Below are 144,179 nucleotides of genomic sequence, written 5' to 3'. Positions count from 1 at the left end.
CCTCTTTGTCTAGTATCGTCAGGGGAAAGGCATTGATCGGGTATTTACCTCGGGTATGTTATATACCGCGAGGCATGGATGACACGGAAGTTCCCCGGATCTCGAGGGTCCAGCGTACTACCTCTGCAGAGTGTAAAACTATTTGAATAGCCGTGTCCACGGTCAAGGACAGTTGGGTAATCCTGCTTAGACTACATCCAGTTGTTTCCGCATAAACCAAGTGTGTGTGAGTTGTGTTGAAAAATGTGTTATCATGAAAGTAATGATATGACCAAGTTTGGTGACTTGGCATATAGAGTGAACCCGGATGGTTCAACCCTCGAGAGATATATTGATATATGTAACATGTTCTTCAAAAGTAATTATTTAACTTGATGCATATTCATGATCATTCCACCAAGATGAGTTACACCAAAGATGCATGATATGCTTATCCTTCACTTTCATTGTTCATATCATGGGTTGTTTGCGAGTACATTCAAGAGTACTCATTGGCTTGCCACTAGTTATGTTATTGACCAGACATGGAAGGACCGGAGTTTGGAGATGAGTACGTCTTCGAAGACGCCCCTGCGAACTAGGACGCTTCCGAGTCAGAATGCCTGTCGGTTTAGGCTTGATGGCATGGGCACCCGCTTAGCCCCTATGATTTCCGCTAATAGACGTATCAGTATGATTTGGCCTTAGGCCCTGTTTGTGAACTTGACCATTCGGTCATGTGTTGTAATAATCGGTATTCGTATGTAAGACTCTTTTATTCGGTATCTGTTTTCGGTGAGCATTGATCTCTGGGATCACTGAGCACGGCGATCTCGACTCGTAAGTCGGGGTCCCCACAGAGATGTTATCAGACCCATCTTGACTATAGGAAGCCTTAGGTAGCATGGACGATAGCAAAGAAGACTAGTGCACTTAGAGCTTAACCGAGATTCTGCACCCACTAAAAAATTTCTAACCCCTCTCCTCTACATCTTGTAGATGGCCGCCGTACCTGAGATGCATCTGGAGACGGGCTTTCCTCTACTTTTGAGTGATAGCATCGAGAAGTGCCAAGTACGCCGTACGCCCATCTTCCTCCACCACGAGCACTGAGTCAACGCCGACACTAAGGAATATCACGTGGACGTGATAGTGAAGGCTAATGACTCCCCGACTAGTTGGTTCTTTGAAGGGCCATAGATGGAACATCTGATGTTGGCAGTAGAAACAACAGCATGAGAAGCGCTCGTGCGACTCTGCGACATCCTTCCCGAGATTGCTGACGAGCCAGCTACTCGTCACCTACCCTTTTTTAAGGAGGGCATAGACGGGAGTTGGACACTCAACCCATCATCCGAGGACGACACGCCACTGAGGTTTCAAACCTACTTCAGTCTCTCCTCCGACACTTTGACGCACATTTTGATCAAAGAGTCAACTAAGATTTGCCAAGAGCTGCACCAAGTCAAGGATCTGCTTCGCACGGAGAAGATGAAGAACTGCAAGGTGAAGAAGGAAGGAGCACCCGAAGGACCACCTGGTTTCGCTTTTCGAGGAGGAATACCACTGCTTCAGGCCACTCCTCTTCAGAGTCGTCGCCTGAATGCAGAAGAGTACACCGAACTCTTCGCTACCTCGCCGACCAAGAGACGTCGTGATAGTCTGCTTCCTTCTCCTACCCCTTCAAGGAAGGGAAGCACTGATGAAGATGAAGATGAAGATGAAGACTAAGATCCCACAGAACCGCCTATGAGACCGCGCAGTCTGCCGCTTAGCATTAGTAGCGTAGGCAATTAGGAGTACTCCCCAACCATAGGAGTCCATGTATCGGTTCAGTGAACCACGAGTGTTGTGTAAGCATGTTGGATGCAAGTCGTATTCTTCCTTAGGAAGCTTGTGAGCGACTACATCGCCTGTTTCATTCTAATGCATTAGCTATTTAAAAACCTTTAGTTTAAAATTTTCACACTAGCACAGCACCAGACCCCCACTTTACTTGAGCACCATCCCTTATGATTCCGCCAGTGCAGAAAAATTGACATGTCTACTCCCCTAGCAGGATGGTGAATGCTACTCGCAACAGCACCTTTGGAAACCCCGGCTCTGCCTCTTCGGGTCAGTAGCAGGGAACCGGAGGGGAAGCCCAAGCTGGAGATCACCACGAGCAGCAAGACGATGTTCCACCGCCACCGCCTCCTCCCGAAAGCTTGACTATGGCTCAGTTCCTTCAAGCTCTTCGAGAGGAACGTCAAGCCAACAATGCCGCTATTCAGCAGCTGGCTCAAACCTTGGTGAACAACCCGCCGTAGAACAGGAATGGCAATGGTCGCTCTACTCTCTCTGAGTTCATGCGAACAATGCCACCCATATTCACAAAGACGACTGAACCATTTGATGCCGATGACTGGATCCGTACTATCGAAGACCTCCTCGTGTTGGTTAAATGCACTGATGATCATGAGAAGGTCATCTATGCTTCTCACTATCTCGGTGGCACAACCAGAGCTTGGCGGGATGGATTCCAGATCATGCGAGCAGGGCGAGTCATCACTTGGGATGTGTTCAAAGATGGATTCCGCACTGCTCACATTCCTCCTGGAATGATGACCATTAAGAAGCGGGAATTCCAAGCCTTAAGGCAAGGCAGTGGATCCGTTAAGGAGTATTTGCAGAAGTTCAACCTCCTATCAAGATACGCACCTGAATACGTCAACACTGAGGCCGCCAAAGTGGAACGCTTTATGGAAGGACTACAACAGTCACTCCAGTATCAGCTAGTTGTTTGTGAATGCCGGACCTTTAGCGATCTTGTTAATAAGGCCCTTATGTTGGAAGACAAGTGTCGTGCTATGGACGACACCCGTAAGCGCAAGCTAATAGGTAGTGGAGGACTGAGTAACCCGAAGCCATGCCCATGGCAGTCAGCTCCAGCAAGACCCAACTATCAGCAGCAGCAGTACAAGTATACAACATTCCACGAGAATTACCAGCGTCAGCAGCAAGTCAACACCAAGCCAGCAATCAACCCGCCAAACAACAGTGGAGTCAAGACCAATCTTCCCGTGCAAGTTATCAGTTTTGGATGTGGACACACAGGGCACTATTCTAGGCAGTGTCCCAATAAGAAGCCCGACACACCGTGCCCCAATGCACCAAATCCAGGCCAAGGAGCACCAGGCAGGAATATGGCTCCCCGCAATCAGTAGTATCACAACAAGGGGCGGATTAATCATATCTCCGCAGAACAGGCGCAGGAAGACCTGGACTGCATTCTGGGTACGTTCCTCGTCAACTCTACCCCAGCAACAGTATTGTTCGATTGTGGTGCTTCGCATTCTTTTGTTACACAAATATTTGAGGAAAAATGTGGTTTAAAACCTACCCTGCTTCGCAGGCATGTGGCAATTCAAACCCCGGGAGCAGTATTGAGGACCAACCTAGGATGTAGGAAGGGCGGGATAGTTATCAATGGGACGAGCTTCTCAGCGGATCTCATTGTGCTTAAGTCGCAAGGCCTAGAAGTAATTCTCGGCATGGATTGGTTGGCCAAGCATCAAAGCATCTTGGACTGTTCCAACAGGGCCATTACCATGACAAGCGACCAAGGGGTCAAAGTCAAGTATGTCTCTGAGCTAGTACCCGCTCGAGTGCCACGGGTTAACAGCCTGTCAGAGGTAGAACTCGATCGAGTGCCAATATTCTGTGAGTACTCGGACGTCTTTCCTGATGAGCTACGAGGGATGCCTCCTGACCGTGACATCGAGTTCATCATTGAGCTCATGCCCGGGGCCTATCTATAAGAAGCCTTACAGGATGGGATCCGAAGAGCTAGCGGAGTTGAAGAAGCAACTGGATGAGCAACTGAGGAAAGGGTTTATTCGTCTTAGTGCGTCACCTTGGGGTTCACATGTTCTCTTCGTGTCCAAGAAGGACGAAACCATCACACTCTGCGTCGATTAGCGTTCCCTCAATGAGGTCATGATCAAGAACAAGTACCCACACCCCAAGATTGAAGACTTGTTTGATCAACTAAATGGAGCTAAGGTATTCTCCAAGATTGATCTCCAATCTGGGTATTACCAATTGAAGATCCGACCCGAAGACATACCCAAGACTGCGTTCATGATCCAGTATGGTCTGTACAAATGCACTGTCATGTCTTTTGGACTGACTAATGCCCCAGCTTACTTCATGTACCTCATGAACAAGGTCTTCATGGAATACGTGGACAAGTTTGTCGCCGTATTCATCGATGACATATTAATCTTTTCCAAGTGCGAAGAAGAGCATGAGCAACACTTGAGGTTAGTGTTGGAGAAGCATCGAGAGCACCAACTTTATGCCAAGTTCAGCAAGTGCCAATTTTGGCTGAACGAAGTTGGATTCTTGGGTCATACCATGACAACAAGTGGATTGGCAGTTGATCCCTCCAAGATTACTACGGTAACCAACTCGGAATCACCAATTTATGTGAAGGAAGTTAGGAGCTTCCTCGGACTCGCGGGATATTACCGCAAGTTCGTAGAAGGATTCTCCCGCATCGCTCGACCTATGACTCGGCTCTTGAAGAAAGGCAAGAAGTTCGAATGGATGCCGGAGTGTGAAGCAAGCTTCCAAGAATTGAAGAAGAGACTAACTACTGCCGCGGTATTGGCCATGCTAGATATCAGCAAGGAGTTTGTGATATATCGTGATGCCTCGAGAACCAGGCTCGGTGGGGTTCTAATGCAGGATGGCAGATTTGTGGCGTATCGGTCACGACAATTGCGCCCGCATGAGGAGAATTATGTCACCCGTGATCTCGAGTTGGCAGCAGTAGTGCATGCCCTGAAGACATGGCGACATTATCTATTGGGGAAACGATGTGAAATATACACTGACCACAAAAGTCTGAAGTATATCTTCACCCAAAGGGAATTGAATATGAGGCAACGAAGATGGTTGGAGTTAATCAAAGACTACGACCTCAGCATTCAGTATCACCCTGGTAAGGCCAATGTAGTGGCTGATGCCTTAAGCCGGAAGACCATCACCTTGAACGTCATGCTCAAGGAAAGGCAACCTGCCTTGTACGAGGAGTTGGGAAACTTCGGTTTGGAGCTAATAGGACCCGGATTCCTAGACAACCTCGAAGTCAAACCGACGCTGGTTGATGATATCAAGGAGGCCGAGGAGGGTCATAAGAGCATTGAAGGCATCAAGAAGAAGATTCAAGAAGGCGAGGCCCCAGGATTCTCGGTGGATGAACAAGGAGTGGTGTGATTTGGGAAACATTTATGCGTACCCAACAAGGCTGAACTCAAGGAGTTGATCCTACACGAAGCACATGATACACCCTACGCTATTCACCCCGATGGTTCCAAGATGTATCAAGATCTCCGAGAAAGATTCTGGTGGCACAGTATGAAGAGGGAAATAACATCTTATGTTGCAAAGTGCGACGTATGCCAGCGAGTCAACGCTGAGCATCAGCAACTTGCTGGATTGCTACAACCTCTCCAAGTGCCAGAATGGAAGTGGGACAAGATAGGCATGGATTTTATTACCGGCCTACCGAGGTCAAGCAGAGGCCATGACCCTATATGGGTCATTGTCCACCATATGATCAAGGTGGCCAATTTCATTCCAGTCAATACCACTTATGATGGGAACAAGTTGGCTAGTATCTACACTAAGCGTATTGTAAGCCTTCACAGAGTTCCCAAGGAGATGTATCTGACCAAGGCACGCAGTTCACCTCAAGATTTCGGAAGAAGTTCCAAGAAGCCCTCGGAACCAAGCTCTCTTTCAACACCGCTTTCCACCTGCAAACGGGCGGACAAACGGAAAGAGTTAATCGAATACTCGAAGATATGATCCGCTCATGTGTCTTGGCACATGGTGCAAAATGGGAAGACTGTCTGCCATTCGATGAGTTTTCATACAACAACAACTACCAGCCTAGTCTCCAGATGGCCCCATTTGAAGTGTTGTATGAACGAAAGTGCCGCACCCCGCTCAACTGGTCCGACACCGGTGAAGGGCTGATTTTCGGGCCAAAAGTTTTGCACGAGGTAGAAGAGAAGGTGCAACTTATCTGTGAAAACCTGAAGGCAGCCAAGTCACGACAAAAGAGCTATGCGGATTCTCGCCGCAGGGATGTGGAGTTCATTCTCGAAGGCGTGGAGAAGTTGCTTATCAAGGGAACCAAGCGTTTCCATGTTAAAGGGAAACTCGCTCCAAGGTTCATTGGACCTTTTAAGATCATGGCAAGGCGTGGAGAAGTTGCTTATGAGCTAGAACTACCTCCGGAACTTTCAAGTGTGCACAACGTCTTTCACGTGTCGCAGCTCTGGAAGTGTCTTCAAGCGCCAAACCGTTCCGATCCGTACAAGGACATTGACCATCTGGCCATTGACCTTCACCCGGATCTCACCTACCGCGAGAAGCCGACCCGCATTCTGGATGAAACTGAGCGTTGCACCAGAGGCCGCACCATCAAGTATTTCAAGATTCAGTGGAGCAACCACACCGAAGCCGAAGCAACATGGGAGCGTTAAGACTATCTCCGATCTGACTTTCCGAACCTTTTTAGCACCTAGCTTAGGAATCTCGGGGACAAGATTCTTGTAAGGGGGATAGGTCTGTCACACCCTGTTTTTAGTACCACTTCTCTGTAATGCAAAAATCTGAGCTTGTTAAAACTTTCTCAAAACTAATGATGTGAGTGCCATGATTGTCATTGTATGCTTGTGTGTTTGATCATGTGATGATAAAAACCCCATTTCACAATAATGATTTATTTCCAAAAACCTTTACTTGTTTCTCATTAAGGTAAAACCCTACTTTGGGTTACACTACATGCCCTTGATGGCAAGAAGTGTTTCTACCCAAAGTTGGTGATCTGATTTTAACTTCATTTTAGTGCTTCAAAACCACAAAATAATTATTTTTAGAATTACTTTCCTAATTAATTTACATGTCCATTTCTGAGGCCAGAATTGGTATTCCTACTTGGAAAAATACTTTTCTGCCTTAGAAAAAGCTGATTAAATTTGGAGATGATCAGAAGGACATATATATTCCATACAAAAGATTTTAACCCCTATTTATATTATAATTATTTGAGTAAAACCCTAAAAATCATATTTGTCTGTTTTGACCTTTTGAAATATTTCCAAAGGAAATATTCTCAATAAAATCCTAGAAAATTCCAGTAGTATCCCTAAGCCATATTTGGTGTCCACATAAAGAATCACCTTGATCCAAGGTGATTAAGGACCCCAAATAGCCCTAAAACCCTTTGTGTCCGGATTGGAGTTAGAGCAACTCTACATAGCAAAGTTTGTCCTATGATGCTGAAACTTTGTAGTAGTGCCTAATACCTCAAATGAGGGTTCCACACCGAAAATGAGATTTGTAGGACTTAGTTTGCCCACACTCTCTTTGGAAGGGGCATATCTGGTCAATTGGTGGTGTTTTCAAGTTTACAAAGCTAAACTTGTCCAATGGAGCTCAAACTTGGTGAAACCCCATGTTTTAGCACCAAACCCAAACCTGTTAAGTTGCAGCGCCAGTGGTGGGGTTCAACCCCCTCAAGCCACTTTCGAGCACCTTCTGACAAATGGGTAAAAGCCCCTTTAACCCATAGCTAAACCCAACCCCTTTGCTCCAAACTCTCAGATTAGGTGGCCAGTATCAATGCCCAACCCCAGTCAACTGGCCCCTCACTGGTTCAATGTGGAAATGACAAAAACCCCAATCTAAGCTTTAGTTCAAAGCTGACAGCACTAGTATTCCTTGTCTCCCTTGACCAGCCAAAGCTCGCACGAGATCCAAACGGCTAGCCACACTCCCAGCCAGTGCCAGGACATGCTAGACACGTCCAAAGTGCCTCAGAGCGCACCAGCATGCCGTGGCATGCCAAAACTGCGCTCTGGGCATGCTACAGTAAGCAAACAAGGTGGGGGCGACGCTCTCAGCCAGTTCTTGCCTCCCCTGAGGTGTCCAACCTCTTCCCCGACAACCCCTGTGCATCGAGCAACCCTCAGGGCCCCTCCTCTCCCGTGCTAGAGCTCGTGCGACGCGTTCCCGCGTGTACCAGAACTGGCCACGGATGCTCGACTCCTTTGCCTCTCTCTCTCTGTTGCAGATGGTTCAGGTGGTCCGAAACCACGTCCTAAGACCGTGGTTTCGACCCCAGCTCCTCCCTGCACCCCCATGCGCACCACGGTGAGTCACCGGCGCTCCCGAATTGGCTCACCATCACGGGCCTATTTATAGCCCTCCCCCTCGCTACTGCACCCCTCAGATAGCTTCACCACGACCACTAGCACCTCCCTAGCCACCCCAGCAAGCCAACAGAGCCCCGGTGCTCGAGATCGACCGAGGCCCCTCCGCCTCGGAGCTTCGGTCGATCTCCGGCTACACGACAGCTCCTCCGTCCCCCGACCCACCAAACTGATCCCCTCAACCCCAGGAAGCTTTCCACCAACTCGCCCGAGCATTTCCGTGATCCTAGCTACTATTGGAAATATGCCCTAGAGGAAATAATAAAATGGTTATTATCATACTTCCTTGTTCATGATAATCGTCTATTGTTCATGCTATAATTGTATTAACAGGAAACAGTAATACATGTGTGAATAAATAGATCACAATGTGTCCCTAGCAAGCCTCTAGTTGGCTAGCTCGTTAGTCAATGGATGATCATGGTTTCCTGATCATGGGCATTAGATGTCATTGATAACGGGATCACATCATTGGGAGAATGATGTGATGGACAAGACCCAATCCTAAGCATAGCACTAGATCGTATTGTTCATATGCTAACGCTTTTCTAATGTCAACTGTCTTTTCCTTCGACCGTGAGATTGTGGAACTCCCGGATACCGTAGGAGTGCTTTGGGTGTATCAAACGTCACAACTTAACTCGGTGACTATAAAGGTGCACTACGGGTATCTCTGAAAGTGTCTGTTGGGTTGGTACGAATCGAGATCGGGATTTGTCACTCCATGTGACGGAGAGGTATCTCTGGGCCCACTCGGTAGAAGATCATCATGAGCTCAATGTGACAAAGGAGTTAGTCACACGATGACGTGCTACGGAATGAGTAAAGAGACTTACCGGTAACGAGATTGAACAAGGTATAGGTATACCGATGATCGAATCTCGGGCAAGTTCTATACCGACAGACAAAGGGAATTGTATACGGGATTGATTGAATCCTTGACATCGTGGTTCATCCGATGAGTTCATCGTGGAGCAAGTGGGAGCCACCATGGATATCCATACCCTGCTGATGGTTATTGGCCGGAGAGGTGTCTCTGTCATGTCTGCCTGTCTCCCGAACCCGTAGGGTCTACACACTTAAGGTTCGATGACGCTAGGGTTATAGGGAATTGTTATACGAGGTTATCGAAAGTTGTTCGGAGTCCCAGATGAGATCCCGGACGTCACGAGGAGCACCAGAATGGTCCGGAGGTAAAGATTGATATATAGGACGGATGGTTTCAGACACCGGAAGTGTTTCGGGCATCACCGGTAACGTACCGGGACCATCGGAGGTGGCCTCGGGGGTCCACCAAAGGGGGGCAACGACCCCGGGAGGCTAGATGGGCCAAGTGGGGGAGGGAACCAGCCCCTAGGTGGGCTGGTGCCCCCCCCACTCAGCCCATGGCGCGGGAAGAGGGGAGAGGGGGGGGGGGGAAACCCTAGCGCAGGTGGGCCTAAGGCCCAGCAGAGGGGTGCGCCACCCCTCCTCCCTGCCCTGGCCGCCACACCTCCCATCTGGAGGGGCTGCCGCACCACCTAGGGTGGGAACCCTAGGGGTGGCACCCCCCTCCCCTCCTCCTATATATAATGGGCACTTTTGGGCTGTTGGAGATAGACTTTTCCCTCTCCCTCGGCGCAGCTCTGCCCTTCTTTCTCCTCCTCTCTGCCGGTGCTTGGCGAAGCCCTGCCGAGAGACCTCGTCTCTCCATCGACACCACGCCATCGTGCTGCTGGAGTTCTTCCCAAACCTATCCTCCTCCTTGCTGGATCAAGGTGCGGGAGACGTCATTGGGCTGCACGTGTGTTGAACGCGGAGGTGTCGTAGTTCGGCACTAGATCGGAATCACACCACGATCTAAATCACCGCGAGTACGACTCCATCAACCGCGTTCTAGTAATGCTTCCGCTTAGCGATCATCAAAGGTATGAAGATGCACTCACCCCTGTCTCGTTGCTGGTCTCTTCGTAGGAAGATCTGAATATGCGTAGGAAATTTTTTGAATTTATGCTACGTTACCCAACAGTGGTATCACAGCCAGGTTTTCTATGCGTAGATTCTATGCACGAGTAGAACACAAAAGGTTGTGGGCGATGATTTGTCAATTGCTTGCCGCTACTAGTCTTATTCTTTTCCGGTGGTATTGTGGGATGAAGCGGTCCGGACCGACTTTACACGGACGCTTACGTGAGACTGGTTCCACCGACACACATGCACACCATGCATAAAGGTGGCTAGCGGGTGTCTGTCTGTCCTACTCTAGTCGGATTGGATTCTATGAAAAGGGTCCTTATGAAGGGTAAATAGCTTTGGCATATCATCGTTGTGTCTGTCATGTAGGTAAGAAAGCGTTCTTGCTAGAAACCCAAATCAGCCACGTAAAACTTGCAACAACAATTAGAGGACGTCTAACTTGTTTTTGCAGGGTTTGACATGTGATGTGATATGGCCAAAGTTGTGATGTTGAATGTATGATGTACGAGATAATCATGTTATTGTAATAGGTTTCACGACTTGCATGTCGATGAGTATGAAAATAGGCAGGAGCCATAGGAGTTGTCTTAATTTATTGTATGAGATCCAACGCCATGGGCTTACTACTTTTACTTCATTGCCAACGGTTAGCTATAGTAGTAGTGATAGTAGTAGTTGGCGTGACGACTTCACGGAGACACGATGATGGAGATCATGATGATGGAGATCATGGTGTCATGCCGGTGACGATGATGATCATGCGATGCCTGAAGATGGAGATCGAAAGAGCAAAGATAATAATGGCCATATCATGTCACTATATGATTGCATTGTGATGTTTATCATGTTTTTCATCTTATAGCTTAGAACGACGGTAGCATAATAAGATGATCCCTCTTAAAATTTCGAGAATGTATTCCCCTAAGTGTGCACCTTTGCGAAGGATCGTTGTCTCGAAGCACCACGTGATGATCGGGTGTGATAGATTCTAACGTTCGTATACAACGGGTGAAAGCCAGATTTACACATGCAAAACACCTAGGTTGACTCGACGAGCTTAGCATGTACAGACATGACCTCGAATACAAGAGACCAAAAGGTCGAACATGAGTCGTATGGTTGAATACGACCAGCATGAAGTTGCTCACCATGGTGACTAGTCCGTCTCACGTGATGATCGGACACGGGTTAGTCAACATGGATCATGTATCACTTAGATGACTAGAGGGATGTCGATTTAAGTGGGAGTTCATACTTAATTTGATTAAATGAACTTAATTGTCATGAACTTAGTCTAAAAGTTGTATTTATAAATATTGTAGATGGCCAACGTCAACCTCAATTTCAACGCATTCCTAGAGAAAAACAAGCTGAAAGATGATGGTAGCAACTATGCGGACTGGGTTCGCAACTTGAAGCTCATCCTTGAAGCAGCTAAAAAGGCTTATGTCCTTAATGCGCCGCTAGGTGACCCTCCCGCTCCCACAGCAGCCCAGGACATTCTGAACGTCTGGCAAACGCGGAGTGATGACTACTCTTTGGTTAGGTGTGGCATGTTATACAGTTTAGAAACGGGGCTCCAAAGGCGTTTTGAGCAACAAAGTACATATGAGATGTTCCAAGAGTTGAAGCTAGTTTTTCAAGCTCATGCCCGTGTCGAGAGATATGAAGTCTCCGACAAGTTCTTTAGCTGTAAGATGGAGGAGAACAGTTCTGTCAGCGAGCACATACTCAAAATATCTGGGTTACACGGTCGTCTGACTTCACTTGGAGTCGAACTTCCGGATGATGCTCTAATTGACAGAATCCTCCAGTCTCTCCCACCAAGCTACAAAGGCTTTGTGCTTAACTACAACATGCAAGGGATGGAGAAGACCATTCTCGAGTTGTACTCGATGCTCAAGTCTGCAGAAGTAGAAATCAAGAAAGAGCATCAAGTGTTGATGGTCAACAAGACCACTAGTTTCAAGAAGGGCAAGGGTAAGAAGAACTTCAAGAAAGACAGCAAAGTTGTTGCCGCGCCCGGTAAGCCAGATGCCAGGAAGAAGAAAAAGAATGGACCCAAGCCTAAGACTGAGTGCTTCTATTGCAAGGGAAAAGGTCACTGGAAGCGGAACTGCCCCAAATACTTAGCGGACAAGAAGGCCGGCAATGTTAAAGGTATATGTGATATACATGTTATTGATGTGTACCTTACCAGCGCTCGTAGTAGCTCCTGGGTATTTGATACTGGTGTTGTTGCTCACATTTGCAACTCAAAGCAGGAACTGCGGAATAAGCGGAGACTGGCAAAGGACGAGGTGATGATGCGCGTCGGGAATGGCTCCAAGGTCGATGTGATCGCCGTCGGCACGTTACCTCTACATCTACCATCGGGATTAGTTTTAAACCTTAATAATTGTTATTTAGTACCAGCTTTAAGCATGAACATTGTATCAGGGTCTTGCTTAATGCGAGACGGTTACTCATTTAAGTCAGAGAATAATGGTTGTTCTATTTATATGAGTGATATGTTTTATGGTCATGCTCCGCTGGTGAATGGTTTATTCTTGATGAATCTCGATCGTGATGTTACGCATATTCATAGTGTGAGTACCAAAAGATGTAAAGTTGATAATGATAGTCCCAAATACTTGTGGCACTGCTGCCTTGGTCATATCGGTGTTAAGCTCATGAAGAAGCTCCATACTGATGGACTATTAGAGTCTCTTGATTTTGAATCATTTGAAACATGTGAACCGTGCCTCATGGGCAAGATGACTAAGACTCCATTCTCAGGAATAATGGAGAGAGCAACCGACTTATTGGAAATAATACATATAGATGTGTGTGGTCCAATGAACGTTGTAGCTCACGGTGGCTATCGTTATGTTCTCACTCTCACTGATGATTTGAGTAGGTATGGGTATATCTACTTGATGAAGCACAAATCTGAGACATTTGAAAAGTTCAAGGAATTTCAGAGTGACGTCGAGAATCAACGTGACAAAAAAATTAAGTGTCTACGATCTGATCGTGGAGGAGAATATTTGAGTCACGAGTTTGGCACACACCTAAGGAAGTGTGGAATCGTTTCACAACTGACGCCGCCTGGCACACCGCAACCCAACAGAGTGTCTGAACATCGTAATCGCACTTTATTAGATATGGTACGATCTATGATGTCTCTTACCGACTTACCGCTATCATTTTGGGGATACGCATTAGAAACTGTAGCATTCACTTTAAATAGGGCACCGTCTAAATCCGTTGAGACGACACCGTATGAACTATGGTTTGGCAAGAAACCTAAGTTGTCGTTTCTTAAAGTTTGGGGTTGCGATGCTTATGTGAAGAAACTTCAACCAGAAAAGCTCGAACCCAAAGCAGAGAAATGCGTATTCATAGGATACCCTAAGGAAACTATTGGGTATACCCTCTATCTTAGATCCGAAGGTAAAACCTTTGTTGCCAAGAACGGATCCTTTCTAGAGAAAGAGTTTCTCTCGAAAGAAGTAAGTGGGAGGAAGGTAGAACTTGATGAGGTAATTACACCCCCTCTCGAATAGGATAGTAGCGCAGCGCGAGAAGTTGTTCCTGTGCCTCCTACACCAACTGAGGAGGAAGTTAATGATAATGATCATGAACCTTCGGATCAAGTTACTAGTGAACCGCGAAGGTCCACGAGGGCACGCTCCGCACCAGAGTGGTACGGCAACCCTGTGATGGAAATCATGTTGTTAGACAACGGTGAACCTTCGAACTATGAAGAAGCAATGGTGGGCCTGGATTCCAACAAATGGCTTGAAGCTATGAAATCCGAGATAGGATCCATGTATGAGAACAAAGTATGGACTTTGGTGGACTTGCCCGTTGACCGGCGAGCCATAGAAAATAAATGGGTCTTCAAGAAGACTGATGCAAACGGTAATGTAACAGTTTATAAAGCTCGACTTGTCGCAAAGGGTTTTCGACAAATTCAAGGAGTTGACTACGAAGAGACTTTCTCTCCCATAGCGAAGCTGAAATCAGTCTGAATCATGTTAGCGATTGCCGCCTTTTATGATTATGAAATTTGGCAAATGGACGTCAAAACAGCGTTCCTTAACGGGAACCTCAAGGAAGAGTTGTATATGATGCAACCAGAAGGTTTTGTCGACCCTAAGGGTGCTAACGAAGTGTGCAAGCTCCAGCGCTCCATCTATGGGCTGGTGCAAGCATCTCGGAGTTGCAACATTCGCTTTAATGAGGTGATTAAAGCGTTTGGGTTCATACAGGTTTACGGAGAAGCCTGTCTGTACAAGAAAGTGAGTGGGAGCTCTGTAGCTTTCCTCATACTATATGTGGATGACATATTACTGATGGGGAACAATACAGAAATGTTGGAGAGCATAAAGGCCTATTTGAACAAGACTTTTTCAATGAAGGACCTTCGAGAAGCTGCATACATATTAGGCATCAAGATCTATAGAGATAGATCGAGACGCCTCATAGGTCTTTCGCAAAGTACATACCTTGACAAGATATTGAAGAAGTTTAATATGGAAAACTCAAAGAAAGGGTTGTTGCCAGTTTTGCAAGGTACGAGATTGAGTAAGACTCAGTCGCCGACCATGACAGTAGATAGAGAGAAGATGAGTATTGTCCCCTACGCTTCAGCCGTAGGCTCTCTAATGTATGCCATGTTGTGTACCAGACCTGATATAAACCTTGCCATAAGCTTGGTAGGGAGGTACCAAAGTGATCCCGGTATGGAACACTGGACAGCAGTCAAGAATATCCTTAAGTACCTGAAAAGGACTAAGGAAATGTTTCTCGTTTATGGAGGTGACGAAGAGCTCGTCGTAAAGGGTTATGTCGACGCTAGCTTCAACACAGATCCGGATGACTCTAAGTCATAGACCGGATACATATATGTTTTGAATGGTGGGGCAGTGAGCCAGTGTAGCACCAAGCAAGAAGTCGTGGCAGCATCTACATGTGAAGCGGAGTACATAGCTGCTTCAGAAGCGGCTCATGAAGGAATTTGGATGAAGGAGCTCATCACCGACCTTGGAGTGGTTCCAAGCGCGTCGGGTCCAATGACACTCTTCTGTGATAACACTGGGGCCATTGCCATTGCCAAGGAGCCCAGGTTTCACCGGAAGACCAAGCACATCAAACGCCACTACAACTCCATCTAGGACCATGTCCAGAGTGGAGTAATAGATATTTGTAAAGTACACACGGATCTGAATATTGCAGACCCGTTGACTAAACCTCTTCCACGAGCAAAACATGATCAACACCATAATGCTATGGGTGTTTGATACATCACAATGTAACTAGATTATTGACTATAGTGCAATTGGGAGACTATTGGAAATATTCCCTAGAGGCAATAATAAAATGGTTATTATCATATTTCCTTGTTCATGATAATCGTCTATTGTTCATGCTATAATTGTATTAACAGGAAACAGTAATACATGTGTGAATAAATAGATCACAATGTGTCCCTAGCAAGCCTCTAGTTGGCTAGCTCGTTAGTTAGTGGATGATCATGGTTTCCTGATCATGGGCATTAGATGTCATTGATAACGGGACCACATCATTGGGAGAATGATGTGATGGACAAGACCCAATCCTAAGCATAGCACTAGATCGTATTGTTCGTATGCTAAAGCTTTTGTAATGTCAAGTGTCTTTTCCTTCGACCGTGAGATTGTGCAACTCCCGGATACCGTAGGAGTGCTTTGGGTGTATCAAACGTCACAACATAACTGGGTGACTATAAAGGTGCACTATGGGTATCTCTGAAAGTGTCTGTTGGGTTGGTATGAATCGAGATCGGGATTTGTCACTCCGTGTGACGGAGAGGTGTCTCTGGGCCCACTCGATAGAACATCATCATGAGCTCAATGTGACTAAGGAGTTAGTCACACGATGACGTGCTACGGAATGAGTAAAGAGACTTACCGGTAACGAGATTGAACAAGGTATAGGTATACCGATGATCGAATCTCGGGCAAGTTCTATACCGACAGACAAAGGGAATTGTATACGGGATTGATTGAATCCTTGACATCGTGGTTCATCCGATGAGTTCATCATGGAGCAAGTGGGAGCCACCATGGGTATCCATACCCTGCTGATGGTTATTGGCCGGAGAGGTGTCTCTGTCATGTCTGCCTGTCTCCCGAACCCGTAGGGTCTACACACTTAAGGTTCGATGACGCTAGGGTTATAGGGAATTGTTATACGAGGTTATCTAAAGTTGTTTGGAGTCCTGGATGAGATCCCGGACGTCACGAGGAGCTCCGGAATTGTTCAGAGGTAAAGATTTATATATAGGACGGATGGTTTCGGACACCAGAAGTGTTTCGGGCATCACCGGTAACGTACCGGGACCATCGGGGGTCCACCGAAGGGGGCAACGACTCCGGGAGGCTAGATGGGCCAAGTGGGGGAGGGAACCAGCCCCTAGGTGGGCTGGTGCACCCCCCACTCAGCCCATGGCGCAGGAAGAGGGGAGCGGGGGGGGGGGGGGAACCCTAGCGTAGGTGGGCCTAAGGCCCACCAGAGGGGTGCGCCACCCCTCCTCCCTGCCATGGCCGCCGCACCTCCCATCTGGGGGGGCTGCCGCACCACCTAGGGTGGGAACCCTAGGGGTGGCACCCCCCTCCCCTCCTCCTATATATAGTGGGCACTTTTGGACTTTTGGAGATAGACTTTTCCCTCTCCCTCGGCGCAGCCCTGCCCTTCTTTCTCCTCCTCTCTGCCGGTGCTTGGCGAAGCCCTGCCGAGAGACCTCGTCTCTCCATCGACACCACGCCGTCGTGCTGCTGGAGTTCTTCCCCAAACTATCCCTCCTCCTTGCTGGATCAAGGTGCGGGAGACGTCATCGGGCTGCACGTGTGTTGAACGCGGAGGTGCCGTAGTTCGGCACTAGATCGGAATCGCACCGCGATCTGAATCGCCGTGAGTACGACTCCATCAACCGCGTTCTAGTAACACTTCCGCTTAGCAATCTTCAAAGGTATGAAGATGCACTCACCCCTCTCTCGTTGCTGGTCTCTCCATTTATGCTACGTTACCCAACAGCTACCTCCTCGGCCACCTCCCGAAACTCCTCCGCCGCGGCCTTCTCGTCGCCGACGAACCCCTACCTCTTCGTCGTTGTTCCGACCACCAGCAGGTAGACAGCGACATGTTGAACCAATTCATGTCCTTGTTTGGGCTTGAGGGCGTCGGCAGCCTCGCCGGCGTGCTCCTCCTCCTCTCCGGCCGGAGGTAGGAGACGACCCCAACAGGTGTGCCGCACCTGTCGGTGGCCCAGCCTCCTCCCCTGCGCTGCCCGCAGCCGCTGACCGCAGGGCCCCGCACGTCAGGTTCAAACCTGACGGCGCGCGCGTGTGGGCAGGCTGTCGACTGACCTTGGGTCGGCCCAGTTCCAGGCCAAGCGAGGCCACGGACTTAGCCCTTTTTCTTTTATTTTTAAAATATGTTTTCTAAGATTTTTATAAAAATATTTAACCAGTGTAAAAATATAATTTTTCCACTTTATTCTTCTAAAAACGTGTAGTATTTAATGAGACCAATGGATGAATTTTTCAACAACTATTCTGTTTTACAATAATAAAAAGGACTAAATTGGAATAGTTTTGCTTCTGTTTGGTTGAGTTTAAAAATGTTCCTTCATTGGAATTAGAGGAAAATATTTATGAAAATAACAACTTAGATTTATCAGTAGTATAGAACATTTTTAAAATAACTTTGTGGTCTGTTTTTGAGTGAGCTATTTCTTATTATTTCTTTTTACGACGATAGAAAATCCGTGTGACAAGGGAATCGGAGCTTGTGGTCTGTTTTTGAGTGAGCTATTTCTTATTATTTCTTTTTACGACGATAGAAAATCCGTGTGACAAGGGAATCGGAGCGGAAGACCTCAAAGACCCCGGATACCTAGCAGACCAAGGCAAGCAGCCCTTTGACCATGACTGAGCATATGTTATATTGCATGTTAAAACAACAAGTATTTCCATTGCATATGATCATAAGTACCGGTAATTCATTTGATATGATGTTACCGATGGCTCCTCCAGAGCACATGCATTAAGCTTGATCCTACCCTTTGAGGATCATGCTAGTATCATGTTGACAAGTAATGCTAGAGTAAATAAGCATGAGCATGTTGTTGGTATAAAACAAAGATTTATGAAAACCCCGTTGGGTGCCACTAATGCCCGAGGGTGATGATGAGTCAGGTGGTCACTTTTGGTGAAGTGGTGCACCGGGTATTTTGAGTGAGTATGGTTTCGGAAATGGGATTACATTTATGATGTGTCGACCATCCCAACCTTACCAGTACGACCACGTTACCCCTTATGGGACGGGGCTATGTTAATTACTCTGGTCGGTGCTAGCAAAGAGCCACATTACTAGTGGCGGGAGTGATGTGTGGTCACTCTCGTGATGCGATCGTGCCAGGTAGGACGACTATGCCATTTTTATGAGTTCCAGGCACACCGTTGGTCCCCGCATGGTTGGTACTGTCCAGAGTCGGTGCTCATAAGACGTACAACATGTGGGCTGGGTACCAATCGAGTGGACCTCTTTGTCTAGTATCGTCAGGGGAAAGGCATTGATCGGGTACTTACCTCGGGTATGTTATATACTGCGAGTCGTGGATGACACGGAAGTTTCCCAGATCTCGTGGGTCCAGCATACTACCTCTGCAGAGTGTACAACTATTCGAATAGCCGTGTCCATGATCAAGGACAGTTGGGTAATCCTGCTTAGACTATGTGCATCGTTTCCGCATAAACCAAGTGTGTGTGAGTTGTGTTGAAAAATGTGTTATTATGAAAGTAATGATATGACCAAGTCTGGTGACTTGGCATATAGAGTGAACCCGGATGGTTCAACCCTGAATAGATATATTGATATATGTAACCTGTTCTTCAAAAGTAATTCTTTAACTTCATGCATATTCATGATCATTCCACCAAGATGAGTTACACCAAAGATGCATGATATGGTTATCCTTCACTTTCATTGTTTATATCATGGGCTGTTTGCGAGTACATTCAAAAGTACTCATTGGCTTGCCACTGGTTATGTTATTGACCAGACATGGAAGGACCGGAGTTTGGAGATGAGTACGTCTTCGGAGACGCCCATGCGAACTAGGACACTTCCGAGTGAGAATGCCTGTCGGTGTAGGCTTGATGGCATGGGCACCCGCTTAGCCCCTATGATTTCCGCTAATAGATTTATCAGTATGATTTGGCCTTAGGCCCTGTTTGTGAACTTGACCATTCGGTCATGTGTTATAATAATCAGTATTCAGATGTAAGACTCTTCTATTCGGTATCTGTGTTCGGCATTGATCTCTGGGATCACTGAGAACGGAGATCTCACCTTGTAAGTTGGGGTCCCCACACAAACGGACATCCGTTTTGCCCGGATTCTGTCCGTTTGGGTGGGAGATGGGGTCGTGTCCGGCCCTGTCCTAGGATGCGCTTGCCGCGCGGCCAGCGCGCGGCCGCATCTGTTTTCCCTATCTTGTCCGCCTCCAAAAAGAACAATGATTCAGATGCCAGCGGACAGTTCACGCTAGCGGCCCTAGTTCATGCCGGCAACACAGCCAGCGGCCTACATGTCCTCGCCGGCAACACAGCCAGCGCTCCCGTCCTCGGATCTTGGCTAATCTCCTTCCAAGAGTTGCAAATGAGCTTGTTCTCATCTTGGGTGTATGAACCCGTGCGAATGCTCTTCTTCTTCTTTTGTGCTTTCGCTCGTTGGGTGAGCTTTTCGATGAACAATGGCTCACCACTAATATCAATGTCATTGACTTCATTTTCATCGCCATCACCCATGCAATAAATGTCGTCGTCTCCATGCCACGAGTCACCATGGTCGTAGTCAGCACAGTCGTCGGCCTCTTCATCGGCAACGAACTGGGAGCGGCCGTCCTGACTTTGGGTCTTGTCGGGATCGTAGGCAGGGACATGCCCACCGTTGTAGATCACGTCCTCCATGAACTGGTCGTAGTTGTTGTCGACCGGTGCCTTTGGCATTTTGTCGAACAGGACGCGGGGGGACGGCATGGTGCTCGCAAACGGCGACCGTGCTTGCTTTATTTGCATCTCGACGGACGCCCAGCCGCCGCCGCTGGACCCAGGTGCGATGTTGAGGTCAATGCAGGCAAAGGGGCGTAGGCAAGAAGGAGCGATCATGCCCACTTCTGGCGACCCCAAGAAATGGGTGTGGGCGTCGTGCCTTGGCAGGGGGTAGTCGGGCGACACAGCCTTGGTCTGCGACGTCGGTGACTGGCAGTGCGGAGACCGGGCGACCGACGAGCCTGTGCTCGCTGGGCTGACGATCGCTGCAGAGAAACCGGCCGGACGAAAAATGCCAAGCATGAGGAGGGTGTGCGCTTTGTTGACGATGGCCTCCTTCTCCTCGACCTCGATCTTGGGGCACGGCCTCCATCGCATCGCGCTCGGCGGCTAACTTGCGCGCGGCGGCGTTGTCCTTCACGACCGCCCTCCGGTTCCTCCTCTTCGCCGATTCCGCGTCCAACTTGGCGATCTCCTCCGGCGTGCACTCGCCCGCGGCTTCCTTGGCACCTTGGTCTTCTTCTTCTTGGCCATTCCGGGCTGGTCGACGGCCAGACCGTCGGAATTCGGGTGGGCGTCGGCCATGGATGAGGGAGAGAGAGGGAGACAACGGGAAGTGGGAGGGTTTGGTGGGAAATGGTGCTAAAAGGGCCGGGGTGGGTTTTACTTTGTGGCACCGACTCGCGGGCCAAGGGCGAACGAGCACGCGCGTCCGGCGTGTCCGCGCGCTGTCCGTTTCACCCCAAAATCGGCACAAAGTTGGGCCGGGGATGGGTCAAAAATTGATACAAAACGGACGAATGTTCGTTTGCTCCCGCGTGCTAGGCCGTCCGTTTTGTCCGTTTTGCCTCAAACGGACATAGGCGGACAGGATGGGCTCGCGCGATGGAGTTGACTGCTAGCAGTCCCCGGCAACGACGCCAGAAAAATTTTGTTGACGTGCAACTATTCCTGACTTGATGCCGCCACGGCAACGGAGCCAGAAAAGAGTTGCTCCTAGCTGCACAACATTTAGCAATTGTCTTGCAATGGCCCACCAGTGCATGGGATCGCGGAAATTTTCGAGGGTAGAATATTCAACCCAAATTTGTTGGTTCGCACGACGGGAAGTGAAAGAATATTCTCAAGTATTAGCAGTTGAATGTGTCAGATTCAACCACACCTGAAAGATTAGTATCTGCAAGCAAAGTATCAGTAGAAAAGTAGTATGATAGCAACGGTGTGAGAAACGATCTGGTGACAAGGCAGACTATTCCTAACGGTTGTATCAATGGCGCCAGTAAGTTGCCCGTGGATGGGAAATAGTCTTTTCCCGGCAACGGCGCTAGAAAAAGTATTGTAGCAGGTAGCAGCAGTGTAACGAGTAACAGAAGTGGCAAGGAATAGCAGTAGTGACAGCAGTAGCAAGTAGCAGCAGTAGCGAGTAACAGCAGTAGCAAGTAGCAGTAGCAGCAAGGCAAAGCAAGTAACAGTGGCAGCAAGTAACAGTAGTAGCAACAGTAGTAACAACAGTAGTAACAACAGCAGAGCAGAACAAGTAACAGCAGTAGAGCAAAGCAAGTAACAGCAGCAGTGGGACAAACTCGTAGGCAATGGATCAGTGATTCGTTTGGATGACATTCATCATGCAACAGTTATAACACGGAAAGATATGTGGCTAGCTCCCGTTCGTCAATGTGATGTAGGCATGCATTCCGTGTGTAGTCATACATGCTTAGGGAAAAGAACTTGCATGACATCAATTGTCCATCCCTCCCGTGGCAGCGGGGTCCAAATGGATACTATGGGATATTAAGGTTCTCCTTTTAATAAAGAACCAGACCAACGCATTAGCACTTGGTGAACACATGAACTCCTCACACTATGGTCATCACCGGGAGTGGTTCCGGTTATTGTCACTCCGGGGTTGCCGGATCATAACACATAGTAGGTAACTACAACTTGCAAGATCGGATCTAAAGAACACATATATTGGTGACAACATAATAATTTCAGATCTCAAATGATGGCACTCGGGCCCCAGTGACAAGCATTAAGCATGGCAAAGTAGTAGCAACATCAATCTCAGAACATAGTGGATACTCAGGAACAATCCCCGTCAAAACTAACTCGATTACATGATATATCTCATCCTACTCATCACCGCCCAGCGAGCCTACGAATAGATTACTCACGAACGATGAAGAGCTTCATTGAATTGGAGAGGGAAGAAGGTTGATGATGACGATGGCGACGATTTCCTTGATCCGGAGCCCAAAACGAACTCCAGCTCTGCCCTCCAGATGAAGAACAGGATGTGGCGGCGCCTTCGTGTCGCAAACGCGATGAAATCTTCTCTTCTGATTTTTTCCGGGACGAAAGGGAATTTATAGAGCTGAGTTTGGAGGCGGCAGAGCCACGTGGGCCCCACAAGCTTGTTTGCCGCGGCCGGGGGGGGGGTGGGGGGGGCGCGGCAACACGGCTTGTGGCCCACTAGCACATACCCTCCGGTGGATCTTTGCGCAGGTATTTTTCATATTTTCCAGAAATATTCTCCGTAAATTTTCACGACGTTCCGAGAACTTTCATTTCTGAACAAAAACAACACCATGGCAAATGTGCTGAAAACATCTTCAGTCCGGGTTAGTTCCATTCAAATCATGCAAATTAGAGTCCAAAACAAATGCAAAAGAGTTTGGAAAAGTAGATATGATGGAGACGTATCAAACTCCCCCAAGCTTAAAACCTTGCTTGTCCTCAAGCAACTCAGTTGACAACCTGAAAGAGAAAGAAAAACTTTTACAAACTCTGTTTGATCTTGTTGTTGCAACTATGTCTAACTCATAACCAGAATTTCAGCAAGATCACAAGTTAGCCACATAAGCAAGTGACACATAGGTCTCACGGTAAACTAATATCAATGGCATAATCAGCTAGCGAGCAAATAATAACGAGTTTTAGATACCAACAATTCAATCAAAACAAGCATGAAGCAATATGAATAGGTGGTATCTCGCTAGCTCTTTCTGACACCGCAAAACAGAAATGCAGAGCACTTTCAAAGATCAAGGGCTGACTAAACATTGTAATTCGTAGCAACAAAGATCCAGTCATAGTCATACTCAATATCAATCAAAAGCAAAGCATAAAAATGACAAAGGTGCTCTCTAATTGGTGCTTATATAGGAAGAGGATGACTCAACAAGAACATAAATAGACAGGCCCTTCGTAGAGGGAAGCATTGATTTGCAGAGGTGCCATAGCTCAAGCTTTGAAAATAGAGATAACAATTTTGGGTGGCCTGCTTTCATTATCAACGCAGTGACCAAGAATTCTCAATATCTTCCTTGCTACTCATGCTATAGGCGGTTCCCAAACAGAAAAGTAAAGTTTTAACTCCCTCACCACCAATCAATCACACTCCACGGCTAGCCGAATCCTCGGGTACCGTCCATACTAACATTAATCCGGTGGGAGTCTAGTTTTACAGATATGTTTTCGATTTAAGCATGGAACTGGGCATTCCAATAACCGGCCCCTTTCTCGTGAATGACAGTGAATAAACACATGTCGAGGATAACACGCCTAACATGGAAGATACCAATAGCCCCGTGTCACCACATGAGCGGTTCGGGCATGCAAACAGATTATTTCTTGAAGGTTTAGAGAATGGCACATGCAAATTTACTTGGAACGGCAGGTAGATACCACAAATAGGTAGGTATGGTGGACTCTCATGGAAAAACTTTTGCGTTTATGGAAGTGGATGCACAAGAAGTATTCCGCTTAGTACAAGTGAAGGCTAGCAAAAGACTGGGAAGCGACCAACTAGAGAGCGACAACAGTCATCAACATGCAATGAGTTTGACTAACATGGAGTGCAAGCATGAACAGGATATAAATCACCATGAACACGAACATCATAGAGGCTATGTTGATTTTGTTTCAACTACATGCATGAACATGCGCCAAGTCAAGCCACTTGAATCATTCAAAGGAGAATACCATCCTATCATACTACATCATAGTCATCTCAAAATCTATGTTGGCATTCAAGACAAACCATTATAAGCTCCTAGCTAAATAAGCATGGCATCAGAAACTATGATCTCTAAGTTGTCATTGCAAACATGGTTCTCTCTCAACAAAGCCGAATCTGGGACGACAAGCTAGTCATATTTACAAAAACAAAATAGATAGAGTTCATACCAACTTTTCCAGTCTCAGTCACTTCATCATATATCATCATTATTGCCTTTCACTTGCACGATCGAACGATGTGAACAATAATAAGACTGCTCATGCATTGGACTAAGTTGAATCTGCAGGCAAACACAAAGGAGAAGACAAAGTAATATGGCTCTTTGAAAGCTAAACATGTATGCATACAAGAGCCACTAAACATTGTAACGAATATCTTCTACCTTGACCCAAAGAAAAAGAAAACTATTTACACGGGAAAGCTCCCAACAAGCAAAAGAAGAAAGGAAAATATTTTTGGGTTTTCTCACAAGGACACAAAACAAGAAAACAAGAAAAAGAAAATAAATTAGCATGGATAATACAGTGGCAAAGTGTAAACACCGACTAACAAAGTGAAAGCATCAGCATGAATGTAAAGTTGGTGCAAACACGTACTCCCCCAAGCTTAGGCTTTTGGCCTAGCTTGGTTTACTCCCAAGGCGGGAAATAACTAGCTCCGGGATACTCCGGAGCGGACTGTGGATGCCACTGCTGTGTGAGCTCCTCTGGCTCCCACTGATAAACTGGCGTCTGGTACTCGACTGGCGGCTCGGGCACGGGCACCTGTGGTTGGGGCCAAGCCCCAATACACGTAGATGTCCGAGGGCATAATAATGTACCTGCCTGCATGAAGATCGAACAAAGAAGGAGCAGGCAAAGTAATAGTCTCTCGAGTACCCTGACTAAATACCAGGTTATAAATCATCCGTCTACTAGCATCTCTATCCAGAAAATCATGGCGAACCATGCTGTCATAACCCAGATATTTCTCAGGAAGAAGCATCTCTTCTTCCTCCCCCAGTCTAACGGGTATCCCAAAGTGTCTAGCAAGACGAGTAGCATAGATACCTCCATAGACGACACCTTTGGAACGGTTTGTGTTCAACCGCTGAGCTACTATAGCACCTAGACTGTAAGTCTTTTTGTTGTAAAGGCCTTTGCGCAAAACCGCAAGGTCCGGATAGCTAAGTGATCCAGCCTCCCCACGGCCAATCAAACATTTTCCCACAGATAATGAAAAGTACCGAAGCACAGGAAAATGTATGCTAGCAATTCTAGGGCGAGACACTCCTCTCTCCTCTCCAACAGCAATAGTATCTATGAAAGCCCCCAAGTCCCATGGACGAGGATCATGAATATCCCCAACATAAGGTAATTTGCATACATTGCAAAAATCATGTAGTGTCATGTGCTGGGGGATAACGTATAACATGAACTCAACCATAGGAGGATTCTTCCTCGGGTAAAAGTTGAAGCTTTAAACGAAAATATTGGTGAGGAGGAGGTATTGTGGGCACTTATCTTCAACGAACGTCGTGTTGGAGAACGTCGCATGGGAAACAAAAATTTTCCTACGCGCACGAAGACCTATAATGGTGATGTCCATCTACGAGAGGGGATGAGTGATCTACGTACCCTTGTAGACCGTACAGCAGAAGCGTTAGTGAACGCGGTTGATGTAGTGGAACGTCCTCACGTCCCTGGATCCGCCCCGCGAACCGTCCCGCGATCAGTCCCACGATCTAGTGCCGAACGGACGGCACCTCCGCGTTCAGCACACGTACAGCTCGACAATGATCTCGGCCTTCTTGATCCAGCAAGAGAGACGGAGAGGTAGAAGAGTTCTCCGGCAGCGTGACGGCGCTCCGGAGGTTGGTGGTGATCTTGTCTCAGTAGGGCTTCGCCCGAGCTCCGCAGAAGCGCGATCTAGAGGAAAAACCGTGGAGGTATGTGGTCGGGCTGCCGTGGAAAAGTCGTTCTAAGCAAAATAAGGTGCATAAAAGGATTAACATCACATGCAATTCATAAGTGACATGATATGGCCATCATCACGTGCTCCTTGATCTCCATCACCAAAGCACCGACACGATCTTCTTGTCACCGGCACCACACCATGATCTCCATCAACGTGTCGCCATCGGGGTTGTCGTGCTACTCATGCTATTACTACTAAAGCTACATCCTAGCAAAATAGTAAACGCATCTGCAAGCACAAACGTTAGTATAAAGACAACCCTATGGCTCCTGCCGGTTGCCGTACCATCGACGTGCAAGTCAATATTATCTATTACAACATGATCATCTCATACATCCAATATATCACATCACTTCGTTGGCCATATCACATCACAAGCATACCCTGCAAAAACAAGTTAGACGTCCTCTAATTTTGTTGTTGCATGTTTTACGTGGTGACCATGGGTATCTAGTAGGATCGCATCTTACTTACGCAAACACCACAACGGAGATATATGAGTTGCTATTTAACCTCATCCAAGGACCTCCTCGGTCAAATCCGATTCAACTAAAGTTGGAGAAACTGACACTTGCCAGTCATCTTTGAGCAACGGGGTTACTCATAGCGATGAAACCAGTCTCTCGTAAGCGTACGAGTAATGTCGGTCCAAGCCGCTTCAATCCAACAATACCGCGGAATCAAGAAAAGACTAAGGAGGGCAGCAAAACGCACATCACCGCCCACAAAAACTTTTGTGTTCTACTCGAGAAGACATCTACGCATGAACCTAGCTCATGATGCCACTAAAACCTCTGTATATATAGGTGGGAGAGGGGGAGCCTTGCCTTGGGGCTCAAGGAACCCCAAGGGATTCGGCCGAGCCAAGGGGGGAAGGTCTCCCCCCACCCCAAACCGAGTCCTACTTGGTTTGGTGGGTGGAGTCCTTCTTTCCTTTCCCACCTCCTCCTTTTTTTTCTCTTTTCTCTTTGATTTTCTTCCTATGGCGCATAGGGCCTTCTTGGGCTGTCCCACCAGCCCACTAAGGGCTGGTGTGCCACCCTCAAGGCCTATGGGCTTCCCCGGGGTGGGTTGCCCCCCCCCGGTGAACTCCTGGAACCCATTCGTCATTCCCGGTACATTCCGGTAACTCCGAAAACCTTCCGGTAATCAAATGAGGTCATCCTATATATCAATCTTCGTTTCCGGACCATTCCGGAAACCCTCGTGACGTCCGTGATCTCATCCGGGACTCCGAACAACATTCGGTAACCAACCATATAACTCAAATACGCATAAAACAACCTCGAACCTTAAGTGTGCAGATCCTGCGGGTTCGAGAACTATGTAGACATGACCCGAGAGACTCCTCGGTCAATATCCAATAGCGGGACCTGGATGCCCATATTGGATCCTAGATATTCTACGAAGATCTTATCGTTTGAACCTCAGTGCCAAGGATTCATATAATCCCGTATGTCATTCCCTTTGTCCTTCGATATGTTACTTGCCCGAGATTCGATCGTCAGTATCCGCATACATATTTTAATCTCGTTTACCGGCAAGTCTCTTTACTCGTTCCGTAATACAAGATCCCGCAACTTACACTAAGTCACATTGCTTGCAAGGCTTGTGTGTGATGTTGTATTACCGAGTGGGCCCCGAGATACCTCTCCGTCACACGGAGTGACAAATCCCAGTCTTGATCCATACTAACTCAACGAACACCTTTGGCGATACCTGTAGAGCATCTTTATAGTCACCCAGTTACGTTGCGACGTTTGATACACACAAAGTATTCCTCCGGTGTTAGTGAGTTATATGATCTCATGGTCATAGGAACAAATACTTGACACGTAGAAAACAGTAGCAACAAAATGACACGATCAACATGCTACGTCTATTAGTTTGGGTCTAGTCCATCACGTGATTCTCCTAATGACGTGATCCAGTTATCAAGCAACAACACCTTGTTCATAATCAGAAGACACCGACTATCTTTGATCAACTGGCTAGCCAACTACAGGCTTGCTAGGGACAGTGTTTTGTCTATGTATCCACACATGTAAATGAGTCTTCATTCAATACAATTATAGCATGGATAATAAACGATTATCTTGATACAGGAATTATAATAATAACTATATTTATTATTGCCTCTAGGGCATAATTCCAACAGTCTCCCACTTGCACTAGGTTTAGTCAGCGCGTCTGCTACATTCAGATCCGTGTGCACTTTGCATATATTTACGTCCTCCCCTTCGACGTAGTTGCGGATGAGGTTGAAGCGTCGTTTGATGTGTTTGGACTTCTTGTGAAACCGTGGTTCCTTTGCTAAGGAAATGGCACCCGTGTTGTCACAGAACAAGGTTATTGGATTCAGTGCGCTTGGCACCACTCCAAGATCCGTCATGAACTGCATCATCCAGACACCCTCCTTAGCTGCCTCCAAGGCAGCCATGTACTCCGCTTCACATGTAGAATCTGCTACGATGCTTTGCTTGGAACTGCACCAGCTTACCGCACCCCCATTATGAATAAATACGTATCCGGTTTGCGACTTAGAGTCGTCCGGATCTGTGTCAAAGCTTGCATCGACGTAACCTTTTACGGCGAGCTCTTCGTCACCTCCATACACGAGAAACATCTCCTTAGTCCTTTTCAGGTACTTCAGGATATTCTTGACCGCTGTCCAGTGATCCACTCCTGGATTACTCTGGAACCTACCTGCCATACTTATGGCCAGGCTAACGTCCGGTCTAGTGCACAGCATTGCATACATGATAGAACCTATGGCTGAAGCATAGGGGACGGAGCGCATATGCTCTCTATCCTCATCAGTTGCTGGGCACTGAGTCTTACTCAATCTCGTACCTTGTAAAACTGGCAAGAACCCTTTCTTGGACTGTTCCATTTTGAACCTCTTCAAAACTTTATCAAGGTATGTGCTTTGTGAAAGTCCTATCAGGCGTTTTGATCTATCCCTATAGATCTTAATGCCTAGAATGTAAGCAGCTTCTCCTAGGTCCTTCATAGAGAAACTTTTATTCAAGTAATCCTTTATGCTCTCCAAAAACTCTACGTTGTTTCCAATCAGCAATATGTCATCCACATATAATATTAGAAACACCACAGAGCTCCCACTCACTTTCTTGTAAATACAAGATTCTCCAACCACTTGTATAAACCCAAAAGCTTTGATCACCTCATCAAAGCGTTTGTTCCAACTCCGAGATGCTTGCACGAGTCCATAAATGGATCGCTGGAGCTTGCACACCTTGTTAGCATTCTTAGGATCGACAAAACCTTCGGGTTGCACCATATACAATTCTTCCGTAAGGAAACCGTTAAGGAACGCCGTTTTGACATCCATCTGCCAGATTTCATAATCGAAAAATGCAGCTATTGCTAACATGATTCTGACGGACTTAAGCATCGCTACGGGTGAGAATGTCTCATCGTAGTCAACTCCTTGAACTTGTGAAAAACCCTTTGCCACAAGTCGAGCTTTATAAACGGTCACATTGCCGTCAGCGTCCGTCTTCCTCTTAAAGATCCATTTGTTCTGAATAGCCTTGCGGCCCTCAGGCAGTACCTCCAAAGTCCACACTTTGTTCTCATACATGGATCCTATCTCGGACTTCATGGCTTCTAGCCATTTGTTGGAATCTCGGCCCACCATTGCTTCTTCATAATTTGCATGTTCATTGTTGTCCAACAACATGATTGATAAGACGGGATTACCGTACCACTCTGGAGCAGCACGTGGTCTCGTCGACCTGCGTGGTTCGGCAGAAACTTGAACCAGAGTTTCATGATCATTATCATTAACTTCCTCCTCAACCGGCGTCGCAACGACAGAGGTTTCCCCTTGCCCTGCGCCTCCATCCAGAGGGATGAGAGGTTCGACAACCTCGTCAAGTTCTATCTTCCTCCCACTCAATTCTCTCGAGAGAAACTCCTTCTTGAGAAAAGCTCCGTTTTTAGCAACAAGCACTTTGCCCTCGGATTTGAGATAGAAGGTGTACCCAACTGTCTCTTTTGGGTAACCTATGAAGATGCACTTTTCCGCTTTGGGTTCCAGCTTTTCAGGCTGAAGCTTTTTGACATAAGCATCACATCCCCAAACTTTAAGAAACGACAACTTTGGTCTTTTGCCATACCCCAGTTCGTATGGTGTCGTCTCAACGGATTTTGATGGTGCCCTATTTAAAGTAAATGCAGCTGTTTCTAATGCATAACCCCAAAACGATAACGGTAAATCGGTAAGAGACATCATAGATCGCACCATCTCTAATAAAGTACGATTACGACGTTCGGACACACCATTACGCTGTGGTGTTCCAGGCGGTGTCAACTGTGAAACAATTCCACATTGTCTTAAGTGAGCACCAAACTCGAAACTCAGATATTCACCCCCACGATCAGACCGTAGGAACTTGATCTTCTTGTTACGATGATTTTCAACTTCACTCTTAAATTGCTTGAACTTTTCAAATGTTTCAGACTTGTGCTTCATTAAGTAGACATAACCATATCTACTGAAATCGTCAGTGAAGGTGAGAAAATAACGATATCCGCCGCGTGCCTCTACGCTCATCGGACCACACACATCGGTATGTATGATTTCCAACAAGTCACTTGCACGCTCCATTGTTCCGGAGAACGGAGTTTTAGTCATCTTGCCCATGAGGCATGGTTCGCACGTGTCAAGTGACTCCAAAAGTCCATCGGCATGGAGTTTCTTCATGTGCTTTACACCAATATGACCTAAGCGGTAGTGCCACAAAAATATGGCGCTATCATTGTTAACTCTAACTCTTTTGGTCTCAATGTTATGTACGTGTGTATCGCTATCAAGATTCAATATGAACAATCCTCTCACATTGGGTGCATGACCATAAAAGATGTTACTCATAGAAATAGAACAACCATTATTCTCTGACTTAAAAGAGTAACCGTCTCGCAATAAACAAGATCCAGATATAATGTTCATGCTCAACGCAGGCACAAAATAACAATGATTCAAGTTCATAACTAATCCTGATGGTAACTGAAGTGAAACTGTGCCGACGGCGATTGCATCAACCTTGGAACCATTTCCTACGCGCATCGTCACTTCATCTTTCGCCAGCCTTCGTCTATTCCGTAGTTCCTGTTTCGAGTTGCAAATATGAGCAACAGAACCGGTATCGAATACCTAGGCACTACTACGAGAGCCGGTTAAGTACACATCAATAACATGTATATCAAATATACCTGATTTTTCTTTGGCCACCTTCTTATCTGCCGGATACTTGGGGCAATTGCGCTTCCAGTGACCCATACCCTTGCAATAGTAACACTCTGTTTCAGGCTTAGGTCCAGCATTGGGTTTCTTCGTCGGATTGGCAACAGGCTTGCCGCTCTTCTTTGAATTACCCTTCTTGCCTTTGCCGTTTCTCTTGAAACTAGTGGACTTATTCACCATCAACACTTGATGCTCTTTACGGAGTTCAGACTCTGCGACTTTTAGCATCGCAAACAACTCGCCGGGAGACTTGTTCATCCCTTGCATGTTGTAGTTCAACACAAAGCCTTTATACTTGGCGGCAGTGATTGAAGGATTCTGTCAGTGATAGCCTCTTGCCGGAGTTCAATCCCTAGCTCAGCTAGACGGTTTGAGTACCCAGACACTTTGAGCACATGTTCACTGACAGACGAGTTCTCCTCCATCTTGCAAGCATAGAATTTATCGGAGGTCTCATACCTCTCGATCCGGGCGTTCTTCTGAAAGATAAACTTCAACTCCTGGAACATCTCAAATGCTCCATGATGCTCAAAGCGACGTTGAAGTCCCGGCTCTAAGCCATACAAGACTGCACATTGAACTACTGAGTAGTCCTCCTTACATGCTAACCAAGCATTCTTAACATCCTGATCAGCCGTAGCGGGTGGTTCATCTCCTAGCGCAGAATTAAGGACATAATACTTCTTCCCAGCTTGTAAGATTAGCTTAAGATTACGAGCCCAGTCTACAAAGTTGCTTCCATCATCTTTCAACTTAGCTTTCTCTAGGAACGTATTAAAATTCAGGGTGACTGTCGCTGAGCCATGATCTACAACACAAATATATTCAAAGTGGGCTTAGACTGTGTTCAAGATAATTAGAGTTTAACTTAATCAAAATATTCGCTAAACTCCCACTCAAAAAGTACATCTCTCTAGTCATTTGAGTGGTTCATGATCCACTTACACTAGCTCAAGTCCGATCATCACGTGAGTTGAGCATAGTTTCAGTGGTAAGCATCCCTATGCTAATCATATCATCTATATGATTCATGATCGACCTTTCGGTCTCATGTGTTCCGAGGCCATGTCTGCACATGCTAGGCTCATCAAGCTTAACCCGAGTGTTCCGCGTGCGCAACTGTTTTGCACCCGTTGTATGTGAACGTTGATTCTATCACACCCGATCATCCCGTGGTGTCTCGAAACGACGAACTGTAGCAACGGTGCACAGTCGTGGAGAACACAATTTCGTCTTGAAATTTTAGTGAGAGATCGCCTCATAATGATCGGGTGTTAATCCTTTTATGCACCTTATTTTTCTTAGAACGACTTTTCCACGGCAGCCCGACCACATACCACCACCGTTAAATCCGATTCAACTAAAGTTGGAGAAACTGACACTTGCCAGTCATCTTTGAGCAACGGGGTTACTCGTAGCGATGAAACCAGTCTCTCGTAAGCGTACGAGTAATGTCGGTCCAAGACGCTTCAATCCAACAATACCGCGGAATCAAGAAAAGACTAAGGAGGGCAGCAAAACGCACATCACCGCCCACAAAAACTTTTGTGTCCTACTCAAGAAGACATCTACGCATGAACCTAGCTCATTATGCCACTAAAACCTCCGTATATATAGGTGGGAGAGGGGGAGCCTTGCCTTGGGGCTCAAGGAGCCCCAAGGGGTTCGGCCGAGCCAAGGGGGGAAGGTCTCCCCCCCCCAAACCGAGTCCTACTTGGTTTGGTGGGTGGAGTCCTTCTTTCCTTTTCCACCTCCTCCTTTTTTTCTCTTTTCTCTTTGATTTTCTTCCTATGGCGCATGGGGCCTTCTTGGGCTGCCCCACCAGCCCACTAAGGGATGGTGTGCCACCCTCAAGGCCTATGGGCTTCCCCGGGGTGGGTTGCCCCCCCCCCCCGGTGAACTCCCGGAAACCATTCGTTATTCCCGGTAACTCCGAAAACCTTCCGGTAATCAAATGAGGTCATCCTATATATCAATCTTCATTTCCGGACCATTCCGAAAACCCTCGTGACGTCCGTGATCTCATCCGGGACTCCGAACAACATTCGGTAACCAACCATATAACTCAAATACGCATAAAACAACGTCGAACCTTAAGTGTGCAGATCCTGTGGGTTCGAGAACTATGTAGACATGACCCGAGAGACTCCTCGGTCAATATCCAATAGCGGGACCTGGATGCCCATATTGGATCCTACATATTCTACAAAGATCTTATCGTTTGAACCTCAGTGCCAATGATTCATATAATCCCGTATGTCATTCCCTTTGTCCTTCGATATGTTACTTGCCCGAGATTCGATCGTCAGTATCCGCATACCTATTTTAATCTCGTTTACCGGCAAGTCTCTTTACTCGTTCCGTAATACAAGATCCCGCAACTTACACTAAGTCACATTGCTTGCAAGGCTTGTGTGTGATGTTGTATTACCGAGTGGGCCCCGAGATACCTCTCCGTCACACGGAGTGACAAATCCCAGTCTTGATCCATACTAACTCAACGAACACCTTTGGAGATACCTGTAGAGCATCTTTATAGTCACCCAGTTACGTTGCGACGTTTGATACACACAAAGTATTCCTCCGGTGTTAGTGAGTTATATGATCTCATGGTCATAGGAACAAATACTTGACACGCAGAAAACAGTAGCAACAAAATGACACGATCAACATGCTACGTCTATTAGTTTGGGTCTAGTCCATCACGTGATTCTCCTAATGACGTGATCCAGTTATCAAGCAACAACACCTTGTTCATAATCAGAAGACACTGACTATCTTTGATCAACTGGCTAGCCAACTACAGGCTTGCTAGGGACAGTGTTTTGTCTATGTATCCACACATGTAAATGAGTCTTCATTCAATACAATTATAGCATGGATAATAAACGATTATCTTGATACAGGAATTATAATAATTACTATATTTATTATTGCCTCTAGGGCATAATTCCAACACGCGGTAAGACCTACGTTCTCCACCAGGTAATAAAAGTCTTCATAAAATACAGTGGCGCGCAAAAATTCATCACTTGGCCACTCGCACGCTCGAACTTCTGTGACTCGAGGAACCACGTACTTGGGGTGGTTCTTCTCATCCTCCTTGGGGTTACGACTTGAAGAGCCTCTCAAGAACCTCCTTATCTTTTCCTTTTTCTAGCTCTAAAAATTCTTAAATTTTTAGAGACTTCGAAAGAAAAGTGAGTAAGGATTAACCCAACTCGTAGAAACTACTCCTACTAGTGCCTAGAGACCGTATCACGCGCTAAAACTACTTGGCACCAGCTAAAATCAACATTTCAAGCTCAAGAACAGGGTAGCAAGAATACGCGAAGGATAAAGCACTAGAGTAGAAAAAATTGGACCAATGGAGGAGTCACTTACCAACGAGTCATTTCCCCAAAACGGTTCGGAGAATGGTGCTTTGAGCAAGGAGATCGAAAATCACAGCCAAATGAGCAAGAACACGGGTTTGAGCTGCGAAACGATTTTTTCTCGAGGTGGAAGAAGAGGATGGGAGCTGGAATGAGTGGAAAGGGTCCCTGTGGACCCCACAAGCTTGCTCCCCGCGGCTAGGGGGGTAGCCCACGGTGACAGGGCTTGTGGCCCACTAGTGTGGCCCCGAGGCCAGCTTTGAGTCCTAGTATTTTTCAAATATTCCATAAAAAATCATACTAGATTTTCAGGACCATCGGCGAACTTTTATTTTTGGGGTAGTTTTCTCCGGGACGCTAAAACAGGAGACAGGGAAAACTAAACTAAACCTATCATTTTTCTTCTAAGCAACAGAAAGTGAAAGCTTAAAATAGAGGTATGTGACTCTTTGATTCATCCATTTCATGGTCAAAACAAGTCCGTCAATGGGGTTGATCAAATCCTCATGACAAAACCTTTTCAAATTGCAAAAGGAAACGGAGAGTTGTCGAATAGCCACTAAGTCACCTCAATGGGGATATGAATCTCCCCAAAAAGCAAGTCATACTTCATCTTAACAAGAGGAATAGGGCATTCAAAGCTCCCAATAAGAATCGATGAAGTTTTTTTGATAGCATTGATGCAATGTACTTGATATCGTTTCTTCGGAAAGTGCACTATATGCTCATTACCATTGACATGGAAAGTGACATTGCCTTTGTTGCAATCTATAACAGCCCTGCAGTGTTTAAAAAGGGTCTTCCGAGGATGACACCCATGGCATTGTCCTCGGGAATATCCAAGATAATAAAGTCTGTTAAGATAGTGGTGTTAGCAACCACAACAGGCACATCCTCGCAAATGCCGACAAGAAAGCAGTTGATTTGTCGGCCATTTGTAGAGAAATTTCAGTGGGTGTCAACTTATCCAGTTCAAGTCTACGATAAAGAGAGAGAGGCATAACACTAACACCGGCTCCAAGGTCACATAAGGCAGTTCTTACGTAGTTTCCTTTAATGGAGCAAGGTATAGTGGGAACTCCGGGATCACCAAGTTTCTTAGGAGTTCCACCTTTGAAAGTGTAATTGGCAAGCATGGTGGAGATCTCAAGATCTGGTATCTTCCGTTTATTGGTCACGATATCTTTCATGTACTTGGCAGATGGAGACATTTTGAGCATATCAGTTAACCGCATCTGCAGAAAGATGGGTCTTATCATTTCAATAAAGCTCTCAAAATCCTCATCATCCTTTTTCTTAGATGGCTTAGGAGGAAAGGGCATAGGTCTCTAAACCCATGGCTCCCTTTCTTTACCATGCTTCCTAGCAGTGAAGTCATCCTTATCGTATCTCTTAGGTTCTGGGTTATCAGGATTAACAGTAGGTTCAATCTCCACATCCTCATCATTGCTAGGTTGAGCATTATTATGAACATCGCTGTCCATATTGTCACCAGGTTCATGTTCATCACCAGATTGTGTTTCTGCATCAGACGCAGAAATATTATTTGGTTCTTCAGGTGTGACAGTATTTGGTGAACTGACATGTAGGTTTCTATCATCCTTCTCCTTCTCCTGAGGATGACTGGGTGTATCAGCATTAATTTCTTGAGTATCTTGATCAATTCTCTTAGGATGGCCTTCAGGATATAAAGGTTCCTGACTCATTTTCCCTCCTCTAGTAATGACTCTGATAGAGTTGTCATTTAATTCATTGAGCAAGTCATTCTGAGCTTTAAGTACTTGTTCTACCTGAGTAGTAATCATAGAGGCATGTTTACCCACAAGCTTCAGATCATTGACATTACTCTCTACACAAACACTTAAATGACTAAGCATACGAGTACTTTGTTCCAAATGTCTGCTAACATAATCATTGAAACTCTCTTGTTTGGCAACAAAGTTGTCAAATTCATCAAAGCATAGGCTAGCAGGTTTAACAAAAGGAATATCACTCTCATCAAACCTACGCAGAGAATTTACTTCTACTACCTGTATCGGGTTATCGAGACCATGGATCTCTTTGATAGGCGGTAGATTTTTGACATCTTCAGATCTAATGCCTTTCTCTTGCATAGATTTCTTGGCTTCTTGCATACCTTCGGGACTGAGGAATAGAATACCTCTTTTCTTAGGAGTTGGCTTAGGAGGTGGTTCGGGAATAGTCCAAGCATTATCGTTGATCAAGATGTTATTCAGTAGAATCTCAGCTTGTTCTATAGTTCGTTCCCTAAAAACACAACCGGCACAACTATCTAGGTGGTCTCTAGAAGCATCGGTAAGTCTGTTATAGAAGATATCAAGTATCTTGTTCTTCTTAAGAGGGTGATCAGGCAAAGTATTATGTAGCTGGATGAGCCTCCCCCAAGCTTGTGGGAGACTCTCTTCTTTGAGTTGAGCAAAGTTGTATATTTCCTGCAAGGAAGCTTGCTTCTTATGGGCAGGGAAATATTTTTCATAGAAGTAATAGGCCATATCCTGGGGACTACTCACACATCCAGGAGCAAGAGAAGTGAACCAGGCTTCAGCGTCATCCTTTAGAGAGAAAGGAAACAGCTTATGGATATAGTAGTAGCGGATCTTCTCCTCACTAGTGAAAAGGGTGGCTATATCGTGTAGTTTGGTAAGATGGGCTATGACCGTCTCAGACTCATAACCGTGGAAAGGATCAGATTCGACTAGAGAGATTATCTCAGGGTCGACAGAGAATTCATAATCCTCATCGGTGACAAAGATAGGTGAAGTGGCAAACTTCGGGTCATATTTCATCCTAGCTTTTAGAGATTTTTCCTTCCACTTGAGAAGTAATTTATCAGCGTCATAGGCATCCTTACACACAAGAAAATCCTCATCTATCTCTCCCTCCATAACGTAACCCTCAGGTATATCAGGCAATTCATATCTAGGAGAGCTCGATCTAGCAGGAGCAAAAGCAGGTTCTATCTCAATAGTATCGGTAGTTTCAGAAGCATCACGAGCATTGGAAGTAACTCTAGCAATACAAGCATCAAGGAATACCCCTAGTGGCATATCAAGCAAAATAGTATCTCTAGCGGTATCAAGCATAGCATCATCAGGAAAAATAGCATCTCTAGCATCATCACGCAAAGCAGTATCAAGCATAGCATCTCTAGCAGTATCAGGCATAGCATCTCTAGCATCATCCGGCATAGTAGCATCCTAAGAATCATCAAGCACATGTGACATATGAAGATTTCTAGCAGGAGCTGGTGTCGCAAATTTACTCATAACTGAAGGTGAATCAAGTGCAGAGCTAAATGGAAGTTCCTTACCTCCCCTCGTAGTTGAGGGCAAGACTTTGGTTTTTGGATCTTTCAGATTCTTCATAGTGATAAGCAGATATAAATCCCAAATGACTCAGAGAATATAGCAATACCTTCCCGGGCAGCGGTGCCAGAAAAATGCTGCTAGCAGTCCCCTCCAACGACGCCAGAAAAATGCTGTTGACGTGCAACTATTCCTGAGTTGATGCCTCCACGGCAACGGAGCCAGAAAAGAGCTGCTCCTAGTTGCTCAACAATTAGCAATTGTCTTGCAATGGCCCACCAGGGCAAGGGATCGCGACAGTTTTCGAGGGTAGAGTATTCAACCCAAATTTGTTGGTTCGCACGATGGGAAGTGAAAGAATATTCTCAAGTATTAGCAGCTGAATGTGTCAGATTCAACCACACCTAAAAGATTAGTATCTGCAAGCAAAGTATCAGTAGCAAAGTAGTATGATAGCAACGGTGTCAGAAACGATCTGGTGACAAGGCAGACTATTCCTAACGGTTGTATCAATGGCGCCAGTAAGTTGCCCGTGGACGGGAAATAGTCTTTTCCCGGCAACGGCGCTAGAAAAAGTATTTGTAGCAGGTAGCAGCAATGTAACGAGTAACAGCAGTGGCAAGGAACAGTAGTAGTGACAGCAGTAGCAAGTAGCAGCAGTAGCGAGTAACAGCAATAGCAAGTAGCAGCAACAGCAGCAAGGCAAAGCACGTAACAGTGGCAGCAAGTAACAGTAGTAGAAACAGTAGTAACAGCAGTAGAGCAAAACAAGTAACAGCAGCAGAGCAAAGCAAGTAACAGTAGTAGTGGGACAAACACGTAGGCAATGGATCGGTGATTTGTTTGGATGACATTCATCATGCAACAGTTATAACAGAGATAGATATGTGGCTAGCTCCCGTTCGTCAATGTGATGTAGGCATGCATTCCGTGTGTAGTCATACGTGCTTAGGGAAAAGAACTTGCCTGACATCTATTGTCCATCCCTCCCGTGGCAGCGGGGTCCAAATGGATACTACGGGATATTAAGGTTCTCCTTTTAATAAAGAACCAGACCAACGCATTAGCACTTGGTGAACACATGAACTCCTCAAACTATGGTCATCACCGGGAGTGGTTCCGGTTATTGTCACTCCGGGGTTGCCGGATCATAACACATAGTAGGTAACTACAACTTGCAAGATCGGATCTAAAACACACATATATTGGTGACAACATAATAATTTCAGATCTGAAATCATGGCACTCGGGCCCTAGTGACAAGCATTAAGCATCGCAAAGTAGTAGCAACATCAATCTCAGAACATAGTGGATACTAGGGATCAATCCCCGTCAAAACTAACTCGATTACATGATAGATCTCATCCTACTCATCACCGCCCAGCAAGCCTACGAATAGATTACTCACGAACGATGAAGAGCTTCATGGAATTGGAGAGGGAAGAAGGTTGATGATGACAATGGCGACGATCTCCTTGATCCGGAGCCCAAAATGGACTCCAGATCTTCCCTCCAGATGAAGAACGGGATGTGGCAGCGCCTCCGTGTCGCAAACGCGATTAAATCTTCTCTTCTGATTTTTTCTGGGGCGAAAGGGAATTTATAGAGCTGAGTTTGGGGGCGGCAGAGCCACGTGGGCCCCACAAGCTTGGTTGCCGTGGCCGGGGGGGCGCGGCAACAGGGCTTGTGGCCCACTGGCCCATCCCCTCAGGTGGATCTTTGCACATGTATTTTTCATATTTTCCAAAAATATTCTCTGTAAATTTTCAGGACGTTCCGAGAACTTTCATTTCTGCACAAAAACAACACCATGGCAATTCTGTTGAAAACAGCGTCAGTCCGGGTTAGTTCCATTCAAATCATGCAAATTAGAGTCCAAAACAAGGGCAAAAGAGTTTGGGAAAGTAGATACGATGGAGACGTATCATTGACCTAACCACCGCCGAACCACGGAGATGCCGGCGATGGTTGTCGCCATCGCGGATCAGTAGGACGCCACCGTCGCGGATCATCAGAATGCCGTTGACTCCACTGCCACCACCGGCGCCTCTGATACGTCGCGGATCACGAGGACGCAGTAGTCACGGATCTGGAACACCAGGATGACGCCGTGGCCGGCGCCATGGATACCCACATGTCGTAGACGCCACGAATCCGCACGGAAGACGCATTCGACAGCGAAGATTGCAGGGTGCCGTCACTAAAAAACTATGTTGAAGGTACTTACTCCAGATCGTTTTGTACCCCCGCTACCACCCCTTCACCCCACTATTGACCTCATCAAGCAGGGCCTAGTCGATGCCTCCGGCTCGTGGGACACTAACACTTCCGACATCATGGAACCCCGGGGAAGGGCGTGGCCGCCTTGCGGGCTATGAGGAGGGCGGTAAGGGTGTGTCTTGCATCGAGGAGGAACACATGTATATTCAAATCAAGGAGGAACACTGCCATCATTTCCAAATCAAGGAGGAACACGTGTATTTTCTTTCTGCCATCCTGCCTCTCGTACTCCGACAACGAATATTGCCTCCCACTAGGGTATGCGGGCAATGGTCGTTAGTGAGCGCCTATCGGTGGTTGTTGCCCCACCCTTCGGTCGATGAGGGTAGGATCCCTCTCGTTTATTTTGTATTGATTTTATTTTAACTGGGCACTGTTGTTTCCTACATACATACCAATGGTGTCAAGGTCATCATGACGAATGATTCCCGTGCTGACCTTTGCAATGCTCTGCTCTTTTTTCATCCCAGTGCAACTCTGCATTTAGGATGCATGTGCATGTTTATGCCTTGGGGCATGGTGTTATGGGTAGAGTTTGAACTACCATGTGCATAATGCTGAAGAGAGCAGCAATTGGCCATGCATATTGTCTAACTATTGTCGCCCCCTAGGACATGGGGTATCTAAGGCTGTTGCAGGGCGTGCTCGTCGAGGGCGACCTAGCAGGTTCTCATGACCCTGTGTCTCCACGTGGGCAGGCCGCGCAGGCGGTGCAGGAGTTGTGCCAGCGGGCATGGATAGGAGGGCTTTCCACTTTCATGCTAAGGAAGCGGGGCCAGCTGGCGGGGTCCCAAAGCAACCCCCAAAGGTGTACCATTTGGTGCAAGAGGACCAAGGCTGGGGGCTCGACAAGACGGAGGTCACCCCCGAGCCCACCTATGCATCACAACGAAGAGCTTTGGCAGGCATAAACACCTTTTTACAGGGTGGACTGCAGCCCTGTCCCCTTTCAAAATGGCAATTGTGGCAACCCTTCCCGCCAAGTGTGTTTTCGAGGGAAGAGGACCAAGGCCAGTATAAACGAGAGCCCCGACCTCCGTAGCAAAGACCCCATCGTCTCCACTAGGGCAAGAACCCGCATTTCTATTCATCTTCCACCTCAAGCAATCTAGACAAGCAGGAGTAGGGTTTTACACCGCACGGTGGCCCGAACCTGGGTAAACTGCTCATGTGTTCTTATTCGTTTCCCTTAGCTCGAGCCGTCAGAGAGTCGAAGTGAAGTTGAGAGGTAGAACAAGGTAGGAGGGCGAGCGCACCCCAGAGTTCGAACCTTTTCGGGCTGTAGAGCCCCAATTCCGACATTTGGCACGCCACGTAGGGGTGGCAGCCGTCCTCCTGCTCGAGTTTCGTCTCCAGCCTCACCGACCCCATGGCTGACGCTCGTCGCGCGCGCCCCGAGCGCTCGGTGCCGCAGCCATCACCGACCCACCAGTGACGCAGCCACTACCGTCGTCACCCTCACTGCCCACGATCGACAGGGCTCCTCGTAACCCCGGTGCGGCAAGGCGGTCGCCCCGCTGCATCCCCCGCAGCGTGTGCCTTGGCCCGTGTCCACGTGGGAGACCTGAACACGTAGGACACGCTGCTCATGGGAAGTAAACTGCTCCACCACCACCCGACGGACGGGGGATACGATGCCTGGGCAGACCACATCGCCGAGCTCGTCACCATGGCTAGGAGGGCCCTGGCACCCTACGTCCCGCTTTGGCAATCGGCGCCATAGGAAGGGGGGTCATCGAGCGAGCCGCCTCCACTTCCGCATGACAACTCGCTCGGTCCACAATTCGAGGGGCCTGAGCAGGGCCCGCCTTGCGCCATGCTCCTTCTCCTTCGGGTCTTGGTGACTGGCTTTGGGCCACCGCCGGGCTACTACGGCAACGATCCCGAAAGAGTTGGCGTGATGTTTTGTTCCCACCACAACACGCGTACTCACAACACGGAGGACTGTCGAGCGATCGGGACTTCCCATAGTGAGTGTGCCATCCGCCGCCGGAACCGCGTCGCCCACATTGCCGGGTGCGAAGGTGATCGCGGCAGCGGCGGAGGAGACGACCCCGGGGACCACCCTCACCAAGGTCGGCGCGACCAATATCGAAGCGATAGAATAAGCAGTCTGCCTCAAGAAGATGCCCGACGCGGGTGGCCTTGCGGCATGCGCCCCTAGATGGTGCCACCATTCACCACGACCATGGCCCCCCGGGGGAAGGGTGTCGCATTAGACGCTGGTGTCATGGGCCTCGCACTCCAAGCCGGCGCCAGCATCCCTCCAACGTAGGAGGTCACACCGGGTGCCCTTGTCATGCCGGGCTCGAGGGATCCAGCCGGAGCCACCTGACGTGGTCGGTGTGACGAGGGGGCGCCTGGGGACCCCGGGGAGGTGCGTCATGGCGTGCACCCCCACGAGCCGTTAGTGTGGCCAAGATTTGCCTCGTAGGCTGGCCACCCGTGTTAGTCATCTCGCAAGGTCCTTAGTCTCGCGCCCTCCCGAAGAACCCTCGCGAGCAGATGGAGGGGATGCAGCATGGCTTGCCCTGCCATGGGAGAGGAGCCTTTCTACGTCCCATAACGACTTGCCTAACGACACACTCTTGCAGTCATGTGGTGCACGATGGCGCTCATGTTTGGGCCATAGGAGCATTGTGTCGACATGCGCAGTCCTACACCAAAATGCACAGAAGCGCCTAAAGATTGGGTTTGACACTCCTAGGCTTTGGCCGTAGGGTGTCACCCAATCATTGTTGCCCGTGACAGTCTGACGTAAGAATGAGTGGGATGTATACGCTCAGAGCCTCCTAAGTGGAAGCCCACAGCGAGCCGCGTCGTGGCCTTGGTGGAGGGCTCCACCCACACCCAAGTGGAAGTCCCTATGCTCCACGTCGGCGGAATGACTGTCAAACTGCGACTATGCCCACGCCCAAGTGGAAGCCCCTTGCATCGCGCCTGGGGAACCATCCAAGAAGACGCCCCACGGGCTACAACTAACACTTCTTTTAGGTTGACATGTGCTGGATACGATAGCCGCCTTTATTCCTTCCTTTCTTTGACTTGTGAACGACCTCACCAGCCCGACCCATGCTAGACACGGCAGGCGCAACTCCCCTTTTTGGGATCGCAAACAAGTTAGCCTCAGGTTTTAATGAGGGTCTTAGTCTTCTGGTCTTTGCAGAGTTTCCTTGGTTGTCTCTCTTCTTACCATGCCCACGCCTAGTGGAAGCCCCATGCATCATGGTGGGGAGAAGACGACGAAGCTCTCCCCCCACGGCACGCGTCTGCTGGCTTTACCTTGGGCCTCACACTAGCGGGTCTGGGCACAGTGCCTTGGCCTGGGTCTGCCCGGGCGGTGCTGGGAACCTAGAGAACTTGGTTCTAGCTCGCGGGCACACTCCACGCGCACGTCAACTCATCCAGGCCCTGGGTCCTATAGTTCTTGCGTAGATGCAAGCGGACAAGCGTGCATCGTAGCGACATGGCGTTTTCTCCGCGGGACTTTCCTCAAGGGGCCTCACGAGGACATAACCCACAGCAACCTCTTGCGTGAGTCACTTGTGCGAGGAAGGCATGTCCCTGAGCGTCGTTCCTCAGGAGCCCTCATACTCACACTCGGGGGCTGGGCCTTAGCGCCACGAGGCATCAGGATGACCTTGGAGAGGGTTCAAATTCAACAAAGAGTACCAAGGAGAAGTTTATTTTTGACCCAAAATAGCGTTCAATTCAATTTGAAGCATGGAGGACATAACCCCTTTTACACGCCCCCACGGGGCAAGCATGTTGCATTACAGGAAAGGGAAGGTGGCGCAAAAGGAAGAAGATCGGGCTCATGAAGCACCACCGTAGGGGACCTCAATGTTGGCGACGCGCTCGCTTAATCGGAGTCCCCCTCCTCCTTGACATGGACGAGCCACCGGAGTTGCTGTCGCCCCCGCTCCTCCCGGAGGAGGAGCTGCCGCTGTCATCGGCATCGGAGGGGCTTCTGTTGCTTCTATTGTCACCTTCCATGTAGCAGTCTAGGCGACCGCCATCGCTTCCGAAGGCCTTCATGGAGAGCATGGCGGCCCCGTCGAACTTGAAGTGGATGACGAGCCGTTCCTACAACCTTGGGCAAGGTAGAACGACTTCTACCCACCCCCCCAGGAACATGAAGCCAAGGGAGTTTAACTCCGTTGCCACCTAGGTAGGCCTGTCGCAGCAGCCGTCTGGCTGCAGCCACAGGCCAAGGGGCGCAAGCTCCTCCATCTCCTCGGTGAAAGAGTCCGGGAGTCAGAGCCGAGTGTGAGGCCTGCCTTCCATCCGTACAATGAACTTGCGGGCGTGTCGGTAGAGTGACTTTGCGACCTAGGAGGCCAGGTGTCTGTGCTGCCCCACCAGCCCCATTTGTGGTCGCCTCGTACGCCATGCCCATGAACGAAACCCCTCCCATGGCTGCTCGAACCAGCACGGGCCGCCGGCGTGCAGCGCTCGCGTACCCGAGAGGTACCTCGAGCGTGATGACGGGCACGTGGGGGCGGCCTCTTCCCCTTGCCGACCGTTGCACGCCCGCTCCCCCTTCACTACTTTCTCCTTCTCAGCAGCGGATGATCTCTTCAGTGGCGCCATCATAGCAGCGACGACGAACGAGGACGAAGAGCAAGGATGAGGAAGTTGGGGCTTTATGTTAGCACTAAGCGGTCGCCGAGGTGTCTAGGGGAGATTAGGAACGTCTACCCACGACCTCGCGGCAAATGCCACGACTTGGGATTAGTACATTGCCAAGCTGCATGGACAACACCCTCGCAAGGGCACCAGCTGTAGGGACGTATTTTTCAGAAAATAATTTCCAGAAAATAGGTTTTGTGTTCATCAACCTCATACGTCTCCATCGTATCTACTTTTCCAAACTCTTTTGCCCTTGTTTTGGACTCTAATTTGCATGATTTGAATGGAACTAACCTGGAGTGACGCTGTTTTCAGCGGAATTGCCTTGGTGTTATTTTTGTGCAGAAATCAAAGTTCTCAGTACGTCCTGAAAATTTACGGGGAACATTTTTGGAAAATATGAAAAATACCTGCGCAAAGATCCACCTGAGGGGGTGGGCCAGTGGGCCACAAGCCCTGCCACCGCCACCCCCCTGGTGGCGGTGGGCAAGCTTGTGGGGCACACACGGCTCTGCCGCCCCCAATCTCAGCTCTATAAGTTCACTTTCATCACAGAAAAAAATAAGGAGAGAAGATTTCATCGTGTTTGCGATACGGAGGCGCCGCCACATCCTGTTCTTCATCTGGAGGGCAGATCTGGAGTCCGTTTTGGGCTCCGGAGAGGGGAAATTGTCGCCATCGTCATCATCAACCTTCTTCCCTCTCCAATTCCATGAAGCTCTTCGTCGTTCGTGAGTAATCTATTCGTAGGGTCCCTGGGCGGTGATGAGTACGATGAGATCTATCATGTAAACGAGTTAGTTTTGATGGGGATTGATCCCTAGTATCCACTATGTTCTGAGATTGATGTTGCTACTACTTTGCCATGCTTAATGCTTATCACTAGGGCCCGAGTGCCATGATTTCAGATCTGAAATTATTATGTTGTCACCAATATATGTGTGTGTTTTAGATCCGATCTTGCAAGTTGTAGGTACCTACTATGTGTTATGATCCGGCAACCCTGGAGTGACAATAACCGGAACCACTCCCAGTGATGACCATAGTTTGAGGAGTTCATGTGTTCACCAAGTGCTAATGCGTTTGTCCAGTTCTTTATTAAAAGGAGAACCTTAATTTCCCCAAAGGGGACAGACACAGTAGCTAAGAAGGACACATGCCGGTCAACCAATGTGTCCGGAGAAGTAGCGAGCTACCATGGCTCGTTGGATCACAAAGGGGCATTTCCCTGTAAGGAGTGCTACTAAAATTCACGACTAGGTAATCGAACCCCATACATATCAAGTACGACACACGTACGCATGTCATACTGATATGTATAGATACATCGATGGAATCACAACATAACCATCAACATACAAGCTTTATTTAAGAGGCTCGGAAGAGCCACACATATAATATTACACAGTAAGGGTCTCACGACCCATCATAGCAGTCATTCAGTTACAAGCCAGCGGAAGTGTTTAAAACTGTCTGAGTACATACAGGTGCAACTAGAAGGCACATGGCCAGACTATACTACAGACCCAACCTAGGGCCAGATCGTAGCTGGGACACCAGCTACTCGTCGTCGTCGATGTCTATGAAGAACCCTCCATTAGGGTCATTAGCAACCTCTGCAACATTTATTAAGCAAACATGAGTATGGAGGTACTCAGCAAGACTTTAGGATAACTATCTACTCATGCAATGTATCAATAAGGTATTGTGGGGTTTCATGCGGAAAGCCAGCAATTGACTCGTGGCTAGACAACTTGCATTTTTAAATAATTTTGACAACTTGATTTCTCGCACATGAGTCCACTAACACCACAACAATACTCCATCATGGAATCATTTCGTCTCCATACGGAAATGCCGTCCGCGACACTCACGCTTATCTTGACAATTTTATGAGTAGCCATTTAAGTTATCTATGAACAACATATGTCTCCAAGTGGTCCATATCCGCGGACGCGGCTATTCGAATAGATCATAACCCTGCAGGGGTGTACTTCGTCACACACGCTCTCGCCACTTATCGCCATGTGCACGTCATGCACCTCGGCAACCTTCAAGCGGAAGCCCAGTGAGGGAGTCGGCCACGACCGTTAACCACACTAGTACCTAGTCCAGGTTTATCGCCTATCTAAGAGTAACCCGTACGAAAGTCCGGCCGAGGTTTCTGCCACGGCCTCAAACGATGTGCGCAGGGTTCCCAAGCCCACCATCCGGGTGCCACTTGGTACACCGTGCCACTGCCTACCGCATCACAGCCCACCTCTCAGGTCAGCGCTATGCACGGCCTCCAGCATGACTATAAACACCAGAAACTACTTGCAACTCCTGGACCGAATACTAAGCGATTAATAAGTCGAGAGGGTCAATTAAGTATCCCAACGTGTGGTAGTATCTAGTCTTGGATTATATACACGGAAGTCAGTTCCAATGAAACAACCCGCCATGTACTCCTACACAGCCTTTCACCGGTACCTTTACCAAATCAGGTTCAACACCCAACCTTTGCTTACCGAACACATTCTCACAATTTTTTTCATCTCCCAGATGAAAGAGCATACACAACTCTAAGCATAGCATGCATAGCAAGATAAGGCACATCATGGCTCAAGCAACTACCAGGTATGCTAGGTTGCAAGGTTCAGCTATTTACTGTGACAAGGATAGGTCATGCAAAGGAAGTGGGTTCAACAAACATGGCAAAAGCATTTGAATCATTTGATCCTAATTCAATAAGTAAGTGCAGGAGCAAGAACATGGGATTTATCGGGATGATCAAAAATGGTTGCTTGCCTTGTTGCTCAGAGGAGTGACAATATCCGTCGGACGGATATTCGGTGGAATCCGGGGGAGCGGAGCCTACCGATAGGAATGACAACAATCAATATCAAACATATGCAATCAAGATGATGCATGAGCATGGCATGAGAATGCAAGATGGTAAACTATTATAGCTAACATGTATTAGGTTTGAAGTTGATTTGAATCAAATTCAAATACCACTTAAAACGAGGTATTCTCGGATACCATTTTAATTGATTCGACCTGATGCTCAGATCAACTTCCTTTTAACATGCATGGGATGACATGTTAGGTTGCTGGTTTGTAATTAGGACAGTGTTTGATCATGTCATTTATAGTGAAATTTAAATATTTTCCAAATTCCATCTACAAAGTATTTATAAGAATTAACTTATTCATTAACCTAAATGTTTGGGTTCTGTAACATTTTCAAACATGTTTGAAAATGACATATTCAGATTCCTTGAATTTTTCTGATACTTTTTCATATATAAATTATTTTCATTGGAGTTAAAGATTAATTTCTATGATTTTTAGAAGTTTTGGCATTTTTCTGGAATTCTTTTAAATCAGAAAACTCTTTATTTCATCAGCATGACATCAGCAGGTCCAACTGGCCGTTGAAAGTCAAACCTGACCAGTGGGACCCACTCGTCAGTGTCTCTGGTCAGTTTTAGATTAGAATTAATCTTAATTAGCTAATTAACCTCTCTGGACCCACATGTTAGTGACTTATCAAATTAATTAAATTTATTTCTGTTAATCCTAAACTCCGAGAGGCTGGCCCCACGCGTCAGTGGCTCAGGCCAGCTGAGATCCACCGGTGGCGAGGTCGTCCTCGCCGGCGGGGAGCCTCCGGCAACCACCAGTACGTCGGAGGGGCTCGGAAATGGCGCACAGGGGGGCAAACTCTGCGCGGAGAGCACTAGAGGAACGACACTTCTCCCGCGGGTTCATTTTTGCACTTAGCCGGGGCTGATCTGGCCGGAGATGACGCCGGCGACGAGCTTGGCGGCGGCCAAAGTTCGGGCGTCATCGGGGTCATCGAAACAGAGGGAGCTACGCACGGGACTCAACTCCTACAGCATCTACACGACGGCCTGAAGCTGCTGGTGGCCTCAGAAGGACGAGCTGATCACCGGAGGGCTACCGGCGACGAGCTCCCGCGGCGGATCTCGTCGGGCTCCAGTGAAATCATGGCTAGAGGAAGGTATCGAAGGGGGAAACTTGGGGAAAAGCTGCGCAAGCTCACGGGGAGTGCAGTGGTGGCGCTAGCTTGCTCGGGGACGGCCTGGAGAGGAAGAACGCCGGCGACGAACTTTGGTGACCCGAGGAAGAAGACGATTGTGTCTCGTCTTTCACTGCGTCTCGGCGTCGGGCTCGTGGCTAGAAAGCTTCAGGGAGTTGCGGCGGACCTATTGCGTGGCTCAGGAGGGAGAAAGGTAGGCTAGAATGACGGTGAGCTCGAGCTCTGCTCGGGCTCCAATGGCGGCAGAAGGAAACGAGGCAGAGGAGGAGAATTAGGAGAGGATGAGCTCGGGCACGCCTCGGGAGGGTTATCCCCTCGCGTGCCAGCGTAGAGCGGCGGCCAGGCAGGCGCACACGTGGGTGGCCGCGCCGGAGTATGCGGCGGCCACCTCCTGCTGCCCACTGGCGGGGGAGGAAGACGACAGGAAGAAGCTCGGCCAGGCCAGGTGAGCGACAGGTAGTTCTTTTCTCTTTTTTTTTCTTTTTTTGTTTCTGTTTTGCTATTTCATTGATTTACTATTTATTTCAGCTCCCAAATAGTTTGTAAAAACTATGTTGAACACCCCAGAATATTTGTTGGAATATTTCCAACCATTCCTAAAGTTTTCAACATTTTTGAAAGCTTAAAGTTTCTGATTTCAAATTTAAAACTTGGAGCGGGTAGCTTTTGCATTTATTTAAAATGCCAAGAGTATAAAATAAATGGTTTCCTTTATTGCTTATTTGTTTTCAAGAATTATCAGAAAAATTGAACTTTTCTTGAGACCATTTTGGGTTCATTGATTTTAACTAGTTTGGAATTTCCTTTAATTTGAGAAGTGGCTAGGGTTTTAGAATTTTCCTTCACCACTTACTTTGTTCTTGTTGAAAATTTCCTAGATGCAATGCAAAGAAAACATGAGCACAAAGCTAACTGGATTAAGGTGTCAGGGATGTGACAACTCACCCCCACTCAAAAGAATCTCGTCCCGAGATTTAGAAGTCGTCGGGAATAACGCAGGATACTCAAGTTGGAGACGATCCTCTCTTTCCCATGTTGCCTCCTTCTCAGAATGATTTGACCATTGAACTTTAAGAAACTTGAGGTTTCCACGTCGAGTGGTACGCTCAGCTTGATCAAGAATACGCATGGGGTATTCTCGGTATGAAAGGTTATCTTGGAGATCAAGCGTTTCGTGGTCCACTTCACGGATAGGATCCGAAAAGCAACGCCTAAGTTGCGAGACGTGGAAGACATCATGAACCTTGGAAAGATGTGGAGGAAGTTCCAACTCGTAGGCAACTTCTCCTCGTTTGGCAAGAATGCGAAAAGGACCAATGTAACGAGGATCCAACTTACCCTTGATACCGAATCGATGGGTACCCTTCAAAGGTGTAACCCAAAGGTAAGCCTTCTTATCAACTTGAAAGGTCACAGCCTTATGATGACGATCATATTGGCTCTTTTGACGAGACTGGGCTGTTTTCAACTTTTCACGAATAATGCGAACCTGCTCTTCTACATCCTGGATCATATCCGGGCCAAAGAGTTGCCTCTCTCCGGTTTCTGACCAATTAAGAGGTGTTCGACATCTTCGTCCATAGAGAACTTCAAAAGGAGCTTTGCCCAAGCTTGATTGATAACTATTGTTATAAGCGAATTCGGCGAATGGAAGGCACTTCTCCCAATTCATACCGAACGATATAACACAAGCTCGGAGCATATCTTCTAGGATTTGATTCACTCTTTCTACTTGACCACTTGATTGGGGATGGAAAGCAGTGCTAAAAGACAAGTGAGTCCCCATGGCATTCTGAAAACTTTCCCAGAAGCGAGAAGTAAAGATACTCCCATGGTCCGAGTTAATCTCTAGGGGAACACCATGAAGAGACACTATTCGAGAGATATATAACTCTGCTAGCTGGCTAGCTGTTATACTCTCACGAACGGGAAGAAAATGAGCCACTTTGGAAAGACGGTCAATGACCACAAAGATAGCATTATTTCCTTTCTTGGTCTTGGGAATTCCGGTAATGAAATCCATGCTAACTTTATCCCATTTCCATTCAGGAATAGCTAGAGGTTGAAGGGTGCCAGAAGGCCGTTGATGTTCTGCCTTAACTCGACGACAAACGTCGCAGTTAGCAACGAACTCAGCAATTTCGCTCTTCATCCTAGTCCACCAGAACCTCTGGCGTAGGTCCTAATACATCTTAGTACTACCGGGGTGAATGGTGAGAGGAGAGTCATGAGCCTCCTTAAGGATCAATTGCCGCAGACGTTTGCTCTTAGGAACCACTAAACGGTTCTGAAAGAACACAACACCTTTCTCATTTATGGAGAAATCCCTAGTGTTGCCGCTAGCAATATTCTCCTTGATCCGAGATATACCCTTATCATAAGCCTACGCGGCTATGATTTGATCCCTAAGAGTAGGCTTCGCCACCAGGGTAGAAAGGAATCCTTGAGGAACAATATGAAGATTCAACTTCCAAAAATCCTCATAGAGATGTGGTTGACCATGTTGTAGCATCAAATTGTTACAATAAGATTTACGACTTAGTGCATCGGCCATAACATTGGCCTTTCCCGGGGTGTAAGTTATCCCTAAGTCGTAATCCGAGATCAACTCAACCCACCATCTTTGCCTGAGATTCAAATCCGGTTGGGTGAAGATATATTTCATACTTTGGTGATCAGTGAATATTTCGCAACGATTACCCAGAAGGTAATGTCGCCAGGTTTTTAGTGCATGGACCACAGCTGCAAGCTCAAGGTCATGTGTGGGATAATTATCCTCATGTGGACGCAACTGTCAAGATGCGTATGCGATCACATGACCATCTTGCATGAGAATGCAACCTAATCCTTGTCGCGAGGCGTCACAATAGATAACAAAGTCCTTAGAAAAATCTGGTGGTAGCAACACAGGTGCGGAAGTCAGGCGTCTTTTCAGTTCCTGAAAACTATGCTCACACTGTGGTGTCCACTCGAACTTTTTATCCTTCTTGAGGAGTTTAGTTAGAGGCTTTGCAACCTTGGAGAAATTCTCGACAAAGCGGCGACAATAGCTCGCTAAACCAAGAAAACTCCTAACTTGCTTAACCGATTCAGGTTGAGTCCAATCAAGGACAGCTTGAACTCTCTCGGGATTGACAGCAATACCCTTACCAGAGATTACGTGACCTAGATAGGTCACTTCTGGTAACCAAAATTCACATTTTGAAAACTTGGCATAAAGGCGATGCTCTCGAAGTTTCATCAATACCAGCCTTAGATGCTCGGCATGTTCTTGTTCGTTCTTCGAGTAGATGAGAATATCATCGAGGTATACCACGACAAATTTATCCAAATACTCCATGAAGATTGAATTCATCAAACGAGAGAAGGTGGCTGGGGCATTGGTTAAACCGAAAGACATGACGGTGTACTCGTATTGGCCGTAACGAGTAACAAAAGCCGTTTTTGGAATGTCCCCGTTCTTGATCTTGATTTGATGGTATCCCAACCTCAAATCCATTTTGGAGAAGACTGAGGACCCAGCGAGCTGATCGTACAGATCGTTGATCCTGGGGAGCGGATACTTGTTCTTTATGGTGACCAGATTAACTGGTCGGTAATCTACAACCATCCGATCCATTCCGTCTTTCTTCTTGACGAAGAGAACGGGACAAGCCCAAGGAGAAGAGCTAGGACGAATGAATCCTTTATTCAAGGCCTTATCTAGTTGCTTCTTAAGTTCGGCTAGCTCCAGGGGTGCCATCTTATATGGTCTTCTGGCTATTGGGACAGTTCCCGGAACAAGATCTATCACAAACTCTACATCTCTGTCAGGTGGAATTCCTGGCAGTTCCTCTGGAAAGACATCCGGAAAGTCACGGACTACGGAATGTCTTCAAGTTCCGGAAGAGGGTTGGCATTTAAGGAATAGAGTTGGCATTTGGCAACTCGAGTAGAGACATTTACTATCTCACCCGAGGGATGGGTAAGCTGGACATTTCTAGAATGAGTATCAATCTTGGCATAGTGAGCTCACATCCAGTCCATACCCAAGATGATATTAATATCCGAAGATTTCAAGACTATCAATGAGGCTAGAAAAACTAGCCTGTCTACTAGAATTTCATTGTCATAGGTTATCCTAGAGGTTTGCCATTTACTACCAGGGGTTTGGACAACCAATGGAATTGGCATATCACAAAAAGACATGTTATGCAACTGTGCATAACTTTCTGAAATGAAGGAATGAGAAGACCCAGTGTCAAAGAGAACAGATGTTGGGTGATGATTAACAAGAAGCGTACCCAGTATGACGTCGGGATCCTGTGCAGCTTCTTCTGCTGGGACATAGTTCACACGGCCACGTGCAGGAGTTGGCTTCACATAGTAAGCTTTGCCCGACTTGCCTTGCCCGACGGACTTTCCGGGTTGCTTGGCACCCACATTTTGAGGACACTCACGGGAATAGTGCCCTGGTTCTCCACACTTGTAGCATATCACTTGGTTGGCACGTGGTGGAGCATTGCTAGCTGGACCACCATAAGTTTTTGCTGGAGGGTTGGGCTGATTCGTCTCAGGCGCCACGTAGGATGGCCTCGGAGTGTATCTTGGCGGCAGAGAACTGTTCGGAACCCACAGCCTGCGTTTTGGGAACGCGGAACCAGAAGACGAGCCAAAGTCACGGGAGTGCTTCCTTGTGGCTTCAAAGTCAGTATGACCAGTCTCGGCACTGATCGCCTTGTTGACCAGGGCTTGAAAGCTTGCACACTCGTGGAGGCGCAGATCACGACGAAGCTGAGGGCTCAGACCCTTACGGAATCTTGCTTGCTTCTTGGCGTTAGTAGACACCTCCTCTGTTGCATAGCGGGCGAGGTTACCGAACTCGCGGCTATAGGCATCCACGGTCAACTTGCCCTGAGTGAAGGCACAGAACTCCTCTCTCTTTCTGTCCATCAGGCCCTCTGGAATATGGTGCAGACGAAAGGCTGCACTGAAGTCTGCCCATGTGGCTGCTGGTTCAGCGGGACGCATAGCTTCAAAGTTCTCCCACCACAGATTGGCGGGTCCTTCCAGGAAATACGCCGCAAAGGTCACCTTGTCGGCCTCAGAAACATTCGCAGAGCAAATCTTGCGTGCGATGCTGCACAGCCAGTCATTAGCGTCGAGGGGATCAACAGAATGATGAAACTTTGGAGGATTCAGCTTCACAAAGTCGTTGAGGGACACTGCAGCATTCCTAGGCTGACGAGCCGTATTCTGCTCAATACGCTGTAACAGTCGGTTGGTCTCCCTTTTGTTTCTCTCTGCCTCAAGCATAACTTCCGCCAGAGAGGGCGGGTGAGGCAGGTCTTCCTGCGACGCTTGACTACCCTCGCCTTGCTCATGAGCAGGGGCACGGTTCAACCTGGTGAACACCATCCTGACAAACAAACTCACAGCTTAGACCAATATCATATCAATACTAGCTATGGATTAAGAATGTACTGAACACAGAGAATGCGCAAATGAATATCCGAACAGCATGGTAACAAGCAACTGCTATATATACACCATGGTTCATACACACCCTTACATAGTTCAGTACAACCTTAACCGAAAAGCAAACTACTGAAATTATGAAACTACTCATCAGAGGCTTACAAGCTTCCTATACATTATTCATCTAGGCCTCCGGAATTCATTTCACATCACAGGCATACTTCACAAGTCACGCAGGACTGTGAACGTACGGCTACTACCATACTATCCTTCCGCTCACAGCTCAGGCATCCGCATAGAACATCTCATAGAGATTACCTCCATGACCTGGAAGCTCAACCTGCGGATCAGGAAACACTCTAGCCTGAGTTCCCTGGGATCCACAAGGACACGGATGTGGCCTTGGTCCCCTGACTGGTGGTAAGAGGGGTCCCCGAAGAGGGGTGACTCCTCCTATAGCTGGCCAGTCAACGTGGGCCGAAAGATGGGTCCTAACAGGGTTCAGCATCTCCATATCTCCGTACCCTGTCTGGACTACCGGTGCCAACTGCGTCAAAGCCGTCCACAGACGGGAACGGGTAGCATAAAGCTCCATGCGGAGAGCACGAGGATCCCTGTCTCTGTTCTCTAGCATCTCAACAGTGGACTGCAGTAGTGGATCCTCCATAGAAGAATCAAAATAGACTCCGCTGAGGTATCCCTCTTCACCAGGCTGAGAGCCCGGAACATAGCAGAACTCTGAATTCTGCAGCAGTGCATGTCTCGCTCTCATAATGGTCAGCATTGAATAGGCAGCATCTTGTACTGCCATGTCAACAGTGACTCCCAACCCATAGGACCAATGGGTTGGCTCCTCAGCTCCAGGGTAGTCTGGAAATACCCTAACAGTGCAGATATACTTGCTCTGGTTGAAGTCTCGGTACTGTTCCTCCACTGTGTACTCGGGGTACGAGCGGTAATCGCGCACCGACATCACCCTGACCAGCATGGCCGTATGACCCGGCACATCAATGCACCTGGTCAGACGTACCACCTGACGAGAAGGACGGCCAGGCATCTGTAAATAGAGAGTAATGCAAAAGCATTAGAGCTCCGAATGCAAAATTGGGCAGCATAACGGTTGTAAATGCTCAAAAACAAACTTTGAGACAACCCAAAATGGAATAGCGTAACCACTCAGCTATCAAGTTCAAGTCTCTGATCATCAAACTTACTTCCTTTTTCCTAGGAATGAAAGAAACCCAAATATCTCTTGACCCGTAGTCCTATAATCTACCGATCAGAAACACGAGCCTAGAAGAAGATGAGTAACCTAGTCCTTAATTCCCGCAGAAAAGACGAGGATGACCAGAATAGAATAACTTGAGGAGAGAACAAGAGTCTTACGTTCCCTTCCACAAACAATTCCCTTATATATAACTAAAGCAGTTCTAGACTCAACTTCGACCAGTTTGGCTTAGTAATCCTACAGTCAGTCAGGCTCTGATACCAACGCTGTCGGGACCCCGATCCTATGCCATAGGAATCCAACCTGTAGCACATCGCATCCCTTTGCGGTCTCACGCACGGTTAACTCCACGGCTGCAGCCTTACCTTAGCCGGGACCGTTTGCGTCTTTTGACTCACGTATGCAATAGTGTCGCTAGCACTCCAATGTCAACGAACCCGGATCGACAAGTCTAGTCATAAACCAAAGTGGCAGTACCGCACAAGGACAGGCATACATGACCCAACAAACCAGGTGTCGGTCACCAGCGAGTGTAGACGAGTCGTAGCAAGCTACAAGGACTCCATTACATCGCGTGACATTTCCACAAAGGGGACAGACACAGTAGCTAAGAAGGACACAAGCCGGTCAACCAATGTGTCCGGAGCAGTAGCGAGCTACCATGGCTCGTTGGATCACAAAGGGGCGTTTCCCTGTAAGGAGTGCTACTAAAATTCACGACTAGGTAATCGAACCCCATACATATCAAGTACGACACACGTACGCATGTCATACCGACATGTATAGATACATCGATGGCATCACAACATAACCATAAACATACAAGCTTTATTTAAGAGGCTCGGAAGAGCCACACATATAATATTACACAGTAAGGGTCTCACGACCCATCATAGCAGTCATTCAATTACAAGCCAGCGGAAGTGTTTAAAACTGTCTGAGTACAGACAGGTGCAACTAGAAGGCACATGGCCTGACTATACTATAGACCCCACCTAAAGCCAGATCGTAGCTGGGACACCAGCTACTCGTCGTCGTCGATGTCTATGAAGAACCCTCCATTAGGGTCATTAGCAACCTCTGCAACATTTATTAAGCAAACATGAGTATGGAGGTACTCAGCAAGACTTTAGGATAACTATCTACTCATGCAATGTATCAATAAGGTATTGTGAGGTTTAATGCGGAAAGCCAGCATTTGACTCGTGGCTAGACAACTTGCATTTTTAAACAATTTTGACAACTTGATTTCTCGCACACGAGTCCACTAACACCACAAAAATAATCCATCGTGGAATCATTCCGTCTCCATATGGAAATGCCGTCCGCGACACTCACGCTTATCTTGACAATTTTATGAGTAGCCATTTAAGTTATCTATGAACAACATATGTCTCCAAGTGGTCCATATCCGCGGATGCGGCTATTCGAATAGATCATAACCCTGCAGGGGTGTACTTCGTCACACACGCTCTCGCCACTTATCGCCATGTGCACGTCATGCACCTCGGCAACCTTCAAGCGGAAGCCCAGCGAGGGAGTCGGCTACGACCGTTAACCACACTAGTACCTAGTCCAGGTTTATCGCCTATCTGAGAGTAACCCGTACGGAAGTCCGGCCGAGGTTTCCGCCATGGCCTCAAATGATGTACGCAGGGTTCCCAAGCCCACCATCCGGGTGCCACTTGGTACACCGTGCCACTGCCTACCGCATCACAGCCCACCTCTCAGGTCAGCGCTATGCACGGCCTCCAGCATGACTATAAACACCAGAAACTACTTGCAACTCCTCGACCGAATACTATGCGATTAATAAGTCGAGAGGGTCAATTAAGTATCCCAACGTGTGGTAGTATCTAGTCTTGGATTACATACACGGAACTCAGTTCCTAAGGACGGTTCCAATGAAACAACCCGCCATGTACTCTTACACAACCTTTCACCGGTACCTTTACCAAATCAGGTTCAACACCCAACCTTTGCTTACCGAACACATTCTCACAATTCTATTCATCTCCCAGATGACATACCATACACAACTCTAAGCATAGCATGCATAGCAGGATAAGGCACATCATGGCTCAAGCAACTACCAGTTATGCTAGGTTGCAAGGTTCAGCTATTTACTGTGACAAGGATAGGTCATGCAAAGGAAGTGGGTTCAACTAACGTGGCAAAAGCATTTGAAGCATTTGATCCTAATGCAATAAGTAAGTGCAGGAGCAAGAACATGGGATTTATCGGGATGATCAAAAATGGTTGCTTGCCTTGTTGCTCAGAGGAGTGACAATATCCGTCGGACGGATATTCGGTGGAATCTGGGGGAGCGGAGCCTACCGAAAGGAATGACAACAATCAATATCAAACATATGCAATCAAGATGATGCATGAGCATGGCATGAGAATGCAAGATGGTAAACTATTATAGCTAACATGTATTAGGTTTGAAGTTGATTTGAATCAAATTCAAATACCACTTCAAACGAGGTATTCTCGGATACCATTTTAATTGATTCGACCTGATGCTCAGATCAACTTCCTTTTAACATGCATGGGATGACATGTTAGGTTGCTGGTTTGTAATTAGGACAGTGTTTGATCATGTCATTTATAGTGAAATTTAAATATTTTCCAAATTCCATCTACAAAGTATTTATAAGAATTAACTTATTCATTAATCTACATGTTTGGGTTCTGTAACATTTTCAAACATGTTTGAAAATGACATATTCAGATTCCTTGAATTTTTCTGATACTTTTTCATATAGAAATTATTTTCATTGGAGGTACAAATTAATTTCTATGAATTTTAGAAGTTTTGGCATTTTTCTGGAATTCTTTTAAATCAGGAAACTCTTTAGTGCATCAGCATGACATCAGCAGGTCCAACTGGCCGTTGAAAGTCAAACCTGACCAGTGGGACCCACTGGTTAGTGTCTCTGGTCAGTTTTAGATTAGAATTAATCTTAATTAGCTAATTACCCTCTCTGGACCCACATGTCAGTGACTTATCAAATTAATTAAATTTATTTCTGTTAATCCTAAACTCCGAGAGGCTGGCCCCACGCGTCAGTGGCTCAGGCCAGCTGAGATCCATCGGCGGCGAGGTCGTCCTCGCCGACGGGGAGCCTCCGGCGACCACCAGTACGTCGGAGGGGCTCGGAAACGGCGCACAGGGGGCCAAACTCTGCGTGGAGAGCACAAGAGGAACGACACTTCTCCCGCGGGTTCATTTTTGCACTTAGCCGGGGCTGATCTGGCTGGAGATGACGTCGGCGACGAGCTTGGCGGCAGCCAAAGTTCGGGCGTCATCGGGGTCATCGAAACAGAGGGAGCTACGCACGGGACTCAGCTCCTACGGCATCTACGCGACGGCCTGAAGCTGCTGGTGGCCTCAGAAGGACGAGCTGATCACCGGAGGGCTACCAGCGACGAGCTCCCGCGGCGGATCTCGTCGGGCTCTAGTGAAATCATGGCTAGAGGAAGGGATCGAAGGGAGAAACTTGGGGAAAAGCTGCGCAAGCTCACGGGGAGTGCAGTGGTGGCGCTAGCTTGCTCAGGGACGGTCTGGAGAGGAAGAACGTCGGCGACGAACTTCCGTGACCCGAGGAAGAAGACGACTGCGTCTCGTGGTTTCACTGCGTCTCAGCGTCGGGCTCGTGTCTAGAAAGCTTCAGGGAGTTGCGGCGGACCTATTGCGCGCCTCAGGAGGGAGAAAGGTAGGCTAGAATGACAGCGAGCTCAAGCTCTGCTCGGGCTCCAATGGCGGCAGAAGGAAACGAGGCAGAGGGGGAGAATGAGGAGAGGATGAGCTCGGGCACGCCTCGGGAGGGTTATCCCCTCGCGTGCCAGCGCAGAGCGGCGGCCAGGCAGGCGCACAGGTGCGTGGCGGCGCCGGAGTACGCGGCGGCCACCTCCTGCTGCCCACTAGCGGGGGAGGAAGACGACAGGAAGAAGCTGGGCCGGGCCAGGTGAGCGACAGGTAGTTCTTTTCTCTTTTTTCCTCTTTTTTTCTGTTTTGTTTCTGTTTTCCTATTTCATTGATTTACTATTTATTTCAGCTCCCAAATAGTTTGTAAGAACTATGTTGAACACCCCAGAATATTTGTTGGAATATTTCCAACCATTCCTAAAGTTTTCAACATTTTTGAAAGCTTAAAGTTTCTGATTTCAAATTTAAAACTTGAAACCAGTAGCTTTTGCATTTATTTAAAATGCCAAGAGTATAAAATAAATAGTTTCCTTTATTGCTTATTTGTTTTCAAGAATTATCAGAAAGATTGAACTGTTCTTGAGACCATTTTGGGTTCATTGATTTTAACTAGTTTGGAATTTCCTTTAATTTGAGAAGTGGCTAGGGTTTTAGAATTTTCCTTCACCACTTACTTTGTTCTTATTGAAAATTTCCGAGATGCAATGCAAAGAAAACATGAGCACAAAGCTAACTTGATTAAAATGTCAGGGATGTGACAGCAAGTTCTTTTCCCTAAGCATGTATGACGACACACGGAATGCATGCCTACATCATATTGACGAACGGGAGCTAGCCACATATCTCTCCGTGTTATAACTGTTGCATGATGAATATCATCCAAAAAAATCACTGACCCATTGCCTACGAGTTTGTCCTACTGCTGCTGTTACTTGTCTTGCTCTGCTGCTGTTACTTGTCTTGCTCTGCTGTTGTTACTTCTCTTGCTCTGCTGCTGTTACTTGTCTTGCTCTGCTGCTATTGTTGCTCCTACTGTCGCTTGCTACTGTTGCTACTTGCTACTACTGTCACAACTGTTGTTCCTTGCCACTGCTGTTACTCGTTACTTTGTTGTTACTACTTTGCTTGCAGATACTAATATTTCAGGTGTGGTTGAATCTGACACATTCAGCTGCTAATACTTGAGAGTATCCTCTCACCTCCTATAGGCGATCAACAAATTTGGGTCGAATACTCTACCCTCGAAAACTACTGCAAACCCACGCGCTGGTGGGCCATCAACAACATTCTTCTAGTTTCGTTGCCGGGGAGTGCTAGCAGCATTCTTCTGGTGCCGTTGCAGGGGAAGGTCTGTTGTCACACAATCAGCATTCGTCTAGCAATTGCCAGAGAGTGCGAGTCAGCATTTTTCTGGCGCCGTTGCCGGGGAGGTATTGCTATATTCTCTGAGTCACTTGGGATTTGTATCTGCTGATCACTATGAAGAATCTGAAGGATCCGAAAACCAAATTCTTTCCCTCAACTACGAGGGGAGGTAAGGAATTGCCATCTAGCTCTGCATTTGATTCACCTTCAGTTATGAGTAAGTTTGCGACATCACCTCGTGCTAGAAATCTTGATATGTCGCATATGCTTGATACTATGCCTGATACTGCTTTGCGTGATACTGCCAAAGATACTATGCTTGATACTGCTAGAGATGCTATGCCTGATGATACTATGCTTGATACTGCCACAGATACTATGCTTGATACTGCTAGAGATGCTATGCCTGATGATACTATGCTTGATACTGCTAGAGATGCTATGCTAGATACTACTTTGCCCGATGTTCCACTAGGGGTATTCCTTGATGCTCATATTGCTAGAGTTACTGCTAATGCTCGTCATGCTTTTGAAACTGCCGATACTATTGAGATAGAACCTGCTTTTGCTCCTGCTAGATCTAGCTCTCCTAGATATGAATTGCCTGATATACCTGAGGGTTACGTTATGGAGGGAGAGATAGCTTAGGATTTTCTTGCGTGTAAGGATGCCTATGACGCTGAGAAACTACTTCTCAAGTGGAAGGAAAAATCTCTGAAAGCTAGGATGAAATACGACCCAAAGTTTGCCACTTCACCTATCTTTATCACCGATAAGGATTATGAATTCTCTGTCGATCCTGAGATAATCTCTCTAGTCGAATCTGATCCTTTTCACGGTTATGAGTCTGAGACAGTCGTAGCCCATCTTGCCAAACTACACGATATAGCCACCCTTTTCACTAATGAGGAGAAGATCCGCCACTACTACATCCTTTAGTTGTTTCCTTTCTCTCTAAAGGATGACGATAAAGCCTGGTTCACCTCTCTCGCTCCTGGATGTGTGAGTAGTCCCCGGGATATGGTCTATTACTTCTGTGAGAAATATTTCCCTGCCCATAAGAAGCAAGCTGCCTTGCAGGAAATATACAACTTTGCTCAAATCCAAGAAGAGAGTCTCCCACAAGCTTGGGGGAGGCTCGTCCAGCTACAAAATGCTTTGCCTGATCACCCTCTTAAGAAGAATGAGATACTTGATATCCTCTATAACGGACTTACCGATGCCTCTAGAGACCACCTAGATAGTTGTGTTAGTTGTGTTTTTAGGGAACGAACTGTAGAACAAGTTGAGACCCTACTTAATAACATCTTGATCAACGATAATGCATGGACTATTCCCGAACCACCTCCTAAGCCAACTCCGAAGAAAAGAGGTATTCTATTCCTTAGTCCCAAAGATATGCAAGAAGCCAAGAAATCTATGCAAGAGAAAGGCATTAGATCTGAAGATGTCCAAAATCTACCACCTATCGAAGAGATCCATGGTCTCAATAACCCGATACAAGTAGTAGAAGTGAATTCTCTGCGTAGGTTTGATGAGAGTGATATTCCTTTTGATAAACCTGCTAGCCTATGCTTTGATGAATTTGACAACTTTGTTGCCAAACAACAGAGTTTCAATGATTATGTTAGCAGACATTTGGAACAAAGTACTCGTATGCTTAGCGATTTAAGTGCTTGTGTAGACAGAAATGTCAATGATCTGAAGCTTCTGAGTAAACATGGCTCTATGATTACTACTCAGGTAGAACAAGTACTTAAAGCTCAGAATGACCTGCTCAATGAATTAAATGACAACTCTGTCAGAGTCATTACTAGAGGAGGCAAGATGACTCAAGAACCTTTGTATTCTGAAGGTCATCCTAAGAGAACTGATCAAGATTCTGAAGGAATTAATGCTGATACACCCAGTCATCCTAAGGAGAAACCTACATGCCAGTTCACCAAATACTGTCACACCTAAAGAACCTAATGATATTTCTGCGTCTGATGCAGAAACACAATCTTTCGATGAACATGAACCTGGTGACAATATGGACAGTGATGTTCATAATAATGCTCAACCTAGCAAAGATGAGGATGTGGAGATTGAACCTACGGTTAATCCTGATAACCCACAACCTAAGAGATACGATAAGAATGACTTCACTGATAGGAAGCATGGTAAAGAAAGGGAGCCATGGGTTCAGAGATCTATGCCCTTTCCTCCTAAGCCATCCAAGAAAAAGGATGATGAGGATTTTGAGCACTTCGTTGAGATGATAAGACTCATCTTTCTGCAGATGTGGTTAACTGATATCCTCAAGATGTCTCTGTATGCCAAGTACATGAAAGATATCGTGACTAATAAACGAAAGATACCAAATCTTGAGATCTCTACTATGCTTGCCAATTACACTTTCAAAGGTGGAACTCCTAAGAAACTTGGTGAACCCGGAGTGCCCACTATACCTTTCTCCATTAATGGAAACTACGTCTGAACTGCCTTATGTGACCTTGGAGCCGGTGTTAGTGTTATGTCGCTCTCTCTTTATCGTAGACTTGAATTGGATAAGTTGACACCCACTGAAATTTCTCTGCAAATGGCCGACAAATCAACTGCTTTCCCTATCAGCATTTGCGAGGATGTGCCTGTTGTGGTCGCTGACACCACTATCTTAACAGACTTTGTTATCTTGGATATTCCCGAGGACGATGCCATGGCTGTCATCCTCGGAAGACCCTTTTTAAACACTGCAGGGGATGTTATAGATTGCAACAAAGGCAGTGTCACTTTCCATGTCAACGGTAATGAGCACACAGTGCACTTTCCGAAGAAACGATATCAAGTACATTGCATCAATGCTATCAAAAATATTTCATCGATTCTTATTGGGAGCTTTGAATGCCCTATTCCTCGTGTCAAAATGAAGTATGATTTGCTTGTTGGGGAGATACATATCCCCATTGAGGTGACTTAGTGGCTATTCGAAAATTCTCCGTTCTCTCTTGAGATTCGAGAAGGTTTTGTCATGAGGACTTGATCAACCCCATTGACGGATTTCTTTCGATGACCATGAAATGGATGAATCAAAGAGTCACATACCTCTGTTTTGAGCTTTCATTTTCTGTTGCTTAGAAGAAAAATGATAGATTTAGTTTAATTTTTCCTATTTTCTGTTTTAGCGTCCAGGAGAAAAATACCTCGAAAATAAAAGTTCCCCGATAGTCCTGAAAATTTAGTATGATTTTTTCTAGAATATTTGAAAAATATTGGGCCTGAGAACTGTCCTGGGGGCCAGACCAGTGGGCCACAAGCCCTGCCACCGCCACCCCCCTGGTGGCGGCTAGCAAGCTTGTGGGGCCCACAGGGACCCCCTCCACTCATTCCAACTCCCAGCCTCTTCTTCCACCTCCAGAAAAAAATTGTTACGCAGCTCAAACCCGTGTTCTTGCTCATTTGGCTTTGATTTTCGATCTCCTTGCTCAAAGCACCATTCTCCGAACCGTTTTGGGGAAATTACTCCTTGGTAAGTGACTCCTACATTGGTCCAATTTGTTTGTGCTCTAGTGCTTTATCCTTTGCGTATTCTTGCTATCTTGGTGACCTTGTTCTTGAGCTAGAAATATTGATTTAGCTAGTCCCAAGTAGTTTTAGCGCGTGATACGGTCTCTAGGCACTAGTAGGAGTAGTTGCTGCAAGTTGGGTTAATCTTTATTCACTTTTCTTTCGTAGTCTCTAAAAATTTCAGAATTTTTCAAAGCTAGAAAAAGGAAAAGATGAGGAGGTTCTTGAGAGGCTCTTCAAGCCGTAACCCTAAGGAGCATGAGAAGAACTACCCCAAGTACGTAGTCTCTCGAGTCACAGAAGTTCGAGCGTGCGAGTGGCCAAGTGATGAATTATTGCACGCCGCTGGGCTTTATGAAGACTTTTATTACTTGGTGGAGAACGCAGGTCTTACTGCGTTCGTTGAAGATAAGTGCTCACAATATCTCCTCCTCACCAATATTTTCGTTCAAAGCTTCAACTTTTATCCGAGGAAGAATCCTCCCATGGTTGAGTTCATGATATACGATCTTCCCCAGTGCATGACACTACAGGATTTTTGCAATATATGCAAATTACCTTATGTTGGGGATATCCGTGACCCTCGTCCACGGGACTTGGAGGATTACATTGGTACTATTGCTGTTGGAGAGGAGAGAGGAGTGTATCGCGCTAGAATTGCAAGCATACATTTTCCTGTGCTTCGGTACTTCTCACTATTTGTGGGAAAATGTTTGATTGGCCGTGCGGAGGCTGGAATCACTTAGTTCTCTAGACCTTGTAGTTTTGTGTGAAGGCATTTATAACAATAAGACTTATAGCCTAGGTGCTATAGTAGCCCAGCGGTTGAACACCAACCATTCCAAGGGTGTCGTCTATGGAGGTATCTATGCTACCCGTCTTGCCAAACACTTTGAGATACCCATTAGACTGGGAGAGGAAGGAGACTTGCTTCTTCCAGAGAAATATCTAGATTATGACAGCATGGTTCACCATGATTTTCTGGATAGAGATGCTAGTAGACGGATGATTTATAACTTGGTATTTAGTCAGGGTACTTGAGAGACTATTACTTTGCCTGCTCCTTCTTTGTTCGATCTTCAGGCAGGCAGGTACACTATTATGCCCTCGGACATCTACGCATATTGGGGCTTGGCCCAACCACAGGTGCCCGTGCCTGAGCCGCCAGTCGAGTACCAGACGCCAGTTTATCAGTGGGAGCCAGAGGAGCTCACACAGCAGTGGCATCCACAGTCTGCTCCGGAGTATCCTGGAGCTGGTGATTTCCCACCATGGGAGTAGACCAAGCTAGGCCAAAAACATAGCTTGGGGGAGTACGTGTTTCTCACCGACTTTACATTCATGCTTATGCTTTCACTTTGTTATTTGGTGTTTACACTTTGCCACTATATCATCCATGCTAGTTTATTTATTTTTCTCGTTTTCTTTTCGTGTGTCTGTCTAGTTTGAGAAAACCCAAAAATATTTTTCTTTCTTCTTTTGCTTGCTGGGAGCTTTCCCGTGTAAATAGTTTTGTTTTTCTTTGGGTCAAGGTAGAAGATATTGGTTACAATGTTTAGTGGTTCTTGCATGCATACTTGTTTAGCTTTCAAAAGAGCCATATTACTTTGTCTTCTCCTTTGTGTTTGCCTGCAGATTCAGCTTAGTCCAATGCACGAGCACTCTTATTATTGTTCATATCGTTCGATCGTGCAAGTGAAAGGCAATAATGATGATATATGATGAAGTGACTGAGACTGAAAAGCTGGTATGAGCTCTATCTATTTTGTTTTTCTAAATATGACTAGCTTGTCATCCCAGATTCAGCTTTGTTGTGAGAGAACCATGTTTGCAGTGAGAAGTTAGAGATCATAGTTTCTTATGCCATGCTTATTTAGCTGAGAGTTTATAATGGTTTGTCTTGAATGCCAACATAGATTTTGAGATGACTATGATGTAGTATGATAGGATGGTATCCTCCTTTGAATGATTCAAGTGGCTTGACTTGGCGCATCTTCATGCATGTAGTTGAAACAAAATCAACATAGCCTCTATGATGTTCGTGTTCATGGTGATTTATATCCTGTTCATGCTTGCACTCCATGTTAGTCAAACTCATTGCATCTTGATGACCGTTGTCGCTCTCTAGTTGGTCGCTTCCCAGTCTTTTGCTAGCCTTCATTTGTACAAAGCGGAATACTGCTTGTGCATCCACTTCCATAAACCCGAAAGTTTCTCCATGAGAGTCCACCATACCTACCTATTTGCGGTATCTACCTGCCGTTCCAAGTAAATTTGCATTTGCCACTCTCTAAACCTTCAAGAAATAATCTGTTTTGCATGCCCGAACCGCTCATGTGGTGACAGGGGCTATTGGTATCTTCCATGCTAGGAGTATTATCCTCGACATGTGTTTATTCACTATCATTCACGAGAAAGGAGCCAGTAATTGGAATGCCCAGTTCCACGCTTAAATCAAAAACATAACTGTAAAACAAGACTCCCCCCGGATTGATGTTAGTATGGACGGTACCCGAGGATTCGGCTAGCCATGGAGTGTGATTGATTGGTGGTGGGGGAGTAAAAACTTTACTTTTCTGTTTGGGAACCGCCTATAGCATGACTAGCATGGAAGATATTGAGAACTCTTGGTCATTGCGTTGACGATGAAAGCATGCCACCCAAAATTATTATCTCTCTTTTCAAAGCTTGAGCTCTGGCACCTCTGCAAATCAATGCTTCCCTCCGCGAAGGGCCTGTCTATTTATTTTCCTGTCGAGTCATCCTCCTCTTATATAAGCACCAATTAGAGAGCACCTCTGTCATTTTTTATGTTTTTCTTTTGATTGATCTTGAGTATGACTATGACTAGATCTTTGTTGCTATGAATTACAATGTTTAGTTAGCCCTTGGTCTTTGAAAGTGCTCTGCATTTATGTTTTGCGGTCTCAGAAAGAGCTAGCAAGATACAACCTATTCATATTGCTTCATGCTTGTTTTGATTGAAGTGTTGGTATTTGAAACTCATTATTATTTGCTCGTTAGCTGATTATGCCATTGATATTAGTTTACCATGAGACCTTTGTGTCACTTGCTTATGTGGTTAACTTGTGATCTTGCTGAAATTCTGGTCATGAGTTAGACATAGTTGCAACAACAAGATCAAACAGAGTTTGTCAAAGTTTTTCTTTCTCTCTCAGTTTGTCAACTGAGTTGCTTGAGGACAAGCAAGGTTTTAAGCTTGGGGGACTTGATACGTCTCCATCGTATCTACTTTTCCAAACTCTTTTGCCCTTGTTTTGGACTCTAATTTGCATGATTTGAATGGAACTAACCTGGACTGACACTGTTTTCAGCAGAATAGCCTTGGTGTTATTTTTGTGCAGAAATCAAAGTTCTCAGAACGTCCTGAAAATTTACGGGGAACATTTCTGGAAAATATGAAAAATACCTGCGAAAAGATCCACCTAAGGGGGTGGGCCAGTGGGCCACAAGCCCTGTCACAGCCACCCCCCTGGTGGCGGTGGGCAAGCTTGTGGGGCCCACACGGGTCTGCCGCCCCCAATCTCAGCTCTATAAGTTCACTTTCGTCCCAGAAAAAAATAAGGAGAGAAAATTTCGTTGCGTTTGCCATACGGAGGCGCCGCCACATCCTGTTCTTCATCTGGAGGGCTCGCTGGGCGGTGATGAGTAGGATGAGATCTATCATGTAATCGAGTTAGTTTTGATGGGGATTGATCCCTAGTATCCACTATGTTCTGAGATTGATGTTGCTACTACTTTTCCATGCTTAATTCTTGTCACTAGGGCCCGAGTGCCATGATTTCAGATCTGAAATTATTATGTTGTCACCAATATATGTGTGTTTTAGATCCGATCTTGCAAGTTGTAGTTACATACTATGTGTTATGATCCGGCAACCCCGGAGTGACAATAACCGGAACCACTCCCGGTGATGACCATAGTTTGAGGAGTTCATGTGTTCACCAAGTGCTAATGCATTGGTCCGGTTCTTTATTAAAAGGAGAACCTTAATATCCCGTAGTTTCCTTTTGGACCCCGCTGCCACAGGAGGGATGGACAATAGATGTCATGCAAGTTCTTTTCCCTAAGCACGTATGACGACACACGGAATGCATGCCTACATCACATTGACGAACGGGAGCTAGCCCCATATCTCTCCATGTTATAACTGTTGCATGATGAATATCATCCAAACAAATCACCGATCTATTGCCTACGATTTTGTCCTACTGCTGCTGTTACTTGTCTTGCTCTGCTGCTCTTACTTGTCTTGCTCTACTGTTGTTACTTGTCTTGCTATGCTGCTACTGTTGCTCCTACTGTCGCTTGCTACTGTTGCTACTTGCTACTACTGTCACAACTGATGTCCTTGCCACTTCTGTTACTCGTTACTTTGTTGTTACTACTTTTCTTGCAGATACTAATCTTTCAGGTGTGGTTGAATCTGACACATTCAGCTGCTAATACTTGAGAGTATCCTCTCACCTCCTATAGGCGATCAACAAATTTGGGTCGAATACTCTACCCTCGAAAACTGCTGCGAACCCACGCGCTGGTGGGCCATCAACAACATTCTTCTAGTTTCGTTGCCGGGGAGTGCTAGCAGCTTTCATCTGGTGCCGTTGCAGGGGAAGGTCACATTCTTCTAGTTTCGTTGTCACAGAATCAGCATTCGTCTAGCTATTGACTGAGAGTGTCAGTCACAGCCCCAGGACTACTATTAGCTGGTAGACACTCACTTGATACAGAATATCCAAGAAAAATAAAAAATCTGGGTTACAAGACCATGAAGGGTTGCTAGTTTGGACTAAAGTCTGAGGTTGACGGCGGAAGTGACTCGAGAAATCTCCAGTCTCCATGGGACTCCATTCCCACAGGAACATCTGACCTGGATAAATTCCTATCTCACAAGGCTGCTATCCGGGACTCCTAGGATCCATGGTTGACGGCATTGTGCTCCTCTCCGAACGGAATCTACCCAAGACAATGGCCAGGGCAAAACGAGTGAGTACTTTGAATGTACTTGCAAACATCAAGAAAATAAATAAATTTAAGTAGGTGTGATGCATGCATGGTCCACTTAATAACTCTATCATACCATTAGATTTAATTCATGGATGCATTCATGCAGACAAGCAATTTCTGTTGCAATTATGCCCTAGAGGCAATAATAAATATAGTTATTATTATAATTCCTGTATCAAGATAATCGTTTATTATCCATGCTATAATTGTATTGAATGAAGACTCATTTACATGTGTGGTTACATAGACAAAACACTGTCCCTAGCAAGCCTCTAGTTGGCTAGCCAGTTGATCAAAGATAGTCAGTGTCTTCTGATTATGAACAAGGTGTTGTTGCTTGATAACTCGACCACGTCATTAGGAGAATCACGTAATGGACTAGACCCAAACTAATGGACGTAGCATGTTGATCGTGTCATTTTGTTGCTACTGTTTTTCTACGTGTCAAGTATTTGTTCCTATGACCATGAGATCATATAACTCACTAACACCGGAGGAATACTTTGTGTGTATCAAACGTCGCAACGTAACTGGGTGACTATAAAGATGCTCTACAGGTATCTCCGAAGGTGTTCGTTGAGTTAGTATGGATCAAGACTGGGATTTGTCACTCCGTGTGACGGAGAGGTATCTCGGGGCCCACTCGGTAATACAACATCACACACAAGCCTTGCAAGCAATGTGACTTAGTGTAAGTTGCAGGATCTTGTATTACGGAACGAGTAAAGAGACTTGCCGGTAAACGAGATTGAAATAGGTATGCGGATACTGACGATCGAATCTCGGGCAAGTAACATACCGAAGGATAAAGGGAATGACATACGGGATTATATGAATCCTTGGCACTGAGGTTCAAACGATAAGATCTTCGTAGAATATGTAGGATCCAATATGGGCATCCAGGTCCCGCTATTAGATATTGACCGAGGAGTCTCTCGGGTCATGTCTACATAGTTCTCGAACCCGCAGGGTCTGCACACTTAAGGTTCGACGTTGTTTTATGCGTATTTGAGTTATATGGTTGGTTACCGAATGTTGTTCGGAGTCCCGGATGAGATCACGGACGTCACGAGGGTTTCCGGAATAGTTCAGAAACGAAGATTGATATATAGGATGACCTCATTTGATTGCCGGAAGGTTTTCGGAGTTACCGGGAATGACGAATGGGTTCCGGGAGTTCACCGGGGGGGCAACCCACCCCGGGGAAGCCCATAGGCCTTGGGGGTGGCACACCAGCCCTTAGTGGGCTGGAGGGACAGCCCAAGAAGGCGCTATGCGCCATTGGAAGAAAATCAAAGAGAAAAGAAAAAAAAGGAGGAGGTGGGAAAGGAAAGAAGGACTCCACCCACCAAACCAAGTTGGACTCGGTTTGGGGGGAGACCTTCCCCCCTTGGCTCGGCCGACCCCTTGGGGCTCCTTGAGCCCCAAGGCAAGGCTCCCCCTCTCCCACCTATATATACGGAGGTTTTAGGGCTGATTTGAGACGAATTTTCCACGGCAGCCCGACCACATACCTCCACGGTTTTTCCTCTAGATCGCGTTTCTTCGGAGCTCGGGCGGAGCCCTGCTGAGACAAGATAATCACCAACCTCCGGAGCGCCGTCACGCTGCCGGAGAACTCTTCTACCTCTCCGTCTCTCTTGCTGGATCAAGAAGGCCGAGATCATCGTCGAGCTGTACGTGTGCTGAACGCGGAGGTGCCGTCCGTTCGGCACTAGATCGTGGGACTGATCGCGGGACGGTTCGCGGGGCGGATCGAGGGACGTGAAGACGGTCCACTACATCAACCGCGTTCACTAACGCTTCTGCTGTACGGTCTACAAGGGTACGTAGATCACACATCCCCTCTCGTAGATGGACATCACCATGATAGGTCTTCTTGCGCGTAGGAAAATTTTTGTTTCCCATGCGACGTTCCCCAACAGTGGCATCATGAGCTAGGTTCATGCGTAGATGTGTTCTCGAGTAGAACAAAAAAGTTTGTGTGGGCGGTGATGTGCATTTTGCTGCCCTCCTTAGTCTTTTCTTGATTCTGCGGTATTGTTGGATTGAAGCGGCTTGGACCGGCATTACTCGTACGCTTACGAGAGACTGGTTTCATCGCTACGAGTAACCCCGTTGCTCAAAGATGACTGGCAAGTGTCAGTTTCTCCAACTTTAGTTGAATCGGATTTGACCGAGGAGGTCCTTGGATGAGGTTAAATAGCAACTCATATATCTCCGTTGTGGTGTTTGCGTAAGTAAGATGCGATCCTACTAGATACCCATGGTCACCACGTAAAACATGCAACAACAAAATTAGAGGACGTCTATCTTGTTTTTGCAGGGTATGCTTGCGATGTGATATGGCCAACGATGTGATGTGATATATTGGATGTATGAGATGATCATGTTGTAATAGATAATATCGACTTGCACGTCGATGGTACGGCAACCGGCAGGAGCCATAGGGTTGTCTTTATACTAACGTTTGTGCTTGAAGATGCGTTTACTATTTTGCTAGGATGTAGCTTTAGTAGTAATAGCATGAGTAGCACGACAACCCTGATGGCGACACGTTGATGGAGATCATGGTGTGGCGCCAGTGACAAGAAGATCGTGCCGGTGCTTGGTGATGGAGATCAAGGAGCACGTGATGATGGCCATATCATGTCACTTATGAATTGCCTGTGATGTTAATCCTTTTATGCACCTTATTTTGCCTAGAACAACGATAGCATTATGAGGTGATCTCTCACTAAAATTTCAAGACGAAATTGTGTTCTCCCCGACTGTGCACCGTTGCTACAGTTCGTCGTTTCGAGACACCACGTGATGATCGGGTGTGATAGACTCAACGTTCACATACAACGGGTGCAAAACAGTTGCGCACGCGAAACACTCGGGTTAAGCTTGACGAGCCTAGCATGTGCAGACATGGCCTCGGAACACATGAGACCGAAAGGTCGATCATGAATCATATAGATGATATGATTAGCATGGGGATGCTTACCACTGAAACTATGCTCAACTCACGTGATGATCGACTAGAGAGATGTACTTTTTGAGTGGGAGTTTAGCGAGTAATTTGATTAAGTTAAACTCTAATTATCTTGAACATAGTCTAAGTCCACTTTGAATATATTTGTGTTGTAGATCATGGCTCACGTGATAGTCACCCTGAATTTTAATACGTTCCTAGAGAAAGCTAAGTTGAAAGATGATGGAAGCAACTTTGTAGACTGGGCTCATAATCTTAAGCTAATCTTACAAGCTGGGAAGAAGGATTATGTCCTTAATGCTGCGCTAGGAGATGAACCACCCGCTACGGCTGATCAGGATGTTAAGAACGCTTGGTTAGCACGTAAGGAGGACTACTCAGTAGTTCAATGTGCAGTCTTGTATGGCTTAGAACCGGGACTTCAACGTCGCTTTGAGCGTCATGGAGCATTTGAGATGTTCCAGGAGTTGAAGTTTATCTTTCAGAAGAACGCCCGGATCGAGATGTATGAGACCTCCGATAAATTATATGCTTGCAAGATGGAGGAGAACTCGTCGGTCAGTGAACATGTGCTCAAAATGTCTGGGTACTCAAACCGTCTAGCTGAGCTGGGGATTGAACTCCCGCAAGAGGCTATCACTAACAGAATCCTTCAATCACTGTCGCCAAGCTATAAAGGCTTTGTGTTGAACTACAACATGCAAGGGATAAACAAGTCTCCCGGCGAGTTGTTTGCGATGCTGAAAGTCACAGAGTCTGAACTCCGTAAAGAGCATCAAGTGTTGATGGTGAATAAGACCACTAGTTTCAAGAGAAACGGCAAAGGCAAGAAGGGTAATTCAAAGAAGAGCGGCAAGCCTATTGCCAATCCGACGAAGAAACCCAAAGCTGGACCTAAGCCTGAAACAGAGTGTTACTATTGCAAGGGTATGGGTCACTGGAAGCGCAATTGCCCCAAGTATCTGGCAGATAAGAAGGCGGCCAAAGAAAAATCAGGTATATTTGATATACATGTTATTGATGTGTACTTAACCGGCTCTCGTAGTAGTGCCTAGGTATTCGATACCGGTTCTGTTGCTTATATTTGCAACTCGAAACAGGAACTGCAGAATAGACGAAGGCTGGCGAAAGATGAAGTGACGATGCGCGTAGGAAATGGTTCCAAGGTTGATGCAATCGCCGTCGGCACAGTTTCACTTCAGTTACCATCAGGATTAGTTATGAACTTGAATCATTGTTATTTAGTGCCTGCGTTGAGCATGAACATTATATCTGGATCTTGTTTATTGCGAGACGGTTACTCTTTTAAGTCAGAGAATAATGGTTGTTCTATTTCTATGAGTAACATCTTTTATGGTCATGCACCCAATGTGAGAGGATTGTTCATATTGAATCTTGATAGCGATACACATATACATAACATTGAGACCAAAAGAGTTAGAGTTAACAATGATAGCGCCATATTTTTGTGGCACTGTCGCTTAGGTCATATTGGTGTAAAGCGCATGAAGAAACTCCATGCCGATGGACTTTTGGAGTCACTTGACTTTGATTCACTTGACACGTGCGAACCATGCCTCATGGGCAAGATGACTAAAACTCCGTTCTCCGGAACAGTGGAGCGTGCAAGTGACTTGTTGGAAATCATACATACCGATGTGTGTGGTCCGATGAGCGTAGAGGCACGCGGCGGATATCGTTATTTTCTCACCTTCACTGACGATTTGAGTAGATATGGTTATGTCTACTTAATGAAGCACAAGTCTGAAACATTTGAAAAATTCAAGCAATTTCAGAGTGAAGTTGAAAATCATCATAACAAGAAGATCAAGTTCCTACGGTCTGATCGTGGGGGTGAATATCTGAGTTTTGAGTTTGGTGCTCACTTAAGACAATGTGGAATTGTTTCACAGTTGACACTGCCTCGAACACCACAGTGTAATGGTGTGTCCGAACGTCGTAATCGTACTTTATTAGAGATGGTGCGATCTATGATGTCTCTTACCGATTTGTCGTTATCGTTTTGGGGTTATGCATTAGAAACAGCTGCGTTCACTTTAAATAGGGCACCATCAAAATTCGTTGAGACGACACCATACGAACTGTGGTATGGCAAAAGGCCAAAGTTGTCGTTTCTTAAAGTTTGGGGATGTGATGCTTATGTCAAAAAGCTTCAGCCTGAAAAGCTGGAACCCAAAGCGGAAAAGTGCGTCTTCATAGGTTACCCAAAAGAGACAGTTGGGTACACCTTCTATCTCAAATCCGAGGGCAAAGTGTTTGTTGCTAAAAACGGAGCTTTTCTCGAGAAGGAGTTTCTCTCGAGAGAATTGAGTGGGAGGAAGATAGAACTTGACGAGGTTGTCGAACCTCTCATCCCTCTCGATGGTGGCGCAGGGCAAGGGGAAACCTCTGTCGTTGCGACGCCGGTTGAGGAGGAAGTTAATGATGATGATCATGAAACTCCGGTTCAAGTTTCTATCGAACCACGCAGGTCGACGAGACCACGTGCTGCTCCAGAGTGGTACGGTAATCCCATCTTATCAATCATGTTGTTGGACAACAATGAACCTGCAAATTATGAAGAAGCAATGGTGGGCCCAGATTCCAACAAATGGCTAGAAGCCATGAAGTCCGAGATAGGATCCATGTATGAGAACAAAGTGTGGACTTTGGAGGTACTGCCTGAGGGCCGCAAGGCTATTCAGAACAAATGGATCTTTAAGAGGAAGACGGACGCGGACGGCAATGTGACCGTTTATAAAGCTCGACTTGTGGCAAAGGGTTTTTCACAAGTTCAAGGAGTTGACTACGATGAGACATTCTCACCCGTAGTGATGCTTAAGTCCGTCAGAATCATGTTAGCAATAGCTGCATTTTTCAATTATGAAATCTGGCAGATGGATGTCAAAACGGTGTTCCTTAAGGAAGAGTTGTATATGATGCAACCCGAAGGTTTTGTCGATCCTAAGAATGCTAACAAGGTGTGCAAGCTCCAGCGATCCATTTATGGACTCGTGCAAGCATCTCGGAGTTGGAACAAACGCTTTGATGAGGTGATCAAAGCTTTTGGGTTTATACAAGTGGTTGGAGAATCTTGTATTTACAAGAAAGTGAGTGGGAGCTCTGTGGCGTTTCTAATATTATATGTGGATGACATATTGCTGATTGGAAACAACTTAGAGTTTTTGGAGAGCATAAAGGATTACTTGAATAAAAGTTTCTCTATGAAGGACCTAGGAGAAGCTGCTTACATTCTAGGCATTAAGATCTACAGGGATAGATCAAAACGCCTGATAGGACTTTCACAAAGCACATACCTTGATAAAGTTTTGAAGAGGTTCAAAATGGAACAGTCCAAGAAAGGGTTCTTGCCAGTTTTACAAGGTACGAGATTGAGTAAGACTCAGTGCCTAGCAACTGATGAGGATAGAGAGCATATCGCTCCGTCCCCTATGCTTCAGCCATAGGTTCTATCATGTATGCGATGTTGTGCACTAGACCGGACGTTAGCCTGGCCATAAGTATGGCAGGTAGATTCCAGAGTAATCCAGGAGTGGATCACTGGACGGCGGTCAAGAATATCCTGAAGTACCTAAAAGGACTAAGGAGATGTTTCTCGTGTATGGAGGTGACGAAGAGCTCGCCGTAAAAGGTTACGTCGATGCAAGCTTTGACACAGATCCTGACAACTCTAAGTCGCAAACCGGATACGTATTTATTCTTAATGGGGGTGCGGTAAGCTGGTGCGGTTCCAAGCAAAGCGTCGTAGCAGATTCTACATGTGAAGATGAGTACATGGCTGCCTCGGAGGCGGCTAAGGAGGGTGTCTGGATGAAGCAATTCATGACGGATCTTGGAGTGGTGCCAAGCGCACTGAATCCAATAACCTTGTTCTGTGACAACACGGGTGCCATTGCCTTAGCAAAGGAACCACGGTTTCACAAGAAGTCTAGACACATCAAACGACGCTTCAACCTCATCCGCGACTACGTCGAAGGGGAGGACGTAAATATATGCAAAGTTCACACGGATCTGAATGTAGCAGACCCGCTGACTAAACCTCTTCCATGGGCAAAGCATGATCAACACCAGAACTGTATGGGTGTTAGATTTATTACAATGTAATTCGCATGATGATGTGAGGGCTAGATTATTGACTCTAGTGCAAGTGGGAGACTGTTGGAATTATGCCCTAGAGGCAATAATAAATATAGTTATTATTATAATTCCTGTATCAAGATAATCGTTTATTATGCATGCTATAATTGTATTGAATGAAGACTCATTTACATGTGTGGATACATAGACAAAACACTGTCCCTAGCAAGCCTCTAGTTGGCTAGCCAGTTGATCAAAGATAGTCAGTGTCTTCTGATTATGAACAAGGTGTTGTTGCTTGATAACTCGATCACGTCATTAGGAGAATCACGTGATGGACTAGACCCAAACTAATGGACGTAGCATGTTGATCGTGTCATTTTGCTGCTACTGTTTTTCTGCATGTCAAGTATTTGTTCCTATGACCATGAGATCATATAACTCACTAACACTGGAGGAATACTTTGTGTGTATCAAACGTCGCAACGTAACTGGGTGACTATAAATATGCTCTACAGGTATCTCCGAAGGTGTTCGTTGAGTTAGTATGGATCAAGACTCGGATTTGTCACTCCGTGTGACGGAGAGGTTTCTCGGGGGCCATTCGCTAATACAACATCACACACAAGCCTTGCAAGCAATGTGACTTAGTGTAAGTTGTGGGATCTTGTATTACAGAACGAGTAAAGAGACTTGCTGGTAAACGAGATTGAAATAGGTATGCGGATACTGACGATCGAATCTCGGGCAAGTAACATACCGAAGGACAAAGGGAATGACATACGGGATTATATGAGTCCTTGGCCCTGAGGTTCAAACGATAAGATCTTCGTAGAATATGTAGGATCCAATATGGGCATCCAGGTCCCGCTATTGGATATTGACCGAGGAGTCTCTCGGGTCATGTCTACATAGTTCTCGAACCGCAGGGTCTGCACACTTAAGGTTCGACGTTGTTTTATGCGTATTTGAGTTATATCGTTGGTTACCGAATGTTGTTCGGAGTCCCGGATGAGATCACGGACGTCATGACGGTTTCCGGAATAGTCCGGAAACGAAGATTGATATATAGGATGACCTCATTTGATTACCGAAAGGTTTTCGGAGTTACCGGGAATGTACCGGGAATGACAAATGGGTTCCGGGAGTTCACCGGGGGGGCAACCCACCCCGGGGAAGCCCATAGGCCTTGGGGGTGGCACACCAGCCCTTAGTGGGCTGGTGGGACAGCCCAAGAAGGCACTATGCGCCATAGGAAGAAAATCAAAGAGAAAAGAAAAAAAAGGAGGAGGTGGGAAAGGAAAGAAGGACTCCACCCACCAAACCAAGTTGGACTCGGTTTGGGGGGGAGGAGACCTTCCCCCCTTGGCTCGGCCGACCCCCTTGGGGCTCCTTGAGCCCCAAGGCAAGGCTCCCCCTCTCCCACCTATATATACGGAGGTTTTAGGGCTGATTTGAGAAGACTTTTCCACGGCAGCCGGACCACATACCTCCACGGTTTTTCCTCTAGATCGCGTTTCTGCGGAGCTCGGGCGGAGCCCTGCTGAGACAAGATCATCACCAACCTCCGGAGCGCCGTCATGCTGCCGGAGAACTCTTCTACCTCTCCGTCTCTCTTGCTGGATCAAGAAGGCTGAGATCATCGTCGAGCTGTACGTGTGCTGAACGCGGAGGTGCCGTCCGTTCGGCACTAAATCGTGGGACTGATCGCGGGACGGTTCGCGGGGTGGATCGAGGGACGTGAAGACGTTCCACTACATCAACCGCGTTCACTAACGCTTCTGCTGTACGGTCTACAAGGGTACGTAGATCACACATCCCCTCTCGTAGATGGACATCACCATGATAGGTCTTCGTGCGCGTAGGAAAATTTTTGTTTCCTATGCGACGTTCCCCAACAATTTCCTCCAATGTTGTATGAACAAGCATGGAAGGTAACAATAAATAAGTAATAACATGTGTGCCGCAGTCAGGCGTCGGGGCTACACCACCTAAAGGGCTCACATATAAGTAATAACAGTTGCCGCAACCGGGCGTACAAGTGACACCACAGAAAGGGCTTATAAGAATTAATAACGAGCATGCCGTAGTCGGGCATCTAAGCGACTCCACAGAAAGGGCTTATAAGAATTAATAATAAATATTGAATATCCAGGAGGTAGAACCATCCTAGGGATATTCAAAAAACATAACCATAGGGGTTAGTCCACAATAATAATAATAATAATATGATTATCCATCATATTTCATGATTAGTCTCACGACTTCTTTAACTTCCTGCGAAGACCGACACTAGGACCGACACTTGACTAGTCAACAAGTCGTCCTTGACCGTGGACACGGCTACTCGAATAGTTTTGACTCTGCAGAGGGTGTACTTTTACCCACAGCCCATGGGTTTCAATAGTCACTCGGACTAATCCCGCGTATGGTATCTCAAAAGTAACACTCAGAACCAGTACACACCCATTTTTACCCCCGTGAAGCCCGGCTTCACCCGGAATAAGCTGCCAGGGAAAAACCATAAGACAGGGAGGCTCCGACCTCGACTAGGATGGGATCAAATTTATACCGCGTGCTACAAGAGAACGACTGTTCCCTCTCGGTCCTAGACCGTAAACAATCATGCCCCCTGACCGGATGAGTGGATTTAGTCCAGAGCCATGGATACCTTCGTCCTGGCCTCTCTACTTGGTGTGTACCTGGTAATAGATTTACGACCTACTAGACCGTATCCCCTTTTAGGAAGGCGTGTGCTAGCACAAAGGGTAAGTTGACACACAAACAAGACTCGATCTACGGTCGAGTTCAGAGGTTTAGTATTTTCCTGCAAGGGTTAGTACCACACAATCTTGTCGAGGGAATTATCTCAGGGTTACTACCATCACACCCTGACATGCTTTCACTGACCACTCTCCTCCCATGAGGTGTCAGCCTATGGTCTCATTTCCACCAAAGACACCTTACTCTGAGGTTGTCCAGACCAACGTAGCATACGAAGTATGAGGCAGTAACCACTCACCACTTGCCTTCCACAAACTTAGCAACAACAATATCCATCACATGCTCTTATGCAAGGTATTATTTCATGCAAGATTTTTATTAACATAATCTAAAAATCACGCAATAGATGCACCACCACAACATCACACAACTTTATGCAAATTTGAGTTCAAGATGCTTGCTCTTGGAGTTTGAGGAGGGTGATGTGCACCACATAATACTTGAAGTGAGTCTCCTCTCTCCAAAATCCTATTTTGAAAATATTTGAATTAACACACAAACACAAAAAAGCACACAAAAGTTGTTTGAATATTTTTTTTAATAAATCTTAAAATAAACTAGATGAAACTTTAGAGAGATAGGAAAAAGAATGAGTTGATTTGGAGTTATCACTAAAAAGTTTTGGCCAGTTCAAGTTTGTGCTCAAATCTATTTTGAAAATCTAATATAAAAGAAAATGTTTCGGACTGAATAGGTTTCCAGCAGAGGAAACATATTAACTGAAATGGCCTCAGAAGAATATGATTAACTTATAGGGTAAACACACCAGGGGATCTGCACCACTCGGGGCTATGGATGGCTCACCGACAGGTGGGGCCGCTTGTCGAGTTCTTCTCCTTCCTCCCACGCAAGGAAACAGGGACAGGGGGTGAGCTCCGGCGATGTTCCCCGACGCCAGGAGGCCTCGCTCCTGGAGCTGAGCACGCCGGTGAGTTCAGGGGTGAGAACCCCATCCTTAGGAGGCACACGAGCTGCGGAGAGGCTCGGAGGAGAGTGCCCTTTCGTCCATAGCGGACCGGAGATTCCGGCGATCACAGCTTCGACTTATGGTGTCTATGGCTCGAGCCAACTCTGGGAATGGGTTCCACGGGCTTTGGAGGGGCTAGTCGAAGCAACTGTGGTTCGAAGGAGTACCTGGACCGCCGGAATCAACCAGAGCTGTCCACAGAGGAGACGACCGACGACGACGAAATTGAGCGGAGGGCTCGATTTCTCTTGCGAGGGGGGCTCCTGGGGATGGTGTGGTTGGGTCTGTGGGCTAGTTAGGGGCTTAAATAGACAGGGAGAGGTGGTTCTTGTGGCTCCGAAGATAAGCTCATTGGGGACAACGTACGACAGTACATGGGAGGGAGCAGGGTCGGCAACAGGGGCAGCACGACAACGGGGAAGCAGGAGGACGATGCAGGGGTGGTCCAAGGGTTAGTTGGCGCGCTGGAGAGGCCCCGGCGGTGTCGGCCACTTCAGCAGCCGAGAGGTTGCCGGCTAGCTGCCATGGCTTTTGCGCTACTGAGGCATTGCGCACGCACAGGGGTGGCGACTACTGGTCAGGGAGGTAGACGCGGCGCGACGCGACTCTTTAAACTAGCCAAGGGCACGGGCAGGTGGACGCAGTAGCTCGGGCGTTGCACGTGCAAAACGCGTGCTTTGGCCGCGCTCTGGACATGCCCACTGAGTGCTCGATTAAATACCAGCGGTAGCTATGATCGTTGTATGGAATTAAAACTTAACATAGTCATTGATGATGGTGGTGAAGGGCTAGTGGACATGTTGGTTTGGACAGGGAAGCAAGTTCCTAATGCAATCATAGAACCATGCCAACTCTAGCCATGCACCCAGGTGTTTGACAAAATGCCGGTGGCATTAAGAGGACCTTGCTGGCATGCTAACTTCCCAGAGTGGGGTCTCTATCGCTGAAAGAGGAGATGACATAATTAGTTTGGCAAAAGAGAAAACTTGGTAATGCAAGTTTTGGTGAAAATCAATGATGTATACAAAAAGCAGGGGGCAATTTAGCCAACTTAAAATAGGACTATAAGGAATATCTCTTGGACTTAAGGTATTGTTAGGGTGCTACACAAGCATGCAAAATCTTAAGGCAGTGAGAGCAAGGAAAAACATGGTTGCAGTACAAAGTACCAAACTCGACCAGAACAGAAAAAGAGTTGTTTTGCTAAATTTTTATAAAGCACAAAGTTGGGTTTTTGCATAAAAGTGAATCCCATGCTTCACTTGACATCCCCAAATTTTTATATAATTTTTGAAAGAATATATCTAGGGGTTGTAGTACAAACTTCACTTTTGGCCAGAAAAGAGATGAAGTTAATGTGCTCAAATTATTCAAAACACTTGGCTAAGCTTTTACAAAATTATGATCCACGGACATCACAGGTTAGTTACAAAATTTTGTAGAATTTGTACAAAAAGTTATATAAAGGTTGTAGTGTAAAAGAGGCCCTTAAAGGAAATAAAAATCATTTTTGAATAAAAGAAACCTTGGCAAAATATTAAAATAACATCTCCCATGAATTTGGAAGAATAAAATAAATGTTTTAATGCAAGTACTTAGGTTCCAACATAAATTTTTTAAAAACATTTACCTGGGGAAGAATCTTATAAAAGGAAAAAGGAGTGTTTCAAAAATTAATTGAAAGCCTAGAAATCCACACTTTGAATAAACGTGGCCAAAATAATATCCCCATTTAACTAAATAAAGAATTTTAAAACGGTGTAAACCAAGAGCTCAAGCACTAAATGATCTTTAAAATGCCACTTGAAAAGAGAAGTTTTTTGTAATGAGGCTTAGAGAAGAGTCATGAAACAAATTATTTCCCAAAAAATTTATTCTAGGAAATATTTTATTTTATAAAAATATTATTAATTTTTTGGGGTGTGACACCAGCCTCGCGAGGCTCATATAAGCGACTGTAGTTAGGGGCCTCGCGACTCCACCACGGGGCCGCGCCGAGAAGTTGCCCCAAAGACTTCACGGGGAAGGAGGACCAAGGGAACGCGATGAAACGACCTAGCCAGGAAAGGGAAAGTACTAAGGAGCACTTGGTGGTTGTCTCCCCAAGGCCCCCGTCGCGCGTCAGGGGTGAGGGCCTCGGGAAGCTACGTGCTATGGGACCCCACCGACCAGAGCACAGGAAACACGCGAAGGAAAACACAGGACCTCATAGAAGGAACAAAATCACCCCAAGCATAATAGGCAACCACTACTTAAAGTAAAAGTATGTTACATAATGTATGACGCCCTCCAAGGGCCAAGTGATTCTTGATGCAACAGGAAAGGGATATAAAATCCTAAGCAGAGGAGACGATGTCCTCGTCGTGGCCCCTAGAGGACCCATCGCCGAGGCTGCCACACTCCTCGGAGGGTTTCTCTTGGACGAACCGCCCGATGAGGGACTCCACGTGCTCGCGCACCTCATCCCTGAGAGGGCTCTAGAGCTCCGCGGGCACCAGCTCCATCACGCAGGAGAGGTTGAACGTGGGGTCGTGGTGGCGCAGGTTAGTGAAGACACGCGTCAGCACGCTGTCCACGAGGTCGCACGCGCTGGACTTGATGGCTTCGTCCACCTTGGAGACGCATGATTCTAGTGCCTCCACCATCTTGAGGAAGAACTCGAGGTAGCCCTCATCGCCATGCGCACGCGGCAGCGTCGGGGCATCCTCGATGAAGCGGCAGAGCACACTGTTCGTGCAATGGGCAAGCTCCAGGAACTGCTTGGCGCACTGCACCTCCATCAGACGTGCATGTCCAGCGTAGTCCCTGGGCGCCTGCACGGCATTGGCAGCTTCTCTGACTTGGGCCTGGAGGTACGCCATCTCCTCCTTAGCACCCTCCTCACCCATGAGGGCGGCCTAGAGAATGGCTTGGGAGTCCTACTGACGGGCCCTGAGAGCACCTACATCCTCCTGGAGTGCGTCACAACTGAGCTGGAGGCGGCTCTCCTAACGGGTGAGCTCATCATGATACTCCTCCACGATGGTCGCCCGCTCTCAGGCGACCTTCACATCCATGTCGGCAAGGGTTTCCTCGCGCGACACCGTGAGGGCAGCCTCGTCCACAAGAACGCGCCCCTCGAGGGCCTCAATGCGCTCGCGCTCCGCCTCCTGATCATAGTCGGTCCGGGCGGCCTCCCGCTCACGGAGAACCATGTTTGCCTCCTGCTCAATGATGGTCGCCTCCCTAAGGGCCAGGTCCGCCTCGCGCTTGGCACTCCGAGAGGCGGATGTGGCAGATTGGACCGTTCCCCCTAGGGTGTTGTCGTCACCCTGGAGGGGGCTGCGGGTCCTCCAGGCCTTGTCAGGCCAAGCGCAGAGGTGAAAGCCTCACCAGTAGGCGGCTTTTTGGTATTGGCGCCCTGGAAAGTTCGGTGCTCAGATTCGCCAAGCCACGCAAGGTACGCAAGAAAAGGTAATGGCGACGACACACTTACTCGTCACTGGCAGCCTAGCGCCGTCGTGGTGGGATCGGCCATGGCTCCGAAGGCCCCGCGCGCGCCTCATCACTTGAGGCATCCCTCCTCATCACGATGGGAAGAGAAAAAGGAGGAAGAAGGTGACGTTCACATGAGAATGGCGAGGCAGCACGGGAGGAAGGCATAAGGGAGATGCAGTGTGGTGGAAGCTCCTCCCCACGAGTGTTGCGGTTTTATAGTCGTGACCGCAGTCCCCGAGGTGTCGTGGGAACTGGAGCCGACATGCGCTCCATCATGCGCCACATGCCAAGCCTGGCCTGCTGACGGTTATGGTTGCATTGCCTCATTCCTCCAATATGTAACTCTGCACGTGTCGCGGGCCAGGAGCAATGTTACGTGGGAAGGATGGCGCAAGTGGGTGGCACTGGTCAAGAGAGCAATGATGGTCGGTGCTGCATGCAGGCTTTCTGTAAACTCACTCAATGCGGATCCTGAAGCATTGCAGGAAGGAGAAGAGCCCCACGACCCGTCGGGTGCCACACATCGAGCCTGGCTTGCATGCGGTTGGGCCCCACATTATTTCGCCCCTTCTATTGGGCAGAGTCATGCACTATGCGAGCCCGGGGGCTACTGTTGGGCCCCTGGGACCAGGGGTACCAAGGCTCGTCGGCGTGCGGCCCCATGCATGATGTGCAAGACATGCCTGGTTTGGCCCATCGTCAAGCCCAACAAGGAAGACCCTTGTGAGGGCCCTCGCCTCGCGAGGAGAGCATCTGAGTATCATAGCCAAGGACCACGAGAGGTCTCCCACTGCAAGGACACGTCCTGAGGCCATCCCTGAGGCTCTCGCGGGGCGGGCTCGTCAAGGGTGACCTGGCAGGGTCTGTGACCCTATGTCTCCACGTGGATGACGTAGGCTGCACAGGCGGTGCAGGAGCGGTGCCAGCGGGCATGGGCATGAGGTATTTCCACTTTCGTGCTAAGGAAGCGGGGCCAGCTGGCGGGCTCCCAAAGCAACCCACAAAGGTTTCCCATTTGGTGCAAGAGGACGAAGTCTGGGGGCTCGGCAGGATGGAGGTCACCCCGAGCCCACCTGTGCGTCACGACGAAGAGCTTTGGCAGGCGAAGACCACTTTTGTCAGGGTGGACTGCAACCTCGTCCCCTTTCGAAATGGCCATTGTGGCAACTCTTCCTACCAAGTGTGTTTTCGAGGGAAGCGAACCAAGGCCAGTATAAAACAGAGCCTCAACCTCCGTAGCAAAGTCCCCATCATCTCCACTAAGGCAAGAACCTGCCTTTGTACTTGTCTTCCACCTCAGGAAATCTAGACATGCATGAGTAGGGTTTTACACCACAAGGTGGCACGAACCAGGGTAAATTGGTCGTGTGTTCTTGTTCATTTCCCTTAGCTCGAGCCATGGGAGAGTCGCAGTGAAGTTGGGAGGTATAACAGGGTAGGAGGGCGAGCACACCCGAGAGTTCAATCCTTTCCGGGTTTGCGGAGCCCCGATTCTGACATTGTATCTATTACACCGATCTCAACAAAGCTTGTCCGAAGGATCCTTTCGATCTCCTTGTATCAATCAAATCATTGACACTTCAACGTGTTGTGAGCGCTTATGTTTTCTGGATGCATACTCAGGTTACCACCAGATCTAGATGGCCAAGGAGGATCAAGAGAAGACGATGTTCATAACCCCTTTCGGTGCTTTCTTCTATGTCTCTATGCCCTTTGGGCTTAAGAGTGTGGGGTCGACTTATCAACGTTGCATCTAGAACTGTTTGCACAATCAGATCGGGTGCAATGTTCACGCCTATGTTGATGACATTGTGGTGAAGTCTCCGAAGAAAGAAACACTCTTAGAGGATCTCAAGGAGACATTTGATAATCTTCGAGTGTACCAGATGAAGATTAACCCAACCAAGTGTGTTTTTGGTGTTCCTGCACGCAAGCTACTCAGTTTTTTAGTGTCCGAGTGGGCATTGAGGCTAACCCGGATAAGATCAAGGCAATCACTTCACTTTGTAAGCCGCCAATATCAATCAGGTCCAGTGCATGGCGGGTCGTATCGCGGCACTGAGCTAGTTCATAAGCCGTCTTGGTGAGAAGGCAATCCCTCTTTATCAACTGCTCAAGAAGACAGATGATTTTGTTTAGAAGGATGCGGCTAATGAAGCTTTCGAAGTCCTCAAAAAATAGTTGGCTAAGCCGCCCGTTTTAGCTGCCCCAACTGACAAAGAGCCCATTCTCCTTTACATCGCCGCTAATTCTAAGGCGGTAAGTGTTGCAGTTTTCATTGAGCGCAAGGAAGAGGGTAAGGAATATCCGGTTCAATGGCTAGTGTATTTTGTTAGTGAACTACTAACCTTGTCCAATCAGCGGTACCCACATTGGCAAAAGCTGGTCTTTGGAATTTTTATGGCAAGCCGGAAGCTGAAGCACTACTTCGAGGAGACCCTAATCATTGTGGTTAGTTCAGCTCCAATTGGGGACATCATATAGAACTAAGAAGCCACGGGTCGTATTGCTAAGTGGGCAATTGAACTTGGTCCCAATCATGTGAAGTACATGCCACGTACAACCATCAAGTCCCAAGCGCTAGTGGATTTCATCAAAGATTGGACCGAGCTTCAGCTCCCAGAGGATAGGCCAGACAACACGTACTCGACTATACTCTTTGATGGCATGTCACGCCCAAGATGCGACCCTATCCTCAATTTGGCACGAAGGCCTCGTCAAGGATAGAAGCGCATCTCGTCGTGTCGCAAGAATGGATATCGTTACAAGTAGATGTACTGAAAAGAATAGATATATATAGAATTGGCTTACACTCGCCACAAGCTACATCACAGTCACAGCAGTACATTACATATTCATCAAGAGTAAGAGCAGGGTCCGACTATGGACGAAAATAAATGACAAAAGAAGAACGACGTCCATCCTTGCTATCCCAGGCTGCCGGCCTGGATCCCATCCTAGGTCGATGAGGAAGAAGAAGAAGAAGCAACTCCAAATGAACAATCAACGTGCTCGCGTAAAGTAACCTTTACATGTACCTGCAACTGGTGTTGTAGTAATCCGTGAGCCACAGGGGACTCAGCAATCTTATTTCCAAAGGTATCAAGACTAGCAAAGCTTAATGGGTGAGGCATGGTTGAGTGGTGAGGTTGCAGCAGCGGCTAAGCATATATTTGGTAGCTAAACTTACGAGTACAAGAAATAAGAGAGGGAAGATCTACGCCTAACGGACGTGAACTATTGATGATCAAATGAATGATCCTAAACACCTACCTACGTCAGACATAACCCCACCGTGTCCTTGATCGGAGAAGGAACTCACGAAAGAGACAGTCACGGTTACGCACACAGTTGGCATATTTTAATTAAGTTAACTTCAAGTTATCGATAACCAATGTTAAACAAAGTTTCCACGTTGCCACATAACCGCGGGCACGACTTTCCGAAAAGATTTAACCCTGCAGGGGTGCTCCAACTAGTCCATCACAAATTACCACAAGCCGCATAGAAATCCTCAATCACGAAGCTCGCGATCTCGTCGGATTTCCTAGTGGAAAACCTCAACTCTGAGATTACCCAAAGCATCACCGGAATCCCGATGCACAAGATATTTTGTCAAAGGTAAAACTAATCCAGCAAGGCCGTCCGACGTGTCGACGATCCCGATAGGAGCCGCGTATCTCGTTCTCAGGACACGACGGATGAGCGATGGTTACCACGCCAAACACCGAGTTGCCCCGGGTAGCGTTAATAAGCTGCTCTGTTTTGGACCAACAGTCATGAGGAGCACTGGCCCGGGGGTTGATTAAATTATCCTCGGGGTCCAGAAAGTCCCTATGCAATTTTGTTAGGTGATTAAGGAAATGTAGTACCAAAGTTGGGAATTGCGAGACCAGCTTTAATCTAAAACGAATTATCAAGGGGGTCCCCATAACAACCCCCATCGTGTTAGGAGAGCTCAATTATGGAACATAACACCGGTAGCCGAAACTAAGGGGGCAAAGGTGGAACAAAACTCCAGGCTAGAAAGGCCAAGCCTTCCATCTTTTACCAAGTATATAGGTGCATTAAATTAAATAGCATTAATAGGGTGATATAACAAGGGACCCATGTTTTCACATGGAAGCAATGCACCTGCAACTAGCAACGCTAACACAAGGTAAGCAAGTAGTAACATAGCCAATCAGTGGTTTGCTAGGTTGGACAGGTTGAAGGTTTTCATGGCATTGTTGAGAGGCTAATATTTAACATGTGGTAGGCAACGAGACATAAACGGTAGCAACGGTAAAACTAGCATGGCAATGATAGTAATGGTATCTAGGGAAATGGTCATCTTGCGTGAGATCCCGCTTGGAAGAAGAATGCCTCCGTGAAGCAGACGAACCGACGTAGTCGAACGAGTCCTCACAATCCGGCATGCTGCGGAACTCTATCGAGACGATGCAAACCGGAAACACAAATCAACACACGGAATTCACCACACGATGCACAACACAAATGATGCATGAGCAGCTGAATACATGCAAGTCACGAAATGACAATTCACACAAACAGACACTACACATTAAGTGAAGTTCGACATGCAACGAGTTGCATAGTGACGAAACTCCACGTTAATTTATTTAGTTCTATCTCGATTAGGTACTCGGCAATATTAAATGTGGTTAAACATGGCAAGAGGTGAAGCATAATTAATCAACCTATCTAGGCATTTTAAATGAGGTCGGAAATGACATATAGCATCTCCGGAACGACCTCACATGTTAATTTACAATTCTGTCCAGATCTGAACTAACACATTTAATTAGTTGTTAAACATCAAAACAAATAGGTTCACATGATTCTACGTGTCGTTACAAGCAATTTACACATAGAGAACATCTCCAACGGAGATACGGTTCAAAAGATACGGACACCGCAAGATATGATGGCATGAATGCAATATGTGTGCATCGACGGTCACGAGCACTTCAAAACATATAACCAGCAAGATAAAATGAAACTACACGAGATTCTAAGCAAGTTTCATATAGGGCACGATCAAAACGGAGCTACGATTCAAAAGCTACGAGCAAAACAAGAAATCACTACAATCTGCCAAAATCAGCCACATAGCATTTTCTACGCCCCACAACTACGAGCTAAAAAACTCCAATCTACTCAACCAAGGCATGACACGAAAGAGGGCAAGAAGCACTACAACAAACAACTAACAACAACTAGCATGGCATCATGGATCACTAGGGAAAGAAGTCACAAAATGGTTTCTCACACACAATTTCAGACTTAGTGAAAATAACACTTCATGAAAGTGCAGTTTTCGATCTGAAGGCATATTGACAGCAGCAAAACCAATAGCTACAGGACTCCAAATGGCATGAAAATTCACAGAATGTTAGAGAAACATAAAGTCTACAACTATCTCCATTGGACCAACCTCAAAAGAGCTACAGATCACAAGATAGAAGCAAAACAAAACAGCAACAAAATATAACAGATCCCAGATTTAGAAATATTTCAGCACCTCCAAATCAGCACTATTTCTAGCAACTTGAGAGCAAGCAAACCACACCTAAACATGCATTTTTGTTGCAACTAGAAATACCAGGGGCTAGACAAAACATCAAAGAACAACTCCCTAGTTGACAACTCCTTCAAACGAAGCACGAAATAAATCCTACGAAATAGACAAGAGGGCAACATGGCAAAATATCGCGCGAACTAACTTACTCAAAAGCTAAAACTAATTGCACACAAAAATAATATGGATTTTTCTACCCCGAAAACATATAAATTATGTGGGGTTGCACAACAAAGAATAATACCACACGTAAATGCGAGATAATAACCTATACACGGAAAATAATCTAGCGGCAAATCCCTACACGCAAAAATACCAACATCTACTCTAAAATACATGGAAAAGTGGTTCCTAAAACATGGGCATTTCTACTACGGCATTCGGGCAACCCGGACCGCGCGAAAAACAACTACGGAACGAATCCTATTCGAACAGCATGGAAATCTATGCATATGGCGCGCTAAACTACGTCAAACAAATATGCAAGTGATAAATTCAGAATCTACGCGCAATTCTACACCAAAACCATATACAATACGTTCCGATCCGACTTACGGATATTAAACTACGGGCGTTTTAAAATCTAGCATATTTCCTGAAATTATTAAATTCACGGGAATAATTGGGAAAAATGCCATGGGCCGAATTGGAGATTAACGGGCCTAACAGGGCGGCGCAAAAATACTAAGTAGCGCCTAGTGCGCAAAATAGGCAGGCAAGGGGTTGCTCACCCTAGCTGGGCCCAGCCCACGACGGTGGAGAAGGAGGCGGCTTGGGGGCGCTGCGGCGCTAGCTTGGGCCGAGAGGAGCTGGCCAGCTGGGCCTGGCTCGGGCGCCACCTGGGATGCGTGGGGAGGCAGGCCTAGGGCTGAGCGACGCGCTGGCCACGGGAGGCCGGTCAACGCTCGGCGCGAGCGGCATCCGCTCTAGGAGCTCGACCTCCTCCCTGCGAGCAGCAATGGCGGCCACACCATGGGGCTCTGGTGCAGGTCAGGGAGAGGGGCGAAGGAGGAGCAGATCTGAATGGGGTCTGCCCGATCTATCCATTCCCGTCGACGACAGCTCCTGGCTCGAGCTATCCAGCGCAGGAGGAGCTCACGAACTTCCATGGCCACCTCTTGCCAGAGAGAGAGAGAGGGCGCTCGGGTGAGGGAAGAAGAGATAAACGGGAGGAGGAGGAAGAAGAGGGTGGCGCGGATCTGGCCTGGGGAAGTTCCTGGCAGCGCGGGGTCGACGAGGGGCACGGCGGCGGGGTTGACGAGGCTGGCCGGAGGCGCTAGCGGGAGGCACGGGAGCAAGGGCTCGGGGTTGCTCGGGCAAACGGCGGCGGCGCAGATGGGCCTGCCCGAGCCCGATCTGGGCTTGGCGGGCCCGGTGGCTGGTGGGAGGCTGAGGGGAGAGAGAGTGGGTTAGGGTTTCGGGGGGTAAGTGGCGCGGATCCCGAGGTGGAGGAGGGGGTTGTCTAAATAATTAGGAGGGGGCCTATTTATAGACAAATGGGGGGCTAGGTTAACCGGAAATTCGTTGCGGATCCAACCGTGGGGTCGGATTCAAACGATTCCGCACGCGGGAACGGGTACGTGGGTGTGAAGAGTGGTTTACCGGAGACGAGAGGGAAAATGGGCGGCGCGGCAACGAGTTTTAAAACACCGACAAACGTCCGACGAATAACCGAAGGCGGTGCCGCTACAGTCGACCGTTCGGGTACCAGACGGACTCCAATTGCGACGAAACTTGATAGTCGGCCTGCCTATAACTAATCACGACTGCATGCCAAGTTTCACCCCGATCAGAGAAAGTTTTCAACACACTTTTGAAACCGAGGATTCGAACGATGCCGCGGGCGCGTGCGTGTGCGGTCGGGCTCAGAACGGACAACGACGAGAACCGGCAACTAACAACGGATGCAACTTCTGAAAACTGGCGGCAACGGGGTGCCGATGCAATGCTGATGATGCTGATGATGCGATGATGATGCGACAAAAGAAAATAGACACATGATGAAAACGGAAAGAAAGGGGAATCTTCTGGAACGTCGGTCTCGGGCTGTCACATGGCACCACACAATTAGAAGGCTTGGGGGATGGTGCAGTGCTATCTTCTCCAAGGGGCGACAAGTTCTTCTACGACTCATGTTCCCTTGTACCAACAATGCGTCTCAGTCTGAGGCTCCCTTACATGGGCTCAAGATAGCCAAGGAGATGAACTTTAGCCGGGTCAGGTGCTTGGGCGACTCAGACTTGGTGGGTTAACACGTGTCTAGAACCTCGGATTCAAAGGACCCCTTGATGGCGGCTTACAGACGGGCAGTCTCCGATGTGGCGGGTCATTTTCATGGCTATCAGGTTGATCACATCGATCGATAGCACAATGAGGCGGCTGATGCATTGTCACGACTTGGATCTCAATGCAAGCCGGTTCCACCTAATGTGTTCCTCGATGTTCTCCACAACCCCTCTGTCAAGTTACCAACTAAGGAAGATGTAGCAATCCCTGACCCGGAACTACAGTTGGTGGTGGCGGCTCTGTCAAGTTACCAACCAAGGGGAAATTATAAAGGGTTATTGCAAAAACCTATCATAGGGTATGACTTCAACCTTCTAAGCTCGTCTCCCTGCCGTGTCTTACTAAGCCTGCTTATTTAAAATAACTTAATACCATACTATGGTGTTACCTTTTCATGGAAGGATTCAATACTTTATACCAGCTCATGCAGAATATATGGGTTATGAAGCCATTACCTTACGAAGGGAAAGTAAATTGCCAGTAAAAACATTTCAGAAAGGCGACTTATAATGAGGTGATATAAAAAGCTCCAGCATGCACGAAGGCATGATGCCAAATAGCAGTCTTTACATTTAAAGGTATTACAAGGCTACATGGAGCCCAAATCTGTCAATAATCAATACACTAACCCGGTTGATAGTTCATCAGGGTTAGACGCTTTCGGGTCAGTATTGGGCAAATTTCTTGTTCAAGACGCCTCCGGGTTATCCTACGCCGAGCCTTCTGAGTCCTGGATCTGGAGGTTGCCCATATCCCAGCTGCAATGGATTGAAGTGTGGAATTCATCTTCTTCATTCAAGATGGGCGACGGGTCAACATCAGGGGCAAAAAGATGCTTACAACACTGAGGATTTAGATCCACTGGTTCAACTGTGGATGGCTGCACACGTTTGTTGTTTTCATCATAAGCCGCCTGATATGTCTTCAAATCAGCACCTTCAGTCTGTTGACTAGCTGGTAGGCGAGCCGCCTCCATGCAACGGGTTTAATCTTCCTGGGTCAACACTGATATGTCGTCTTTATATTCAGGAAACCCACCAGCTGTCTCCTCCGGGTTAAGTTCTGGTGCATAAGCCAGAGCCCGACTAAGAGTAGTGATCGCCCCTTTACGAGCAGCTGATCTCTTCAATTCTTCAATTTGTTTGGGCATGGTCGAGAGGCGCGTTAGCATATCACTGATGAACTTCACCGGGTCTTTGTCTCCCATCACAGCCTTGATGGTGAACAACCCATCAGCATAGAGTTGCTCTATTAAAGTATACAAAGCTTTCAGCTTCAGTACATAGTTGTCTTGAAAGTTGACACATAGAGGGCCTGCAAATAGTTCAAGAATATAAGTCGCCCAGCGGGTCATGTTATCTACAAAGATTGAGCACGAAATTCTTGCAAACAAAGACTTACCAAAAACAGCCATGGTCATCTTGGCGATATATCATTTGAGACCAGTTAGCTCTTTAGTAACCAGCTTCAACTGACCCTCTGTGTATTCACCACATTTAACCAAGTCGATTTTGTCAGTTTCGGCAGCTTCTTTATATGTTGTGAACTCAGCTTTGATTTTCGAAATTTATTCTAAGGAGATTCAAACTTTCTCCTCAGATTGAGCTCTGGCGTCTTGTTGCTATGCCAGACTTTTCTTCATTTCCCTTAAATCTACATCGGTGTGGCTCAAAGTTTCCCAACAATAAGACGACCAGGTGGATATTAGTCAAACTCTAAGCCGCCAACATGGTCTATACAAGATTTTCGAGACTGCCAAGAAGATTGTTATCAAGTCTCAAGCACATTGCAAGCAATATACTTGAAATTTCGGGGATAATGCATATCAGTTTCTAAAACCATATGTAATACGTGAAGACCCGACTCATATTCAAGAAGATGACTCGGCCCATGGGGGCTACAGTTCTAAATTTCACAAATAAGAATGATGAAGACCCGACTCATCTTCAAGAAGATGACTCGTCCCTTGGGGACTACAAGTTGCTTCTTCTTCTTCACAATTTTATCAAGACCCGGAGCATCTTCAAGAAGATGACTCGGCCCTTGGGGGCTACAGGTTGCTTCTTCTTCTTCACAATTTATTCAAGACCCGACTCATCTTCAAGAAGATGACTCGACCATTGGGGGCTACATACTGCTTCTTTACAAATTCATCAGAGACCCGACTCATCTTCAAGAAGATGACTCGGCCCTTGGGGGCTACAAGTTGATTCTTTACAAATTCATCAAGACCCGACTCATCTTCAAGAAGATGACCTGGCCCTTGGGGGCTACATAAGGATATATGGAGTACACGATTGAGTTCAGCATACCTCATATATTTTCTTCATCATACCAACTAGGCTGGCCTCCATATCCCGGCTGGTGGTGAGGCGGCTTAGATATCCAGAGTGCAGTTCTTCGATGCCGAGTTTTTCAATATTGGGAAGCGCAGGCTTAGCTTTCCCTTTCTCTAGTTCAGGCGATGCACCTTTAGTAGTGTGCTTGGACAGCATGGTGGAGACAGGTGTTGTGTAACCCATCCCAGTAATAACAACCCTTTCCTCGTCAGACGTAACGTCTTTCATTGTTTTCGGAGGACTAGGCGGGTTAGGATTGGCCTTCGGACTTGTCTCCTTGGCCGAGTCATCAGCACCTGCCGGCTCAGCATGAACATCAGCTATATCATCATCGGTGCCTTGATGAGTTTTAGGAAGTTCAACACGTGTGTCAACCGGTTCAACACGAGTCTCGGGAATAGTAAAATCCAATTCTTCCTATTCAGGTGCTTCAGGATTATTTACTCACACACAATTTTTCTATTCTTCCCTTTAGCCTTGGCCCTGAAGAGTAGAAATTGAGACATATACAACGGATTAAAAGTACTAAGGCAAATATTAGACACAAAAGAAAAGGTTACCCTGGAAGGAAAACAATAGGTAGGAGTTTTGACACAGTTGAGCCGCCCGATGAAGGTGGCGATTCCTGATAAATTGAGACAAAAGATTCAAGAGGCTGTTGAATGATGCTAGCTAAAAAAGAAAGGAATGGGTTATCAGGTACCTCTTTCCATTGTTTACAAGTGGAGGATTTCTCACGTAAACCCGTCGCAAGATCACTTGAAGAGCTTCGGGTCTGGTGCCTTGGGGAAAATAAAGTCTTCTTCAAAAGGAAATCGGGGGCCAAATAAGCTTTTTGGTGAGACAAAGGAATTTTCCTAACAACCAGCCTTGGAAAGGAGAGATCTGAGTCGGAAGAGATTGAAATTACCTCACCATATTCGTCCTGGCTATCAGCATCATCATCCTGAGATTTAAGAAATGATTAGTAAGTATAAGTTAGAAACAGGGTGAAGATAAAGGTTTACCTCAGATTGGTCATCATTGGTTTGTGACTCGCCCATGACCGATGACTCTTCAACAATCGCCTTGTTCTTCTTCTTTCCCGGGGCGGCTTTGGTTTTCTTGGCAGTCACCTTTTGCGGTCTCCGTTTCCAGAAGGGCAATTTCTTCTGCAATAGTATTGACAAGGAAAGGTGAGTTTTAAAGCACTAAAGGAATGCATAAGCAAAGCATGAGATGTTAAAGGTTAACTACCTCGGGAGTCGGGTTCTGAGTCTAGAGCAGTTTTAGTCCAATTTTATTGCACACTTCTTTGGGTTCACGTGATAGCTTCTTTTCAGTTTTTTTGACTTCATCTGAATCAAGCATGATGTTCTTGACGCGTTGTGCATTTTTCAAGTCGCTGTCATACTCGAACATTAAGGCGCCACAATGACTCAGGGGCATGATCCGCCAATCTACCCAACACCTGCTTAGATCAATCCTAGTTAAACCATTGGCTTTCAAGGCTCTGAGTTTGGTCCATACAAAGGTAATGGTGGCACGCTCTTGTGGAGTTAGTAAGTCGGGAAGTTCAAAATCCATTGGAAGGCGTTCCGCTCTGAAGCTTGGCGGGGGGTTCTCATCAGCACGTGCAGTGTTCTTACAGTAGAACCAAGTTTTTCCCCAACCTTTGGTGTGACTTGGCAAGGTGGCAGCAGGAAAACCACGATCTCTTCGCCTCTGGATTGTCACCCCACCAAGTTCTAAACTGGGTCCATCAGCAAATTTTGTTTGGCGGTTGAGGTAAAAGAATTCCCTGAATAAAAGAATTCTGGGTTGTATTCCCAAGTACACATCACAGAAGACTTGGAATTGGTATAAGTTGCTGATAGAGTTAGGGCCCAGATCTTGAGGGTAGAGATTGTAGAAGTGCAGAGCATCTCAAAAGAATTTTGACCTGGGAGGTGTAAAGCGTCGCTCAAGGTGATCTATTCAGATGAATACTTCTCCTTCGCCTAGTTGCGGAAGTTCCTCCCCAATGGCGGCTCACCAACCAATCTCCAATTTTTATGACAAGGCCCCTAAAGTCACATACTGTTGGAGTGCGGCATCAGAAATTTCAAAAGGTTGCCAGTTGCATGAAACAAGCTTTGACATGGTGGTGGATTCAGGAGGAATGGTGTTGCACAAGTGTACTTGGCGAGTTATACAAACGATAAACACGTAATGTGACGAGCAAGGGGCTCAAGAAGAAACTAGTTTGAGAGTTTCTAGTTTACAGTGTAATGCCCAAGATGCGGTCCTATCCTTATTTTGCACAAGGGCCTCGACAGGGATAGAAACGCATCTCGTCGTTTCGCAAGAATGGATATGTTACAAGTACATGTACTGAAAATATGAGTATATGGAACTGGCTTACACTCGCCATAAGCTACATCAGAGTCACATCAGTACAATACATACAATCATCATGATGAAGAGCAGTGTCCGACTATGGATGAAAAACTAACGATAAAAGAACGACGTCCGTCCTTGCTATCACATGCTGCCGGCTTGGAACCCATCCTAGATCGATGAAGAAGAAGAAGAAGAAGAAGAAACTCCAAATTAACAATCATCACGCTCATGTCAAGTAACTCTTTACCTGTACCTGCAACTGGTGTTGTAGTAATTTGTCATCCACAGGGACTCAGCAATCTCATTTCCAAAGGTATCAAGACTAGCAAAGCTTAATGGGTGAGGTAAGGTTAAGTGATGAGGTTGCAGCAAGCGACTAAGCATTAATTTGAGGTGGCTAACTTACATGTACAAGAACAAGAGGGGCGAGATCTACGCATAACGGACGTGAACTAACAAAGATCAAATGAATGATCCTGGACACCTACTTACATCAAACATAACCCCATCGTGTCCTCGATCGGAGAAGGAGCTCATGAAAGACACAGTCACGGTTAGACACTCAGTTGGCAAGTTTTAATTAAGTTTACTTTAGGTCGTCTAGAACCGGATGTTGAACAAAGTTTCCACGTTGCCACGTAACCATGGGCACGACTTTCTGAAAGATTTAACCTTGTAGGGGTGCTCCAACTAGTCCATCACAAACTACCACACGCTGCGAAGGAATGACCTCGATCAGGGAAACCCGTGATTTCCTTGGGTTCCTATTGGAAATCCTCAACCTCGAGACAACCCAAAGCATCCTCGGAATCCCTTGCACAAGACGCTCGAGAAAGGTAAAAACAAGTCGAGCAAGGCCGCCCGACGTGCCGACAATCCCAATAGGAGCCGTGTATCTTGTTCTCAAGGAATGATCGAATGGGCAAGATGTCGGATTGGCTAAACCCTGGGTGACAATGGGGTACCGGACATCGCCCGGTTTGCACCAACACCCATGAGGAGCACAGGCCCGGGGGTTGATTAATTACTCTGTGGGTGCTCGCAGACCCCTATGCATCTGTATTAGTTATTAGACAAATGGAGTACCAAAGTTGGGCCTTGCCAAATGAGTTTTATCCCAAAACAAGAATCTAGGGGGTCCCCATAACAACCCCAAGCATGTTAGGAGCGCTCATTTATTGAACATAACAGCAGTAGCCGAAACTAAGGCAACAAAGGTGGAACAAAGCACCAGGCTAGAAAGGCCGAGCCTTCCACCTTTTACCAAGTATATAGGTGCATCAAATTAAATAGCAATTAATATGGTGATATAACAAGGAACCCATGTTATCACATGGAAGCAACTGCACCTACAACTAGCAACGCTAACACATGGTTAAGCAAGCGGTCACATAGCCAATCAGTTGTTTGCTAGGTTGTGAACAGGTTAAAGGTTTCATGGAAATGTTGAGGGCTGACATTTAACAAGTGGTAGGCAACGAGACATAACAAAAGAAATGATACAACTAGCATGGCATTGATAGTAATGGTATCTAGGGAAATGATCATCTTGCCTGAGATCCCGCTTGGAAGAAGAATGACTACGTGAAGCAGACGAACCGACGTAGTCGAATGGATCCTCACATTCCGGCATGCTTGTGGAACTCTAGAGACGAAGCAAACCGGAAACAAGCATCAACACACGATATTATGCATGATATGATGCACACCCTAATATGATGCATGTCGAGATAAATTATGGAAGGCATGGCATGGCAATTCACATCACGCCTTGCATACTGACGAAACTCCACATATAATTATTTATTCACTCTCGATTAGGTACATGGCATTATTAAATGTTGTTTAAACATGGCAAGGTGTGAAGCGCAAATTAAACTACATATCTAGGCTTTTTAAATGAGGCCGGAGACGACATATATCATCTCCGAAATGACCCCATGCGTTAACTTCTAAATCCATCCAAATTTTCCCTAATCACATTTTATGTTTGTTAAATGGGAAAACAAAGCGGTTCACGTGATTCTACTCGTCGTTCTAGTCCATTTACATATATGGCTCATCTCCAACGGAGCTACGGTTAATGAACTACGACCTAAACCGTTTATATCACGTCGACACGCAAACCGATGCAAACAGCACATCTAACATCTCTAAATATGCATGAGACATGGAAAATACTAATCTATGTGAAATTCTAGCCAAGTTACATATATAACTCACCGCGATCCGACGCACGGATTTAAAACTACGGCCGTTTGAAAATATGCTCTTTTTCTGAAATCCCAGGTAATATGCAAAAATCGCCTAACTAAAAAAACCCAATCTAGGCTGAAACTGGTGGAAGCCCGAAACAGGGCAGGCACAACTTAGCAAAACTCTCTCGGGGCGATGGATTGCGGCAGGGGGGTTCATGTTGGGGGGCCTCGGCCCGGTCGGAGAGGAGGTGGGCTGAGGCTGTGGAGGTCGGCTCGGCCGAGGGGCGACGTGGGCCGCAGGCTGGCGAACTGGGTCGGCTAAGGCGCAGGCTGGCTCTGCTGGGCCGCGCGGGAGGCTACTTGGACCACGGCCTAGAATCGCTGGAGGAGGCCGGCCCACGGGAGAGATACACTCATCTCTCTCGTGTGAGGCAACACAACACAGCCACAGGTCAACGGGCGGCGAGGCGAGGCTCGTCGGTAGCAGGGACGGCAAGGGGCTTGCGATGGGGCTGAAGCAGCGCAGGGGACCGGTCCTGGGGCCATGGATGGCCGATCGTGGGGCGCCAGTGGGAGGCGGCTACGCGGCTGGCCGGCACGGGCTGCAGAGGAGCTGCGGTGGAGAAGCCGAGGCGGGTCACGGGGGGTCAGATCGAGGCAGCCTGGCTCGCGGGTGAGATCAACGCAGCTAGCTAGCCATGCGCTACTGGATGGATGCAGGCAGCTTCGATGCATGGCAGGGAAACGATGAGGGGATCGGGTCGGCTCGGGATCTGGGAGGATCCCGAGGTGGGTTATGTGGTTGGCGGCGGCTGAGGGGCAAACTTTCTAAATTTTAGGGTTTGATCTAATTTAGAGTCGGGTCTAAATATATAGCTAGTGGGTTAGGTTTTAAGGGCATCTGGACCCTCTGATTAAGATCGGGTGGACGAGATAATTAGGTTAGGAAGTCCAATGGACAAACCGATGACAGTTTGCGATAAAACGGGGTTGATCCGGATCCAACGGTCACGACCGCCCGGTTTAGGTCCGGGTCTAGGGGACGATCCAGACTAGGTTGCGGGCAGGTTGATGCACTGTGCAGAGGGGCTAGGCGGAGATGAGAGGGAAAACAGGAAACCCGGCGACAGATTTTTATAAACCAAAAATGTCCGACGAAATGACCGGCTATAGTGCCGCTATAGGTTTAACGTTCAGGTATCAAACGAACTCCGATTGCGACGAAAATTGACAGGCGGCCTACCTACACTATATTAAGACCGACCGCCAAGTTTCAACCCAATCCGAGAATTTTTTACACACACTTTTTAAAAACAATATTTTTAACGGTGTCGCGGTCGCGTGCGTGTGCGGTTGGTCTCAAAACGGTCAATGACGAATAAAGGGGGGAACCGACAACTAATAACGGATGCAAGTTTGAAAACTGGCGGCAACAAAGTGTCGATCCAATACAGATGATGCAAATGATCCGATGATGCATGCAACAAACAATTAATAACACGGGGACACGGAACCAAAGGGGAATCTTCTGGAGCGTCGGTCTCGGGCTGTCACACCTCTCCTACACTAACAAGAGATCTCGCCCCGAGATCTAAGAGTGAAAAGGGGAAGAGGATGAGAAAGCAAGAGGTAAACCTTAGTTGCTTCTTTGACAAATGAGTGAAACCGACGAATCTTGAAGGTTGCAAAGAGATGAAGAATGATAAGAGAAACAAGCAAGAATTCAATTGAAATTTCGGCAACACTTCGGTAGGAAAATGAGGACAAAAATTCGATTAGATGGAATATGTTGAAAAGATTGACAACAAAACAACTAAATAGAATAAGCAATGATAGAACATGATCTTGATAGAACAAGATGATTGACCCAAAAGAGCAACATCACAATGCCTCCGGAACAAGAGAATAGAAACTAGATCATTGGGAAGGAAGCATGAATAAGATAATGACAACTACTATGACAATTGTATTGAAGAGCCTCCGGACAAGAAGAATTGAACGTGGTTGCTGGAAAAACAACAACGAAAAGAACAAGCTTGAAGTGGACTTATGAAAACCATCTCAAAATAATGAGGTGACAACTAGCCACAATTGAAAAACAGTTGGTTCATTGGGAGCAACAAGATATGCAAACTTCTTACACCAAGAGGACACATTGAAAACTTGGATCAACAATAATCATCATAATAGCAACAATCCATAGGAAAAGCTTTAGGTGAGATCCAATCCAAGATAGCTCAATGAAGAAATCATGGGTTAAAATAACTCATGATCAAGGAATTGGTGGATTTATGTATCTCATTCTTGAAACAAATTCTCTTCGAGACTCCTCCACTAACAAGAACGTATAACAGCACCTCAAAGGATAAAGAAAAAGAAAAGATGGAGCAGATGGGAAAGGAATTGATATCATGAGCCACTCCGGAAGAAGAATTGAAATCATTATGAAACAATAATAAGAATTATGTTATGTTTATCCTTCTTCAAGTTAAATTAACGACAAGCAACAGATTTAGCATACCACTTATTCTTCTTGAAAAGAAACTTGAAGAGAGAGATAGATATGCACCACTTGGAGCATAATTGAAGGAAGCACCTGTAAGAATTGGAATGAATGGGGATAACAACAATGAATGGTGATACATGAGAATGAAGAGATCATGGGCCACCTGAGAGAAAAACTTGAACAAGGCACCAGAATAATTGAGAGACAAACGAAGAGACACAAATGAGAATGAATGATGAAAGCTGAGAACAAGAAATCTTCTGAAATGATGGCCTTCGAAGGAGCGAGAATGAAACGAAACTGAAATGCACCGGATAGCAAGAAATGGATTACTCATGATCGAGAACAATTCAAGATGATGACACAAAGCCGAAATGATGAATCTTCAAGAGAAGGGACCAAGGTTTAAGAGAAACATTCCTTCGGTCTTCCAAGCTGGAAAAGATGAGGAGAACACCACCAAGAATAACTGAGACACTCCGGAATAATTGTAGAATGAAAGGTTGAGCCAAAGATGAGAATTAATTTCGAAACAGTCTTGGAGAAGGAATATGATTGATGGAATGCATACTTACGTCATAATTGAAAAGAATTAGAGATCTCCGGAAAAAGATAAGAAGAGCCAAATAAGATCCTGGGAAAAACCTGTGGGTTATGGGCCCACTAAAAGAAAAACACCGTTGAAAGGATTGCTCGGAAAGAGAGATACTGCACCGGTACAATGAAAACATAATGACGTGAGAACCTCGAAATAATTGAACGGATTGAAAACAAGAAACTCCTGAGATATCTTCAGCATTCCGGGTAGAAAAGAGAGAGATGAATAACAAGAGAGGCTTCAATGAGAATTTCCAACACATAAATCATATCGGAAGAAAAGGATATGATGAACACCGAGAGCTTGAATTGAATTCACCCGAAAAGAGAACACACATGAACAATGATGAACTCAGAACTCCTGAGAATCTTCACAAGATTCACCGAAAACAATACAGAGGAAAAGGGAGCGGAAGCATTGATGAAAAGAAAGGCACTTGGATGATAATTAAATCATTGGAGAAAAAGGGAGGGAGGGCGGGGACAAATGAGATGAACTCCGGAAAGAAATGAGAGATTCATCTTGCAAATCTTTAAAAGGATAGAATTGAGTAGAAGAGAAGCACAACGGTTGAACAGAATTGATATGAGACTCCGGTTGCAAGAATTGATAAGATAACTTGATTGAGCAAAAGAATCAGCATTCCTATAAAAATATGAGAACACTTCTTGGAAAAGAAATGAAATCACCATTTGACATCGAGGCAACTCGAATTGACATATTCAAACACAACATAGGATGAGGCTTACGAAACAAGCCGGAACAAATTCATGACAAAGATTTTGTCTGATATTTTTGTGGATAGGATCGCACGGGCTCTATCCTACAGTAGCCATCATGTACAAGGCAGTGCACACGACATACAAAGCATCCCCGAGTCATAGCAAGCTACAAGGACTCTTTCAGACACAACGAGAACCGTTGTAAGATGACCGTGAACAAACGAATCCACTAGATGTCGAACCCCAACCTCACATCATGCATCTGTTGGACGGTTGTCCTATAAGTAACTACGTGAATTCCCACCTAAGAACTCCCGAAATTTCTGGTCATCCAATCGGGTCCACGGATACAAGGAATAAAATCCATCACTCAACTCCTAGAAATAACACTACCCGTCCAGTGTATCACATCCGTAAACACATAACCAGAGATCTCAGAAACTCATCTATCTCATATCCTCATAATCACAATGATACCAAGTATGGCAGTACCCCCAAACTCTCTACACCAGGACTGGGGATGTCAGAGTTATCTCGCCACTACTAGTATTGAAGCAATTTCAAACATCCTCCATCCTGAGATACTAATAAATATGAATGATAACGATGTGCTCAAGAATCCCCTGGATCTCAACTCCCAGAAATAAAATCAACACGACAGGAGGCACCAAGTTAGAACTTCGTGACATCGACATCATATAGATTCCAAAAATATCCGCGTGATCCTAAATTTGTTTTGAGTGAGAAGAGGAGTATAATTAACATTTCATAAGTCATGAATCTCACCAGAGCATAGACGAGGAGAAAAAAGAAACCTACTCTCTGATATAACTAAGACTAAAAATAGTTTTTCACTAGAGTCGACTTGGCCAAGTTCGATCAATCAAGGGGTCTCCTAGGTCGGTACTGCTGTGATACCAACTTGTAATGCCCAAGATGTGGTCCTATCCTTATTTTGGTGCGAGGGCCTTGACAGCAACAGAAACACATCTCGTCGTTTCGCAAGAATCGATATCGTTACAAGTACATGTACTGAAAAGATGAGTATATGGAATTGGCTTACACTCGCCACAAGCTACATCAGATTCACAATCATCATGATGAAGAGCCGGGTCCGACTATGGACAAAAAACAAACGATAAAAGAACGACGTCCATCCTTGCTATCCCAGGCTGCCAGCCTGGAACCTATCCTGGATCGATGATGAAGAAGAAGAAGAAACTCCAAATGAACAATCATCGTGCTCACGTCAAGTAACTCTTTACCTGTACTTCCGACTGGTGTTGTAGTAATCTGTGAGCCACAGGGACTCAGCAATCTCATTTCCAAAGGTATCAAGACTAGAAAAGCTTAATGGGTGAGGTAAGGTTAAGTGGTGAGGTTGCAGCAAGCGACTAAGCAGTTATTTGAGGTGGCTAACTTACGTGTACAAGAACAAGAGGGGGAAGATTTACGCATAACAGACGTGAACTAACAAAGATCAAATGAGTGATCATGAACACCTACTTACGTCAAACATAACCCCACCGTGTCCTCAATAGGAGAAGGAGCTCATGAAAGAGACAGTCACGTTTACGCTCTCAGTTGGCAATTTTTAATTAAGTTTACTTTAGGTCGTCTAGATTCAGATGTTAAACAAAGTTTCCACGTTGTCACATAACCGCGGGCACGGCTTTCCGAAAGATTTAACCCCGCAGGGTGCTCCAACTAGTCCATCACAAACTACCACACGCTGCGACGGAATGGACTCGATCAGGGAAACCCGTTATTTCCTTGGGTTCCTATTGGAAAACCTCAACCTCGACACAACCCAAATCATCCTCGGAATCCCTCACACAAGACGCTCAAGAAAGTTAAAACAAGTGCAGCAAGGCCGCCCGATGTGCCGACAATCCCGATAGGAGCCGCGTATCTCGTTCTCACGACATGACCGGATGGGCAAGACGCCGGGTGGGCTAAACCCTGGGTGACCAGGGGCGCCGAACATCGCCCGATTTGTACCAACACTCATGAGGAGCACTCGCCCGTGGGTTGATTAATTACTCCGCGGGTGCCGGCGGGTCCCTATGCATTTTTATTAGTTATAGACAAATGTAGTACCAAAGTTGGGCCTTGCTAGACGAGTTTTATCCCAAAACGAGAATCTAGGGGGTCCCCATAACAACCCCAAGCATGTTAGGAGCGCTCATTTATGAAACATAACACCGGTAGCCGAAAGTAAGGCGGCAAAGGTGGAACAAAACACCAGGCTAGAAAGGTCGAGCCTTCCACCTTTTACCAAGTATATAGGTGCATTAAATTAAATAACAATTAATATGGTAATATAAAAAGGAACCCATGTTTTCACATGGAAGCAACTGCAAATGCAACTAGCAACGCTAACACATGGTTAAGAAAGCGGTAACATAGCCAATCAGTGGTTTGCTAGGTTGTGAACACGTTGAAGATTTCATGGCAATATTGAGGGCTGGCATTTAACAGATGGTAGGGAGTGAGACATAACGAAAGAAACGAGACAACTAGGATGGCATTGAGAGTAATGGTATCTAGGGAAATGATGATCTTGCCTAAGATCTCGCTTGGAAGAAGAACGACTCCGTGACGCAGACGGACCGACGTATTCGAACGGATCCTCACATTCTGGCACGCTTGCGGAACTCTATCGAGATGAAGCAAACCGGAAACTAGCATCAACACACGATATTTGCCACAAACATGCATGATATGATGCACACCCTAATATGATGCATGTCGAGATAAATTATGCAAGGCATGGCATGGAAATTCACATCATGTAAGCACTACACATTAAGTCAAGCTCAATATACAACGAGTTGCATATAACGAAACTCCACATATAATTATTAATTAACTCCCGATTAGGTACACAACATTATTAACTGGCGTTTAAAGATGGCAAGGGGTGAAGCACAAATTAAACTGCCTATCTAGGCATTTTAAATGAGGCCGGGGACGCCATATAGCATTTCTGAAATGACCCCATGTGTTAACTTATGAATCTATTTAGATTTGCCCTAATAACATTTTATGTTTGTTAAACGGAAAAACAAAGTGGTTCACGTGATTCTACTCGTTGTTCTAGTCCATTTACATATATGGCTCATCTCCAACGGAGCTACGGTTAATTAACTATGACCTAAACCGTTTCTATTGCGTCGACAGGCAAATCGATGCAAACAACACAACTAACAGCTCTAAATATGCATGAGAGTTGGAAAATATTAATCTACGTGAAAACGTCTCACGAAATGACTGGCTATAGTTCCGATATAGGTTTAATGGTTCGGTTATCAAACAAACTCCGATTGCGACGAAAATTCACACGCGGCCTACCTACACTATATTAAGACCGCACGCCATGTTTAAACCGAATCCGAGAATGTTTTACACGCACTTTTTGAAAACATTATTTTTAACGGTGTCATGGTCGTGTGCGTGTGAGGTTGGTCTCAAAACGGTCAACGACGAACAACGGGAGAACCGGCAACTAATAACGGATGCAAGTTTGAAAACTGGCAGTAACGAAGTGCCGATGCAATGCACATGATGCGAATGATGCGATGATGCATGCAACAAACAAATAATAACACAGCGACACAGAACAAAAGGATAATCTTCTGGAGCGCCGGTCTCAGGCTGTCACATACAGTGACAGAGCAATCTACATAGTTCAAACTGCCTTAACGTACGTGAGTCGCCACCTAAAGAGAGGTGACCTATAAAAACGGGCGGGTTACAATCCTATCAAAGAAGCCAGCACAAAGTAAAGGGGGCTTACAAGATAATGATTTCAGATTTTCTACTAAGTGTGTGATACGTCCATTTTGCATCATGCTTTTATATCAATATTTATTGCATTATGGGTTGTTAATACACATTATTATGCAATAATTATGCCTTTTCTCTCTTATTTTACAAGGTTTACATGAAGAGGGATAATGCCGGCAGCTGGAATTCTGGACTTGAAAAGGAGAAAATATGAGAGACCTATTCCGCATAGATCCAAAAGTCCTAAAAAATTACGGAGAATTGTATTGGAATATATAAAAAAAAATGGGTGAAAGAAATACCAGAGCGGACCCACCAGGAGGTCACAAGCGAGGGGTGCGGCCTACCCCCTGGTCGCGCCCTGCAGGCTTGTGGGCCGCCTGGCAGGCCTCCGGTGCCCAACTTCTGCTATATGAAGGGTTTCGACCTGGAAAAATCATATCATAGCTTTCGAGACGAGGCGCCCCCATCTCGAGGCAGAACTTCGATAGAACCAATCTAGAGCTCCGGCAGAGCTATTCTGCCGGGGAAACTTCCCTCCCGGAGGGGGAAATCGAAACCATCGTCATCACCAAGGATCCTCTCATCGAGAGGGTGTCAATCTCCATCAACATCTTCATCCATACCATCTCCTCTCCAAACGCTAGTTCATCTCTTGTATCCGATCTTTGTCTCAAAACCTCAGATTGGTACATGTGGGTTGCTAGTAGTGTTCATTACTCCTTGTAGTTGATGCTAGTTAATTTATTTGGTGGAAGATTATATGTTCAGATCCTTAATGATTATGAATACTCCTCTGATTATGAACGTGAATATGCTTTTTGAGTAGTTACATTTGTTCCTGAGGACATGGGATAAGTCGTATCATAAGTAATCATGTGAATTTGGTATTCGTTCGATATTTTGATAAGATGTATGTTGTCTGTCCTCTAGTGGTGTCATGTGAACGTCGACTACATGACACTTCACCATTATTTGGACCCAGGGGTAACATTGGGAAGTAATAAGTAGATGATGGGTTGCTAGAGTGACAGAAGCTTAAACCCTAGTTTATGTGTTGCTTCGTAAGAGGCTGATTTGGATCCATATGTTTCATGATATGGTTAGCTTTATCTTATATCTTCTTTCATAGTTGCGGATGCTTGCAGGAGAGGTTAATCATAAGTGGGAAGTTTGTCCAAGTAACGGCAGCACCCAAGCACCGGTCCACCCACATACCAAATTATCAAAGTAACGAACGTGAATCATATGAGCATGATGAAAACTAGCTTGCCATAAATTCCCATGTGTCCTCGGGAGCGCTTTACTTTATATAAGAGTTTTTCCAGGCTTTTCCTTTGCTACAAAAAGGATTGGGCCACCTTTCTGCACCATTGTTACCTTTTTTACTTGCTACCCGTTACGAATTACCCTATCACAAAACTATCATGCCGACAATTTCAGTGCTAGTAGAGAATACCTTACTAAAAACCGCTTGTCATTTCCTTCTGCTCCTCGTTGGGTTCGACACTGTTACTTACCAAAAGGACTAAGATAGATCCCCTACACTTGTGGGTCATCACGACTCTTTTCTGGCGCCGTTGCCGAGGAGTGAAGTGCCTTTGATGAGTGGAACTTGGTAAGGAAAAATTTATATATTGTGCTGAAATTTACTATCACTTGTCATTATGGAAAATAATCCTGTGAGCGGCTTGTTCGGGGTATCTTCACCCCGACCGGAAGCACAAATAGATGCTCCTCCCCCTTCTGCACCTACTGAAAATATTTATTATGAAATTCATTTGGGTATGATAGAAAAACTGCTAGCTAATTTTTATGCAGGAGATAGAACACTACATCCTGATTTGTATCTAATCTATGTAGATGAAGTTTGTGGATTATTTAAGCTTGCGGGTCTGCCCGAGGATGATGTCAAGAAGAAGGTATTTCCTTTATGTTTTAAGGAAAAGGCGTTGACATGGTATAGTCTATGTGATGATATTGGATCATGGAATTACAACCGATTGAAATTGGAATTTCATCAGAAGTTTTATCCTATGCATCTGGTTCATCGTGATCGGAATTATATTTATAATTTCTGGCCTCATGAAGGAGAAAGAATCTCTCAAGCTTGGGGAAGTATTAAGTCAATGATATATCAATGCCCCAATCATGAGCTCCCGAGAGAAATTATTATTCAAAATTTTTATGATTGGCTCTCTCGTAATGATCAATCCATGCTCGACACTTCTTGTGTTGGTTCTTTTATGAAGAAAGATATTGAATTCAAATGGGACTTATTGGAAAGAATTTAATGCAACTCTGAAGATTGGGAACTCGAGAAGGTAATGAGTTAGGTATAAGCCTCAAGTTTAATTATGTTCAATCATTTATAGACACCGATGCTTTTCGTGATTTTAGAAGTAAATATGGACTTGACTTTGAGGTAGTAGCTTCATTTTGTGAATCTTTTGCTACACATGTTGATATACCCAAGGAGAAGTGGTTTAAATATCATCCTCCCATTGAAGTTAAAGTGGTTGAACCTATTAAAGTTGAAGAAGAATCTATTATTTATAATGTTGATCTTGTTATTCCTACTGCTTATATTGAGAAACCACCCTTTCCTGTTAGGAAAAAGGAACATGCTAAAGCTTCAACTGTGGTTCGTCAGAGTTGTACTAGAACACCTATACCTCCTGAACAAATTAAAGTTGAACCTAACATTGTAATGGTTAAAGATCTCTTGGTTGATAACATTGATGGGCATGCCATTCATTTCTGTGATGAACTTGTTAGAATTGCTAGACCTGATACTAAAGGTAAACATAGACCTATTGTTGGCGTGCTTGTTGTTTCTGTTAAGATAGGATATCATAGTTATCATGGCTTATGTGATGTGGGTGCTAGTGTGAGTGCAATTCCTTTTACCTTAAACCAAGAAATTATGAATGATATAGCACCAGCCGAATTAGAGGAAATTGATGTTACCATCAAGCTTGCTAATAGAGATACTATTTCACCAATTGGGATTGTTAGAGATGTTGAAGTCTTGTGTGGGAAAATAAAGTATCCTACTAATTTTCTTGTTCTTGGTTCCCCACAAGATGATTTTTTTCCATTATATTCGGTAGACCCTTCTTGAATACCGTTAATGCTAAGATTGATTGTGAAAAAGAAACGGTTACCGTGAGTTTTGGGGATGCATCTCATGAGTTCAATTTCTCTAAATTTTGTAGACAACGCCATGAAAAAGAATTGCCAAGTAAAGATGAAATTATTGGTCTTGCTTCTATCGTTGTGCCTCCTACCAATACCTTAGAAAAATATTTGCTAGACCATGAAAATGATATGCATATGAATGAAAGGATCAAAATAGATAATATTTTCTTTGATCAATAGCCTATTCTGAAACACAACGTGCCCGTTGAAATACTCGGGGATCCTCCTCCACCTAAGGGTGATCCCGTGTTTGAGCTTAAAGAATTACCTGATACTCTGAAGTATGCTTATCTTGATGAAAAGGAGATATATCATGTTATTATTAGTGCTAACCTTTCAGAGCATGAAGAAAAGAGATTATTGAAAACTCCGAGGAAGCACCGTGCCGTTGTTGGATATACTCTTGATGATCTTAAGGGCATTAGTCCCACTATATGTCAGCACAAAATCAGTATGGAGCGTGATGCTGAACCAGTTGTTGATCACCAACCACAATTAAATCCTAAAATGAACACTACTAGGAAAAACCTTATAGGTAGGACCTCAGTAGTAGCGCTGGAAAAAAGAAAACGCTGCTGCTAATTAGCAGCAGCGCCGATCCAGTAAAGCGCTACTACTAACACCTTAGCAGTAGCGATGCTAATTAAAAAGGCGCTACTACTATGTGGAACCAGACGATGCCACCGACGGTAGCTGTAGTAGCAGTGTTGCCCAAAATCCATCGCTAGTGCTAAGTGTTTAGCGGTAGCGCGTTGTTTTGCAGCATAGCTGCTGCTAGTTGGCCCCACTTGGTAGTAGCGCTCGTTGGTATGCAGCGCTACAACTAATAGAATAGCAGCAGCGCTCTCTGTTATCCAGCGCTACTGCTACTTGCGGTTGCCACCTTTTTACCCCCTCCCCTCCCCACTTTCACCTCTCTCCCCCTCCTCTCCCCTCTCCACACTCTCCACACCATTTTTGCTCTTCTTCTCTCTTCCTCCTACCTCTCTTCACTCCTCATTAATGTCCCCCTCCACCATAACTCTCCTTCATAAATGACTTCTCTCACATCTCTCTTTGTCCCACCTCTCTTCCTCTCCCCATTAAATTAATTCCCCCCTCCACCATAACTCCCTCTCCATTAGTTAGATAACTAGATTCACCTCTCCTACCCAACAACTAGATCTAGCTAGCTATTTAGCCATCCACGCGTGCTCTTTCGATCTGTCTCTCTCATCATCTCACTCGATCGGTATCTCTCGGGAGATATATAGGTGAGTAAAAAGTTGTTCACCTAAAGAATGTGAATATGTGTGTGAATGAGAATATGTGTGTTTGGGATATATATATGGAGAGATTTGTCCGAGTGTGACATGCCCTCCGATCGAGTTGCTTATGCTTTGCCGAAATGTCGATTTATTTCCGTTTCGGTGAATTTCGAGCAAACTCAATATGTCCTATTTTTAGGAAAGGTCATGCCAAAATTTTATACGAATTTGAAGCATGCATGCATTATTTATTTTATAACCCTTTTGCTTGTTATATCGTGCAGTCGTCCATGAAGGTGAGTGGATGGAAGGTGGAGCGGTACATGCAATCCGCGGTGATGGACATGCATGCAAATAATCAGACTAGGATTAGATGTCCGTGTGCAAGATGCAAGGAAGGAGTCCTTTTTGACCCTTTTGATCATGGCACTTTGAAGGCACGTACATCAGTGTCCTACAAGTTACCGTTCCAGCCTCGACCTCACTCGGTTCAATGACCATCACTCGGCCTGCTCAGAGTCACTCGGAGGGCCTTGCGTTAGTCGGACGCATCTCGTTACTCGCCCACACCAAGGTGAAGGGACCGAAGAGGTAGCAAAGGCTAATGACTTAATCCACCACATGAAGTGCAGTGAAGACCCATGTTACGAGTAACACCAGGGGTTAAGGCTGCTGTTTCTTGTAACTTCCCTCTTTATTGTCATTTATTGCCTTGTAATGGAGGTCGGCTGGTCGTGGTAGCCACTATATAAGCCACTCCCAGGCACCATCTCAAAGGGTTCAACACTTGTAATCTTTTACACATCCCATAAGAAAAAACCAGCCTCCGGGCTCGAGTCGTATGTCTATTACCACTTTCAGTGGGGCCTGAACTCATAAAACCGAGTGCATCCACTGCGCCTACCTAGACTTTTCCCCTTAGTTCGTATCCCTGGTACTATTGTCAGCATCATTCCCATGATAGCAGGTGCCCACCGTGGGGTTGCGCTTCTAGAAAATCCAGCGAGGTTGGAGATTTTTCACACTTTCGTCAGCATGATGACTCTCGGTGGAGAGATCCTCTTCGGTTCCCTCAGCTTCATCATCGACGATTATGCGTGGCTGGAGGATGCGCCACAGGACACTGACGCCCTCCCCGCGCGAGGTGCGTCGCATTTCAGCGTAGTAGCGCATGGAGTCCTGATCCGGCAGCCATCGGTGTCGTATCATTTGGCATCACCACGACCCGCTGTCGTCCGTCGTAAGCGCTCTGGGCGCTCGCAGGTGCAGCGATGGATCAAGCACGCCATGGCCAACCAAGACATCTCTGGACAGGTGGCCATGCTGAACTTGATGAGCCCACCGTCAGCCTCTTCCCTTTGTCGAGCGAGGGGTCATTCAGGGACTCCGACTACGACAGGAGCAGGGGTGCAGCCGAGATCCTGATGGCCGACACCAACAGGGGAAGCAACCTCGGCCATCCCATGGAGAACTCTCTCGAGGGTGACGGCAGGGAGCATCGCCATGGCGACGGCAACCACCACATTTTGCAACCTCTCACTGAGTAGCAGCATGAAGAACTGCAGTGGAGGATCGACCAAGTCCTTCGCACCCCCATCATCAGGAACACCCCAGAGGAGATCGTGCTAGAGAACGTGCGACTGGACAACCTGGCCGAGCGCGAGCGCCTCGAGCGGCTCCAGCGTTCACTCGATGCTCGAGCTGCAAGAGACCAACCGAGATCTTGTCGTGGGCAGTTATTCTAAAAGACGGTCTACGGCACATCGAGGTTATGCGGACTCCTCTGCTGAACCTAGCCGCCGCCAATCGGATCGCTGATTCCATTCAGCCAAGTGATAGCGTGGCCGGGGAAGGAATTCAATAGATCCAAGCTCTGCTGAAGACGGCCCTACAGCAGAATTCTACAGTGTCTTAGTCGCGGCACCTCATTCACAGCAAATCCGTCTAGGCAAACAACGTGCAGTCCGCCCATAGCTCGCACGTGCACATGCAACATCAAAGGTCTCCTCCTCTTCCGAGAGGCCCGCGGAGAGACTGGAGGCAAGGTCATCGGGACCGAAGCACGTCACCCCCTCATGGGCGTGGCTCGCTCGGTCGTCGTCCTCACGACCGCAGGCCAAGCCCCAATCAGTGTCGGGGTCATGAGGGTGGCGACTACCGGGCCCCCCGAGTTCAATGCTCGATCCATCATCACTCAACAAGTGATCAATCAATCCCGAGCAGGCTGGGGAGTGTCCGGCCTCGAGTGCTTCGGCCGACACATCCGAGAGGCCGAAATCCCCTCCAACTACCGGTTGGCTATGGGGATCGGCAAATTCAATGGTGAGACGAAGCCAGAGACCTGGCTGGAAGACTACCGAGTGGCCGTCCAGATCGGCGGCGGCGACGACTTCGTCGGAATGAAGCATCTACCACTCTTGTTGGAGGGGTTCGCGAGGGCGTGGCTCAACCACCTGCCCCCAGCAGGATCCACAGCTGGGGCGATCTCATCCGAGTGTTCGTCAAGACATTCGAGGGCACGTACAAACTCCCACGTGGACTGACAGAGTTGCAACACTATGTCCATAAGACCAACGAGACTCTTCGGGAGTACATTCAGCGGTGGACCACTCTCCACAACACCGTTGAGAACATCACCGAGCACCAAGCCATGTATGCTTTCAAAGCGGGCACTCGGTATCGAGAGCTCATCCTCAAGTAAGAACGATCGTGAGACCTATCTCTCGGTAGGGCCATGGAGATCGCCAATCAGTACGCGAATGGCGAGGAAGAAGACCGCCTCCGCAGCGACAAGGGCCGAGCCAGCAAAGCCCCTCAGTCGGGCAACGCTGGAAAGAAGCAAAAGCGAAAAGGCGACCCATCGGGTAAAGCCGAAGTAGATGATGTCCGAGGACAGGGCCAAAGCAAAACCAAGAAGAAGAAGGACTGGGCTGGCAAGAAGAAAGCTGAGTCGAAGAGCAATCTGCTAGACTAGATGTGTCTGATCCATTCTCGCAAAGAAGAGGAGTGGGAACTATCCCCTCCAAGCACACGGCTCACAACTATCGTCTGCTCTAGAAGGAGATGGGCGGAGAGGCCTCCGAAGACAAGGAGGATGAGGACGACCCTGCGGATCCCCCCAGGTATCCTAACATTCATGCGACCCTCATGATCTTCGCTGACGTGGAGAGCAAGAGCCGATTGAAGGTTATCAATCGGGAGGTGAACATGACGGCTCCGGCTGTCACAAAGTACCTCGACTGGCCAAAAACGCCCGTAGCCTTCAACTAGTCAGATCACCCGGCCACCATAGCCACCCCCGGGAGGCAGGCGTTGTTGGTCGACCCCACAGTCAACGAGTTCCGACTGTGGAAAGTCCTCATGGACGGAGGCAGCGGCCTCAACATCATCTACGTGGACACTCTCAAGTCCATGGACATCCCATTGTCCCGGCTGAGCAAGAGCAACACGCAGTTCCACGGGGTCATCCCCGGAAAGAAAGCCGAGTCACGCGGTCAGATCACTCTAAGAATTGTATTCGGCAACAAGAACATTTTTCGCAATGAGAGATTGACCTTTGAGGTGGTCGAATTTCGTAGCACCTATCACGCCATCCTGGGTAGGCCCACCTACGCACGTTTCATGGCACGCCCGTGTTACATGTATATTAAACTTAAGATGCCAGGTCCGAAGGGTGTGATCACGGTGACTGGCAATCGAAAGGTTGTCGAAGAATGCCTCCAGCAAGGCTCTTGGATCGCCAACGAGTAGGTCCTCGCAGCCGAGCTGGATGGGTACAAGAAGGCAGTGGACACCGCAGATCTGCTCAAGTCGAAGCGGCCAGCGACTGAATCCGCCATTCAGTCGGCCGGCAAGACGAAGCAGGTTCAGATCCGCCCTACCGATTTGAGTGTTGTCGTGACCAACATCTCCACCTCACTCGAAGACAAATAGGAAGTTGATCTCATCAAGTTCCTCCATGAGAACTGGGATATCTTTGCATGGAAGCCGTTGATACGTCGACAACGCATCTATAATTTTTTACTTGTCAAACTTTGGATATTTTGTATGCCTTTTATATATTTTTGGGGACTAAGTTATTAACTCAGTGCCAAGTGCCAGTTCCTGTTTTTTCCGTGTTTTTACCCTTTTCAGAGGAGGATTTTACACGGTGTCCAAACGGAATAAAACTTCCAAAAAGATTTTTTCCGGAACACAAGATATGCACGAGACTTGAGAACCAAGGCAGGGGCCACCAGGGGACCCCACAAGCCCCCTAGGGGCGGCCAGGGGGGCCGCGCCTAGCAGGATTGTGGGGCCCCTGTGGCTCGTCCGCCCTACCTCTTCAGCCTATAAATTCCTGAAAAATCCAAAACTGCGCGAGAGATCCATGAAAATACTTTTCCGCCGCCGCAAGCTTCTGTCTCCGCAAGATCCCATCTGGGGCACGTTCTGGTGCCCTTCCGGAGGGGGGGATCGGATACGGAGGGCTTCTTCATCAACACCATGACCTCTCCGATGATGCGTGAGTAGTTCACCATAGACCTTCGGGTCCATAGCTAGTAGCTAGATGGCTTCTTCTCTCTCTTGGATCTTCAATACAAAGTTCTCCATGATCTTCAGGGAGATCTATCCGGTGAAATCTTCTTTTGCGGTGTGTTTGTCGAGATCCGATGAATTGTGGATTTATGATCAGATTATCTATGAATCTTATTTGAGTTTCTTCTGAACTCTTATATGCATGACTTCATATCCTTGTAATTCTCTTCGAGTTGTGGGTTTTGTTTGGCCAACTTGATCTATGATTCTTGCAATGGGAGAAGTGCTTGGTTTTGGGTTCATACCGTGCGGTGACCTCACCCAGTGGCAGAAGGGGTAGCGAGGCACGCATCGTGTTGTTGCCATCAAGGGTAAAAAGATGGGGTTTTCATCATTGGTTTGAGTTTATCCCTCTACATCATGTCATCTTGCTTAAGGTGTTACTCTGTTCGTCATGAACTCAATTCACTAGATGCATGCTGGATAGCGGTCGATGTGTGGAGTAATAGTAGTAGATGCAGAAAGTATCGGTCTACTTGTCTCGGACGTGATGCCTATATGTATGATCATTGCCTTAGATATCGTCATGACTTTGCACGGTTCTATCAATTGATCGACAGTAATTTGTTCACCCACCGTAATATTTGCTATTTTGAGAGAAGCCTCTAGTGAACACTATGGCCCTTGGGTCTACTTCACATCATATTTTCAGCCTTACACTTTACTTCGTTGCACTTTCCGCCTTCAGATCTCACTTTGCAATCAATCTTGAAGGGATTGACAACCCCTTTATAGCGTTGGGTGCAAGCTCGTTTGTGTTTGCGCAGGTACTCAGGAAATTGGCACGATTCTCCTACTGTATTGATACCTTGGTTCTCAAACTGAGGGAAATACTTACTGCTCCTGTGCTGCATCACCCTTTCCTCTTCAAGGGAAAAACCAACGCAAGCTCAAGAGGTAGCAGAAGGATTTCTGGCGCCGTTGCCGGGGAGGATCAAGTCAAGAACTCATCCAAGTAAGTGTCGCAAACTCATCTCTTGCATTTACTTTTCTGCCTCTCGTTTTCCTCTCCCCCACTTCTGAAAAACAAAAATTTACAAAAATATTTGCCTTTTTCGTTCGCCCTTTTCTCTCGCTTGCTTTCTGTTCGCTTGTGTGCTTGTTTACTTGTTGAAGTCACCATGACTGAAAACACCAAACTTTGTGACTTCTCGAATACTAATAATAATGATTTTATTAGTACTCCGATTGCTCCCGCCACTAGTGCGGAATCATATGAAATCAATGCTGCTTTGCTCAATCTTGTTATGAAAGAGCAATTCTCTGGCCTTCCTAGTGAAGATGTCGCATCCCATCTTAATACCTTCATTGAGCTTTGCGATATGCAAAAGAAGAAAGATGTGGATAATGATGTGATTAAATTGAAGCTTTTTCCGTTCTCGTTGCAAGATCGAGCAAAAACTTTGTATTCATCTTTGCCCAAAATTAGTATTGATTCTTGGAACAAGTGCAAAGATGCTTATATATCCAAGTACTTTCCGCCGGATAAGATTATCTCTCTCCGTAATAATATCATGAATTTTAAGCAACTTGATCACGAACATGTTGCACAATCTTGGGAGAGAATGAAATTGATGATTAGAAATTGTCCCGCTCATGGCTTGAGTCTTTGGATGATTATACAAATCTTCTACGCTGGCTTGAATTTCGCTTCTAGAAATATCTTGGACTTCGCCTTGATACGTCCATTTTGCATCATGCTTTCATGTTGATATTTATTGCTTTTTGGGCTGTTATTACACTTCAAGGTACAATGCTTATGCCTTTTCTCTCTTATTTTGCAAGGTTTACATGAAGAGGGAGAATGCCAACAGCTGGAATTCTGGCCTGAAAAGGAGCAAGTTTGAGATGCCTATTCTACGCAACTCCAAAAGTCGTGAAAATCAACATGGATTTTTTTGGGAATATATAAAAAATATTGGGCGGAACAAGTACCAGAGGGGCGCCACCTGGAGGCCCCAAGCCTGCCAAGCCCGGCCTACCCCCCTCGTCGGGCCTGGGGGGCTTGTGGGCCCCGTGCTGCCCCTCCGGCGCTCATATTTTGCTATATGGAGGGTTTCGTTCGGAAACAAATCAGAAGGGAGCTTTTCGGAGGATTCGCCGCCGCCACGAGGCGGAACTTGAGCAGAACCAATCTAGAGCTCCGGCAGGAAGATCCTGCTGGGGAAACTTCCCTCCCGAAGGGGGAAATCGTCGACATCGTCATCACCAACACTCCTCTCATCGGAGGGGACTCGTCACCATCAACATCTTCATCAGCACCATCTCATCTCCAAACCCTAGTTCATCACTTGTAACCAATCTCCGTCTCACGACTCCGATTGGTACTTGTAAGGTTGCTAGTAGTGTTAATTACTCCTTGTAGTTGATGCTAGTTGGATTATTCGGTGGAAGAGTTTATGTTTAGATCCTTGATGCTACTCATCACCTCTCTGGTCATGAACATGATTATGCTTTGTGAGTAGTTACTTTTGTTCCTGAGGACATGGGATAAGTCATGCTAATAGTAGTCATGTGAATTTGGTATTTGTTCGATATTTTGATGTGTTGTGTGTTGTTTTTCCTATAGTGGTGTTATGTGAACGTCTACTACATAACACTTCACCATTATTTGGGCCTAGAGGAACGCATTGGGAAGTAGTAAGTAGATGATGGGTTGCTATAGTGACAGAAGCTTAAACCCTAGTTTATGCGTTGCTTCGTAAGGGGCTGATTTGGATCCACTAGTTTAATGTTGTGGTTAGACTTTGTCTTAATTCTTATTTCGTAGTTGCGGATGCTTGCGAGAGGGGTTAATCATAAGTGGGATGCTTGTCCAAGTAAGGGCAGTACCCAAGCGCTGGTCCACCCACATATCAAACTATCAAAGTAACGAACGCGAATCATATGAACATAATGAAAACTAGCATGACAGAAATTCCCGTGTGTCCTTGGAAGCGTTTTTCCTCCTATAAGACTTTGTCCGGGCTTGTCCCTTTCTACAAAAGGGATTGGGCCACTTTGCTGCACCGTTGCTACTTTTGTTACTTGTTGCTTGCTACGAATCATCTCACCATACAATCACTTGTTACCGATAAGTTCAGTGCTTGCATATATTACCTTGCTGAAAACCACTTGTGAGATCCGTCTGCTCCTCGTTGGGTTCGACACTCTTACTTATCGTAAGGACTACGATTGATCCCCTATACTTGTGGGTCATCAAGACTCTTTTCTGACGCCGATGCCAGGGAGTGAAGCGCCTTTGGTAAGTGGAACTTGGTAAGGAAACATTCATATAGTGTGCTGAAATTCATTGTCACTTGTCACTATGGATACTAATCCTTTGAGGGGCTTGTTCGGAGTATCTTCACCTCGAACGGAAGCACAAAGACTTTCTCCTCAACCTGCTGCACCTACTGAAAATACTTGCTTTGAATTTCCTTCGGGTATGCTTGAGAAACTGCTGGCTAATCCTTTTACAGGAGATGGTACATCACATCCAGACTTGCATCTAATCTATGTAGATGAAGTTTGTGGTTTATTTAAGCTTGCAGGTTTGCCCGAGGATGAGGTCAAGAAGAAGGTATTTCCTTTATCTTTGAAGGATAAGGCGTTGACATGGTATAGGCTATGTGATGATACTCGATCATGGGACTACAATCGGTTGAAATTGGAATTTCATCAAAAGTTTTATCCTATGCATTTAGTACATCGTGATCAGAATTATATTTATAATTTTTGGCCTCGTGAGAGAGAAAGCATCGCTCAAGTTTGGGGGAGGCTTAAATAAATGTTATATTCATTCCCCAATCATGAGCTCTCGAGAGAAATTATCATTCAGAACTTTTATGTTCGGCTTTCTCATGATGATCGCACCATGCTTGATACTTCTTGTACCGGTTCTTTTATGAAGAGAGATATTGACTTCAAAAGGAATTTATTGGAGAGAATTAAACGCAACTCTGAAGATTGGGAGCTTGAAGAAGGTCAGGAGTCAGGTATGAATTACCAGTTTGATTGCGTTAAATCCTTTGTTGGAACAAATACTTTTTGTGACTTTAGCGCTAAGTATGGACTTGACTCTGAGATAGTAGCTTCATTGTGTGAATCATTTGCTGCTCATGTTGATCTCCCCAAAGAGAAGTGGTTTAAATACCATCCTCCTTTAGAATTCAATGTAGTTAAACCCAATCCAGTTGAAGAGAAAGTCATTGCCTATAATGATCCTGTTGTTCCCAGTGCTTACATTGAGAAACCACCTTTCTCTGTTAGGATAAAGGATCATTCTAAAGCTTCAACTGTGATACATAGAGGCTACATTAGAACACCTACACCCCTGAGCACATTAGAGTTGAACCTAGCATTGCTATAATCAAAGATGTTTTGTCCGACGATGTTGAGGGACATAATATTCACTTCTGTGAAGATGCTGCTAGAATTGCTAAACCTCACGTTAGAGACAAACATAGGCTTGTTGTTGGCACGCCTGTTGTTTCTGTTAAGATAGGAGATCATTGCTATCATGGTTTATCTGACGTGGGTTCTAGTGTTAGTGCAATACCTCAATCCTTATATGATGAAATCAAAGACGAGATTGCACCTATTGCGATAGAACCTATTGATGTCACTATTCAGCTTGCCAATAGAGATACTATCTGCCTTGTGGGAATTGTTAGGGATGTTGAAGTCTTGTGTGGTAAAACGAAGTATCCTGCTGATTTCCTTGTTCTTGCTACTACCCAAGATAGCTTTTGTCCCATCATATTTGGCAGACCTTTTCTCAATGCTGTCAATGCTCATATTGATTGTGAGAAGCAAACTGTCACTGTTGGCTTTGAAGGTGTGTCACATGAGTTCAATTTCTCCAAGTTTGGTAGACAACCTCATGAAAAGGAGTTGCCTAGTAAGTATGAAACTATTGCCTTAGCTTCTATTGTTGTGCCTCCTACTAATCCCTTAGAGCAATACTTGATTGAGCATGAAAATGATATGCATATGGATGAAAGGGATAAGATAGATAGAGTTGTCTTAGGACAATATCCTATCCTTAAGAATAATTTGCATGTTGAACTGCTTGGGGATCTGCCCCCACCAAAGGGTGATCCTGTATTCGAGCTTAAACAGTTGCCTGAGACTCTTAAGTATGCTTATCTTGATGAAAAAGAGATATATCCTATTATTATTAGTGCTAGCCTCTCAGAGCATGAAGAAAAGAAGCTACTAAAAACTCTGAGGAAGCACCGTGCTGCTATTGGATATACTCTTGGTGATCTTAAGGGCATTAGTCCCACTCTATGCCAGCACAAGATTAAAATTGATCCTGATTCCAAACCATTTTCTGATCATCAAAGGAGATTAAATCCTAAGATGAAAGAGGTAGTAAGAAAAGAAATACTAAAGCTCCTGGAGGCAGGTATTATTTATCCTGTTGCTCATAGTGATTGGGTGAGTCCGGTGCATTGCGTCCCTAAGAAGGGAGGCATTACCGTTGTCCGTAATGATAAGGATGAATTGATCCCGCAGAGGATTATTACTGGCTATAGGATGGTGATCGATTTTAGGAAATTGAATAAAGCCACTACGAAAGATCATTACCCTTTGCCTTTTATCGACCAAATGCTAGAACGACTTTCTAAACACACACACTTCTACTTTCTAGACGGTTATTCTGGTTTCTCCCAAATACCAGTTGCACAATCTGATCAGGAGAAAACCACTTTCACTTGCCCTTTCGGTACCTTTGCTTATAGACGTATGCCTTTTGACTTATGTAATGCACCTGCCACCTTTCAAAGATGTATGATGGCTATATTCTCTGACTTTTGTGAAAAGATTGTTGAGGTTTTCATGGATGACTTCTCCGTTTATGGGTCTTCTTTTGATGATTGCCTCAGCAACCTTGATCGAGTCTTGCAGAGATGTAAAGACACCAATCTTGTCTTGAATTGGGAGAAGTGCCACTTTATGGTCAATGAAGGCATCATCTTAGGACATAAAATTTCTGAAAGAGGTATTGAAGTCGATAAGGCTAAGGTTGATGCAATAGAGAAGATTCTATAACCCACAGATATCAAAGGTATAAGAAGTTTCCTTGGTCATGTTGGTTTCTAAAGAAGGTTCATTAAAGACTTCTCTAAGATTTCTAGGCCTCTTACCAGTATCTTGCAAAAGGATATTCCTTTTGTTTTTGACGATGATTGTGATGAAACCTTTGAAATACTTAAGAAGGCCTTGATAACTGCACCTATTGTTCAACCACCTGATTGGAACTTGCCGTTTGAAATCATGAGTGACGCTAGTGATTATGTTGTTGGTGCTATCCTAGGGCAAAGAGTTGATAAGAAGTCGAATGTTATTCACTATGCTAGTAAAACTCTAGACAGTGCCCAAAGAAACTATGCTACTACGGAAAAGGAATTTTTAGTAGTCATGTTTGCATGTGAAAAGTTCAGGTCTTACATAGTTGATTCCAAAGTCACTATTCACACTGATCATGTTGCTATTAAGTACCTCATGGAGAAGAAAGACGCTAAACCTAGACTTATCAGATGGGTTCTCTTGCTCCAATAATTTGATTTGCACGTCGTCGACAAGAAGGGTGCTCATAACCCAGTAGCAGATAAATTGTCTAGGTTGGAGAACGTTCTTGATGACCCATAACCTATTGATGATAGCTTTCCCAGTGAGCAATTGAATGTCATCAATGCTTCATGTAGTGCACCGTGGTATGCTGATTATGCAAACTATATCGTTACCAAATATATACCACCTAGTTTCACATATCAGCAAAAGAAGAAATTCTTCTTTGACTTGAGACATTACTTTTGGGATGATCCTCACCTTTATAAGGAAGGAGTAGATGGTGTTATTAAACGTTGTGTACCTGAACATGAACAGGGACATATCCTACAGAAGTGTCACTCCGAGGCCTACAGAGGACACCATGGCGGAGATAGAACTGCACACAAGGTATTGCAATCAGGTTTCTATTGGACCACTCTCTTCAAGGATGCCCGTAAGTTTGTCTTGTCTTGTGACGAATGTCAAAGAATAGGTAATATTAGTAAACATCAGGAAATGCCTATGAACTATTCACTTGTCCTTGAACCATTTGATGTTTGGGGCTTTGATTATATGGGACCTTTTCCAAAATACAACGGGTATACTCATATCCTAGTTGTTGTTGATTATGTCACTAAGTGGGTAGAAGCTATGCCCACTAGTAGTGTTGATCACAACACCGCTATCAGGATGCTTAAGGAAGTTATCTTCCCTAGATTTGGAGTCCCTAGATATCTAATGACCGACGGTGGTTCACATTTCATTCATGGTGCTTTCCGTAAAACGCTTGCTAAGTACGATGTCAACCATAGAATCGCGTCTCCCTATCACCCTCAGTCTAGTGGTCAAGTAGAGCTAAGCAATAGAGAGATTAAACTGATTCTGCAAAAGAATGTCAATAGGTCTAGAAAGAATTGGTCTAAGAATCTCGATGATGCACTATGGGCTTATAGAACTGCCTATAAGAATCCCATGGGCATGTCTCCGTACAAAATGGTGTACGGTAAAGCATGTCATCTACCTCTTGAGTTAGAGCATAAAGCTTATTGGGCTATTAAAGAGCTCAACTTTGATTTCAAACTTGATGGTGAGAAGAGGTTATTTGACATTAGCTCGCTTGATTAATGGAGAACTCAGGCATATGAAAATGCCAAGTTATTCAAAGAAAAGGTTAAGAGGTGGCATGATAAGAGGATACAAAAGCGTGAGTTCAATGTAGGTGATTATGTCTTGCTATACAATTCTCGTTTAAGATTTTTTGCAGGCAAGCTTCTCTCTAAATGGGAAGTTCCCTATATTGTTGAGGAAGTATATCATTCCGGTGCTATCAAGATTAACAACACGGAAGGTAATTGTCCAAGAGTGATAAACGGGCAGAGAATCAAGCATTATATCTGAGGTACTCCCATAAATGTTGAGAGCAACATTATCAATACCATAACTCCGGAGGAGTACATAAGGGATATTTATCAGCCTGTTTCAGACTCCGAAAACGAAGAGGTATGTGATTCAGTAAGTAAACCGACTCCAAAACTTTTCCCGTAGCAATTTAACTCCATTTAGGAATTTTTGAAAAAATAGAAAAATTTAAAGCAGTCCGGAAATTGCCCGAGGAGGCGATAAGCCTCCTAGGCCTAGCCTACCCCTGGCCGGGGCTGGGGGGCTTGTGGCCACCTCGTGCACCTCCCGGACTCCGCTTTCGTGCGGAGTACTCCTTCTGGTCTGGAAAAAATCATTATATATTCTCCCGAAAGGTCTGACCTCTGTATCATGCAAATTCCCTTTGTTTTCGTTTCGAGCCTGTTTTCTGCCGCAGAATTAGGGCAAGATGTCTTCCCAAGATTCACAGGGGGAGAGCTACGTGGAAGATTACCTTGCTAACCCCAAGGTCTATGGGGACTTGGATCCTTATGGCTGGACCACTGATGAGGAAGAAGATTATGATTCCAAGGGGAAGGAGCAAAGGAGTTCGATGAGGAGGAGGCTCCTTTACCTCAAATTGGAGACACACATGTGGAGTTCAAGAAGTCGAGCCTCCCCGACTCAAGGAAGAAGCCCAAGACCTTGTTTATCCCTTCTCGTTTCTTGCAGGAGAGTAAGCAGGAATTATGCCAAAGTGTGTTGAAGCTTGAAGAGGAAAATGATGATCTGAGGGAGCATAATTTTATGCTCAAGTGGAAATTAAACAAGCTCAAGACCTCTTCAACAACTCCACCACCATCACCTACAAAGGAGACAACTGAGCATGGGTATGGGCAAACCCCTTGGCTTGTGCCAAGCTTGGGGGAGTTGCCCCGGTATCGTATCACCATCATATCTTTTTCCTTTACCTTTGTTTTAGTTTGTTCCTTTTCAGTTTTCTCTTTCTCTAGTAGAATAAAGGTCTTAGTGTTTTAGTCTTGAGTTTTGCTTTGTGTCGCCCCCCCCCCCCCGATGTATTCGAGCTCGTGAGCCATATAATAAAGAGTATCTTAGTTGAAGGGCTTTGCCTGTTGCCATGATCAAAAGATCGAGAAAGAACAAAAGCATGAGAGATCACATAGTGATCTTATGGGAAGTGATGGCTTCACATATAAAAAGGATGATGATTGAAACTTGTTGAGGGTAGACAAACGTAGACCTTGGTCATTGTTGCAATTAATAGGAAGTGATAAAGAAGGAGAGGTTCACATATAAGTATATCATCCTTGACACCATCTATGATTGTGAACACTCACTAAACTATTACATGCCTAGAAGTAGATGTTGGACAAGGAAGACAATATAATGAATTGTGTTTTCTTGGTTCCGAACAATGTTATATGATTAGAGATCCCTTAGCATGTGACGATTGCTTCCACCTCATATCAGCCAAAACTCCCGCACCAAGTAGAGATACTACTTATGCATCCATAAACATTCAAACCAGTTTTGCCATGAGAGTCCACCATACCTACCTATGGATTGAATAAGATCCCTCAAGTAAGTTGTCATCGGTGCAAGCAATAAAAATTGCTCCCTAATATGTATGATCTATTAGTGTGTGGAAAATAAGCTTTGTACGAACCTGTGATGAGGAAGACATAAAAGCGACAGACTGCATAATAAAGTTCTTCATCACAGGAGGCAATATGAAGTGACGTTCCTCCGCACTAAGAGGACACGCATCCAAACCTCAAAAGTGCATGAAAACCTCTGCTTCCCTCTGCGAAGGGACTATCTTGTACCTTTACTTTTTGCCCTTGAAAGAGTCATGGTGATCTTCACCAATTTCTTGTTTCGCCTTTATCTTGGCTAACATCACATGCTAGGGAAAGATCTATATTCATATGTCAACTTGGAGGTAAGTATTCATGAATTATTATTGTTGACATTACCCTTGAGGTAAGCAGTTGGGAGGCAAAACTATAAGCCCCAATCTTTCTCTGTGTCCAGCTGAAACTTTGATCTCATGAGTACCACGTGAGTAGTAGCAATTGTAGAGAACGAAAAGATGATTGAGGATGTGGATTTGCTTTACAAGCTCTTATTTGACTCTTTCTGATGTTGTGATAAATTGCAATTGCTTCAATGACTAAAGGCTATCGGTTGTTGATTCTCGGTAAGGTTCTTGATCCATGCTTTACTTTGTGAAGGAATTATCACTTTATCATGAGAGATTATATGTTGGTATTGCTGTTCTGATCATGATCACGATGCCTGCATGTTCGTATCTTGTTTTGTCGACACCTCTCTCCCTAAACATGTGGACATATTTATTGAGCTACGCTTTCGCTTGAGGACAAGCGAGGTCTAAGCTTGGGTGAGTTGATACGTCCATTTTGAATCATGCTTTCATGTTGATATTTATTGCTTTTTGGGCTGTTATTACACTTCGAGGTACAATACTAAAGCCTTTTCTCTCTTATTTTGCAAGGTTTACATGAAGAGGCAGAATGCCGGCAGCTGGAATTCTGGCCTGAAAAAGGAGCAAGTTTGAGATGCCTATTCTGCGCAACTCCAAAAGCCGTGAAAATCAACGTGGATTTTTTTGGGAATATATAAGAAATACTGGGCGGAACAAGAACCAGAGGGGCGCCACCTTGAGGCCACAAGCCTGCCAGGCCCGGCCTACCCCCCTGGCCGGGCCTGGGGGGCTTCTGGGCACCCTGTTGCCCCTCCGGTGCTCATCTTTTGCTATATGAAGGGTTTCTTTCGGAAAAAAATCAGAAGGGAGCTTTTCGGAGGATTCGCCGCCGCCACGAGGCGGAACTTGAGCAGAACCAATCTAGAGCTCCGGCAGGAAGATCCTGCTGGGGAAACTTCCCTCCCGAAGGGGGAAATCGTCGCCATCGTCATCACCAACACTCCTCTCATCGGAGGGGACTCGTCACCACGAACATCTTCATCAGCACCATCTCATCTCCAAACCCTAGTTCATCACTTGTAACCAATCTCCGTCTCACGACTCCGATTGGTACTTGTAAGGTTGCTAGTAGTGTTAATTACTCCTTGTAGTTGATGCTAGTTGGATTATTTGGTGGAAGAGTTTATGTTCAGATCCTTGATGCTACTCATCACCTCTCTGGTCATGAAAATGATTATGCTTTGTGAGTAGTTACTTTTGTTCCTGAGGACATGGGATAAGTCATGCTAATAGTCGTCATGTGAATTTGGTATTCGTTCGATATTTTGATGTGTTGTGTGTTGTTTTTCCTCTAGTGGTGTTATGTGAATGTCTACTACATAACACTTCACCATTATTTGGGCCTAGAGGAAGGCATTGGGAAGTAGTAAGTAGATGATGGGTTGCTAGAGTGACAGAAGCTTAAACCCTAGTTTATGCGTTGCTTCGTAAGGGGCTGATTTGGATCCACTAGTTTAATGCTATGGTTAGACTTTGTCTTAATTCTTCTTTCGTAGTTGCGGATGCTTGCGAGAGGGGTTAATCATAAGTGGGATGCTTGTCCAAGTAAGGGCAGCACACAAGCGCCGGTCCACCCAAATATCAAACTATCAAAGTAACAAACGTGAATCATATGAACATGATGAAAACTAGCATGACAGAAATTCCCGTGTGTCCTCGGGAGCGTTTTTCCTCCTATAAGACTTTGTCCAGGCTTGTCCCTTGCTACAAAAGGGATTGGTCCACTTTGCTGCACCGTTGCTACTTTTGTTACTTGTTGCTTGCTGCGAATCATCTCACCATACAATCACTTGTTACCGATAATTTCAGTGCTTGCAGATATTACCTTGCTGAGAACCACTTGTCAGATCCTTCTGCTCCTCGTTGGGTTCGACACTCTTACTTATCGAAAGGACTATGATTGATCCCCTATACTTGTGGGTCATCACGCCTCAGGTGGAACGTTCATGGAAATCACGTTAGGAGAAGCCACAAAACTCCTAGACAATATCATAACGAACTACTCTCAGTGGCACACTGAAAGGTCACCTACTAATAAGAAGGTACACGCTACAGAAGAAATTAAATCGTTAAGTGCTAAGATGGACGAGTTAATGAATTTGGTTGCTAGTAGAAGTGCTCCTTTAGATCCTACTGATATGCCCTTGTCTTCCTTGATTGAGAGTAGCAACGCTAGCTTGGACGTTAATTTTGTTGGTAGGAATAATTTTGGCAACAACAATGCTTTTAGAGGAAACTATGTTCCTAGGCCTTTTCCTAGTAACCCCTCTAATAACTTTGGCAACTCCTACAACAATACTCATGAAATTACAATAAATTACCCTCTGATCTAGAGAGTAATACCAAAGAGTTTATCAACTCGCAAAAGATTTTCAATGCGTCCATAGAGGAAAAACTACTCAAAATTGACGACTTGGTTAGGAGCGTTGATAGAATATCTAGTGATATTGATGCTTTGAAAGTTATATGTGCTCCTCCCAAGATCAATATGGATGAAACTTTGAATGCTATGCGTGTTTCCATGAGTGAGAGCAAAGAAAGAACCGCCCAAATTCGTGCTAGACATGAATGGCTTAAAAAGGCATTCTCGTGATAAGAATCACGAAGATCTTAAAGTGCTTGGTGTGACTCCCATTGAATCTTTGTTTTCTAGTGTCAAACCTAATGATGTTGGGGCTGGATATGAATCCACTTTGGTTGAAAAAATCCCCAATGATTCGGAGTCCATCTATCTTGATGCTAAAAGCATTGAAAGTGGAGTAGAAGATATTAAAACTTTGAGTAGTAATGAAACTACTACTTTGGATTTCAAGGAATTCAATTATGATAGTTGCTCCTTGATTGAATGAAATTCCTTGATGCAATCCATGCTAAACTCTCCACATGCTTATAGCCAAAACAAGGCCTTTACTGATCATATCGTCGATGCTATGATAAAATCTCTTGAAGAGAAACTTGAGTTTGAAGTTTATATTCCTAGAAAGCTTCATGATGAGTGGGAACCTACTATCAAATCAAAATCAAAAACTATGAATGCAATGCTTTGTGTGATTTGGGTGCTAGTGTTTCCGCGATTCCAAAGTCTTTATGTGATGTTCTGGGTTTTAATGAGATTGAGGAGTGTTCTCTTAGTTTGCATCTTGCAGATTCTACTGTCAAGAAACCCATGGGAAGGATAAATTATGTTCTTATTATTGCAAATAGGAACTATGTACCCGTGGATTTCATTGTGCTTGACATTGATTGCAATCCTACATGCCCTATCATTCTTGGTAGACCTTTCCTAAGGACTATCGGTGCTATCATCGATATGAAGGTAGGGAACATTAGATTTCAATTTCCTTTAAAGAAGTTCAAGGAGCATTTTCCTAGAAATAAAATAAGATTGCCTTATGAATCCATGATGAGGGCTACTTATGGTTTGAGCACCAAAGACGATGATACGTGATTCCATCACCTTATGCCTAGCTAAGGGCGTTAAACAATAGCGCTTGTTGGGAGGCAACCCAATGAATTTATCTTTTTCTTTCTGTTTTGTTGCGTCCACACCATAATAATTCTGTTAAGATTGTGTTTTTTGTGTTTCATTTTGTGTTTGAGCCAAGTAAAACCATTATGACTAGTCTTGGTGATGGTTGTTTGATCCTGCTGAAAAAGGACAGAATTTTTTCACTCACAAAATTATTTTTCATTTTTATTCAGAAAGAGATTTTGAGTTGATTCTTTTTGTTGCTGGTTGATATGCCGTTTTCCCAGGCTGTCGTAAGTTTCCAGAATTGTTGAGGTACCAGAAGTATGTGAAGTATACAGATTGCTACAGACTTGTGTGTTTTTGACAAATTCTGTTTTTGGTTGAGTTGGTTGCTTGTGTTTGATGAAACTATGGATAGTATCGGGGGGTACTAGCCATGGAAAAGTGAGAATGCAGTAATCTAACACCAATATAAATAGAAATCAAGATTGCTACAGTACCTAAAGAGGTGGTAGTTTGTTTTCTTGTGCTAATGATATCACGAGTTTCTGTTTAAGTTTTGTGTTGTGAAGTTTTCAAGTATTGGGTGATGTTCTCATGGAAAATGGATAAAGAGTGCAAAGAGCTCAACCTTGGGGATGCCCAAGGCATCCCAAGCCAAATTCAAGGACACCAAAAAGCCTAAGCTTGGGGATGCCCCAGGAAGGCATCCCCTCTTTCGTTTTCAATCCATCGGTAACATTACTTGGAGCTATATTTTTATTCACCACATGATATGTGTTTTGCTTGGAGCGTCTTGTATCGTAGGAGTCTTTTCTTTTTGTTGTGTCACAATAATCCTTGCTGCACACCTTTTGAGAGAGACATGCACTCATCGTGAATTTGCTAGAATGCTCATTGTGCTTCACTTATATCTTTTGAGTAAGACCATTTTGCTCTATGTGCTTCACTTAGATCTTTTAGAGCACGGCGGTGTGTAACTTGGTAGTTGGCTTATGCTATGAAAGTAGTCCCAAAGGTGATAGGTACCCAAAGAGGATACAATAAACTTCCATCTTCATATGCATTGAGTAGAAAGGAAAGTTTGATTCCTCTCAATTAGTTTTCGGACGTGGATTTGGTAATATTAAGAGTTATGTTATTAGGGTGTTGTGAATCTAGAAATACTTGTGTTGAAGTTAGTGATTCCCGTAACATGCACGTATGGTGAACCGCTATGTTAGGAAGTCGGAGCATAATTGATCTATTGATTGTCATCCTTTGTGTTGAGCTCGGGATCGCGCGATGGTTAACACCTACCAACCCTTCCCCTAGGAGTATGCGTTTAGCACTTTGTTTCGATTACAAATAAAAACTTTCGCAACAAGTATTTGATTTCTTCATGACTAATGTGAGTCCATGGTATAGATGCACTTTCACCTTCCACCATTACTAGCCTCTCTAGTACCGCGCAATTTTCACCGGTGCACGAACCCACCATATGCCTTCCTCAAAACAACCACCATACCTACCTACTATGGCATTTTCATAGCCATTCCGATATATATTGCCATGCAACTCCCACCGTTCTGCCTCATGACTTGTGCCGTCACTCTCATATTGCCATTGCATGATTGTAAGATAGCTAGCGATATGTTTCAACGTCATACGCCAAGCTAGATCGTTGCACATCCCGGTACACTGCCGGAGGCATTTCCTATACAGTCATCATCGTTTCCAGCTTTGAGCTGTGAGTAAATAAAAGTGTGATGATCATCATTATTAGAGCATTGTCCCATGTGAGGAAATAAAAAAAGGCCAAACTTGCCCACAATAAAAAAAAGATATAGAAAGAGGCCAAAGAGCCCAATCAAAAAAAGAGAGAGAAGGGACAATGCTACTATCTCTTTCCACACTTGTGCTTCATAATAGCCCCATGTTCTTCATGATTGAGAGCCTCTCGTTTTGTCACCACCATATGCTAGTGGGAATCTTCATTATATAACTTGGCTTGTATATTCCAATGATGGGCTTCCTCAAAATTGCCCTAGGTCTTCGTGAGCAAGCAAGTTGGTTGCACACCCACTAGTTCTCCTTTTGAGCTTTCACATACTTATGGCTCTAGCGCATCCTTTGTATGGAAATCCCTACTCATTCACATTGATATCTATTCATGGGCATCTCCATAGCCCTTTGATATGCCGAGTCAATGTGACCATCTCCTCCTTTTTGTCTCACAACCACCACCACACTCTATTCCACCATAGTGTTATATCCATGGCTCATGCTCATGTATTGCGTGAGAGTTGAAAAAGGTTTGAGATAGGATGATGGAGCATAGCCACACTATATGATTTTGTAGGGATAACTTTCTTTGGCCTTGTTATTTCGAAAGTTCATGATTACCTTGCTAGTTTGCTTGAAGTATTATTGTTTTCATGTCAATAGCAAGCTATTGTTTTTAATCTTACGGATCTGAACATTCATGCCACATGAAAGAAGTTACAAAGGACAACTATGCTAGGTAGCATTCCACATCAAAAATTCTGTCTTTATCACTTCCCTACTCGAGGACGAGCAGGAGTTAATCTTGGGGATGCTTGATACGTCTCCAACGTATCTATAATTTTTGATGGTTCCATGCTATTATCTTGTCAAAATTTGGATGTTTTGTATGCCTTTTATATCATTTTGGGGACTAACTTATTAACTCACTACCAAGTGCCAGTTCCTGTTTTTTCCGTGTTTTTGACCCTTTTTACAAGAGGATTTTAAACGGTGTCCAAACGGAATAAAACTTCCGAAAAGATTTTTTTCAGAACAAAAGATACACACAAGACTTGAGAACCAAGGCAGGGGCCACCAGGGGACCCCACAAGCCCCCTAGGCACGGCCAGGGGGCCCACTCCTAGCAGGCTTGTGGGCCCCCTATGGCTTGTCTGCCCTACCTCTTCCGCCTATAAATTCCTAAAAAATCCAAAACTGCACGAGAGATCCACGAAAATACTTCTCTGCCGCCGCAAGCTTCTGTCTCCGCAAGATCCCATCTGGGGCACATTCTGGTGCCCTGCCGGAGGGGGATTCGGATACGGAGGGCTTCTTCATCAACACCATGACCTCTCCGATGATGCGTGAGTAGTTCACCATAGACCTTCGGGTCCATAGATAGTAGCTAGATGGCTTCTTCTCTCTCTTGGATCTTCAATACAAAGTTCTCCATGATCTTCATGGAGATCTATCCGATGTAATCTTCTTTTGCGGTGTGTTTGTCGAGATCCGATGAATTGTGGATTTATGATCAGATTATCTGTGAATCTTATTTGAGTTTCTTCTTATCTCTTATATGCATGACTTCATATCCTTGTAATTCTCTTCGAGTTGTGGGTTTTGTTTGGCCAACTTGATCTATGATTCTTGCAATGGGAGAAGTGCTTGGTTTTGGGTTCATACCGTGTGGTGAACTCACCCAGTGACAGAAGGGGTAGCGAGGCACGCATCATGTTGTTGCCATCAAGGGTAAAAAGATGGGGTTTTCATCATTGGTTTGAGTTTATCCCTCTACATCATGTCATCTTGCTTAAGGTGTTACTCTGTTCATCATGAACTCAATACACTAGATGCATGCTGGATAGCGGTCGATGTGTGGAGTAATAATAGTAGATGCAGAAAGTATCGGTAGTCTCGGACGTGATGCATATATGTATGATCATTGCCTTAGATATCGTCATGACTTTGCACGGTTCTATCAATTTCTCGACGGTAATTTGTTCACCCACCATAATATTTTCTATTTTGAGAGAAGCCTCTAGTGAACACTATGGCCCTCGGGTCTACTTCACATCATATTTTTAGCCTTACACTTTTACTTCGTTGCACTTTCCGCCTTCAGATCTCACTTTGCAATCAATCTTGAAGGGATTGACAACCCCTTTATAGCGTTGGGTGCAAGCTCGTTTGTGTTTGCGCAGGTACACTAGAACTTGGCACGATTCTCCTACTCGATTGATACCTTGGTTCTCAAACTGAGGGAAATACTTACTGCTCCTGTGCTACATCACCCTTTCCTCTTCAAGGGAAAAACCAACGCAAGCTCAAGAGGCAGCAGCCGTCTGACATGCCGGGGATCCCCAGGGAACTAGGTGAGCATGGCCTCCGAGTGGACCCGATGATCAAGCCCATCAAGGAGCACATGCATCGCTCCTCCGTGGAGAAGCGTAAGGCAATCGGCAACGAGATCGCTCGGCTCCTTGCTGTCGAGTTCATCCGCGAGGTCTACCACTCCGAGTGGTTCGTGAACGTGGTCCTGGTGCCAAAGAAGAACAATACACTCCAAATGTGTATTGACTTCAAGCACCTCAAACGGGCCTGCCTGAAGGATCACTTCCCTTTACCTCGCATAGATCAAATCATAGATTCTACTGTCGGATGTGAACGCCTGTCATTCCTGGATGGGTACTCTGAGTACTACCAGATCCGAACGTATGGACTGGGTGAAATAAAGACAACCTTCATCACCCCATTCGGGTGTTTCTGTTACATCATGATGCCATTCGGTCTCAAAAATGCTGGAGCTACATTCCAGCGTATGATTCAAAAAAGTTTGCAGAGACAAATTAGTCAAAATGTCAAAGCGTACATGGACGACATCGTGGTCAAGTCCAGGAAAGGTTCCGACCTCCTGGCCGACCTTGCCAAAACCTTCGCAAACCTTCGTCGCTTCGGGATCAAGCTCAACCCGGCCAAGCGCACCTTCGGTGTATCGGCTGGTAAGCTACTCGGTTTTCATATTCCAAGCGAGGGATCAATGCTAACCCCGACAAGATCAGAGCCATCGTCTATTGAGACGGCCGGAGCGCATCCACGATGTGCAAAGGCTTACGGGCTCCCTGTGGCCCTCAATCGGTTCAACTCGTGACTCGGTGAGAAGGCCCTCCCTCTGTAACGACTAATGAAGAAATCTGACAGGTTCGAGTGGACCGATGAGGCGTCGGTCGTATTCGACCAACTCAAGGCCCTGCTTTCCATCCAGACTGTGGTAGCTGCTCCGAGAAGCCAGGAGCCCTTGCTCCTGTACATCGCTGCCACTAGCCAAGTGGTTAGCACTGTAGTAACCATGGAGAGGGAAGAATCGGGCAAAGCTTACAAGGTACAAAGACCAATCTACTACATTTCCGAAGTGTTGACCCCTTCAAAACAAAGGTACCTACACTATCAGAAGCTGGTCTATGGGATCTACCTGACCATGAAGGAGGTGGTCGACTATTTCCAAGACCACTCGGTCACTGTCATAAGCGGCGCTCCCTTAGCGGAAATTCTGCACAATCGTGATGCGACTGGCTAAGTGGCCAAAAGGGAGACTGAGCTCCTGCCGCTGCAGATCAAGTTCAAAGCCAAGAAAGCGATCAAGTCTCAAGCCCTCGCGGATTTCCTTGCCAAGTGGGTAGAGAAAGAGCAGCCTGCTCCTGTCGCCCCCGAGCATTGGACTATGTTCTTCGATGGATCCAAGATGCTCCATGGCTGTGGTTCTCGTTTCCCCCACGGGAGACCGATTGAGCTACGTGCTCCATATTCACTGCGATTCGTCCAACAATGAGGCCTAGTACGAGGCCCTCCTGTACGGGTTCTGCATGGCCATCTCACTTTGTATCCGTCGATTGATGGTTTATGGCGACACGGATCTCGTTGTCAACCAAGTCATGAAGGAATGGGACATTCGAAGCCCAGCGATGACATCCTACAGTAGCGCGGTCACAGAGCTGAAGAAAAACTTTGAAGGATTGGAACTACACCATGTGCCCCGAGCCAAGAACCAAGTAGCTGACGACTTGGCGAACATCGGGTCCACTCAGAAGATTGTTCCAAAGGGCGTGTTCCTCGATCACCTACGCGGCCCCTCGGTCAAGGAAGGTCCTTTCACCGAGGAACCCCCACAAGCAATCGGTCCATCCGATCTGACTGTGATTGATGTCCCGACCATGGTCGACCTCATCCACGAGATGCTGGTCATTACTCCCGAATGGACACAACCTTATTTAGCTTACCTGCTCCGGCAAGAGCTTCCTGACGACGAGGAGGAAGCCCGCCAGATCATTCGGTGGTCTAAAGCTTTTGAAGTACTCGAAGATGAACTATATAATAAGAGTGTCACAGTAGTCAGCCAGAAGTTCATCTCTCGAAGGAAGGGCTTCAAATCCTGCACGAGATTCACTTGGGAACCTTCGGACACCATGCTTCCTCTCGGACCTTGGTGGAAAAGGCATTCCGAGCGGGTTTTTTATTGGCCCCGTGCCAATCAGGCGGCAAAGGACTTGGTGTACCTATGTGTCAGATGCCAGTTCTACAAGAACCAGTCGCACAAGCCTGCATCCGCGGTGAAGACGATCCCACTCACCTGGCCATTCGTTGTATGGGGCCTTGACATGGTTGGCCCTCTGCGCATCGGGTCGAGTGGATTCACCCACGTGCTAGTCGCGGTGGATAAGTTCACCAAGTGGGTCAAAGCCAAACCCATCAAAAGCTTGGACTCGACGATTGTCGTCAGCTTCATTTGGCAGATAATCTTCAGATTTGGAGTTCCCCATGACATCATCACTGACAACGTGTCCAACTTCGACTCGAATGAGTTTCGCGAGTTCTACTACTCCCATGACACTCAGGTTAACTATGCCGCCATGGCACACCCGCAGTAGAATGGACAGGCGGAACGGGCGAATGGCATGATACTCCAAGGCCTGGAGCCCCGACTGATGAGAGATCTCAAATACGTCGCTGATGCTTGGATCGAGGAGTTACCATCCGTCTTGTGGGGTGTGCAAATGATTCCGAATCATTCAACCAGGCAAACTGCCTTCTTCTTGGTGTACGGCTCGGAAGCCGTCCTACCGAGTGACGTGTGTCACAACTCCCCGTGAATGCAGCAGTACAATGAAGCCAAAGCTAAAGAAGCACACCAAGACAACCTTGATCTTCTAGAGGAAGAGAGGGAACTAGCCCTCATTCGATCCATGGCGTACCAGCAAGACCTTCGATGCTACCATGATAGACAAGTCAGGGGCCGAGCGTTTCCAGAGGGGGGTCTGGTCCTCCGACTGGACCAACAAAACCCGCACAAGATGGCACCTCCGTGGCAAGGGCCATACGCCATCTCCAAAGTTCTGCACAATGGGGCTTACCGACTGTACAACCTCGACAATGACATAGAGAAACCCAGAGCTTGGAACGCGGACTTGCTTCGCAAGTTCTACACATAGAGCTTTCATCATTCCTGTAATGAATCCAAATGAATAGAAGAATAAAGTGCCTACTTTTTCAATTATCTTCGAACACTTTACTCCGGTGAAACACACCCCTAGTGGGTGTAAAATCCTTAACCGCGAACCCGTCTTTGCCTAAGGTAAACCCTGCCTCGAGTGCGGACGACCTCCTCACTCGGGGGCTTAGCCGTGAACCGGTTTTTGCCTAGATTAAAATGGTTTCGAATGAGGACACAATCGTCATTTGGATGCCATGATGGACATGACCATCAACGAGTCCTAAAGGACTATCATCTCGGTAGCGAATCTATTTTTCCTAAGCTAAACCCTTCCCCGAGTGATCGCGGAAACATCCACACTCGGGGGCTTAGCTGCGAACCAGCTTTCGCCTAAGTTAAAGGGGTTCCGAATGAAAGCAAGACCTTCATTCAGGCGCCAAGATGAACAGAACAAACATTTCTTGGTAGCGGACCCGTTTCTCCTAAGGTGTACCCTTTCCTGAGTGATCATGGAAACCTCCAAACTCGGGGGGCTTAGCTGCGAACCAGCTTTCGCCTAAGTTAAAGCGGTCCCGAATGGAAGCAAGACTTTCATTCGGAAGCCAAGATGAACAGGACAAGCATTCCTTAACAACATAGATCCTTCCCCAAGTAGGGACAACTTCCATGCTTGGGGGCTTAGCTGCGGACCAACTTTCGTCTAAGTCAAAACATTTCTGAATGCGGACACAATCGTCATTCGGATACCTTGATGGACAAACCATCAACGAGCCCGCAAGGACTATCATCTCGGTAGCGAACAGGTTTTGCCTAAGGTGGACCTTTCCCCGAGTGATCGTGGAAACCTCCACACTCAGGGCCTTAGCTGCGAACCAGTTTTCGCCTAAGTCAAAGCGGTCCTGAATGAAAGTCTTGCTTCCATTCGAACGCGAAGATGAGCAGGATGATCATCCACAACTGTGATTCCATTTTTGCATAGGGAGACTCGATCCCGTGTAAGGACAACCTCCACACTCGGGGGGCTTAGCCGCGAACCGGTTTTTGCCTAAGTCAAAATCAATCCCGAGTGAGGACAACTTCCACACTCGAGGACTCGGATGAAAGTAAACTTTCAGGCGGGTATAGAACCACCTCAAACAAAGACTTCCAAGCAGATAAGATCCAAAAAACCAACTGTAGATAAACAAGATCGACTTCACCTAATGGTACGCAAAAGACAAGGCTCACGACCCACTCAAAGTTTGAGGTTACATCCATCCACTCGGCATACCGAGACAAATTAAAGTTTAAGTGTTTTTCCCTCCGAGCTTCACTCGGAGGCCCAAGATGTTAGAAATATGCCCTAGAGGCAATAATAAATTGGTTATTATTATATTTCTTTATTCATGATAATGTTTATTATCCATGCTAGAATTTTATTGATTGTAAACTCAAATACATGTGTGGATACATAGACAACACTGTCCCTAGTGAGCCTCTAGTTGACTAGCTCGTTGATCAAAGATGGTCAAGGTTTCCTAACCATAGACAAGTGTTGTCACTTGATAACGGAATCACATCATTGGGAGAATGATGTGATGGACAAGAGCCAAACTATAAACGTAGCATATGATCGTGTCAGTTTATTGCTACTGTTTTCTGCATGTCAATGTATCTGTTCCTATGACCATGAGATCATGCAACTCCCGGACACCGGAGGAATACCTTGTGGGTTATCAAACGTCGCGGCGTAACTGGGTGACTATAAAGGTGCTCTCCAGGTATCTCCAAAGGTGTCTGTTGGGTTGGCATGGATCAAGACTCGGATTTGTCACTCCGTGTGAAGGAGAGGTATCTCGGGGCCCACTCGGTAATACAACATCACAATAAGCCTTGCAAGGAATGTGACTAAGGAGTTATTTAAGGGATCTTGTATTACGGAACGAGTAAAGAGACTTGACGGTAACGAGATTGAACTAGGTATGGAGATACCGATGATTGAATCTCGGGCAAGTAACATACCGAAGGACAAAGGGAACAGCATACGGGATTAAGTGAATCCTTGACATAGAGGTTCAACCGATAGAGATCATCATAGAATATGTGGGAGCCAATAGGGACATCCAGGTCCCGCTATTTGTTATTGACCGGAGAGTGTCTCGGGTCATGTCTGCATAGTTCTCGAACCTGCAGGGTCTGCACACTTAAGGTAGGGTGACATTTCGGTATAGTTGAGTTATATGTGTTGGTGACCGAAGTTTTGTTCAGAGTCCCGGATGAGACCCCAGACATCACGAGGAAGTCTGGAATGTTCCAGAAATGAAGATGGATATATAGGAAGTCCTGTTTTGGTCACCGGAAAAGTTTCGGCGTCATCGGTAATGTACCGGGAGTGCCGGGGGACCACCGGGAGGGGTGTGACGACCCAAGAGGCTCATGGGCTATGAGAGGAGGTGCGTCAGCCCTTGGTGGGCTGGCCTAAGTCTCTCTCAAGGACCCATGCGAAAAGAATAAAGGAAAAAGGCAAAAAGGACAAATTAGGAAGGAGTCCTAATAGGATTCCACCTCCCTTGTGGGAGGTGGATTTCTCCCTTGTGGTTTCGGACGAAGTGCCTTGGATTGGAGGCCAAGGCTGCCTCCTCTCATCTCCTCCTCCTATATATACTAGAGATTTAGGGATTTTTGAGACACAACTTTGCCACGTGCAACCCTAAACCTCTACTTCGTAGTTCTTCCTCTAGATCGGATTTCTGCGGTGCTTAGGTGAAGCCTTGCATGAATAGATCACCACCACCACCGGCGTGCTGTCGCACTATCGGGGAACTCATCTACATACCCGTCTCTCTTGATGGATCAAGAAGGCGGAGATCGTCATCGAGATGTACGTGTGCAGAACGCGGAGGTGTCATCCGTTCGGCACTTGATCGGGACGGATCGTGGGACGGATCTTGAGACAATTCGTGGGACGGATCATGGGACGGTTCGTGGGACGGATCGTGAAGACGTACCACTACATCAACCGCGTTTATTAACGCTTCCGCTTAGCAATCTACAAGGGTATGTGTACCCGATCTCCCTCTCGTAGATGATCATCACCATGATAGGTCTTCGTGTGCGTAGGAATTCTTTTGTTTCCCATGCAACGTTCACCAACAGTGGCATCATGAGCAAGGTTTAAGCATAGATGATATCTCGAGTAGAACACAAAAGAGTTTATTTGTGTTGATGTTCAATTTGCTGCCCTCCTTAGTCTTTTCTTGATTCAGCGGTATTGTTGGATTGAACTGGCCTGGACCAACATTACTCGTACGCTTACGAGAGACCGGTCTCATCGACTAACATGCAACTTGTTTCATAAAGATAACTGGCGGGTGTCTCTTTCTTCAACTTTAGTGGCATCATGAGATAGGTTCATGCGTAGATGATATCTCGAGTAGAACACAAAAGAGTTTGTGGGCGTTGATGTTCAATTTGCTGCCCTCCTTAGTCTTTTCTCGATTCAGCGGTATTGTTGGATTGAAGCGGACGGGACCAACCTTACTCGTACGCTTACGAGGGACCAGTTTCATCGACTAACATGCAACTTATTGCATAAAGATGACTGGGGGGTGTCTGTTTCTTCAACTTTAATTGAATCAGATTTGACCGAGGCGGTCCTTGGAGAAGGTTAAATAGCAATTTGCATATCACCGTTGTGGCTTTGCGTAAGTAAGATGCGATCATACTAGATACCCGTAGCAGCCACGTAAAACATGCAACAACAAATTAGAGTACGTCTAACTTGTTTTTGCAGGGTATGCATGTGATTTGATATGGCCAAAGACATGATATGATATATTGGATGTATGAGATGATCATGTTGTAATAGTTAAATATCGACTTGCACGTCGATGCTACGGCAACCGGCAAGAGCCATAGGGTTGTCTTTAAACTAACGTTTGTGCTTGCAGGTGCGTTAACTATATTGCTAGGTAGTAGCTTTAGTAGTAATAGCATAGATAGCACGACAACCTCGATAGCGGCACAATGATGGATATCATTGTGTGGTGTCGGTGACGATGAAGATCATGTCGGTGCTTTGGTGATGGAGATCAAGAAGCACAAGATCATGGCCATATCATGTCACTTATGATTTGCATGTGATGTTAATCCTTTTATGCACCTTATTTTTCTTAGAACGACGGTAGCATTATAAGGTGATCCCTCACTAACATTTCAAGATAAAATTGTGTTCTCCCCGACTATGCACTGTTGCGACAGTTCGTCGTTTTGAGACACCACGTGATGATCGGGTGTGATAGACTCAACGTTCACATACAACGGGTGCAAAACAGTTGCACACGCGGAACACTCGGGTTAAACTTGATGAGCCTATCATGTACAGACATGGCCTCGGAACACAAGATACCGAAAGGTCGAGCATGAATCATATAGTTGATATGATCAACATGGAGATGTTCACCACTGAAACTATACTCAACTCATGTGATGATCGGACTTCAGTTTGTGGATTTGGATCATACGCCAGTCGAATGACTAGGGGGATGTCTATTTTGAGTGGGAGTTATTAGTAATATGATTAGTTAAACTCAATTATCATGAACATAGTCAAAAGGTCTTTGCAAATTATGTTGTAGCTTGCACTGTAGCTCTACTGTTTTTATATGTTCCTAGAGAAAATTGAGTTGAAAGATGATAGTAGCAATTATACGGACTGGGTCCGTAAACTCAGGATTGTCCTCATTTGCTGCGCATAAGGCTTATGTCCTTAATGCACCGCTCGGTGTGTTGAACCTCGAGCGTCGTCTGTGGATGTTGCGAACATCTAACATACACGTTTTTGATGACTACGTGATAGTTCAGTGTGTAATACTTAACAGCTTAGAATTGAGGCGCCAAAGACGTTTTTGAACGTCACGGAACATATGAGATGTTCCAAGAGATGAAATTGGGATTTCATGCTCGTGCCCTTGTTGAGAGGTATGAGACCTCCGACAAGATTCTTTGTCTACAAAGTAAAGGAGAAAAGCTCAATCGTTGAGCATGTGCTCAGATTGTCTCGGTGCTACAATCGCTTGAATCGAGTGGGAGTTAATCTTCCAGATGAGATAGTGATGGTTCTCCAAAGTCACTGCCACCAAGCTACTAGAGCTTCGTGATGAACTATAAACATATCAGGAATAGATATGATGATCTTGAGCTATTCGCGATGTTTGACACCGCGAAAGTAGAAATCAAGAAGGAGCATCAATTGTTGATGGTTAGTAAAACCACTAGTTTCAAGAAGGGCAAGGGCAAGAAGGGATACTTCATGGAATGGCAAACCAGTTGTTGTTCTAGTGAAGAGACCCAAGGTTAAACCCAAACCCGAGACTAAGTGTTTTTGTAATGAGGGAAACAGTCACTGAAGAGGAACTACCCTAGATACTTGGTAGATAAGAAGGCTGGCAGAGTCGACAGAAGTATATTGGATATACATGATATTGATGTGTACTTTAGTAGTACTCCTAGTAGCATGAGAGTATTAGATACCAGTTCGGTTGCTAAGTGTTAGTAACTCAGAATAAAAGCTATGGAATAAACGGAGACTAGCTAAAGGCGAGGTGACGATATGTGTTGGAAGTGTTTCCAAAGTTGATATGATCAAACATCGTACGCTCCCTCTACCATCGGGATTAGTGTTAAACCTAAATAATTGTTATTTGGTGTTTGAGTTGAGCATGAACATTATTAGGTCGTGTTTATTACAATACGATTATTCATTTAAAGGGAATAATGGTTATTCTATTTGCTTGAATAAATACCTTCAATGGTTTATTGAATCTCGATCGTAGTGATACATATGTTCATAATATTGATGCCAAAAGATACAAAGTAGTAATGATAGTACCACTTGTGTCACTTCCGCTTGAGTCATGTTGGTATAAAATGCACGAAGAAGCTCCATGCTGATGGATCTTTGTACTCACTCATTTTTGAAATATTTGAGACATGCAAACCATACCTATTGGTATAAACGCATGAAGAAACTCCATGCAGATGGATCGTTTGGACTCACTTGATTTTGAATCACTTGAGACATGCAAATCATACCACATGGGAAAGATGACTGAAGGCCTCGTTCCAGTGAGATGGAACTAGAAAGTAACTTATTGAAATTAATACATTTGGATGTATGCAGTCCAGTGAGTGCTGAGGCACGCACTGGATATCATTATGCTCTTACTTCACAAATGATTTGAGTAGATACTAGTGTATTTGCTTGATGAAACACACGTCTGAATTATTGAAAGGTTCAAGTAGTTTCAGAGTGAAGTTGAAGATCATCATGACAAGAGGATAACATGTCTACGATATGATCATAGAGATGATTGTCTGAGTTGCGAGTTTGGTACACAATTAAGACAAATGTGAAAATTGTTTCACATATCATGCCACCTAGAACACCATAGTGTGATGGTGTGTCTGAACGTCATAGTCGCGCCATATTGATGTGGTGCATACTATGATGTCTCTTATCGAATTACCACTATCGTTTATGGGTTATGCATTAGAGACAACCGCATTCACTTTAAATAGGGCACCACGTATTTCTATTGAGATGACACCGTATGAACTATGGTTTGGAGAAACCTAAGCTGTCATTTCTTAAAAGGTTGGAGTTGTGATGCTTATGATTCAGTCTGAAAATCTCGAACCCAAAGCGGATAAATGCATCTTCATAGGTGTTGGTAAATGTAGTAAATTCAAAATTTTCCTACGTCATACAAGGATCTATCTATGGAGACACCAGCAACGAGCAAGAGGGAAGAGCATCTTCATACCTTTGAAAATTGCTAAGTGGAAGCGCTACTATGGACGCGGTAGATGGAGTCATACTCGTAGCGATTCATATCGCGGTGGATTCCAATCTATGTGCCGAACCACGCTTCTCCGCGTTCAACACACGTGCAGCCCGGTGACGTCTCCAACACCTTGAACCAGCAAGGAGGAAGGAGAGGTTGAGGGAGAGAGCTCTGGCAGCACGATGGCGTGGTGGCGGTGGAGCTACGTGGAACTCCGACAGGGCTTCACCAAGCACCGCGGAGGACGAGGAAGGAGAGAGGTAGGGCTGCGCCGAGAGAGAGAGAGTGTGTGTGTCTCAAATCAGCCCCAATACCCCAGGTATTTATAGGAGGGAGGGAGGAGGGTGCGCCACTTCTAGGGTTTCCACCTTAGGGGTGGTGGTAGCCCATCTAGGGCCAAGGAGGCAGCGGCTAGGGTGGAGAGGGGAGGGCAGCGCCCTAGGTGGGCCTTGGGACCCCTCCCACGCCTAGGGTTTGCCCCCTCCACCTCCTTGTTGCGCCTTGGGATGGGTGGGAGGTGCACCAGCCCACCAAGGGGATGGTTCCCTCCCACACTTGGCCCATGTAGCCTCCCGGGGCCGGTGGCCCCTCCCGGTGGTCCCCCGGAACCCTTCCGGTGGTCCCGACTCATTGTCGGTGATGCCTGAAACGCTTTCGGTGTCCAAAACCCTTCATCCTATATACCATTCTTTACCTACGGATCATTCTAGAGCTCCTCGTGACATCCGGGATCTCATCCGGGACTCCGAACAACCTTTTGTAACCACGTACACTATTTCCCTATAACCCTGGCGTCATCGAACCTTAAGTGTATAGACCCTACGGGTTCGGGAAGCATGCAGACATGACCGAGACACCTCTTCGGCCAATAACCAACAACGGGGTCTGGATATCCATGTTGGCTCTCACACATTCCACGATGATCTCATTGGATGAACCATGATGTCAAGGACTCAATCAATCCCGTACGCAATTCCCTTTGTCTATCGGTATGATACTTGCCCGAGATTCGATCGTCGGTATCCCTATACCTTGTTCAATCTCGTTACCGGCAAGTCTCTTTACTCGTTCCGTAGCACATCATCCTGTGACTAACTCCTTACTCACATTTAGCTCATTATGATGATGTTCTACCGAGTGAGCCCAGAGATACCTCTTCGTCACACGGAGTGACAAATCCCGGTCTCGATTCATACCAACTCAACAGACACTTTCGGAGATACCCGTAGTGCATATTTATAGTCACCCAGTTATGTTGTGACGTCCGATACACCCAAAGCACTTCTACGGTATCCGGGAGTTGCACAATCTCACAGTCTAAGGAAATGATACTTGACATTAGAAAAGCTTTAGCAGACAAACAACATGATCTAGTGCTATGCTTAGGATTGGGTCTTGTCCATCCCATCATTCTCCTAATGATGTGATCCCGTTATCAACGACATCCAATGTCCATGATCAGGAAACCATGATCATCTGTTGATCA

This window comes from Hordeum vulgare, chromosome 3H, assembly GCF_904849725.1.
Source record: "Hordeum vulgare subsp. vulgare chromosome 3H, MorexV3_pseudomolecules_assembly, whole genome shotgun sequence".
NCBI lineage: Eukaryota > Viridiplantae > Streptophyta > Magnoliopsida > Poales > Poaceae > Hordeum > Hordeum vulgare.
This window is presented reverse-complemented; position numbering follows the sequence as displayed.